This window comes from Oncorhynchus masou, chromosome 5 (assembly GCF_036934945.1).
Source record: "Oncorhynchus masou masou isolate Uvic2021 chromosome 5, UVic_Omas_1.1, whole genome shotgun sequence".
Classification (NCBI taxonomy): domain Eukaryota; kingdom Metazoa; phylum Chordata; class Actinopteri; order Salmoniformes; family Salmonidae; genus Oncorhynchus; species Oncorhynchus masou.
In genome coordinates, this window is record NC_088216.1 from 38,393,234 (window position 1) to 38,537,412 (window position 144,179).

At 42.2% G+C, this 144,179-nt stretch overlaps 2 protein-coding genes and 1 long non-coding RNA gene across 7 annotated transcripts; 2 read left to right on the forward strand and 1 right to left on the reverse strand.

Moving 5' to 3' along the window:
- Nucleotides 1–859: 859 nt before the first annotated feature.
- Nucleotides 860–30,983, reverse strand: LOC135539558 (E3 ubiquitin-protein ligase RNF182-like). Of its 2 annotated transcripts, none has more exons than XM_064965496.1 (2): nt 30,719–30,983; nt 860–4,246 (listed from the first exon to the last, which is right to left on the reverse strand). In XM_064965496.1, exon 2 carries the CDS (start codon nt 3,233–3,235, stop codon nt 2,429–2,431), a length of 807 nt encoding a protein of 268 aa, XP_064821568.1. In that variant the 5' UTR covers nt 3,236–4,246; nt 30,719–30,983; the 3' UTR covers nt 860–2,428. The 2 variants fall into 2 exon arrangements, with proteins under 2 accessions (XP_064821568.1, XP_064821567.1); XM_064965495.1 differs by having other exon boundaries at nt 860–4,251.
- A 562-nt stretch (nt 30,984–31,545) lies between these two features.
- Nucleotides 31,546–35,741, forward strand: LOC135539559 (uncharacterized). Its single transcript, XR_010455643.1, has 4 exons — nt 31,546–31,859; nt 32,992–33,167; nt 33,717–34,525; nt 35,288–35,741. It is a non-coding gene; the product is annotated as an uncharacterized LOC135539559 (long non-coding RNA).
- Nucleotides 35,742–39,719: 3,978 nt separating this feature from the next.
- LOC135539560 (NFX1-type zinc finger-containing protein 1-like) lies at nt 39,720–62,184 on the forward strand. 4 transcript variants are annotated; one of them, XM_064965499.1, is made up of 16 exons: nt 39,720–39,957; nt 43,397–43,548; nt 44,933–45,026; nt 45,118–46,370; nt 46,556–46,842; nt 47,216–47,454; nt 49,057–49,182; nt 49,406–49,554; nt 49,770–49,913; nt 54,143–54,260; nt 54,672–54,901; nt 55,119–55,258; nt 55,820–56,120; nt 58,703–58,813; nt 58,926–59,021; nt 59,239–62,184. In XM_064965499.1, exons 3-16 carry the CDS (start codon nt 44,957–44,959, stop codon nt 61,669–61,671), a joined length of 5,697 nt encoding a protein of 1,898 aa, XP_064821571.1. In that variant the 5' UTR covers nt 39,720–39,957; nt 43,397–43,548; nt 44,933–44,956; the 3' UTR covers nt 61,672–62,184. The 4 variants fall into 4 exon arrangements, with proteins under 4 accessions (XP_064821571.1, XP_064821573.1, XP_064821572.1 ...); XM_064965500.1 differs by lacking the exon at nt 39,720–39,957 and adding an exon at nt 43,909–44,066 and having other exon boundaries at nt 43,350–43,548; XM_064965501.1 differs by lacking the exon at nt 43,397–43,548.
- Nucleotides 62,185–144,179: the final 81,995 nt, after the last annotated feature.

Below are 144,179 nucleotides of genomic sequence, written 5' to 3' on the forward strand. Positions count from 1 at the left end.
GATACATAGCGTGGAATGAAACTCTTTGTCTGTTTGCCTCAACTTTTGACAGAGGTTCATTATGCTTCCCTAATCAAATCTAAAATTGTGTTTTTGGAAAGTGTTTCATTGAAACACTAAAAGGGGTAACGTAAAGGTAGAAAGATCAAGAAGGGAGAGTAGAAAGGATGGACACGGAGAACGAATCCCGGTCTCCAAGGTTGACATAATCTAAAAGCCTGGGAGTGTTACCACTAGCCCACGGGTTCAGTACAAATTGTGTGGTTCTAGCTAACATTTTTATGGTGGTTGATTAAAGCTATTTCTAAGTTCTAATGCTATGTGAGGTTTCTTATAATTTGATCGTGCCAGACAGGTATTGCTTCAAGTTGAGCTCCAGTGATAGCTAACTAAAAGCTTTGAAGAGCTGAGGTCCTTCGATGCCACAGGGGTGTTTCCATTTGGCAAGGTCACAAAAATTAGCTCATTGAGTTTTGCAAAATGTCAGGAATTTAGCAAAATGTGTCTGTGGGGCTGGAACTGAATCCAGTGTTTCACACATCCCCAAATGGTACACTTTTCACTGGGGGTAATTCTTCTGCATAAACAGCAACATATATTGTGGGATAATATTTGGATTTCTCCAGTCTCCTGATGGTAGTTTAATTAAAGCAATGTATGTCGTCTTCCATGTCTAAATAAATGAAGCAAGAACCAACATATATTGGATCATTGTTTTGGTGCTTTTTACATAATACTTATTCCATTTTAATTTTGAAGTACAAGGAATGTGATTGTAGCCTATTAAAACTGCAGATTGAATATTTGCCCATGAAGTGTGGGCTACGGGAGAAATGTAAAAAAGAATGGCAAAGATTACAAAAGTGTCTTGAGTCTTTATTGAAATATCTAGTAACAGTTTAGGCGTTAGGCGGTTTGTTCATTCCAAATGCAATAACACAGACAAGTTCAAATTACAACGATAAGTTACTGTAGGGTCACAGACAGACATGCCTTACAAAGGCAACTAGGAACTTCAACAGTATACATGGAGACTGTGCTGTATGTCTGAATACATCCTTAAAACTATGGGTTTTCATAGTCCGTTGCCCATAGGTCGAGCAGATAGTTATTCTACCACAATAAGGTTAACAGTGTCTGTGCAGTCATTGCCATAGTAGAACATGAGAAGGTCGTAATCTTTTTTTAACAATACAGTTTAGTGATCGTCACAATAACTAAAGCCCATTCTGGTGAGCCGTATGCACACAAACAACAGCAATCTGATGCAGGTTGAGCTGTGTAATTAGAAAACCATTCATCAGGCCGTGGGCGTTGCACAGGTTGGCTTGTCTCGAATGTTACAGTGGAAAGCCCTACAACCAAATCCAAGTGGTCACTCGGAAATGTTTGTTTTAGTGCTGGTATTATCTGAAGTGGGAAATAAGAAAGAAAGTGGTGGGTAGGGGTGCATTTTACAAAGGAGAGGGGATATACAGTGCAGTGAAAAAGTATTTGCCCCCTTACACTTTTGAATCATCTGTCCATAGAACATTATTCCAAGAGTCTTGATCATCCAAGTGCTTCCAGGTGCTTTTTGGCAAACTTGAGTCAACTATTTGGACGACATGGGTCCAATTATGCCTGGCAAAAACCAAACACTGCATTCCACCGTAAGAACCTCATACCAATGGCCAAGCATGCTAGTGTTAGTGTGATGGTTTGGGGATGCTTTGCTGCGTCAGGACCTGGCCTTAAAAGAAGGAACCATGAATTCTGTTCTGTATCAGATAATTCTACAGGAGAATGTCAGGCCATCTGTCTGTGAGCTGAAGCTGAAGAGCAGCTGGGCCATGGGGCAAGACAATGATCCAAAACACACAATCAAATCTACATGAAAATGGCTAAAAGCAATACATTTGAAGTTTTGGAGTGACCTAGTCAAAGCCCAGACCTAATCCCAATTGAGATGTGGCAGGACTTGAAAAGAGCAGTTCATGCTAGAAAACCCACATATGCCGCGGATTTACAGCAGTTCTGCATGGAAGAGTGGGCCAAAATTCCTCCACAGCGATGTGAGAAACTGATCAACAACTACAGGAAGCGTTGGGTTGGAGTCATTGCTGCTAAAGGTGGCACGACCAGTTATTGAGTGTAAAGGGGCAATTCCTTTGTTTATGAAATAAATATGTAATTGTTGTGTTATTTGTTCACTCATGTTCCCTTTATGTAATGTTAGGTTTTCGTTGTAGATCTGATAACATTCAGTATCAAAAATATGCAAAAGTAGGGTTAAATCAGAAAGGCTGAAAATACTTTTTCACGGCACTGTAGATATGCATCGGTGATTTGGTTTGGTCTATTACAGGTCTCGCTATGTCATGTCCACAGGTAGACATATATTGGTATTAGAGGGTTGAGTAGGGGAGGGGAGTAAAGTGGGACGTGACTATGTAGCTATGGACTGCATGATCTCATGGCAAAGGCATTGACAGAAGCCGTAGAACACACACAGAACTAGGGTGGAGGGCACCAGGCTGACCAGGATGACGCCCAGGGTGAGCTGCTGAATCATCAGCAGGTAGATGCCCAGCGGCAGCGACGAGAAGAAGACCAGACACAGGACACCGATTAGGAAGCTGGGAAAGTTGCGCGAGGTCCAAGCGCCACACTTCTGCAAGGGCATGTTGCAGGGCAGCGAGGCCAGGCTTGCGGGCCGGTACAGGCGAACCATATTGAGCATGCTCATGGAGTCCGATGACTGTGATTCGCCTGGCACCTCCATGATGGTGATGACCAGGCAGTCGGAGGAGCTATGCGACTGTTCGCCGGTTGTGACGCAGTCACCCCCAGAATCACCACCACAGCCGTCCCCTCCCCCTCCGCTCAGGCTGCTTGGGGTGAGCAGTACCTCCCCGCCAGGGGTAATGGAACCGCCACTCTTCCTGGCCCGGTCCTGATAGGTGAGGATGGCCAGGATGTTGCTGTCGTCCTGCAGCAGCCAGATCTCCTCGTAGGGCACGTGCGTCTCGTGCCGACAGAATGGGCAGCTGACGATGCTGGGGGACGAGTTCTCCACAATCTTCTTCAGGCATTTGGTACAGACGCGGTGGAGGCAGCCCAGCACCTTGGGCTTGCGGGAGCGCGTGTCGTAGTGGTTATAGCAAATCTTGCACTCCAGCTCCTCCACGGTGTAGACCAGAGGCTGGCAGCGCTGGTCCGTCTCCAAGTCCAACTTCTCCAACTTCTGGTTCATCCTGAGAGAGGCAAGGGAGGGCGGAATGCCCAGATCGCCAGGAATGCAGATGCTGATGCAGCAGCGCTAGCCAGGAATGGTGAGTCTAAATGTTCCAAGGCGTCACCCTGCACTGATTCAACCGCAGCTGCCCGGTATAGTTTTGTCCCAGATTCAAGACTTGTATGATTTTTTTCTCAAGTGTGAAGATAGTGAATCTTATTTTTAGACTGTTATTTGTTATTGTCCACATTATAGCTCACAAGAAGTGGGGTAAAAATAATGATTTAAGACACTGATATGATGGCACAGATATAGTTTTTTTTTTACACCTTTTCACAGTAAAAATACATTCACATACGGTATTACTTCACAAATATTGACACCTACGTTGCAAAGAGAACAATCAGGCCCTGATATATAATTTTGTCTGGTCCTGAATACCCTGAATAACTGAGTTCGTACAGTTGAGCATGTTGATTGGTTTTACTTTCACAACGATGTACAATATAGTGCTAAATTAGTGTTTGAGGGCATAGGATTGGGGAAGACAGGTTTGGACTGGTCCCTACCCTAACGTAGAGCAGGCAGACTTCGGATCAGAGGGCTTCTTTTGCAGTTATCTACTTATCTATCATACAGTTATCTATCATACAATGCATTGCTCTCATGGTTACCCTGCACATACAATGTCTGTCTGCAGATTTGGTACAAATTCAGATCTGCAGATGAGTTTCCAATGACAAAACCATTCCAACAATTTACTGAGAGAACCTACTGGTTTTGAAAGTGCCTGTGATGTGTAAAGTGCGTAAACACAAAACATACACAAGTGGACAGGGAGCGGGAACCATTTTCAAATTTGTCTGTGCCACTATTGTTTCGATCGGAATATCCAAAATATGGAGGGATGAATTGGATTATATCCGTCAGGAAATCTTGCGTGAGTGGTTGTCGAACGATCAAGCTGGAGAGGGGTAGTGGTATTGCCCGTATTGGTATTCTCAGGACACTGGTACAGCAGCACGGTCACTGCTCTGTGGAAAGAACACAAAGGAATATTTGTCAGTGAACATTTGGGAATCAAAAACAAGTATAAAACCACACAGTAGAGGCCTAGGACGATCGAGCTGTCTAAGCTGTTGCCTCCTGTGCACATACAGTACCAGTCAAATGTTTGGACATGGCTACTCATTCAAGGGTTTTTTCTTCCTTTTTTATCAAATTTTTACATTGTAGAATAATAGTGAAGACATCAAAACTATGAAATAACATATGGAATCATGTAGTGACCAAAAAAGTGTGAAACTTCTTCGGGATCGGTGTCCCTTCCACGGGACGGTTGAGCTAACGTAGGCTAATGCGATTAGCATGAGGTTGTAAGTAACAAGAACATTTCCCAGGACATAGACATATCTGATATTGGCAGAAAGCTTAAATTCTTGTTAATCTAACTGCACTGTCCAATTTACAGTAGCTATTACAGTGAAAGAATACCATGCTAAAAGTTATTAATAAACAAATAAATTAATAAACAAATAAGGCACATTTGGGCAGTCTTGATAAAAAACTTTGAACAGAAATACAATGGTTCATTGGATCAGTCTAAAACTTTGCACACAGACTGATGCCATCTAATGTCCAAAATCTAAATTGCACCTGGGCTGGAATAATACATTATGGCCTTTTTCTTGCATTTGAAAGATGATGGTACAAAAAAATACTAAGGCTAATCCTTAAGAGTTGTTAATCAAAATATATTTTACATTTGAGATTCTTCAAAGTAGCCACCCTTTGCACACCCTTGGCATTCTCTTAACCATCTTCATGAGGTAATCACCTGGAATGCATTTCAACTTCTTATCGCTGGGGGGCAGTATTGAGTAGCTTGGATGAATAAGGTGTCCAGAGGTGCCCAGAGTAAACTGCCTGCTACTCAGTCCAAGTTACTAATATATGCATATTATTAGTATATTTGGATAGAAAACACTCTGAAGTTTCTAAAACTGTTTGAATGATGTCTGGGAGTATAACAGAACTCATACGCAGGCAAAAACCTGAGACAAAATCCAACCAGGAAGTGGGAAATCTGAGGTTGGTCGTTTTTCAACTCATTCCCTATTGAAGATACAGTGGGATATTGGTCATGCTGCACTTTCTAAGGCTTCCACTGGATGTCAACAGTCTTTAGAACCTTGTTTGATGCTTCTACTGTGAAGTGGGGGCAAATGAGAGAGGAATGAGTAAGAGGTTTGCCAGAATGCCTTGAGCTCGTGCTCGTGACGCTCGTTCACATGAGAGCGAGCTCTGTTCCATTGCATTTCTACAGGCAAAGGAATTCTCTGGTTAGAACATTATTGAAGACTTCTGTTAAAAACATCCTAATGGTTGATTCTATACTTCGTTTGACATGTTTCTACGGACTGTAACGGAACTTTTTGATTTTCATCTGCTCCTAGTGAACGCGCTTCGTGAGTTTGGATTTGTGTACCAAACGTGCTAACAAAAGGAGCTATTTGGACATAAATGATGGACATTATCAAAAAAAACAAACGTTTATTGTGGAACTAGGATTCCTGTGAGTGCAATCTGATGAAGATCATCAAAGGTAAGTGAATATTTATAATGTTATTTCTGACTTCTGTTAACTGCACAATATGGCGGATATCTTTTTGGCTTGTTTGGGCTCTGAGCGCTGTACTCAGATTATTGCATGGTTTGCTTTTTCCGTAAAGCTTTTTTGAAATCTGACACAGCGGTTGCATAAAGGAGAACTGTATCTAAAGTTCCATGTATAACACGTATATTTTCATCAACGATTATGATGAGTATTTCTGTAAATTGATGTGGCTCTCTGCAAAATCACCGGATGTTTTTGGAACTAGTCAACATAACGTGCCAATGTATACTGAGATTGGTTAATATAAATATGAACTTTATCGAACAAACATACATGTATTGTGTAACATGAAGTCCTATGAGTGTCATCAAATGAAGATCATCAAAGGTTAGTGATTAATTCTATCTCTATTTCTGATGTTTGTGACTCCTCTCTTTGGCTGGAAAATTGGCTGTGTTTTTCTGTGACTGCTCTGACCTAACATAATCGTTAGTGGTGCTTTCGTCATAAAGCCTATTTGAAATCGGACACTTTGGTGAGATTAACAAGAAGTGTATCTTTAAAATGGTGTGAAATACTTGTATATTTGAGGAATTTTAATTATGGGATTTCTGTTGTTTTGAATTTGGCGCCCTGCACTTTCACTGGCTGTTGTCATATCGATCCAATTAACAGATGTGCCTTGTTAAAAGTAAATTTGGGGAATTTCGTTCCTTCTTAATGCATTTGAGCCAATCAGTTGTGTTATGACAAGGTAGGGGTGGCATACAGAAGATAGCCCTATATGGTAAAAGACCAAGTCCATATTATGGTAAGAACAGCTCAAATAAGCAAAGAGAAATGACAGTCCATAATTACTTTAAGACATGAAGGTCAGTTAATGAGGAAAATTTCAAGAACTTTGAAAGCTTCTTCAAGTGCAGTCGCAAAAAAACATCAAGCGCTATGATGAAACTAGCTCTCATGAGGACTGCCACAAGAAAGGAAGTACCAGAATTACTTATGTTGCAAAGGATAAATTCATTAGAGTTACCAGCCTCAGAAATTGCAGCCCAAATAAATACTTCACTGAGTTCAAGTAACAGACACATCTCAACATCAACTGTTCAGAGGAGACTGTGAATCAGGGCTCCATGGTCGAATTGATACAAAGAAACCACTACTAAAGGACACCAATGAGAAGAAAAGACTTGCTTGGGTCAAGAAACACAAGCAATGTGTATTAGACCGGTGGTCCTAATGGTCTGTCCTTTGGTCTGATGAGTCCAAACTGGGCGCGTTCCCAGTTATCAGAGCTATCTGCATTGCCTCTATTCAAATGACTCTCTCCTAACACACACGCCATATGTTGCTGTTACTATTATTATCATTTGATCCTGCATATAACTACCTCATTGTCACGCCTACTCCGCTCTTCTCCTCCGGCGTTCAACTTCACCGGTATACTAACCACCGGTCCTGGGTTCCATCAAGATACTCACCTGGACTCCATTACTTTCCTGATTACCTCCCCTATATCTGTCACTCCCTTGGGTTCCTTCCCCAGTAAGTATTGTTCCTGTGTTCATGTGTTAACGCCACTGTTATGTTGTCTCGTTTCATGTTTGTTGTTTTATTAAACGTTTCTGCACCTGCTTTTCGACTCATAGCGTCTCTGTTACAGAATGCTGACTCAAACAATGGAACCTGCAGGAAAACCGAATATCTCTCAGATGGTCGACGAGCAGGTTCACCTTCTACGTCAACACCATGACCAGCAGGCACAACTGGGGACGGATATGGAAGAGGTTCTTCGCAGTTTGCAATGTTTCGAACACTCTCGGGAGGTCTTACATTCAACTAACGGAGGATACTCTACAACCAGCCGACCCAGTGAGCCAGCACAACAGCCCATTCAGCAACCCGCTCAGATCAGCAATGCCCGTTTGTCCCTCCCAGATAAATATGACAGTACCTCATCCAAATGCCGTGGCTTCCTACTTCATGTGCTCCCTCTTCTTTACACATCAGATGGGAGCTCCCACCACCGAGAAGACCAAGGTTGTCACGGTTATTTCTCTGATGACTGGGCGGATGTTGGAATGGGCTACGGTTGTATGGGAGAGAGGAGGAGCTAGAATCCTATGAGGGGTTCATGGCTCTATTTAAATGTATCTTCGATCATCCCCCGGAGGGCAGAGAGGGGGGGTGAGCATCTACTTCAATTATGGCAGGGGCACCAGACCGAGAATGCGCTCACCTTCCGGACAGTGGTAGCATTCCAGTGGATGAAATGAGCTGGTGCTTCATATGCTATTCAGAAGAGGGCTGCATGAGGACATCCAGACCGAACTGCCCTGTCGAGACGACAACCTCACCTTGAAACAAATTCATTGTGATGGTCATCATCTGGATAACCCACTTCGTGAGTGTTAGTACTTTCATCACATCTCTCCCTCCCTCAGCGAACACTCGGGATCAGAGCCTGAACCCATGGAGGTAGGGGCCACACGCTTCCCCGCGGCGGAGCACCGCAGACAGATACAGCTGGGGCTCTGTCTCTACTGTGGGCAAGGAGGGTGTCCGGCACTTCCGATTCTGGGATCCACAAGACCAGAGGGAAGGTCACGTGATCTTCCACCCCCTGGGGCTGCACTGTGTATTCCATTTGAATCACTTTCTGCTAGGCTCTTTTCGGTGTCCTTCACACTAGTTGACTGTCCCTCATGTACTATGTCTACAGCATTAGTGGATTCCAGGGAGACGTGGCAAACTTAATTGACCAGACCCTTGTCTCCTCTCTTAATATCATCTCATACCCACTCTCCTCTCCTTTTCCGGTTCAAGCCCTCAATAGTTGACCATTAGGATCTGGAACAAATCACACACATCACCCAACCACTCACCCTCACCGTGGAGTCCATTCATCAGGAGAACATCCCCTTCTGCATTACCAGTGCACCAGTTCACAATCACCAGTTCACATCCTTAGCCTCCCTTGGCTTCAACGCAATAACCCATACCATCTTATGGTCGAGTATGAGAATCACAGACTGGTCACCCAAATGCCGGAGCACCTGCTTCCCTGTCCTATGTGGTTCCACGTCGGTTGAGAGTTCTGTGGTTTCCCTTCAGCCCAACATCCTGGAGGTATACCTAGACCTGCAGGAGGTATTCTCAAAGACCTTTGCCACCTGTCTTCCTCCTCATTGCCCCTGGGACTGTGCCATCGACCTGCTTGCAGGTTCAGCACCCCTGTGCAGACGCATCTACCCTCTGTCGGTGGCTGAGACCCACGCCATGGAGGATTACATCCTAAAGGGGCTCCAAAAAGGTTTTATCCGAACGACCACTTCTCCTGTGTCGGCTGGTTTCTTCTTCGTGGCCATGCATTGACGACAGTGAAATCAATTAGACTATCAAAATGTATCGGTACCCTCTCCGGTTGTTGCCAGCAGCCATCGGACAGTTCCGCGGGACCCGGTTTATTACCAAACTGGACCTGCGGAGTGCTTTCAATCTCATCCGTCTCCGGGAGGGCGATGAGTGGAAGACTGCATTTAGCACGATGTGTGGTCACTACGAGTACTTGGTGATGCCATTTGGCTTAGCCAATGCTCTGTCAGTGTTCCAGGCATTCATTAACCTGTCTGGCACCAGTGGGAGAGTAGCGTCCCACCTCGACAACACCGAGTGAAATTGCCAAATTTAAAACAACAGAAATCCCATAATTAAAATTCCTCAAACACCATTTTAAAGATAAACTTCTTGTAAATCCAACCACAGCGTCCTTTACGGCGAAAGCACACCATGCGATTATGTTAGGTCAGCACCTAGTCACAGAAAACCATACAGCCATTTTCCAGCCAAGGAGAGGGCTCACAAAAGTCAGAAATAGCGATTAAATTAATCACTTACCTTTGATGATCTTCATCTGGTGGCACTCCCAGGTCATGTTAGACAATAAATGTTTGTTTTGCTCGATTAATGTCCCTCTTTATGTCCAAAAACCTCAGTTTTGTTATTGCGTTTAGTTCAGTAATCCAAAGGCACAATGCACACTCTCAACATACTGTCACGGCTTTCGTCTGTAGAAGGAGAAGCGGACCAAAATATAGTGTGGTTGTTATTCATTGTACTTTAATAAAGAAAACTGTACACGAATAAACTAACAAAACAACAAACGTGCAAAAACCTAAAACAGTCTTATCTGGTGCAAAACACAGAGACAGGAACAATCACCCACAAACACACAGTGAAACCCAGGCTACCTAAATATGGTTCCCAATCAGAGACAATGACTAACACCTGCCTCTGATTGAGAACCATATCAGGCCAGACATAGAAATAGACAAACAAGACATCCAACATAGAATGCCCACTCAGATCATACCCTGACCAACCAAAACATAGAAACATACAAAGTAAACTATGGTCAGGGTGTGACACATACAGACGAAAAGTTTTTAAAAAGTACAATAAATGTTCGTAGAAACATGTCAAACAATGTTTAAAATCAATCCTCATGGTTGTTTTTGTCATAAATAATCAATAATATTTCAACTGGACAAAAGCTTCATCAATAAGGAGAAAGGAGAAACAAGAAAGGCGCACTCCCGATCACGCGCTTGGCTCATGTCTGGAAATTTCCACTGTCCACTCATTGAAAGTGCTGTATCTCCCTAATTTTTCTGAGTAAAAGCCTGAAACAATGCCTAAAGACTGGCCACATGTAGAGGAAGCCATAGAGATCGTGAACGGGGTCCTACGTCTTTGTATGGTGGATAGGCTTTCAATGGAAAAACAGCCTGGGTGGATTTTCGCCTGCCATATCAGTTCTGTTATACTCACAGACATTATTTTGATAGTTTTGGAAACTTTAGAGTGTTCCCTATCCAAATCTGTGAATTATATGCATATCTTATCTAGCTTCTGGGCCTGAGTAGCAGGCAGTTTATTTTGGGCACACTTTTCATCCAAAATTCCAAATGCTGCCCCCTACCCTAGTGAAGTTAACAAGGTGTTCAGGAACATGCTCGGACTCCAGGTGGTTATGTATATTGAGGACATCTTGATCTACTCGTCTACCCTGGTGGATCACATCACTCACGTTCGAGCTGTCCTGGAATGCCTCCTGGCTAACCACCTGTAGATCAAGGCTGAGAAGTGCCAATTTCATCAGACGGCTGTCTCCTTCTTAGGCTACCAAATCAGCCCTCCAGGGAATGAGGATGGACGACAAGAAGGTAGATGCGGTCAGGTCATGGCCAGTCCCAAATACCATAAAGGGATTACAATGGTTTTTGGGGTTTGCCAACTTCTACCGCCATTTCATCAGGAACTTCAGCTCTGTTGCCAGTCCTCTCTCCTTAAGGGAGGCCCCCGTAGGTTGTTGTGGAGCCCAGCAGCCGACGAGGACTTCTGTCTACTCAAGGGATGTTCCATCTCCGCCCCATTGCTCAAACATCCAGATCCAACGATATCCTTTGTGGTGGAGGTGGACGCTTCAGAGGTAGGTGTGTGGGTAGTTCTGTCTCGACGACAGGGTAATCCATAGAAGTTGTACCCATGTGCTTTTTACTCTAAGAAACTGTCCCCTGAAGAGAGGAATTATGACGTTGGTGATCGTGAGCTCCTGGCGGTGAAGATGGCATTAGAGGAGTGGAGACACTGGCTGGAGGGCACCAAGGAACCATTTGTCATTCACACTGACCATCAGAACCTGGAGTGCCTTCATGGAGAAGCTCTGTGTCACGGTCAGCCTCACGTCCGGGGACCGGCCTCAGTCTAATGGGCAGGTGGCGAGGATGAACCTGGAGCTGGGGAGGTTCCTGAGGAGTCACTGTCAGGACCGGCAGGGAGAGTGGGCACGATTCCTTCCATGGGCAGAGTACGCCCAGAACTCGCTATGTCACTCCTCCACTGGGTTGACCCCCTTGCAGTGTGTTCTGGGCCCTGGCACTGTGGACCCCGGACCAAACCAACGCTCCTGCGGTTGATGAGTGGTTCCGGCAAGCAGAAGAAGTGTGGAGCGATGGTCACGTGAGAATCCAGCAAGCCGTCCACCATCAAAAAGAACAGGCAGAACGCCACCGCAGTGCGACCCCTGTGTTCCAGCCTGGGGATCGTGTCTGGCTGTCTTACCAGGAACCTCCCACTCCGCCTGCCCTGCAAGAAACTGAGCCCCTGGTTTGTGGGGCCATTCAAGGTTCTCCAGAGGGTCAACGAGGGGACTACCGTATCTCACCTTCTTTTCATGTCTCCCTTCTCAGGTCAGTGGTTCCTGGTCCCCTAGCTGATGCTGTCCCCCATGACACCCCCCCCCGCACATCGTGGGGAGTCAGATCCTGACTGGACTCCCGACGTCGTGGGTGTCAGCTCCATTTCCCGGTGGACCGGGAGGGGTATGGCCCAGAGGAGTGGTGTTGTGTTCCGGTGGAGGATATTCTGGATCCCAACATTATCTATGATTTCCACCTTCGCCGCACAGACCGGGCTGCTCCTCATCCTCGGGGTTGTCCCTCTGGCTGGTGTCGTCCTGTGGCAGGAGCTGCGTGTCAGTGCGGGGGGGTACTGTCACGTCTACTCCTGCTCCTCCCCTCCGGCATTCGACATCGCCGGTATACTAACCATAGGTCCTGATATCCATCATTACGCACAAATGGCATCCATCATTACGCGCACCTGCAGATCATCATGATACTCAACTGGACTCCATTACCTTCCTAATTTTCTCCCCTATATCTGTCACTCCCTTGGGTTCCTTCCTTAGTCAGTATTTTTCCTGTGTTCATGCGCAAACGCCACTGTTATGTTGTCTTGTTTCATGTTTGTTGTGTTATTAAATGTTTCACCTGCTTCTCGACTCACAGCGTCTCCGTTACACTCATCTATCACTGATATTGTTATGAATATTGTTCTTGTACATATTATATATTATTTTTTAAATATTGACACTATCTTTTTTGATATTGTACCATTAACACCTTTTATAGAGACTCTTCCAGATGTGGCTGGGGGTTATAGCATTTCTTTCATATGACCCATTAATTTAGACAAGTGTATTTGGGTAAGCGTCATCTAATATTTATTAAATATTTTTATCTGGACACTTGCTGTTTACCTGGAATTTTTCCTGATTGTAGGCTACGACTTTAACCACTTTTAGTCTTAATCTTTACTACTCACTGTTTAGCACATGACCTCACATGTGAATCCTTAACCTTTTTGGGATAGGGGGCAGCATTTTCACTTTTGGATAAAAAGCGTGCCCAGAGCGAACTGCCTCCTAGAATTAAAGTTTTTAACTGATATAAGACACTTGTACGTTCCTAAATGTTTAATATCCATATTTTTTATGATTATTTATTTGAATTGCGCACCCTCCAGTTTCACCGGAAGTTGTCCAGCGGGACGCCTAACCCAGAGAGGTTTAACTATCTGATGTGTCTCAAGTATGATTCTGGATGTGCATGGTTTTATCGAGGCTTCCTGCCCAAGATGCAGTAATTTTGAGAATTATACATTTTTTGGGACTGACTAAAATGTAGCATAGTGAAAACTAAGTACATGTTTATTTTCTTTCTTCCAGGACTGATGGAATGTCCGCTAACAAGTAATTTTTTTACATGTTTACCAATGATTCTGTATCTCTCCCTTTGAAAGGCTTCCTGAGGCAGGTGCCTTAGGAGAGCAGTTATTGAGACTGTATACTATACACTATAAAGGTTCCCGGCTGTTAAGGGAGCGCCCAAATTAAGTAAGGCCTGGCCATTTTACCATACGTTTTACCTCACACGCCAGCACCCACACACAACCCACCTGTTATGAGTATTTGTTAGTGGCGTTAATACTGTGTTTGATTTATTGTGTGGGGTCTTTTATTTTGGTTTTAGTGAGTTTTTCACGGGTTAGAAAGGATGCACCTTCAAGGCTACACAAATTACATTTTCTGAAGTATCTATTGTACACGTGTTGGCTGCACATATGTAAATTCTCTTGATAAGAAATCTTCAAATAATGTCTGCGTTACAGGGAAAGAAAAGGGAAATATACTCACTTAATGGGGTTGAATGACCCCTAGCCTCTGTTCTGACTTTCTGGTGAAGCCTGATCATCCTCACTAGAAAGGCTAGAGACATTGGGTGAGATTTAAATGTAAACACTAATAATTAGAAGTTTATAATTTATCAATAGTCCTATCTGTGATTCGGACCACGAGAAGGACAGAGAGAGCTCTGCCCCTGAATGGGGGACATCTGTCTCTAGTCTATTTCCTTATGGATTTAAGGGTTTATTTGTTATTCTGATTTGTTTATTATTTATTTAATCAGAAAGGTTTTTTTTTTTTTGTAACGCATGAATCATGATATGAGTCATGTGTCCAAAAGAGGATAAGGAGTTCTATATGAAGAAGTATAATGCTGTTGTTGTTTTATTTTGTTATTGTCTTGCTTCAATACAAATCTCACCAGATTGGGTCTGCTGGATGGTCAGAATTTCTCCCTAAGGATTAGCCCTCTAACTTCCTGACCCTGTAACTCTGCGGTGAGACCGCCAAGATGATAGGGGAGTATTAGCCAATTAAAAAAATGGTTTCAACTGTGTCTTGTTATTCTCTTTGATGTTTGTCTTACAAATCTGTACTAAGAATATTGGTAGAGTAATAGTTTGTCATACAGTGAATCATTTGTCTGGATTTCCTGAATCAGAAATGCCATTAACTCAACTGTTCTGGTCTGTCTTCTCTCGAGGTTATGACGAAGGTGACCACAGATGGTATCTAGATGCATGGAAGGGTTAATTTGACCAAGCACAGTTTGAGCCTCACGCCCTCAAACCTGAGTCCGAGCCATTAACCTGTACACAGCATCCAGTCCAAGCTATCAACTGACTTTTCTCTCATGCCATTTCTCTCAGGAGTGCAACATGAGTCCACATGGAGTGAGCATGGAGAGAGATCTCGTACAAACTTCTCTCATGCTGCTAATGTACTGGTCGGAAAATGGACAAGACATGACGGACCGTAAAGGATGGTGGCGATTCAGGTGAGAGATTCATGTGCTTGGGAAAATCAGATTATTCCCCAGATATTGAAATCGGGACATTATCAAAGGCCATCCACTTTGAACATGTGCCTATTTAAACAGTTTTGACAGTTATTGTATATTCATGACGGTCTTCACCAATAATTGTCAGTTACATGGTTATTCAATTACCATCACAGCCCTAGCGCCTAGTCCTATCCGGCAGGACAGACAGGACAGATCGGCAGAGCAGCGATGGGACCAGAAAAGGTGGGATCCAGTCCTTGCGTTGGTCTGGCCAAACTACAGGGGGAGCTGATAGTTAGTGTCACTATAGAGGATAATGGGGGCCAGGAGGGTGACAGCTCCAGTGCACATAACGGGGTTAGGGGCTGCCCCGTGAGGCCAGTCCACAGAGACACAGCAGTCTTGGGCCGCCCCATTTTTTGTGGGAAAGAGTGGCGCAGCAGTCTAAGGCACTGCATCACAGTGCAAGTGGCGTCACTACAGACTCAGGTTTGATCCTGGGCTGTGATCAGGAGTCTCATAGGGCGGCGCACAATTAGCCCAGCATCATCCGGGTTAGGGGAGGGTTTAGCCGGGGTAGCCTGTCATTGCAAATAATAATTTGTTCTTAACTAACTTGCCTAGTTAAATAAAGGTTCAATAAAAAATTCATTAATTAAAAAACATGCCACGGGGGTGGCAGATTATTCTCAAACTCAGTGTAGGGCCAGTGGGGTGATGAGTACGATGCCGGAGGATGGCCAAGGCTAGAGGTGGTTGCTCGCATGCTGTGGCGGAGGATTGTGGCATGCCGGCCACAACTTTGGTTAGCAGCTCATTGGCTGCTGCTGAGGTTGGTGACTCATTCACCACTGCTGAAAGCGATGGTTCCCATGGTGGTGCAGATGGGGACCCCTGGGCGAGGCTCATCAGAGTTCTGGAGGCGGGGGCCGGCTGAGGCCTAGACACGAGGTCAGGTGGTTCCCCAGGTGCAAGAGCTGGAGTGCAAGAGGCGGGCGGCCCCCCAGAACTGAAGACAGTGGGTCCCCCAGGTCAGGGGGCTGAGGGCCTACCAGTGCAGGAAGCCAAGAGCCAGACTGGGCAGGGGACTTGGAACCTACTACTAAGGCTGAGGACTGCAAGCCAGGTATGGCGGGATGCTGCAAACCTAGCTGAGCAGAGAACTTGTAGCCCAGCGCTAGTATAGCCTCCTGTGATATCAACATTGTGAACACGGTGGCGGTTGGGTTTGTTATGGGCAGCCATGTACACTACGGACAACGAACGCAATTGCTTTTTAACAAAGGCCATTTGAATGCACAAAGATACCGTGACGAGATACTGAGGCCCATTGTCATGCCATTCATCCGCTGCCATCACCTCATGTTTCAACAGATGAATATCTGTGTCAAGGCTCAGGAGCAGACCCAGCAGCAGACAGTTTCTAAGTAACACAAGTTTATTACAAAAGCGGATGCAGGCAAACGGCAGGCAGATGTCAGTCATCCAGAGCAGAGTCCGAAAATGTACAGAATGGCAGGAAGGCTCAGGGTCAGGGCAGGCAGAGGTCAGTAATCCAGGGTGGTATGACATGGTACAGAACGGCAGGCAGGGTCAGGGCAGGCAGAATGGTCAAAACCGGGAAAACAGGAACTAGAGATAGACAGGTGCATGGGGAAAAAAACACTGGTAGGCTTGACAAAACAAAACAAAACGAACTGGCAACAGATAAACAGAAAACACAGGTATAAATACACTGAGGATAATGGGGGAGATGGGTGACACCTGGAGGGGGGTGGAGACATGCACAAAGACAGGTGAAACAGATCAGGGTGTGACAATCTGCATTCCCAGTCATTTGAAATTCATAGATTAGGACCTAATGAATTTATTTAAATTGACTGATTTCCTTATATGAACTGTAACTCAGTAAAATCTTTGAAATTGTTGCATTTATATTTTTTGTTCAGTATAGAACGGCTGAGGGCTGGGAGCCTAGTTCTGATAACTTAGGGCCTGACAGGAAAGCAACTCTGAACCTGACAGGGAAACTGACTGTGAACCTGAGAGGGAGAATGACTCTGGAACTGACAGGGAAACTGTCTCTGGGCCTGACAGGGAAACTGGCTCTGGGCCTGACAGGGAAACTGGCTCTGGGCCTGACAGGGAAACTGGCTGAGAGTTAGTAGAATGGTAGAGCTCTGGGCCTACAGGAGGAACTGGTAACTCTGAGCCTCGCCGGGCAGGACCCACCTGGACTAGGGACTGAGGGACGCTTCGTGCTGGAGACAGTAGACCTAGTATAGCTGGAGACTGAGGACCTAGTGCTAGGAACTAAGGGCCTAAGAGGGCTAAGAACCTAGCTGAGAACCTAGCACATGCATCTTTCCTAGTAGAGCAGGAGGCTGAACGCCTGGCAGGCTAGGGGCTGCAGGTTTACTATGTCTGGAGACAGTGAGTCTAGTACAGCAAACTCTGGGCCTAGTAGGGCAGGAGGCCCTAAATCTGTCGGGCTAGTAAACTGTCTACCAACTATTGCAGAGGGCTGAGATCTGAAGAGGGCAAAAGACTGCAGACCTGCAAAAATGGGGCAACTAATTTAGGGCCTAGCCTGGCGGGATAGGGAGCTGTATACCTGATAATCCAGGAGGCCGCGATCCGAGCAGGGCTGGGTGGGATACCTATGGCCTGACAGAGCAGCAAACTTAGAGGCGGTGCAGGGGACTGTGGCCCTGGCCCTAGTACTAAGACAGATTTTAATGTAAAATCTGTATAAAACAATATGTGCATTTTCTCACCAGAGATGTGTTTCCATAAAACTGATTTATTGCGGATAAAAGGCTGTGCGTAAACGAACATAGTGCACATAAAAATTACTTTTGCAGTTAAATTCCTATGTACCAAATGAAAAATAAAAGTTTTGATAGCATTTTCATATGCGCTCTAGCCAACAGCTTGCAGCTACGGTGTGGGTAGGCTACCTACGTGATGAGATTATCATGGATAAGAGTGAGATTATTTTTATTTGTCAAACGGAAGCCTGGATATTTATTGGAAAGGAGCATCAAGCGCGACACCATGCACTTTCACCACCCTGTGAAGTTCATCATAATTAATTTCATCTGTAGCCTAATAAACTGCATGCTTTCCACAAGAAATAGTGGGAGGACCACACAACATATCGTTGCATGACTCCAAGCGTACTTCGATATGATGGTTATTATATCAATACTTCCTTACCAACGCCATTTCTCGCGTAATTAATGTAACTGACACAAAAAGGTCTGACCATGTCGAACAAACAAATTGTCTATCTGCATTTGTACATTTGTAGCGGCATATCCTGTTACTTCTTTCATGCATCAGGTAATTCGTCCCCATTAAATGGTTGGATAGAAACCTGGTTATTTTTACGAAAATTTCATCAAGTCTTAGTCACATTTTTGTCATTTCAATAAACATTTAGTCTAGTTATTGTCTAAATGAAAACAGTGGGCCATTTTAGTCAACTAAATGTCTTTTTTATTTTAGTCACATCACATATCTATTGCCTCATTACTCTATAGTAAGCATAAATAGCTGACTTCCATGTGCACAAACATACAGAGCCGTGTCCTACCAACATATTTTTCTGCATAACATCCTGTTCTCTTTCCAACAGCAAAAATATAACAAACACTATATATACACAAAAGCATATGGACACCCCTTCAAATTAGTGGATTTGGCTATTTCTGACAGGTGTATATAATCAAGCACACAGCCATGCCATGTGTTTGGACCATGTTAGTTTGTTTGTGTAGTCCACAATCATCTCCTTTGTCTTGATCACGTTGAGGCTGTTATCCTGGCACCACACGGCCAAGTCTCTGACCTCCTCCCTATAGGCTGTCTCATCATTGTCGGTGATCAGTAACTTTCACTGTTGTGCCATTGGCAAAATGAATGATGGTGTTGGAGTCATGCCTGGCCATACAGTCATGAGGGAACAGGGAGTACAGGAGGGGACTGAGCATGCTTCGCTGAGGGGCCCCGGTGTTGAGGATCAGCGTGGCTGATGTGTTGTTACCTACCCTTACCACCTGGGAGCAGGCCCGTCAGGAAGTCCAAGATCCAGTTGCAGATGGAGATGTTTAGTCCCAGGGTCCTTAGCTTGCTGATGAGCTTTGAGGGCACTATGGTGTTGTACGCTGAGCTGTAGTCAATGAATAGCACTCTCACGTAGGTGTTCCTTTTGTCCAGGTGGGAAAGGGCAGTGTGGAGTGCAATAGAGATTGCATCAACTGTGGATCTGTTGGGGTGGTATGAAAATTGGAGTGGGTCTAGGGTTTCTGTGATAATGGTGTTAATGTGAGCCATGACCAGCCTTTCAAAGCACTTCATGGCTATAGACGTGAGTGCTACGGGTCGGTCGTCATTTAGTCAGGTTACCTTAGTGTTCTTGGGCACAGAGACAATGGTGGTCTGCTTGAAACATGTTGGTATTTCAGACTCAGGGACGGGTTGAAAATGTCAGTGAAGACACTTGCCAGTTGGTCAGCGCATGCTCGGAGTACACATCCTGGTAATGGGTCTGGCCCCACGGGCTTGGGAATGTTGACCTATTTAAAGGTCTTACTCACATCGGCTGTGGAGAGCGTGATCACACAATCGTCCGGAAAAGTTGATGCTCTCATGCACGCTTCAGTGTTGCTTGCCTCGAAGCGAGCATAGAAGTAATTTAGCTTCTCTGGTAGGCTCGTGTCACTGGGCAGCTCGCGGCTCTGCTTCCCTTTATAGTCTGTAATAGTTTGCAAGCATTGACACATCCGACGAGCGTCGGAGCCGGTGTAGTATGATTCAATCTTAGTCCTGTACTGATGCTTTGCCTGTTTGATGGTTCGTCTAAGTGCATAGCTGGATTTCTCATAAGCGTCCGGGTTAGTGTCCCGCTCCTTGAAAGCAGCAGATCTAACCTTTAGCTCAGTGCGGATGTTGCCTTAATCTATGGCTTCTGGTTGGGGTATGTACGTACGGTCACTGTGGGGACGACGTCATCAATGCACTTATTGATGAAGCCAGTGACTGATGTGGTGCACTCCTCAATGCCATTGGAAGAATCACGGAACATATTCCAGACTGTGCTAGCAAAACAGTCCTGTAGCTTAGCATCTGCATCACCTGACCACTTATTTTTTTAAACAGATTTAAGTTTTCCTGCATTAAAGTCCCCAGCCACTAGGAGCGCCTCTGGAAAAGGGTTTTCCTGTTTCCTTGTGGCCTCATTAAGTGCTTGGTCTTGTAAGTTAACCTTAGGGTCTACAGTATATGCCTAGAATGATGCTTTGTTAATTTTAGCACAGCCTTGTAACTTAAGCTTTATCGCTTGCATTTGAATCCATTAATTTAAAAAAAAGTTCTTAAATAATACTTGCTTTGATATTTGCTTCTCATGAACATTCCTTGATCTTAGTCAGCTAAACGCATAATACTTGATTGCAGATGGTTTTACTATAATTCTTACTAAGATTACCCCACTACACTTACATGCTGACCACACCGCTCACGTCGCGTGTGCGAGCGTTGTAAAATAGATTTACACATACATGTTATTCAAGCATTGCACCCACACGGCTCACGAGCATCTGCGTAGCCAAGCGCTAAAGCAGAACTTGGTTCTATTTGTGACGCTTGACGTGCTGCAAGTCACGCCTCTCCCATCTCCTCATTGGTTTTTAGGAGCATATACCTATGTGGGTGATTGAAAGATTAACTGAGGTCCACAGTCCAGTCGGTAGTGGTAATGCACCTTAAAGTTGGTTGCGAACCGCCATATAAAGTCAAAAAAGAAGAAGAAGCCTGAAGGAGGAGATATTACTAGAAACAAACATTACCCTTTTATCTGTGGATTAATTGTCGGAGAAGAGGACCTTGTGCATTTCAGGAAAAATTTGGTAGTAACAGCAAGCTAGCTAGCTAAATTGCCATGAATGTTTAATTATTTTTGACCTGACCCCAAATTAATATCTTTGGTTCAGAGTTTTTTTTAAATTTCAAACTGCGTGTTCTGATCACGTCTGGTGGGGGTGGACAAAATCAACATGCGCGTGATGGCGAACGCACGTGCGCGAGTGGTCTGGTCAGCATCTAAGAATGTGGACTAAGAGTATATGTATTAAGATTGTTTCACAAACACACTGGGAGTAGGCTATATGTATTTCTTTATATATTTTTTTAATCAAAACTGAAATCAAATCCTCTAGGCCACTGAAATTGAGTCTCGCTAGGCCATTATTGTATACCACCAGAGCTCTTTGTGAAACAGAGAAACTAAGCGACAAACAGCAACAGTTAACTCTACCCAATGCTGTGGGAACTGTGAATATCATGATACCACACATAGCCTACTGTTTGTGGAACCCAGAGAAAATAGACCACTGGTGTTGTGTGCATATCCCCAGAATTTCTATTGACTTCAACTAGAAAATGGAGCTCTTCTCGTGGCCTTTAACAATTTCCACTTGGTGTCAGTTTGATTAATTGCATAATCATTAACACACTTGCTGACATAGCATAGTGTGTTTCCCTATCTGATCAGCAGACATCTTTTTATTTTACCTTTATTTAAGTCAGTTTAGAACAAATTTGTATTTTCAATGACAGCCTAAGAACAGTGGGTAAACTGCCTGTTCAGGTGCAGAACAACAGCAGTACCTTGTCAGCTCGGGGGTTTGAACTTGCAACCTTCCGGCTACTAGTCCAACACTCTAACCACTAGGCTACCCTGCCGCCCCACACTAAATCCAAAGTGGGTTGTAAATTAACTGGTGAGGGAGGCATCACTGTTCACCAGAGATAGAATTGTAAGGGAGACAATAGCAAACGGTCTCATTTAATGGATCTCGATAACGAAAGTAAACAGGCTGTCCTATGGCAAAATTAATAAACCCATAAGCAGGACAAGCCTACCATATCCTGAATTGAATGTCAACTTGTCAAGCAGTATTGCTTTTAATGCTAGCCTTTTTTGCATTTTGTAGTAGACAAAGAAACAGCAAATAATCTGCTAGTACATTTCACACTCGTATGCATTGACTTTTTTAAAATGTTGTTGTTTTACAGCCTGTATCTAAAATGGGTTAAATGTAGTATTTTATTTCACTGGCCTACACACAATACCCCATAATTATTGTGGAATTATGTTTTTCATATTTTTTTTACACATTTATTAAAAATGAAAAGCTGAAATGTCTTGAGTCAATAAGTATTCCAGTCCATTGTTATGGCAAGCCTAAATAAGTTCAAGAGTACAAATTTGCTTAAGTCACAAAAGTTGCATGGACTCACTCTTGTGTGCAGTAATAGTGTTTACCATGCTTTTTGAATTACTACCTCTGTACCCCACACATACAATTATCTGTAAGGTCCCTCAGTCGAGCAATGAATTTGAAACACAGATTCAACCACAAAGACTAGGGAGGTTTTCCAATGTCATTCAAAGAAAAGCACCTATTGGTAGTAATGTAATATCCCTTTGAGCATGGTGAAGTTATTAACTACACTTTTGATGGTGTATGAATACAACCTGTCACTCCAAAGATATGAGTCTTTCCTAACTCAGCTGCCGGAGAGGAAGGAAACCACTCAGGCATTTCACCATTTGGCAAATGGTGACTTTAAAACAGTGGCTGTGACAGGAGAAAAATGAAGATGGATCAAAAACATTGTAGTTACTCCACAATACTAACCTAATTGACAGAGTGAAAATATTACAAAACATGTATCCTGTTAGTAACAAGGTACTAAAGTAATACTGCAAAAAATGTGGCAAAGCAATTAACTTTTTGTCCTCAATGCAAAGTGTCTATAAAGATTTTATACCGTTGGTCATTGTTTTCCCAGAGTCGCCTCTTCACTGTTGACATTGAGACTGGTGTTTTGCTGGTACTATTTTATGAAGCTGTTAGTTGAGGACTTGTGAGGCATCTGTTTCTCAAATTAGACACTCTAATGTACTTGTCCCCTTGCTCAGTTTTGCACCAGGGCCTCCCACTCTTTCTATTCTGGTTGGAGACAATTTGTGCTGTTCTGTGAAGGGAGTAGTACGCAGCGCTGTACCAGATCTTCAGTTTCTTGACAATTTCTCGCAAGGAATAGCCTTCATTTCTCAGAACAAGAATAGACTGACAAGTTTCAGAAGAAAGTTCTTTGTTTCTGGTAATTTTGAGCCTGTAATCGAACCCACAAATGCTGATGCTCCAGATCCTCAACTAGTCTAAAGAAAGCCAGTCAGTTTTATTGCTTCTTTAATCAGGACAACAGTTTTCAGCTGTGCTAACATAATTGCAAAAGGGTTTTCTAATGATCAATTAGCCTTTTAAAATGATAAACTTGGATTAGCTAACACAACGTGCCATTGGAACACAGGAGTGATGGTTGCTGATAATGGGCTTCTGTACGCGTATTTTTTTTCTCCTTTATTTTACCAGGCAAGTCAGTTAAGAACAAATTCTTATTTTCAAAGACGGCCTAGGAACAGTGGGTTAACTGCCTGTTCAGGGGCAGAACGAAAGATTTGTACCATGTCAGCTCGGGGATTCGAACTTGCAACCTTTCGGTTACTAGTCCAACACTCTAACCACTATGCTACCCTGCCGCCGGGTCTGTAGTGACATGTAAATATTCCAGCTACAATAGTCATTTATAACATTAACAATGTCTACACTGTATTTCTGATCAATTTGATGTTATTTTAATGGACATAAAATGTGCTTTTCTTTCAAAAATAAGGAAATTTCTAAGTGACCCCAAACATTTGAACAGTAGTGTATGTATCTTTTTTTACCCCCTTTTTCTCCCCAATTTTGATCTTGTCTCATCACCGCAACAGACTCGGGAGGCAAAGGTCGAGTCATGCGTCCTCCGAAACATGACCCAGCAAATCACGCTTCTTAACACCTGCGCACTTAACCCGGAAGCCAGCTGCACCAATGTGTCGCAGGAAACACTGTTTACCTGACGACCGGGGTCAGCCTGCAGGCGCCCGGCCCGACACAAGAGTCGCTAGAGCGCGATGAGCCAAGTAAAGCACCCCTGGCCAAACCTTCCCCTTATTCGGACGATGCTGGGCCAATTGTGCATCACCCTATGGGACCCCCGATGACAGCCAGTTGTGATACAGCCCTGGATCAATCCCGGGTCTGTAGTGACATCTCTAGTACTGCGATGCAATGCCTTAGACCGCTGCGCCACTCGGGAGGCCCTTAATATTATCAGCTGAGAAATAAATATCGTAGCAGTAGAAGGCTGGGATCCTCCTCTTTTCAATGGCAACCATCAAAACTCTGCTTTCACACAGGATTGCATATAGGAATGTTTGGGCTTATAAGAACACTTACTTCACTCCATGCATCGACCACTGTTTGAGGAGCATGCAGCATCATGGATAGAAAGTTTGGAGTGTAGCATAAGGTAACCAGTCCATCCAGTATGCATGACACAGTCCACACTCAAAGGCGATTGCTCTACCAAAATCTTAAATCTAAGTCATTATTTTTGTAATGTAACATGCGATAGGCTATTAAAATCAAAATTAAATCACATTTTATTGGTCGCATACACATATTTTGCAGATGTTATCGCAGGTGCAGCAAAATGCTGATGTTTCTAGCACCAACAGCAGTAATACCTAACAATAAAAACAATACACACACATTTAAAAAAAATAAAAGAAAGAAGGCTATATATAGTATAAATGGGACAATCATTTAATTCAGTTTATTTTGGGGCCTTGGGCTCATATATACTGTAGACCTATGTGTATGCATATGCTCTAATTCGTGTATGGGTGTTTTGAAATAACCATCACATTAGAAAGCGCTGTCCATTTCCTTGTGTTTGGCTTTGAAACAACATTCACAACAACCATGTTTTCCACTCAATTTCAACCTGTTGTTGAACTTCTTTCTTGAAATTGATCATCACAGTGAGGTGAGTTTTAAAAGCATTATACTGTTTTGATGATGTGTTTGATGTGATTTAGCCAGTTGGGTACTACCAACGCATGTTCAGAGTGCATAAGAGGAGATTACTGTGAATCAACGGTTATGTGGAATGTGACTGCGGTCATGACTTATAACTGGAATGACAATGATATTCTATACCAGGGTCCCAAACTGTCCCACAAGTTTTCTGAGAAAAAAAAGTAAAATAAAAAAACATATATTTTTATTGTTGGACATAAAACACCTCTAAAGTGACTTTACTATTGGAAATCTGTTCCAAAGTATTCCCACACATAATAGAGATTTTGTGATTGTATACAAATGTAAGTTGTATGATCATATAGGCAAAGGTTTATAAAAGCCATTTCTGGGACTACAGTATATTAAAAATATTGGTATTTCAGTACCGTATAATACGATGGAGCTAATTCACTATGAATGTAAAAATATAGCCCAATAACTTCCTTCCTACTTTGTAAACATTTCAGAAACATAAGCACACTTGGCACTGAATTGTGAAATACTATCTATACTGTATGAGACAGACACTGTTGTCTTTTCTTGTTTCTAATTTTAGACACAGCAAAACTCTTGATTTGATGGGATCGGACAGGTTGATATATTGCACCTGGGAATAGTGGTGGTCAAGTCAACCACTCTTTTCCACTCTTTGCATTAATGGTCGGACTGACAGTGAAACCTGTTCAATTAGGTTGCTTTTCTGTTCTTACAGCAAATTGACAGTCAATATAATGCTGAGCTGCTTTAAAGTATAAGACATGCAGTAAAACTGCATTGTTTTACAGATGTTGGATCTTAATTTTACCCCCATTGCCGCAGGAGGAAAATAATCTGGCAGCAGGAGGATTTGAAGAAATATTTAGAATCGCCACCAGGGGGCAGCTGGAAGCGGTGTTTGCAGTACCGTACCTACATTTTGTACCTTATGCAGACTATGTGCAGACAAAAGTGTGTGTCCTGTGAATTCTTATGTGAATTATAATGAATTGACATATTTGTAGGGGGTAGATGTATTTTTCGTTAGGGAAAATCTGTTTGTTTAGATTGTTATATGTTGAAGGCAAGCAATAGGCAGAATAAATTATTGGTTACCTCAGTGCCTGTGTGGTCCTTCGGTTACAGCTGCTTACCCCGGGAAACACATATGCCAGAGTTGGCATGGGTTTGAATACGGCCCACTGCCCTTTGACTCATAAGATTAATGTTTATTTTTGACGCATTAATTCCGCATGGTTAGAGGGTTAGTTCCGCGTGGTTACAGGGTTAAAACAGAAAAGATGTTTAAAATATAGAAGCAGTTAAATATAGTTCAACTTAAAAATGAGTATGATTTCTTTGATAGTGTAATCTATCGACTTTACTACTTTGGATTATCAGGCAGTTAGATCACATATTTTATCACAAATAACTACACACTCAGACTAGCCTGCTACACTTTCATACACTCTCCTACTAGAATACCACAGTATATGCAAACTTTAAAAATTGAGCACAGAAGACAATGAGGCATTGTTGAAGTTGAAAATACATCTAAAAACATTATTTTATCCCAAGTGTTTATCCCTTACTTCAACCAAACATTTATTTCTTAATAAAAAAATACAGCTATGAAAAATGATCTTATGACTGGATAGATAAATAAAGTAAGAATATAGGGATAAAAGTCCTAATGGATGGAGGGATTAAAGGAGGTTAAGTTGGACAGATTGGTATGATAATGGAATGAACGTATTGTTGAAGGGAGGTTGAAGGTGGATGGGTGGGTGTGTCTGTATTAGGGTTTAATATTTTCTCTGTATTTTACAAATGGTCTATCCTGAGAATAAATCACTTTTCTCTCAGTTAACCAAGGAATTTCCTCGCAAAAAATAGAAGTGTCATTCAAAAGCATTATAAAACATAGAAATATGAAAATTCAAATCTGATATTACCTGAGCCTGATTAACCATATATTAAATACTTTTTATGAGCCCTACATTAACTTCTTGACGCTACCCATCCCTTAAGCTGGATAATTGTCATCAGCAACCACTGAATAGCATTGCGCCACAGTCAAATAATATTACTAAAACATATTCATATTCATGAAATCACAAGTGCAATATTGCAAAACACAGTTTAGCCTTTTGTTAATCCACCTGTCGTCTCAGATTTTGATATTATGCTTTACAGCGAAAGCAATCCAAGCGTTTGTGTAAGTTTATCAATAGCATAACAAAACATTATGTACACTAAGCATTAAGTAGCTAGGTCACGAAAATCAGAAAAGCAAATCAAACAAATTGTTTACCTTTGATGATCTTTGGATGTTTTCACTCACGAGACTCCCAGTTACACAACAAATGTTCCTTTTGTTCCATAAAGATTATTTTTATATCCAAATACCTCCGTTTGTTTGTCACGTTATGTTCAGAAATCCACAGGAAAGAGCGGTCACGACAACGCAGACGAAAATTCCAAATAATATCCATAATGTTCACAGAAACATGTCAAAAGTTTTTTATAATCAATCCTCAGGTTGTTTTTAAAATATATAATCGATAATATATCAACAGCAAATGTCTTTCACAGTAGGAGAGGAAAAAACATTAGCTGTCCAAATTCTGTTGCGCGAGCAAAACTCATGTGACCACTTGACGTGATGTTATCGTTCTGACTCATTCTTCAAAATAAAAGCCTGAAACTATGTCTGAAGACTGTTGACACCTTGAGGAAGCGATAGGAAAAGGAATCTGGTTGATATCCCTTTAAATGGAGCAATGGGTGGCTATGGAACATGGAGTTTTCAAAATAGAAGCCACTTCCTGGTTAGATTTTTCTCAGGGTTTCGCCTGCAATATCAGTTCTGTTATACTGTATATCTGTATTGGATAATGTCACAATCATTTGGGCTCATTAAATGTTGTTAACCTCTTGAAGCTAGGGGGCACTATTTTTATGTTTGGAAAAATAACGTTCCCAAAGTAAACGGCCTATTTCTCAGGACCAGAAACTAGAATATGCATATAATTGTCAGATTAGGATAGAAAACACTAAAGTTTCCAAAACTGTCAAAGTATTGTCTGTGAGTATAACGGAACTGATATTGCAGGCGAAAACCTGAGGAAAATCAAACCAGGAACTGCTGTTTTTCCTGAAAGCTCTCTGTTCCATTGGATGCCTTGCCTCCATTTAAAGGGATATCAAACAGATTCCTTTTCCTATGGCTTCAATGTGTCAACAGTCTTTAGACATAGTTTCAGGCTTTTATTTTGAAAAATGAGTGAGAAAGATAACATTGCATCAGTGGATAGCTGGGTGTTCGCAGAGTTTTGCTTGCGCAACAGAGTGGGGCAGCCATTGTCTCTCCCTCTCCTATTGAAAAAGTGACAGTCCCGGTTGATATATTATCGATTATATATTTTAAAAGCAACCTGAGGATTGATTATAAAAAACGTTTGACATGTTTCTGTGGACATTAATGGATACTATTTGGAATTTTAGTCTGCAATGTCGTGACCGCTCGAGCCTGTGGATTTCTGAACATAACGCACCAAACGAATGGAGGTATTTTGGATATAAAAATAATCTTTATGGAACAAAAGGAACATTTATTGTCTAACTGGGAGTCTCGTGAGTGCAAACATCCGAAGATCATCAAAGGTAAGCGATTTAATCTATTGCTTTTCTGACTTTCGTGACCAATCTACTTGGCTGCTACTGTTTGTAATATTTTGTCTACTGAGAGAGATGTTCTTACATAAATGCTTGTTATGCTGTATTGAAATCTGACACACCAGGTGGATTAACAACAAGCTAAGCTGTGTTTTGCTATATTGCACTTGTGATTTCATGAAAATTAAATATTTTTAGTAATTTAATTTGAATTTGGCGCTCTGCAATTCAGCGGGTGTTGATGAAAATGATCCCGCTAAAGGGATGGGTGCGTCAAGAAGTGAAACCACCAATCTCCGCTAAATCCTCCCGCGCAGCTGATCTCCATTGCAACCATTATTTGTCACCTCATTACTGCTCCCTAAAAGATGTCGGTGTTACCTAGCCCTGCTTGCGTACTGGATATGAGTCAATCATGGTCACGTGATGAGGTAACCCCACTTGCGAACTTCAAAACCAGTGTCTGCCCTCAGCCCAAGAGTCTAAATGGTCTAAGATGTAGAGACCCGGGTTCATATCCTGTGTGTTACACTTGCAACCGAAGTCTGTCAAGATATGTTCCCCCTCTGGTTGGTGTTGTCATCAGAACAACTTAGTCCTTTTTGAACAGACTAAAAGCGATTGACAAGCATTCCGTACAATAGAAAAAATAATTTCCTCGTATACCACGGTAAATCTACTGTGGCAATTTACCAGACACTTTCATGAATGGAAACTCATTTTGGTGTACCCTATTGTTATTATTTGATTTGTTTCCTATTTATGATATCCATAAGTGTCTGGTAAGGTCATTTCTTATGAAGATCGGGGATAAAAAATATTCCTGGACTGTCCATGTTTGAAATGTTTAACTTAATCAAGTCAATCGTGGGCAATTTATTTGTCCCAGAAGGAATGGGCCTGAATCTAACCCACGCCAACCTGGTAGCCCCATACTGTATGTGCGCAGGGTGCCTTATCGCTAGATCACCCCAGGCCGCATTTGAACTTCCTCATTTGAATTTCCTGGTGCAGCAGGAAAATCCTCAACGAGAAAAGAGTGATCAAGTTAAGAGCCGCCATCTGTAGATGTGTGCTGATTCACAACATTGTGAGACATGTACTGTTGGACCTGTATACATTCATCAAATTCACTTTCAAAATATTTGTATATAAAGCTGCTATAAATAAAATAATCAATAATTCAGTGATTTACTGAGTCCACCCTCTCCTCCAACACATTGTTTCAAATAATGACACTTAAAACGGTTTTAGATGCTCTAGTTATTGGGGATACATTTTTCAAACCTGTCCAAGTATTTACATAAATTCCTGTTGACATTTCTCTAAGACATTGAACTTTTCATATTTAACCATTTTAAAACAATTTAGGCACTACTGAAACCACTACTTTGTGATTGAAAACATGTCCAATGAAGGCTTATGAAGATTTAAAACAATAGCCTATTCTAATTAGGTGGGCATGTCTGTCAAAATTGTACAATCCGACAACCAGTTTTGATCAGAAGCAAGCTTCTGGAACTCCTCTTTCACTATGGTCACTTCAGGAGATTTTAAAACGCCTTTTAAAATGGACCCCATATTTAGTTTTGGCAACTAAACTGCCCGGGCTGATTCTAACCTATTCATAGGCTACTTATTTATTTCAGCATAAACATGTTTTACAAAAGTTGTTGTTGCTGTGGTTGTTTTTATTAGCCTGTTGTGTTGCATAAATTAATGCATGATAATTCCCAACAAGAAAAACAAATGGCAGCCCTATTTATTTGGAGTAGGCTGTATTTGAAAAGCCTTGTTTGAATTCAAATCTTAATACCATTCACATAGTGGTCCTTTGTTACGAGCATGGTGCTAGTAACGTTAGGGTAGTGGGTTCGATTCTTGTGAACGCCCTTTGTAAAAATGTATGCACATATGACTTTATGTCACTGGATAAAAGCACCTGCTAAATGACAGATATTATGTAACCTATACTCATGTATAATAACCAATAAGCCTATAATAGAAAATGTAAATGTATTTGTTAGATAGAACATAGGCCTATACTACTACGTGTGACAATTTGTTATGCATATTGAAATTGAATATAGCCCAGTTGCAACAAGCCTCATTTACATTCAGTAGCCTACATTAGACTAATCCAACAATCACATATCGCCGCAGTCATGTGCACTCGCCTTTGATAGGAAAGTGTAGGACGAAAAACCTGGCTCACCGTATGACAGTCTTCCCAGTGTGTTCAGTCAAAGTCCAAGGTAACCGAGGCTTATCGCCATCACATTTCTTCTTCCCTTGTTATCTGGTGTCGCGCCCTGTCGGTGAGTCACTGTGGATCTTGAGGTCCCATCTGCCCGTGTTGGACTGCTATCTCCCCTTCAATGCGGTAGCGCGAGCACCGTAGCATCAAGACCTGCACAGATTTATCTTCAGTGGTTGCTGTGGCAACAACACCAAGTGCAAGCTGCATGCAGCTAAACTGCACAAGACTCAACGGTCAAGCGTGGCTGTGGTCTGTTATGGCTGGAGACAGCAGAACCCGTGGCAGAACCATTCAATTTCACTGTCAATCAGTGGTAGGCTGTATAAATCTCTGCATGCAAATATATGTTTTGTTTGCAATTGAAATGTTCATATCACAATTTGTTTTTGTACAGGATATGTACAGTGGGGAGAACAAGTATTTGATACGCTGCCAATTTTGAAAGTTTTCCTACTTACAAAACATGTAGAGGTCTGTAATTTTTTATCATAGGTACACTTCAACTGTGAGAGACGGAATCTAAAACAAAAATCCAGAAAATCACATTGTATGATTTTTAAGTAATTCATTTGCATTTTATTGCATGACATAAGTATTTGATCACCTACCAACCAGGGAAGGAGACAAGAAGGCGGTTGTGGGCGGTGAGTTGTCTGGACAACTATCACAATACAGTGCTGAGTTATTGTGAAGTAAAGTACAACATGTAGCCAAAAGTTCACTGCTCACCTTTTTCAACTTCGTCATTTTCCATCATCATTTTCTATTGAACAGAAATGTAAAACCATTTTGTTGAAAAAGGTGAACATTGAACTTTCTGATACATGTAGCAATCTTGACTAACTGTGGGTGTGTCACCAGTCTGTGCATGTGTGTCTCTTGTGTCTCCTGCCTGTGTGTGTTTTGTGTTTGCTTCCTGTGTCTATGTCTGTGCGTCTCAGCCCTGCTGACACAGGCGTTCCAGGCCCACGTGATGGTGTTCACCCAGACTAAGAAGCAGGCCCACCGGATGCACATCCTCCTGGGCCTGATGGGGCTAAAGGTGGGGGAGCTGCACGGGAACCTGTCCCAGACCCAAAAGACTGAAGAGCCCCAGGTACCTAGACACTTTCCAACTAACTGGGCTTGCACTGCTCCACAAAGAATTACGCTCTGTTTTCATTTTCAACAATTGAATGGACGGCTCTTGATAAATTGCTATGCAAAAGCTATGCCTCCAGTGTAGCAGCTTAAAACCTACTATTTTTGCGATGCCCCAGTGTAGCTCCCCTGTAACACTTACAGTTACACACTATTACCTACTTACACACTATTGCCTGATTTACACTATTGGACCAAGAAAAGTCGAGCTGTACTGAACTGACCCGGTTACGCATCCACCATAGTTGCGGCAACCGTGCTGAAAAGGACAATGTGAAATGAAACTACATTTTGTGGTGTTTTTTTTGTCAATCAGGCATTTGACTTTGCTAAAATAATAAGTATGCATAATACATACCCAGACATCTTTTCTCAGAAATTAATCGAGTAGCTGGTGCAAGATTTTTGTTCTGCTGTGCGGAGATAAATAAGTAGAGGTCACGGTGGGAAATACATTTTTTGGTCAGCCAGCAAAAACAATCTACCAGCCACTCAACATTGACCTGCCCAAATATATATTTTTACATACATTTTTTTAAATCAATGGATAAGCATGCTTTGTAATGTTTCTAAAGCAAAAATGCATTACTAGTATGTATTACATTCTCAATCAAGCACAAACATTTCAGCTGGCCCTTTAAAGGACGGGACGTTACTGTGGTAACTGGGCACACTCTTGTCTTCCTAGCAGCAAACTCAAACTAACATTGAAAAACAACCGAGTGTGTGAACAAAGCTATGCAACTGGCCAAGAAACAAGAGGACAAAGTCACACTTTAGTAGCTTTTCTTGTCAATTGTGACCAACTTCGACATGTGGGCTTTTGATTGAAAAAACGTTTCCCAAATGCTCTGTGACTACCCACCAACGTGGCTAATGAAATAGTCATTCTTACACACCAATGACAAAATCTTCCCGCGTTTGGCGGGTGTTAATTTTACCACCCTACTAGTGGCTATAGTTTACATAAAAGCTTCCCTTCACTGTAGAAATTAACCATTTCTCCTCAGATGATCAACCTGACCATGCTGATGAAGCCATTTTCAGATTGAGATCCACCCGCTAACATTGTCGTTCTCCTCCACAAGTGATCAACTTCACCATGCCCAACACAATGAAGCACTACATTCACAGGGGGGCCGCACAGCCAGAACCTGCAAGGTGGGTCGCTCTGTGTCCATGGTGGGCGAGACAGAGAGAAAGATGCTCAAGGACATTGCCAGGAAGGCCAAGACCCCTGTGAATTCCAGTGTCCTGGCACAAGGTAAAAGCTCAACACTAGGACCCTTTTAAAAAATACTGCAGAAATGCATCTTTCCTTCCTTGTGTACTTGAGGTAATATCTATAAGTGTTTGGATATAGGCAGGGATATCACCCTGTTAATAATATATAAATAATAATATATCCCATTTAGCAGACACTTTTGTCCAAAGCGACTTACAAGTCGGCTGGGGCCACTACTTTTACATATGGGTGGCCCCAGTGGGAATCGAACCCACGACGCTTGGCGTTGCAAGCGCCATGCTCTACCGACTGAGCCACACAATTCAAATAATTCAGATCACTGATTACTTAAAGGAAGGTAAGGATTCATTTCTAAAGTTTTCAAAATGTCAAAGTCGATTTCCATTGCAACAGGACTCATTTGACTCAATAAAATAAAAGGAACCTCGGTATACCTACTCCTTATTCAAGAGGGACTCTAGTCTTCCAAAGTTGTACAATTCAATGTTATTCTTAAAGGATTATTCAATTAGATTTTTTTTCTGGTTGTGCTTTTGTGATGACTGAGCTGTTCTCTCTCTCCTTCAGAGGTGATTTCAAAGTTCCGAGACCTGATTGAGAAGCTGGAGAAAGACGTGTACGCCGTCAGGCGCCTGGAGAGAGAGGAGAGGGCCATGGCCTACTCGGAGGCTCAGGCAAAAAGCAGCATATTGTGTGTATTCAAAAACATGGTAGTGTGTTCCTGTGTTCATATGTGTGTATATGTATTTTTTGTGTGTGTGTGCGCATGTGTCATTCAGATCAGAGTGGCACAGAAGCAGCTAGCATAAAACGCAGACGAGACAGACCTCCAGAGGACATGGTTCCAAATGCACAACGAGCGCAAGAAAGACCGCAGGGAGTACCGCAGACCAACACACTATAGGCCTGCCAACCTTCCTACCATGTTCCTCGCTGCTACTAGATAGCATCTTCATATCACAACATCCTGCCCTTTCGATGTTAAATGCACAGTACATGCAGAGCATTACCATGGGCAGCATAGCTCATCTCACTGCAACCAATGCCAACGACCTCAACTACAGCTCAACTAAAACAGGCCCTTGACTAAGACCCAGCTAGGGTCAGCACTTTGTTGGTCTCTCTTGTATGTACATTGAAATGAGCCTTTTGAGGCTTAACTGTCTGTGTGCAGATGTATCTGTTTTATTTGAGCTGTGTATGAGCACCTTGTAAAGCCCAAAGGCAGCAAAAATCTCTATCTGCATAATTCATGATTTAACTTTATTTCACCTTTGTTTCTGCCAGTGACCAAAGCTCTAGCGAACTTTGACATGGCCCTAAGGGGAAAGAAGAGAGAGAAGTTCATCATAGAGGGGAAAAGGAAAGAGTTATCGGTACGAGTGCTCATATTAGTTCTCTGTTTGACTGGTACCATATGTTTTTTTCCTAGATTTTTCTATCATTTTGTTCTGTATAATTCAAATTAATGTTAACAGAATTCCACATCAACAGTGTTTCCACTCAGAAATCTTTTACTTATTCATTTACACACTTTATAGCATTGAAACCATTACATTTGACTAATAATTTGCCATTTATGTCCTCTGTACACTAGATATGGTATTGAACTAATTATAAACTGGTAAGGGATGCAACAGTTGAAAGTCCAACTCGGGCTAGCCAGCTCAAATCTCCAAGCGATCAGTTCTGTCATATAACTAAATTACATTTATGTTTACTTAGCAATCTTAGAGTATCCTGTAGTTATCCGGGTATACATCAGTCCATATTGTAAGGAGCCTTGTCCGAGCCAGAATGGCCCATATGGTAGGAGCCTATCCTCTGTCTGTAGCGCAAGGCAGCTTGATGTACAAGTACACTTCCTGGATAGGACGCTACTCTATCTGAGCGTTATTACTTTCACTATGCAGTTGGAGCTATATAACCTTTTCTTCCCTAGTTGTCTCCACTGAAATTCAATTTGCTAGAGTGACATTTATTGTATTGTGCACGTCTCTCTATAATTTTCTACATAAACTACATAAACATTGTAAAGCAAAGCAGACGCGTGTGTATATACATCATCTTTGGGTCACATACTTTTTCAGTTAGCTGTGTATCTTGTCCAATCACCGGTTTCTCTTTGTGCCTCTCAGTCTGAGGACAGAGCCCAGTTTGAGATCCTCAAGTCCCAGATGTACGCCGAGCGAGCAGCCAAGAGGGACCGCACACTCAAACGAGCCAGGGCCATGCCAGAGGATGAGCCTGTCCAGAAAAGTGCGCTTTTATCACACACTTTTAAACAGCTAATTACTCATATTCTATAAAGAACTGGGCCGTGTTCGTAAAGCATCTCAGGAGTAGGCACGCTGATCTAGTATTAGTTTTGCCTTCAAGTTCAAAATTAATAATTACATGGAGTATAGTACTCCTACTCTGAAACACTAAGAATAGGAACCATGGTTTTTCATATTTTGTGTTCCAAGTGGGTGGCTTATTAAATTAATGTTTTACTGCTTAAATCACCATCATCACAATCTGGCCGTGAACAGCCGGTTACAGACTAATTTTCTGCCTGAAACTTTTTCCAATTCATAATAAACGAGGATTCTTTTGATTTAAATGTTTCAATTCAGTAGTCTGTCGAAGCGTCTCGCACTAGAATGAATGATATGCATCTTCATCCTATCCATATAATGGTGCGGAGGGGAGTGCTGCCGTTTTATCCGCTCTTAACCAACCATGCTATTTTTTTTTATTGCGTTGTTCTTAACTTGTTTTGTACATAATGTTGCTGCTACCGTCTCTTATGACCGAAAATAACTTCTGGACATCAGAACTGGGATTAGTCAAATTGGACGAAGAGTTCTTTAATGAGTCGGACGGGGGGGATACACAACTACAGACACTCGACCAGGCCCAGATTGCCGTGATTCGATGGAAAAGGAAATGGAGGTTTTGCGGAAAGAGATCAGGGTGCCTTGTGAGGATCAGACAACAAGTGGCTAATCTGCCCTTGCCTTCTATCCTGCTAGCTAATGTTAAATCGCTGGAAAATAAATGGGACGAACTGAAAGCACGTATATCCTACCAACAGGACATTAAAAACTGTAATATCCTATGTTTCACCGAGTCGTGGCTGAATGACGACATTAGGAACATACAGCTGGCGGGTTGTACACTCTATCGGCAGGATAGAGCCTCTGGTAAGACACGGGGCAGGGGCCTATGCATATATGTAAACAACAGCTGGACTTGTACATGGTTGTTTTAATCCTCAGACCCTCCTTTGAGGATAAGAAGAGGCAGAGAATTCCAAGAAACAAGAAAGGAGGCTGCTTCAAATCAAAGGTCAAGTAAGTGAAGGGGTCATCTGTAGTGGATTCATCTTGACCATAGTACAATATCCATTAAAGACGGATCATGCAATGGCTCATGTTATACACATGCTTTTCTGTAGTTTTTGCAGTGACTTAATTTATACCGGTATTGAAATATAATACCAATGGCATGCTAAGTAAAATCTTGACGTGACGCGTCATTATGAACAATGAATGTTCCCAGCTTTTGGGCTGTCGAAGTGGGGGCTTGGTAGGTGCTTTGAGTCACTGTTCAAATGACCCTAACAGCTGCTCTAGTGCTATATCAATGTGTACTGTGTACATGTGCACTGTAGTAATCTTTTGATATGTTTGTTCTGTTTCAGGTTTAGGAGAAAGTAAGGGTCACTGGGTGGGAAAATGACAAGACATGCAGTTTGGATGGATCGATTCACCTTCAGTGTATTTTTTATTGACGTTAAAAGTATCTTTCTTCATAAAGCAGTGCTTTCCCACTTGTCAGTGAGGGCATGATAAAAAGACACTCACACATGTCGTGTCTTTGGCTCTGCCGTATTTATTGATATGACATGCTATTCTATGAAATAATTTCTCCGTAATTAATATCACCTGATTGAGCTAATCATGTAAATGTAATTAACTAGAGAATCGGGCACCACAAAATAATATTTATAGAGCTGTTATCTTCCGAATAAACTCTTAAAGACCTAGTAATATTTTACATCAATAGCAGTCAACATCAATTGTCATCCTAAACCTCTTGAAGCTAGGGGGCACTATTTTTATGTTTGGAAAAATAATGTTCCCAAAGTAAACGGCCTATTTCTCAAGACCAGATGCTAGAATATGCATATAATTGACAGATTAGGATAGAAAACTAACTAAAGTTTCAAAAACTGTCAAAATATTGTCTGTGAGTATAACAGAACTGATATTGCAGGGGAAACCCTGAGAAAAATCAAACCTGGAATTGGCTTCTATTTTGAAAACTCCATGTTCCATAGCCTCCCATTGCTCCATTTAAAGGGATATCAACCAGATTCCTTTTCCTATTGCTTCCTCAACATGTCAACAGTCTTCAGACATAGTTTCAGGCTTTTATTTTGAAGAATGAGCGTGAACGACCACATTGCGTAAGTGGATAAGTGGGGCTCTCAGAGTGAGTTGTGCACAAAAGAGAAAGGCGGCCATTGTTACTCCCGGTCCTAGTGAAAAGCCAACTGTCCCGGTTGATATATTATTGAATAGATATTTGAAAAACACCCTGAGGATTGATTATAAAAAACGTTTGACATGTTTCTGTGGACATATGGATATAATTTTGAATTTTTGTCTGCGTTGTCGTGACTGCCTTGATTACATACAGTAGCAGTCAAAAGTTTGGACACATCTACTCATTCAAGGGTTTTTCTACTATTTTCTACATTGTAGAATAATAGTGAAGATATTAAAACTAGGAAATAACCCATATGGAATCATGTAGCAACCAAAAAATTGTTAAACAAATCAAAATATGTTTTAGATTTTACATTCTTCAAAGTAGCCACCCTTTGCCTTGATGACAACTTTGCACACTCTGGCATTCTCTCAACCAGCTTCATGAGGAATGCTTTTTCAACAGTCTTGAAGGAGTTCCCACATATGCTGAGTACTTGTTGGCTGCTTTTCCTTTATTCTGCAGTCTAACTCATCAATATTATGTATATTTTTTACCTGCACCCTAATCTGACTGACTGTTACCATCAATCAAATTATTTTTAACAACTGATCATGGTGTAGTGGGGGGACCAAATAGCGTATCGAGAACTGCTAAAAAGTTGTCATGATGTGCGGGCCTCTCTCACTCACGTGATTCATCAAATAGTGGACTAAGCTTCCTGCTGCAGCCCTCTGAACACACACACACACTCCCCACAGCCTGATAGTCAGCAGCAGCAGGTCACAGAGAAATATATATAAGCCTATATATTTTTCTAAATGTAACTAGGCAAGTCAGTTAAGAACAAATTCATATTTACAATGACGGCCTACCGGTGAACAGTGGGTTAACTGCCTTGTTCATGGTTGGAAGAACAGAATGACCTCGTCAGGTCAGGAATTCTATCCAGAAACCTTTCAGTTTACTGGCCCAACGTTCTAAGCACTAGGCTACCTGCCATGGCGGCAGCAATGCAACTTAGAAGTAGCCCAAAAACCTGCAACCCTCGACCAATACATTTTCATCCACGACATCGTTTTCAAAGTAGAGCAATTTCGGGAAAACCTCGAACATGGCAACCATGTGCGTACTTGACTTGTGGTATAGCAAATATTTATAACTAACCCATGACAGACCACAGCCTGCCGTTAACCATGGGAACAAATGAGTCATAGGGCAGAACAAGCAGGGAGGGGTGCAGAGCCAAGAACGAGCTAGCTAGCGGGACCCTGCTTGCTCCTTGTAGCATACATTTGCATATTTCTGTTAGGGAATGACTACGCAGTGAAGTGCGGCTGTGCTAAAACTCAATTCGTCCTTGTGCTCCTAAACAACATCAAAGGATACAGTCTACAAAACCTAATTCACTCTGTTCGTAGCAGATTCTAGTTTTGGGAATAGAAAACTGTATTGACATCAAATATTTCATCAATGTCCTCTAAAATCCATCTCATTCCATCTGCCGGTCTGGGATTCCCCTCACCATCATATTTACTATTATTATTATTTTTAATTGAACCTTTATTTAAAAAGGCAAGTCAGTTAAGAACAAATTCTTATTTAGAATGATGGGACTCCCAACCACAGACAGTTGTTATACAGACCGCTGCGCCACCCGGAAGCACTCAGCAGATGCTTCACATTTATACATCCAGTGAAATATCTGTCTCAATGTTATATTTGTGGTATAGGCTTTATTGGCATTTAAAGCGCACTACTGAGTTTTTATATCACTAGTAAATCCTATTGCGAGTTTCAAGTGTGATAAAACGGATACGACGAGTACGGCACACGCCTACTGTATATTGCCGCATTCAAAACAACTGGGAACTCCGAAAAGTACGAGGTCAATTCATGACTTCAGGGATTTTCAGGTCGGAAATTCAGACCTCTAGAAAGAGGCCTGAATCCCGAATTGGAATACCATGTTGTGTGATCGTTCAAATCCATTTTTCCCAGCCATGAGCATTTTTTTTCCAGAGTTCCCAGTTTTTTCGAATTCTCGGATGTCGAACATTTCCGACTTCCCACTGGAACGCAGCATATCATTTGGAAAACGAAACTAATAGGAAACGGCCAGGGCACATTTGAAGAGCGCCTCGTGGAATCAGTGTTGCCAACTATTTTTTATGTGAGAATCGTTATTGGCTTTTTGATTTGAAGCTAGATTACGTTTAGTTTCGACATCACACCACCAATTTGGCTTGCTGCGGCACGACCGCTGCACGAAAAAGGTATTCAAACGTATGCAATCACTACTGTAACTCGCTCTGGATAAAAGCGTCTGGTAAGTAGTACATTTTTGCCCGACGTTACGTTATCGCCCCTTCTGCCGCCTCACCTATGTGAAGCTGGCCACAATAAGGATTATTTTGCCACAATAATGGAATTTGCGTGTTGCCTTCAAAATAAAAGTTCCGAATTGAAAGTGATTCCAACGGATACAAATAGTGGAATCATGTTATATTTGAAACGACTTCTTCAAGGTCTCAGATCGAGTGACGTCGCCGACTGAAACACTACTAGCATGCACCGCAAACTAACTAGCCATTTCACACTGGTTAGCCTCACAACCCTTTGACCTCCTGCAATAAGAGCAAAGACACCACTATTTGTGTAAACTCTACAGAGTTGTGTTCTGTGAGTGTCAGAGTAGGCGTATCTCCCATTTAATGGGTGCAACATCCACAGGTTGCATAGTGCTATAATACAGTTCAAATGGCCCAAAACAAACTAACAAGAATTATTCTCAAGCTCAGCTCTAGGACGGCATTGGTCCTAATAATTTCAGGGAACTGAACAAACTGTTGATGGTCATGACCTTGCCCCCAGTTACCTGTCTGGTTATTTTAATTTAATTAGAGGCTCAAGCCTTGGGTAACAGGCAACATATGCACTGAGCTAAAGGATAGAGCTGTCGCTTTCAAGGAGTGGGACTCTAACCCGGAAGCTTATAAGAAATCCTGCTATGCCATCCGAGAAACCATCAAACAGGCAAAGCGTCAATACAGGACGAAGATTGAATATACTACACCGGCTCCAACGCTCATTGGCTGTGGCAGGGCTTGCAAACTATTACAGACTACAAAGGGAAGAACAGCCGCAAGCTGCCCAGTGAAACGAGCCAACCAGACAAGTTGAATTATTTCTATGCTTGATTCGAGGCAACTAGCACTGAAACATGCATGAGAGCATCAGCTGTTCCGGACGACTGTGTGATCACGCTCTCCATAGCTGATGTGAGTAAGACCTTTAAACAGGTCAACATTCACGGGCCGTAGGGCCAGACAGATTACCAGGACATGTACCCTGAGCATGCACTGACCAACAGGCAAGTTTCAACCTGAGTCTGAAATACCAACATGTTTCAAGCAGACCACCATAGTCTCTGTGCCCAAGAACACTAAGGTAACCTGCCAAAATGGCTGCCGACCCGTAGCACTCACGTCTGTAGCAATGAAGTGCTTTGAAAGGCTGGTCATGGCTCACATCAACACCATTATCCCAGAAACCCTAGACCCACTCTAATTTGCATACTGCCCCAACAGATCCACAGATGATGCAATCTCTATTGCACTCTACAATGCCCATTCCCAGCTGGACAAAAGGAACACCTACGTGAGAATGCTGTTCATTGACTATCGCTCAGCATTCAGCACCATAGTGTCCTCAAGCTCATCACTAAGCTAAGGACGCTGGGACTAAGCACCTCCCTCTGCAACTGGATCCTGGACTTGCTGACGGGCCGCCCCCAGTTGGTAAAGGTAGGTAACACATCTGCCACGCTGATCCTCAACACGGGGGCCCTTCAGGGGGGCGTACTCAGCCCCCTCCTGTACTCCATGTTCGCTCATGACTGCATGGCCAGGCACAACTCCAACACCATCATTAAGTTTGCCGATGACACAACAGTGGTAGGCCTGATCACCAACAACGATGAGACAGCCTATAGGGAGGAGGTCAGAGACCTGGCTGTGTAGTGCCAGGACAACAACCTCTCCCTCAACGTGATCAAGACAAAAGAGATGATCGTGGACTACAGGAAAAGGAGGGCCGAGCCCAGCCCCATTCTCATCGACCGGGCTGAAGTGGAGCAGGTTGAGAGCTTCGAGTTCCTTGGTGTCCACATCACCAACAAGCTGTCATGTTCCAAACACACAAGACAGTCGTGAAGAGGGCACGACAAAGCCTATTCCCCCTCAGGGGACAGAAAAGATTTGGCATGGGTCCTCAGATCCTCAAAAAGTTCTACAGCTTCACCATCAAGAGCATCCTGACTGTTTGCATCACTGCCTGGTATGGCAACTGCTCGGCCTCCGACCGCAAGGCACTACAGAGGGTAGTGCATACAGCCAAGTACATCACTGGGACCAAGCTTTCTGCCATCCAGGACCTCTGTACCATTCAGTTTTAGAGGAAGGCCCTAAAAATTGCCAAAGACTCCAGTCACCCAAGTCATAGACTGTTCTCTCTGCTACCGCATGGCAAGCGGTACCGGAGCGCCAAGTCTAGGTCCAAGAGGCTTCTAAACAGCTTCTACCCCCAAGCCATCTACCCCCATGTATATATTACCTCGACTAACCGGTGCCCCCGCACATTGACTCTGTACCGGTACCCCCTGTATATGGTTTGATTCTTTTATTTGACTTTTTTTTAAACTTATCTATTTTTTTACTTAACACTTATTTTTATTAAAACTGCATTGTTGGTTAAGGTCTTGTAAGCATTCCACTGTAACACCTGTTGTATTCGGCACGTGTGACAAATAACATTTCATTTGATAGCCATCACGCTAGAGCTAGTATCAGACCGCTGCGCTATAGGAGCATGGCAGTAAAGTGCTTTTTCCTTAACACTGGTGCAGATGGATGGGATGGTGTATCAAACCATATAAAATCCATCCCTACACTAGAGAGTTTGAAGATACAGTAAACCTTAAGTAATGGTTTATGGGCAGAATGCTCAATACTGCACAGGCTTAAAGAAAGTATAATTATTTCAATGAATGTTACTTGGTAATCTATTTTATTTCTTGTACGGTTTCCTCCCTATTGATGAGATGTATTTTGTTTTCATGTTATAATCTTGTTTAGGTTTTCTTTTCATGTATTTTCACGAGGACCATAATGGAATTACGTCTTAACTTTTTTGAGTCATCCTTGATGATAATAATGGCATTGTACTGTATCAACATGTCTGGTTGCATTGTGCCTAAAATTGTTTAAAAATACATATATAATAATAATAATAATAATAATAATAATAATAATAATAATAATATGAATGTCCAATACATACAATAGACTGACTGGAAAGGTGATTTCCCACAGTCAAAGTCCTGCTAAGATGCTAATATTTGTGTAAACTCTACACAGTTGTGTTGTGTGAGTGTCACTGAGTAGTCTGATTTTCATGGTTTCAACATCCATAGGTTAGGCTGTACAGACAGTGCTTTAAAGTATGGCCCCAATGCCATTCTAAAGTCTAATACATCGACAGTGTGATTTCAACTGCACATTTTTTTTGTGTCAAATTAACAAATTATTGTCTCTTGTTGGATTTATTTAACAACATTATGAACTTGTTAAGCATTATTTACTCCAAATATGGCATGATTCCACTATTTGAATTCGTTTGATTCACTGTCAATGAGGGACTTTTATTTTGAAGGCGACCTGCAAATTCCACTTTTGTGGTTTATCCTTATTGTGGCTAGCTTCACATAGGTGAATTCACCAACACTGACCCGCAGAGAAGAGACTAAACTGATCATTACTGTCAACCAGACAAGGACAACTGAAATCCACATATTAAAACGTTTGATGTAGTCTGAATATTGGGACAGGAATCACAAAAACAATCACAAGTTCATAACAAGGTATGTTTTATATTGCTTTGTTTTATTGAAAGCTCTAGAATAGAATAGCTCTAGAATAGAAAATGTATCAGGCGACCACACTTTCGGCTCTAGTAAATAACGAGTAAATATATTATTGAATAAAAATATAAACGCAACATTCAACAATGTTAAAGTTAGAGTTAAAGTTCATATAAGGAAATCAGTCAATTGAAATAAATGCATGAGGCCCTGATCTATGGATTTCACATGACTGGGGAGGGGCGCAGCCATGGGTGAGCCTGGTAGGGCATAGGCCCACCAACATGGGAGCCAGGCCCACCAATCAGAATGAGTTTTTCCCCACAAAAGTACTTTATTACAGACACAAATATTCCTCAGTTTCATCAGCTGTCCGGTAGTCTGGTCTCAGACGATCTCGCAGGTGAAGAAGCCGGATGTGGAGGTCCTGGACTGGAGAGGTTACACGTGGTCTGTGGTTGTGAAGCAAGTTGGACATACTGCCAAATTCTCTAAAACGACATTGGAGACGGTGTATGGTAGAGAAATTAACATTCAATTATTTGACGATAGCACCAGTGGAAATTCTGGCAGTCAGCATGCCTATTGCACGGGTCCTCAACTTGAGACATCTGTGGCATTGTGTTATGTGACAAAACTGCACATTTTAGAATGGCCTTTTATTGTCCGCCACAAGTTGCACCTGTGTAATGATCATGCTACCAAATCATCATCTAAATCATACTAAATCTAAATCATCTGAGGTCTGATAATGATATGCCACACCTGTCAGGTGGATGGGTTATCTTGGCAAAGGAGAAATGTTCACTAAAAAGGATGTAAACAAATTTGTGCACAACATTTTAGGGAAATAAGCTTTTTGTAGGTATGGAACATTTCTGGCATCATTTATTTCCGCTCATGAAACATGGGGACCAACACTTTACATGTTGCATTTATATTTTTCTTCAGTATACAACATTGTATGTAATATCACAGTCACTTGGTTTACACACTTGGCAAAAAATGGTTTTAATTTCAAAATTAGCAAAGGATTCACTATTTACATCATTGCATAACTGTCATAAAAAGACAGTCCATGCTGACATTTTGAGGGTGAAATAATTTGGTTTCGAAGGTATACAGATTTAGTTTGATAACATACTGTTACATTGTATCATGTATTCACTGACTGTATCCAAGTGATTTCTGTCGAAATTAAACCTATGCCATTTCAATGGAATCTCTTGCTGTATCCTTTAGATGGAACACGTCATCCACCACAATATAAAATAATCATGCATAAATATCAAGTTTGCCTCTGTTTTGGAATCTATTTTAAGAAATTGTACATTCCATTTGTTATAAACATTCAAATTGTGTTGGGTTTCATTACTTGTCTTAGAGGACCAATAGTACGTCATCCTGAATGGATCCCCCAAACAGAGGGGGGCAACGGAGAGGTAGAGGAGGAGCCAACCATGTCGATCACAGAAGAGGTAAGGAAATGTATTTTTATTTTGGACAGGCAAAACACAATTGGCATTTCCTTCTTTAGATTGATATAGATTTCCCTGTTGTTTGCCTCAGGTGCTGAGGCTGGTCAGAAAGAAGAGGAAGGGATAGCCAACCAAGGGAGAGGGGGAAGAGGTAGGGGAGCCAGGGAAGAGATGAGAGGGGCTAATGGGGGGAACCCGAGGGAGGATAGGAGAGAGCGAGATGACAGAGCAGGGAAGGGAAGAGGAAGAGCAGGGGAGGATGCCAGGGGTAAGGGTGGTAGAGCAGGAGGAGGAGGAAGGGAGATAGTGGGAGGCAGAGAAAATAGAGGGGGAGGAAGAGGCAGAGGAGAGAGAGGGGGTGGTAGAGGAAGGGGTGGTAGAGGAAGAGGGGGAGGGAGAGGAAGATATATAGGCGGTGGCACCCCTCAGGTTCATCCAATTGAGTACAAAACCTTGGAGGAGCTATCAGGGAAAGACCCTACAGAGGTAGCCATCACTCTGGCCTTGAGCGATGGACTGGAAGCTCTCCTCAACGAGAGAGAGATGCGACAGGACCTTGTTCAGCTTCTCTGCCAAGTATTATGCAAGGCCTTCTTGTCCAAAACCGCCCGCCAAACCGTACAGTGCTTGACTGACTTAATCAAGGATTCCGGATTCCTCCGAACCATCCTGCCCCATTACGTGATGGGAATGGGATCCGAGTTTGACCACACTCGCCGGGAACAATACCCCCAGCACTTGGACAACATCATGACCCTTCTCTCCAAGGTGCTCAGCATCTTCCCAGCTAGCTCTATAAAGGGCGTGTCCATGATAGTGGCCCTCTTCAGACCAGTCATCATCAGCCTGCGAGCCGTGGGGGTGGACGTCCTGAAGCAGACGGAAGAGAACCTGGATAGGATCCAGGGCCTGGTCGAGCACCTCCAGGAGAGAGCCAGGGAGGGCACCCTGAGGTCTGATAACTACTCCTTCATAACCGCCCAGGAAGACGCCCCACCTGGGGAGGCCGACTTCAGGACCCTGCCCATCTACCCCACCCCCAAAGAGTTCCACCAGGACCAGAGATCCTACCTCAGGCCCAACCTCATCTCCCAACGCTACGCCAGCGGACTGCTCTACCTGGACACGCATTTCCGGCTCATGCGAGAGGACTTTGTGAGGCCTCTTCGAGAGGGCATCCAGCAGCTGATTCAGAGCCAGCAAGACCTGGGCAATAAAGACATCCCTTTGAGAAAGTGCCGCTTTGATGATATCAGAGTGTACTTTGACACTCGACTGGTGGTACCATTGTGCACCCCGTCTGGTTTGGCCTATAAGGTCCAGTTTGACTCCCATCCTCTTAAGGTCAGTGAGTTTGATTAAGAGTAATTGAATAGAAAAATGATAACTTACCAACATTGTGTAGTTATATAACTTAAAATAGTGAGATTATACAATACTCTTTGAAATTACATTAATACATACAATGTTTTTCCATATACGAAGAGTGTATTCAAATATATGCTCATATATTCTTCTGTCCCGCACAGTTTGTCCGCTGGCAAAACTCCAAGCGGCTGATATACGGCTCCCTGCTCTGCATGTCCTGTGACAACTTTGACACCTTTCTGTTTGCTACTGTGTCGGACCGGGACCCCAAGGAGCTAGAGAAGGGCTTTGTCCAGCTCAGTTTCTTAGGGGAGAGCAGGCGAGCCCTGGCCGGAGTGGAGGCCCACCAATCCTTCCTCATGGTGGAGACCACAGCCTACTTTGAGGCCTACCGCTACGTCCTCGAAGGGCTGCAGGAGCTGGAGGTAGAGGATCTGCCCTTTCAAAGGTCGGTGTGCTGGCTGTCTGGCGTTCATAATTTCAAAAATTAGCTTGTGAATGCACCAGTGTTGTTGATGCTATATGAGATAAAGAGTCGGCTAATCAGCTTTGGGACAAGCTTAAGACAAAATATTGGGTTTTCATCACGCTTTTCTGACAATGAGACTTACTGATTGTATTGATACAGTTACATGCTTCTGATCTCAAAGTGCTTAACATGGTTTGTGAGTGACTTAATTCTTCCGCCAGCTACTAGATGAATTTGGCAGAAATTATGTTACATTACATTACATTTAAGTCATTTAGCAGACGCTCTTATGTTCACCACATGTCAATTCTTGTAATGAAGAATGACATTTATGACGACATGTAAATTACAGGTATATAGTGGAATGCAGCTCAGACGTCAAACCTCCTGCCTACCTGCCCAGGGCAGATACGTATGACCTGTCTGCTATTGCGGCTCCTGAGTTTAAGAGCAGTATCAAGAGCTTTCACGCCCTGGATCCTGAAGCCTGGCCCCCCATGGAGCAGCTGGGGTTGGACGAGTCTCAGATGAGAGCCCTTCAGATCGCACTCACCAAGGAGCTGGCTATCATCCAGGGACCCCCAGGCACAGGTGGGACACATTTTTAATAAGTCATACATATTGAATATATCATGTTTACGTAAATGTACAGTACCGGTCAAAAGTTTGGACACACCTACTCATTCAAGGGCTTTTCTTTATTTTTTTTAACAACTATTTTCGACACTGTAGAATAATAGGGAAGACATCAAAACTATGAAATAACACATATGGAATCATGTAGTAACCAAAAAAGTGTTAAATCAAAATATGTTTTATATTTTAGATTCTTCAAAGTAGCCACCCTTTTCCTGGACAGTGTTGCACACTCTTGGCATTCTCTCAACCAGTTTCATGTGGAATGCTTTTCCAGCAGTCTTCATGGAGTTCCCACATATGCTGAGCACTTGTTGGCTGCTTTTCCTTCACTCTGCGGTCTAACTCATCCCAAACCATCTCAATTAGGTTGAGTTTAGGTGATTGTGTAGACCAGGTCATCTGATGCAGCACTCCATCACCCTCCTTCTTGGTCAAATAGCCCTTACACAGCCTGGAGGTGTGTTGAGTCATAGTCCCATTGAAAAACAAGTCCGACCAAACGCAAACCAGATTGTGTAGACCAGGTCATCTGATGCAGCACTCCATCACCCTCCTTCTTGGTCAAATAGCCCTTACACAGCCTGGAGGTGTGTTGAGTCATAGTCCCATTGAAAAACAAGTCCGACCAAACGCAAACCAGATGGGATGGCGTATTGCTGCAGAATGCTGTGGTAGCCATGTTGGTTAAGTGTGCCTTGCATTCTAAATATATCACAGACTGTGTCACCAGAAAAGCACCCCCACACCATTATACCTCTTTCTGCAAGCACCACAGTGGAAACCACACATGTAGAGATCAACTGTCCACCTACTGTGTGTCTTACAAAGACATGGCGGTTGGATCCAGAAATCTCAAATTTGACTCATCAGACCAAAGCACAGATTTCCACCGGTCTAATGTCCATTGCTCATGTATCTTGGCCCAAGCAAGTTTATTTTTATTGTTGTCCTTTAGTAGTGGTTTCTTTGCAGCAATTCGACCATGAATGCCTGACTCACGCAGTCTCCTCTGAACAGTTGATGTTGAGATGTGTCTGTTATTTGAACTCTGAAGCATTTATTTGGGCTGCAGATTCTGAGGCTGGTAACTAATAAACTTCTCGTCTACAGCAGAGGTAACTCTGGGTCTTCCTTTCCTGTGGCGGGTCCTCATGAGAGCCAGTTTCATCATAGCACTTGATGGTTTTTACGACTGCACTTGAAGAAACTTTCAAAGTTCTATGAAATGTTCCGCATTGACTAACCTTCGTGTCTTAAAGTAATGATGGACTCTCGCATCTCTTTGCTTATTTGAGGAGTTTTTGTTATAATATGGGACTTGGTCTTTTGCTACTATTATTATTCTACAATGTAGAAAAGAGTCAAAATAAATAAAAACCCTTGAATGAGCACGTGTGGCCAAACTTTTGACTGGTACTGTATACACATAAAAATATTCCAGGCCAAAAGCTGAGAAATTGTGCCACGTTGCTTCTTGTAACGTCGTCTTTACTGCAACAGCTCTGCAGGAGTGTAACACTTCCAGACATTTTCTTTCCTTACTCATAATCCCAGGGAAGACCTATACAGGACTAAAGATCGCCCAGGCTCTGCTTACCAATCAGGAGATGGGGAGAGGTTTCACCTCCCCCATGCTGGTGGTTTGTTACACCAACCACGCTCTGGACCAGTTCCTAGAAGGTAGTTCTCCTTTTTTCTCAACATTGCACTATGGATGCAATGCACACATCTCACGCTACTTTTGCATCTCAAATTAAGATATTTTCCACCTCAAGCCATACTTGAAGAATCTCAGATGCTGCATACCATCATTTTGTGTTTGACCAAAGATAATTCTGAAGGGCACTTTTGTTGTTGTATGTATGAGCACCTTTTTTAATTTGTTAAACAATGTGTACCATAGGAATCCACAAGTTTTTACCAGACGGTATTGTGAGAGTGGGTGGGCAAAGCAACAGTGAGGTCCTGAAGCGTTTCACCCTGAGAGAGCTGAAAAGCTCCTATTACTTCCGCCGCAACCTACCACAACATCTTCGCCGTGCCAACAGTGAGGTGAGGCCCAACTTGAAACCTGAAAGTTACACTGACCAATATGTCAACATTTTAGAAATAGTCTTCAAATGTAAATTGTAAGTGTAGCTATTGAAGTGAATGTAGCTCAGATATCATTTTTGTCAGGAATGTAAGTCAGGTTGGCTATCTTTCGGGAAAAGTCAATCAGCGAAATAATATCACATAGTGATGTTCAGAATATTGTTTCCCCTCAGATCTATGATGCATTGCGGACAGAAGAGACAAAGATCCAGACTCAGTCTGTGCAGCTGGAGTGCAGTCTTCGGGGCGTCCTAAGGGAGCAGTACCTCCAAAAGTTCATCTCGGAGAAACACTGGGATAGCCTGACGCTACAGCCAGTGAGTCTTTGATAGCACTGTAAAATCCAAAGATTTTTAGCCTCTGTCCGACCTTTATAATTACAACTATCAGGCTGGTGACTACTTCTACGATTATAATTAATAGTTCCATCACCACAGCTACTACTAGAACTATGTACCCGCAATCGCGCGCATGTTGATTTTGTCCACCCACACCAGATGCGATCAGGACACGCAGGTTGAAATATCAGAACGAACTTTGAACCAGCTACAGTGGGGCAAAAAAGTATTTAGTCAGCCACTAATTGTGCAAGTTTTCCCACTTTAAAAGATGAGGGAGGCCTGTAATTTTCATCATAGGTAACCTTCAACTCTGACAGACAAAATGAGAAAAACAAATCCAGAAAATCACATTGTAGGATTTTTATTGAATTTATTTCGCAAATTATGGTGGAAAACAAGTATTTGGTCACCTAAAAACAAGCAAGATTTCTGGCTCTCACAGACCTGTAACTTCTTCTTTAAGAGGCTCCTCTGTCCTCCACTTGTTACCTGTATTAATGGCACCTGTTTGAACTTGTTATCAGTATAAAATACACCTGTCCACAACCTCAAACGGTCACACTCCAAACTCCACTATGGCCAAGACCAAAGAGCTGTCAAAGGACACCAGAAACAAAATTGTAGACCTGCACCAGGCTGGGAAGACTGAATCTGCAATAGGTAAGCAGCTTGGTTTGAAGAAATCAACTGTGGGAGCAATTATTAGGAAATGGAAGACCTACAAGACCACTGATAATCTCCCTTGATCTGGGGCTTCACGCAAGATCTCACCCCGTGGGGTCAAAATGATCACAAGTACGGTGAGCAAAAATCCCAGAACCACACGGGGGGACCTAGTGAATGACCTGCAGAGAGCTGGGACCAAAGTAACAAAGCCTACCATCAGTAACACACTATGCCGCCAGGGACTCTCCTGCAGTGCCAGACGTGTCCCCCCCCTTAAGCCAGTACATGTCCAGGCCCGTCTGAAGTTTTCTAGAGAGCATTTGGATGATCCAGAAGAAGATTGGGAGAATGTCATATGGTCGGATGAAACCAAAATATAACTTTTTGGAGGACAAACAATGCTGAGTTGCATCCAAAGAACACCATACCTATTGTGAAGCATGGGGTGGAAACATCATGCTTTGGGGCTGTTTTTCTGAAAAGGGACCAGGACGACTGATCTGTGTAAAGGAAAGAATGAATGGGGCCATGTATCGTGAGATTTTGAGTGAAAACCTCCTTCCATCAGCAAGGGCATTGAAGATGAAACGTGGCTGGGTCTTTCAGCATGACAATGATCCCAAACACACCGCCTGGGCAATGAAGGAGTGGCTTTGTAAGAAGCATTTCAAGGTCCAGAAAGTGGCCTAGCCAGTCTCCAGATCGCAACCCCATAGAAAATCTTTGGAGGGAGTTGAAAGTCTGTGTTGCCCAGCAACAGCCCCAAAACATCACTGCTCTAGAGGAGATCTGCATGGAGGAATGGGCCAAAATACCAGCAACAGTGTGTGAGAACCTTGTGAAGACTTTTGCAAATAAATTCATTATAAATCCTACAATGTGATTTTCTGGATTTTTCTCTCTCTCATAGTTGAGGTGTACCTATGATGAAAATTACAGGCCTCTCATCTTTTTAAGTGGGAGAACTTGCACAATTGGTGGCTGACTAAATACTTTTTTGCCCCACTGTATATTAATTTGAGGACAGGTCGAAAAGCCTTAAACATTTACGGCACTTTAGCTAGCTAGCTTGCTGTTGCTAGCTAATTCGTCCTGGGATATAAACATTGGATTGTTATTTTACCTGAAATGCACAAGGTCCTCTACTCCAACAATTAATCCACAGATAAAAGGGTAAAATGAGTTTGTTTCTAGTTATCACTCCTTCAGGCTTCTTCTTTGGACTTCATATGGCGTTTGGCAACCAACGTTAAGGTGCATTACTACCACCAACTGGACTGGAGTGTGGGCCTCAGTTCATCTTTCATTCCCCCATGTGGGTATATGCTCCTAAAAACCAATGAGGAGATGGGAGAAGTGGGACTTGCAGCGCATCAAGTGTCACAAATAGAACCAACTTCTATTTTAGCACCTGGCTACGCAGACATGTATGAACAGTATGGGTGCAACGATTGAAAAACATGTTTGTGTACTTTTATTTTACAATGCTCTCGCATGCGACACTGGCGGTGTGTTCAGCATGTAAATGACTACTGACCTGTAGCACTCACGTCTGTAGCCATGAAGTGCTTTGAAAGGCTGGTTAATGCTCACATTAACACCATAATCCCAGAAACCCTAGACCCACTCCAATTTGCATACCGCCCCACAGATGACACTCCCCTTTCTCACCTGGACAAAAAGAACACCTAAGGGAGAATACTGTTCATTGACTACAGCTCAGCATTCAACACCATAGTGCGCTCAAAGCTCATCATTAAGCTAAGGACCCTGGGACTAAACACCTCCCACTGAAACTGGATCCTGGTCTTCCTGATGGGCCGTCCTCAGATGGTAAGAGTTGGCAACAACACATCTGCCACGCTGATCCTCAACACAGGGGCCCCTCAGGGGTGAGTGTTTAGTCTCCTCCTGTACTTCCTGTTCACACATGACTGTGTGGTCAAGCACGACTCCAACACCATCATTAAGTTAACCGACGACACAACAGTGGCAGGCCTGATCACTGACAACAGTAAGACAGCCTATAGGGAGGAGGTCAGAGATCTGGAAGTGTGGTGCCAGGACCACAACCTCTCCCTCAATGTGATCAAGACAAAGGAGATGATCGTGGACGACAGGAAAAGGATGGCCGAGGACTTCCCCATTCTCATTGAACAGGGCTGTAGTGGAGCAGGTTGAGAGCTATCATGGTCTAAACACCTCAGTCGTGAAGAGGGCACGACAAAGCTTATTCCTCCTGAGGAGACTGAAAAGATTTGGCATGGGTCCTCAGATCCTCAAAAGTTCTACAGCTGCACCATCAAGAGCATCCTGACTGTTTGCATCACTGCCTGGTATGACAACTGCTTGGCCTCCGACCGCAAGGCGCTACAGAGGGTAGTGTGCACAGTCCTGTACATCACTGGGGCCAAGCTTCCTGCCATCCAGGACCTATACCAGGCAGTGTCAGAGGAAGGCCATAAAAATTGCCAAAGACTCCAGTCACCCTAGTCATAGACTGTTCTCTCTGCTACCGCACAACAAGCAGTACCGGAGCGCCAAGTCTAGGTCCAAGAGGCTTCTAAACAGCTTCTACCCCCAAGCCATAAGACTTCTGAACAGCTAATCAAAGGGCTACCTGGACTATTTGAATTGACTCCCCCCTTTTTTTTACGCTGCTGCTACTCGCTGTTTATTATCTATACATAGTCACTTTACCCCAACCTACATGTACATATTACTTCAATTACCTCGACTAACCTTTACCCCCGCACATTGACTAGGTACCGGTACCCCCTGTATATATTGTTATTGTTCTTTTATTTTTTCTTTTATTTTTTACTTTAGTTTATTTAGTAAATATTTGTTCTTAACTATTATTTTTCTTAACTGCATTGTTGTTTAAGGGCTTGTAAGTAAGCATTTCTGTAACGGCTTTCGTCTGGTGAAGGAGAAGCGGACCAAAATGCAGCGTGGTATCTTTGATATATGTTTAATGACGAAGAAAAAACTAATAATACAAAAACAACAAACAGGCTGTATAGGTTTTCACGTTCTATCTGGTGACAACAGAGACAGGAACAATCACCCACGAAATACTCCAAGAATATGGCTGCCTAAATATGGTTCCCAATCAGAGACAACGATAAACACCTGCCTCTGATTGAGAACCACTCCAGACAGCCATAGACTATACTCGATACCCACACTAAGCCACACACCCAAGACAAAACACACCACAATAAACCCATGTCACACCCTGGCCTGACCAAATAAATGAAGACAAACACAATAAACTTCGACCAGGGCGTGACAATTTCACGGTAAGGTCTACACTTGTTGTATTCTGAGCATGTGACAAATACAATTTGATTTGATGTTATCGTCGGATAGGACAACTACTATGAGTATGCTAACCCCAACTGCCTCTACAAGGCATGAGATTCAAAAAGTAGGTCTGGCATTCCCAGAAAAGCTTTATGAAACGATGTTGAACTGTGATAATCTGTCATTGACCATAGTGGAGACAATACTTACTATTAAAATGTAATCCTCAGGCATTGGATGGCTTTGAGAGCTATGGTGGGAAGAAGCCGTCTCTTGTTATGGAGTGGCTGGGATTAGGTTTCACTGTCTTCCAGCAGAGGACGCCACATCCCCAAAATTGCAATGCAGGTGAGAAGCCACTGCAGTACCACAGAGCGTAGACAAGACAACATGATCACACAGATAATAAACGGAACAGGTGCAAAGAAATGCTTCTCTTTGTGGGATTGTATTTGTCAACCTTGCTTGTGAATATATTATTCATGTAGCTATTAACACAAGCATTTCGCTGCTCCTGCGATAACATCTACAAATCTGTGTAGGCGACCAATAAACTTTGATTGATTTTATTTTATTTTATTTTATTTAGTCTCTTTGAACTCTTTTTGTTTCATTTAAAACTCCCTTTGATCCTAACTGAAACTATATTGGGGGGGGGGGGGGAGTTCAGTGCTCATTTTCATGTTGAGAGAACTACTAGGAAGTTAGAAACTCTGGTCCTCACTCCTCACCCATTTTCATCTCTCTATTTTATGATAGATGTGGAAATGGACGAAGCTGAAGGGGAAGAGGACGACCTGATCGAGATAGCGGAGGAGGCAGACCTGATCCAGGCGGAACGCTTTGTAGAAGCCTCAAACACCCATCATGGTCGGGATGAAGATCTTAGAAAGACGGAGGAGATAGTCAGAGACATGGCGGAACTGATGCTGGCCATGAACCTGGAGAACATCGAGGTACAGGCAGAGCAGAGTGAAGAAGGCTGGGAGGTGAGAACCAATAATTAACCTTGAGCCAACAACATAACCAAAAGACGTTGCATCATAAATCTTGTGAATCATAAACCAATTGAGTTGCTTATGGATTTCAAATTGACAACCTCCTGCTTTAAAGTATTGAGCTTAGGAGTATGGTAGAAAGACAGGTGCTGAGTTAAAGTGTTGTCAAAGTTATTTGAAAAGCCTGCGTGTCTCTGTATGTGTGCAGATGCAGCGGGAACAGAAGAGGAAGATGAAACATCGTATTAGGAGGGAGCTGGGCAGGAGCTCAGCCGTGAGTGAGGATGAGGAGGACACCATTCTGGATGTGTGGACTCTCAGTCTGCCAGACAGATGGAGACTGTACCGGTAATACCCCCCTCATCCCCTAGGCAACGGCATTCTGCTAGAGCGTTTATTCCCATTGAGCATAATTATGTCAACTAATTACAGAGAAAATGTATGCACTGATCCCCTCACCTCAAAGGCAAGATTTTGCTCTATAAAACGTTCTGTCACTGTGGCAATGTAACTGTGCTTAGCTTGTGAATGCAAAGTCATCATGGCCACACAGACCACACAGGTGTGCACTTGGCTTGATCTGACTGGGGAAAAGACTAGTGCAAGGCTCAGTTGTGTGCCGGCCAAAAAGCTATCTTGGATTAAACCCCAAAATGTAATGTTAAGCCACAGCTTCAGCCTGTTTGATTGACTCCGTCAATCACACAAGTAATAAAGGACTCTGCTCAATGCATTATTACGAAACTCAGATATTCTGATTTTGATTGTGCTGTATGATTATGTCTGGTAAACACAACTTGTTCTATGGGTTTTATAACATTCTTATGACATACTTATTTCGACTATATAAGTGGTCGTGCAGTGAAATGCTACTCAATGACGTAATCTACTGCTGCTCTGTGTCTGCAGGTTATGGGTGAGGCGTTACCGGACAGAGCTGCGTACGCGAGCCCAGCAGGCGGAGCAGGACTATCAGGACGCAGCCGAGCGTCTGGCTGAGATTCGTCTCCGTGAGGACTTATGTGTCCTGAAGGATGCCAAGGTCATCGGCATGACGACTACGGGGGCTGCTAGATGCCGCAAAGCTTTGCAGGAAGTGAGTCCCCGCGTGGTGATCGTGGAAGAGGCAGCGGAGGTACTGGAGGCCCACACCATCACCACTCTGAGCCAGGCTTGCCAGCATCTCATCCTCATTGGAGACCACCAACAGGTACAGGACACTCATTGGTCAGGCATGGTCAACTCCTTAAAGATTTCACTGTTATTCCATTAAATCTAGGAATTCAACTGGACATTGTGCTTGAACATTTTTCAAGTTCCTAATGTAAACTGGGCTTTTTTAAAATTGAAAGTCCATGGTCATTTTCATTTCTTAATTGGCTGGGATTTAAATGCAATCAACATCCAACTCTGCTTGGAGCTAAACTACGAGTTCATCCAGCACACCCAGCTATAAGTTCTTAAATAACTTGACTTAATTCCTTTTAGCTCTGAGTGAATACAGTGTCGTCAGTAAGTATTCACACTCATTGACTCCATATTTTGTTGTGTTACAGCCTGAATATAAAATGGATTAAATATACATCTTGTGTCACTGGCCTACACAATATACCCCATCATGTCAAAGTGAAATTACGCTCTTATCCAGAGCGACTTACAAATTGGTTACTACAGTGACCATAATTCATTGTGCATCTACTTATCCATTCTGCGTTTATTTTACGTCTGCTACGGAATAGACAAGAATGCGCAATCGTGACGGTATATAGAGAGCAGCTGTTGCTATGCGAGGTACACTACATGGCCAAAAGTATGTGGACACCTGCTTGTCGAACATCTCATTCCAAAGTCATGGACATTAATATGGAGTTGGTCCCCTCTTTGCTGCTACTGTATAACAGCCTCCATTCTTCTGGGAAGGCTTTCCACTAGATGTTGGATCATTGCTGCGGGGACTTGCTTCCATTCAGCCACAAGCGCATTAGTGAGGTCGGGCACTGCAGTTGGGCAATAAGGCCTGGCTCTCAGTCGGCGTTCCAATTAATCACAAAGGTTTTTGATAGGGTAGAGGTCAGGGCTCTGTGCAGGCCAGTCAAGTTCTTCCACACCACTCTCTACAAGTCATTTCTGTATTGACCACGCTTTGTGCACTGGGGCATTGTCAGGCTGAAACAGGAAGGGGCCTACCCCAAACTGTTGCCACAAAGTTGGAAGCACAGAATTGTTTAGAATATTATTGTATGCTGTAGCGTTAAGATTTACCTTCACTGGAACTAAGGGGCCTAGCCTGAACCATGAAAAACAGCCCCAGACCATTATTCCTCCTCCACCAAACTTTACAGTTGGCACTATGCATTCGAGCATGTAGCGTTCTCCTGGCATCCGCTAAACCCACATTCGTCCATCGGACTGCCAGATTCATTCCAGAGAATGCGTTTCCACTGCTCCAGAGTCCAATGGAGGCGAGGTTTACACCACTCCAGCTGATGCTGGAGTAATGTGAATAAATGATGGTTAATAAGTGATAAGCAGTAATGGGCAGTCACTACCATCAACACAAGGTGAAATCGACACTGGATTTGCTTACCACGAAGACCGTGAATGTTCCTGAGTGGCCAAATTACAGTTGACTGAAATCTGCTTGAAAATATATGGCAAATTATTATTTTTTGTCTAGCAATGATCAACAACTAATTGGACAGAGCTTGAAGAATTTTTAAAATAATAATTTGGCAAATGTTGCATTATCCAGGTGTGGAAAGCTCATAGAGATTTACCTAGAAAGACAGCTGTAATTGCTGTCAAAGGTCCTTCTACAAAGTATTGACTCAGGGGTGGGAGACCCATGAGGCGGGGTCATGTTTTGGAGGACGCATGGCTCTCGACCTACGTCTCTCCCGAGTCCATACTGGAGTTACTGCGATGGGACAAGACTGTAACTACCAATTAAATATCACGAAATTGGTGAGAAAAATGGTAAAACGTACCCCTAAAAATAAAAAAATGTACAAAAAAAATTCTCAGTTTATTTGCATATACACTGAGTGTACAAAACATGACATAGACTGACCTGGTGAATCCAGGTTGAAGCTATGATCCCTTATTGTCACTTGTTAAATCCACTTCAATCAGTGTAAATGAAGGGTAGGAGACAGGTTAAAGAAGGATTTTTAATCCTTGAGAGAAGTGAGACATGGTTTGTGTATGTGTGCCATTCAGAGTGTGATTGGGCAAGACAAAAGATTTTAAGTGCCTTTGAACGGGGTATGGTAGTAGGTGCTAGGCAGACCAGTTTATGTCAAGAACTGCAACGCTGCTGTTTTTTTATGCTCAACAGTTTCCTGTGTGTATCAAAAATGGTCCACCACCCAAAGGACATCCAGCCAAATTGACACAACTGTGGGAAGCATTGGAGCCAACACGGGCCTGCATCCTTGTGGAATGCTTTCAAACCTTTTAAGAGTCCATGCCCCGATGAATTGAGGCTTCTTCTGAGGGGAAAAAGGGGGTGGGGAACTCAATAATAGGAAGGTGTTCCTAAAGCTTGGTATACTCAGTGTATATTTTCATACTCTTTACTTTATTACATTTATTTGGCAGGGACAATGCATATTAAAATCAACATTTCTGCAAATGTTTCAGGTTTACTGAGCAGCATATTAAAAACAGTGATCTCCTCAACTCTATTGTCTATTTATATTGTCTAAAACTGTTGAAATGAGGTGGTCCATGCCATCCTCTCTTGAGGTTCAGAGGTACTTATGTAGTTTGCAACCTCCATTGTCCCGCTAGCTCCGGCCCAGTGCAACAGTGTTTGACCTGGCCAAGAACTTCAGTCTTGAAGTGTCCATGTTCGAGAGGCTGATCAAGATGGACTTTCCGTATGTCAGACTTAACTACCAGGTATGTGTGGGAATCTGTAGAGAAGTTTATATAGACAAACCAGATAAACCAATTGCCCTTGTTCTTCATTCACCATTGACCAATCCTCTCACTCTGGGTCTATCCTACACAGCATCGCATGAGGCCAGACATTGCCCGTCTCATAGTCCCTCACATCTACTCTGAGCTGGAGAACCACCCCTCAGTGATGGACTTTGAGAATGTTAAGGTAAATAAATGCATACATAAATGAATGCACACAGATTTTTGACCTGGTAGTTTCCCTCCTAGCAGGAGTACATTTGATGATGTTTATCAATGAATTTGCCCATGTGGTCAATTCAATGTACCATTAATAAAGCATGATAAACCGTCCATATGTGTAGGCTTTAGAAGTTAGTTGCCGTCCAATATACATTATATTCAACCCCCCCGTTGTCTTGCAGGGGCTTCACTCAAACATGTTCTTTGTGGAGCATAATTATCATGAAGAGGAGATCAAGGATGGAAAAAGTCACCAGAACCGCCACGAGGCCCTCTTCGTGGTAGCACTGTGTCGCTACCTCTTGTTACAGGACTACCAGCCGTTCCAGATCACCATCCTCACCACTTACACAGGCCAACTCCACTGTCTGCGCAACCTCATGCCAGCCAAAGAGTTCAATGGGGTCAAAGTTCATGTTGTTGACAAATATCAAGGGGAGGAGAATGATATTGTCCTGTTGTCCCTGGTTCGAAGTAACAAACAGGGGAAGGTGGGTTTCTTGAACATCCCCAACCGTGTCTGTGTAGCCCTGTCAAGGGCTAAGAAGGGCCTCTACTGCATTGGAAACATGGACATGTTGGGAAAGGTCAAGCTCTGGAGCAACATCCTGCACATGCTGCGAGAGAAGGACCAAGTGGGCCCTGCAATGACTTTGTGCTGCCAGAACCACCCTGAGCGACACATTAAAGTGTCCTGTGGAGACGACTTCAAACAAGCTCCCGAGGGAGGCTGCAACCTGCCCTGCGAGTTCCGCTTGAACTGTGGTCACGTGTGCTCCAGTGCCTGCCACCCGTACGACCAAGAGCACAAAAAGTACACATGCAACAAAAAGTGCCAGAAGGTCCTTTGTAAGCTGGGGCATCGATGCCAACGTCAGTGCTACCAGGAGTGCCCTACTGACTGCCTTAAGCAGGTAGAAAAGATTGTACCACAGTGCCAGCACAAGCAGATGGTGCCCTGTCACCAGGCTCCGGAGAAGTTTGTGTGCCAGGAGCCCTGTCAGCAGAAGCTCATGTGTGGGCATCCATGTGCCTTGGTGTGTGGGGAGTCCTGCACCACCACCTGCATGGTGATGGTCACATTGGAGCTCAAATGTGGACACAAGCAAGAAGATCCCTGTCATTATAAGAGCTCTACTATACAGCCAGAATGCAGGACACATTGCACACAGATGCTGAAGTGTGGCCACCCCTGTCCTGGTTCCTGCCAGAGGTGCCACCAGGGCCGCTTCCACATGGGCTGTTTCCACCAATGTGATCGCCTCCTAGTCTGCTCCCATAAGTGTCGGGAGCCCTGTACACGTGGATGCCCACCCTGTCAAATGCGCTGTGAGAATCGCTGCATCCATAGTGTCTGTATGAAGCCATGCGGCCAGCCCTGTGCACCCTGCATAGAGCCTTGTGCCTGGAAGTGCCCTCATCAGCGCTGTAGCAAGCTTTGCCATGAGCCTTGTGACCGTCCACCATGCACCCAACCCTGTACCAAAACCTTGCACTGTGGGCACCCATGCATCGGCCTGTGTGGAGACCCTTGCCCCAACAAGTGTCGTGTTTGCCACCACAAGGAGGTAACAGAGATCTTCTTTGGTACGGAGGACGATGTTGAGGCCTGTTTCATTCAGCTAGAGGACTGCGGACACTTGTTTGAGTCCACGTCCATGGACACATACATGGGAATGGATGAGAACCAGCAGGCTACCGGAATAAAGTTGAAGGAGTGCCCCAAGTGTCGCACACCCATCCGCAGGAATCTCCGGTACGGGGCTCATGTCAACCGGAGTCTGGTGGAAATTGAAAAAGTGAAGGAGAAGATTAATGGAACACAGTCAGATATTGAAGCACAGAAAGTGGTCCTTAAGCAGCAATGGGTTGACAAGGAGGACTTGCTAAGGTACCTACCTATGGAGTACATACAGATCAGAGATACACTGAGAGCCTCCGACCTCACAGCAAATGAACTATGGATCACTGAGAACAAGATGGCCTTACTTGAGAGACTGAACAAGCTGCTGAAGATTCGTAGGGGACACATGTCAAGCGTAGAAACCTTTTACTTTGACGAGAAGGTTCCAGAGTTCCTGAGGTGGCTGATGGATCATCACCAAAAGTTCTCAGAGCAGCAGGCATCTGATCTGCAGAGCGAGCTACAGAGGCTCTCCTTTTTGGCGGAGCTTAACGCCCGCTGCAAGATGGCTAATGGAACAGGCCGTAGGGTCCACATTCAGGCTGAGGTCAGAGCCATGAGGAAGGTTCTGGAGAGAATGCAGCCATTCACTCAGCAAGACAAGGACTTGGTAAAGCAAGCACTTAAAGAACTGGATAAAAAGCTACCAAGCACTGGCCTGGGGATCACTGATAAGGAAAGGATGATGATTGTTAAAGCTATCAACCTGAGTGTTGGACACTGGTACAAGTGTCCCAACAATCACATCTACGCCATCGGAGAATGTGGACGGGCCATGGAGCAAAGCAACTGCCCAGAATGCAACGCTACGATTGGTGGAGCAAGCCATGCTCTGGTGAGTGGCAACAGAGTGGCTTCAGAGATGGATGGGGCACAAGAGTCCGAAGTCAATAATGTACTGAACTTCGATCTGATGCACCTTGATGATTAAAACCAGATTGTTTTCAGTTTAATTGTGACTTGTCATAACTGATGTGACAGTTATCACAATTGGTACTCCAGAAAGCATAGCTGTATTAATTGATATATTTAATTCTGAAATTACAGTAAATTATTAATTGAATGTGATGAAATGAATCTGCTTTGCGAAGTATAATACATATTCATTTTTATTTCGCAGAGGTGAGGTTTAATAATGTCATCCCAGAGTACAATACTGCAATTATATGTGACTTTTTGCCACTGTATCTGTGTGATCTTGAAAGTTGAAAATTAACGATTGATTAAAAAAATAAATCATTACACACGGTACAATATAGAATTGCGCAAAAGATTAGACTGGATTTTTATGTGTGATGATGGGCCTACATTTTTAGACAACTGAGGGTTTTTTTTTCTAGTCACACCAGTGGATGGCAGCAGTGTATTGTTAATTTAACAAAGAGTTGACTTGATACTGCCATTTTGGCCTTTTACACAAATGTAATACAATTATCTGAGATGATCCAGTATGTTTGCAAAATGATTTTCTAACACACACATTCACACATTTATCATTCAGCTGACTCAGTTCATATAATGTGATAAAGGGGCTGAAAAACAACTCTGGCATGAAAAGAAAACACTGTAAAAGTAAGTAATATTCACACACTTGTGCACAAACCAAGTGTTCAGGATACAAAGTGCTGGATACCGTATGTACTTTGGGGGAACCCATATAATTTTTGTTCTACTGTCTGCAACTTGATATGAGAAATTGCTGTTATTTGAATAACACTGGGAAAAGAGCAGAGATGAGATGTGGGCAGGGTGAGCATACACAACATCCTTGCATGGAGTAGATTAGGGTTAGTGTCTCCCATTTTGATCTGGTTAATTATGGAGATAAACTGAAACTCCACTTTGTGTCTTGGACATTGGCCATTTATTTAAATTAGGATAGGCTTACTTTATGTATTAGTTGAATACATTTACTGAACATTTTGTTAACTGAGTTATAGCGTATTTGACCCTAACCTGTAAGTGATGGTCAGGTGACTAGGTGGCAGGGCAGAGGGGTTTGACTTGGCGTGGACCCATCCAGAGACAACCCTTACTCCCTAGGCACTTAAGGCACTGGCAGATCAGATCAGTGTAAGCAATATATAATGAACAACGGTCCAATGTTTCATGAGCTGAAATAAAAGATCCCAGAAATGTTCCATATACACAAAAAGCTGTGGGCACAAATTTGTTTACATCCCTGTTAATGAGCATTTCTCCTTTGCCAAGATAATCCATCCACCTGACAGTTGTAGAATATCAAAAAGCTGTCAGAAACCATCTCAGGGAAGCCCATCTGCGTTCTCGCCGTCCTCACCAGTGGTCGTGACCTGACTGCAGTTTGGCGTTGTAACTGACTTCAGTGGGCAAATGATCACCTTCAATGGCCAATTTCGCAAGAATCTGTACACAATTCCTGGAAGCTGAAAATGTCCCAGTTCTTCCACGGGCTGCATACTCACCAGACATGTCACCCTTTGAGCATGTGTGGGATGCTCTGGATCGATGTGTACAACAGCATGGGACAACATTTCAGCCTGATCAACTCTATGTGAAGGAGAGGAGGCAAATGTTGGTCACACCAGACACTGACTGGTTTTCTGATCCATGCTCCTACCTTTTTTGCATATCTGTATTCCCAGTCATGTCAAATCCATAGATTAGGACGTCATTTATTTATTTAAATTGACTGATTTCCTTTTATGAACTGTAATTATATTTAACTATTTATATTTTAGATCTGCATAGTAGTAGCTTTAACTTGCTCTCTGATAGGTTGGGAAGATTTTGTACCATATTTCTTATACCTATCCAATCGTCTCAGATCCATAGGTTTAGGTGCTAAGTGTTGATTCTGGACAGGGCCAGGGTTCTTTGTATGTAGCCTTGTTTTTTTTCATCAGCTGCAGATGTGGTGAGCAGTTCCCTTTCCAGCCTGATGGCTGAGCACCAGGACCGTGAGTCAGATATGAGACACATACACACACAACTACACCTGAAAGTCTGAAGTTGTAAATATGACCGAAACACCCTTTATGCATCATTTAGAAAGGTACTCAAGGCTGCGTGGCAGGATCAGCAGATTTCTCGCACTCTCAGTCAAAACATGACACACGGCTAGCTGGCCAATAATAAAACATTACCGGAACTTCAAACATAACATTCTTGGCAGAGAAGCAGCAAGACCTAAACTGACATTTGTTTTCTCCAATTCATAGGATTCAGGGCTGACATCCATTTTGGGTGTTTTGCAGCAGCTTGCATCACTTGCGTCATGTGATGGATGTAGCCCTGTCACAAATCCAGATCTAATGCAAACATTTCTAAAAACCTGTTTTTGCTTCGTCATTATGGGGTATTGTGTGTAGATTGATGAGGACAAATAATAATTCAATTCATTTTAGAATAAGGCTGTAATGTAACAAAAAGTGTAAAAAGTCAAGGGGTCTGAATACTTTCCGAATGCACTGTAGAACAGATTTACTGATTCTTCGACTTACTTTCAATGATAATGACAGATCTATAACTCACATTTCTATTTGAATTTGGTCAGGTCAGGGCCTACCCGGTGGTACAGTGGTCTAAGGCACTGCATCGTTGTGCTGGTTGTGCCACTAGAGATCCTGGTTTGAGTCCAGGCTCTTTCGCAGTCACAATTTGGCACAGCGTTGTCCGGTTTAGGGGACGGTTTGGCTGGCAGGGATGTTCTTGTTCCTTCGCGCACTAGCACTGGCAGGCCGGGCGCAGTGCACGCTGACAGGGTCGCCAGCTGTACTGTGTTTCCTCCGACACATTGGTGCAGTTGGCTTCCGGGTTAAGTGGGCATTGTGTCAAGAAGCAGTGAGGCTTGGCTGTGTTGTGTTTCAGAGGACGTACGGGCTCTCGACCTTCATCTCCCCCGAGTCCGTACGGGAGTTGCAGCAATGGGACAAGACTGTAACTATTGGATACCACGAAATTGGGGAGAAAAAATGGTTAAAAAAATAGCATATTTTTTGTTTAATTAGTTATGTGGCAGATTATTTTGTTTATTAACAGTCAACAGATATTTTGCAGTAAGAATATAATGGAAAAGGTTTTAACAAAAGGCTTTAAAATACAACACACATTTTTCCATGTGCATGTGCGTACCGATAGGATGCATGGGGTGTGAGGATCTCCATTTTGTACTGACAAAACTGTGGTTATATGTAGAAACCAGACAAATCAAGCCTCTAAACTTGATAAATCAACATTTTCCCAAGAAACTTGGAGAGTGTGAGCGATCAGCTTTGTACAACAGCTAACCAACCAGTTTGTAAATCAGAGCAGAGACCCAAATCCAACAGACAATGGCTTCCTTCAAAAGGAAAAGCCAAAGAGCAACTTGGAGACGCAAACAAGAGTAATTAATAGTTAAACGCTATCTAGGAAAACATAGCTAAAATACTCTCAATGCACACCAAAACAAACAAACTGCTCAAATTTGTTCGCTCGAAAAGACAGTAGAAGCTATCGTGTCAGACACGAACAAACAAGGCAGAACAAGATAACAAAATGTGCCTTTTGGAAAGAAAGTTTCAAACTTTAGAAGAGGAATAGGACCAGCAAGAAAACAGAATGAGCCGTGAGAATATTGTCCTTACCAGAAGACGCAGAAAAAGGAGACCTTTCCAGCTACATAGTCAAACTGACATCCGAGGAACTTGACGTAGGTATATCACCAGAGGATCTGGAATGATGCCGAAGAACTCCAAATACCCACACATGGTTATCTTCAAACTATGGAACTATGGAACTATCAGACAAAAGTCAACATTCTGGAGGTTAAAAGGGGGAAAGGAGATAAAATTCCAAGGCGAGACCAATTGATTTGTCCAGGAACTGTCTGCTAAGCTGAAAAAAAGACGCAAGTTACTGGAGGAAAAGGTGACCAAATCTCAACCCCGCTTCCCGGGAGTGCTGTGGGTATGGAAGGGAATGCAAAGGTTGGAATTCACAAGTGCCGATGAAGCCCTAATCAAGCTGCAAGAAGCCTTTCCAGTCAAAGGCCTACAAACATTGCTCTTAATGGAGACTGGCAGAGTGGGATCCCCTGCACTGAGAAGATGACAAAGTGGGGAAAAGGCAAAGGGTGCATTGTAAGCTTACATACAGTGACGCCTAACACCAGCTTATCGTAAACAGTGACAATATTATTTTCTCCTCCCCCAAGTAACTGTTCTTCTCTATGAAGTAACGATAGAAGTAGCCGATGCCAATGGGCTACATGGATACTGATAAGACATTTGAAAGAGGGAAATATGGAAATGTATGTCATTAACTGTTCGAAATGTAACAAGTACTTTTGGGTTTCAGGGAAAATGTATGGAGGAAAAATACATGATGGTCTTTAGGAATGTAGTGGAGTAAAAGTAAAAGTAATCAAAAATACAAACAGTAAAGTACAGTAGTACTTAAGTATTTTTACACCACGGTGTGTGTGCGTGTGGGTGTGTGTGTATATGAATGGGTGTGTGAGGGAAGTGTGGGAGAGAATGGGTGTGTGGACGCACAGGGTATAGACTGAGTCAATAAATCATTAAGAACACCTTCCTAATATTGAGTTGCAACCCCCCTTTTGCCTTCAGAACAGCCTCAAATCATTGGGGCATGGACTCTACAAGATGTCGAAAGCATTACACAGGGATGCTGGCCCCTGTTGACTCCAATGCCTCCCACAGTTGTGCCAAGTTGGCTGGATATCCTTTGGGTGGTGTACCATTCTTGATACACACGGAAAACTATTGAGTGTGAAAAACCCAGCAGCTTTGCAGTTCTTGACACAAACGGTTGCTCCTGGCACCTAAAGTACAATAGTACTTTTTTTTTCGAAATGTAACAATGTTACCCCATTTTCTCCCCAATTTCGTGGTATCCAATTGTTTAGTAGCTACTATCTTGTCTCATTGCTACAACTCCCGTATGGGCTCGGGATAGACGAAGGTTGAAAGTCATGCATCCTCCGATACACAACCCAACCAATCCGCACTGCTTCTTAACACAGCGCGCATCCAACCCGGAAGCCAGCCGCACCAATGTGTTGGAGGAAACACTGTGCACCTGGCAACCTTGGTTAGCGCGCACGGCGCCCGTCCGCCACAGGAGTCGCTGGTGCGCAATGAGACAAGGATATCCCTACCGGTCAACCCCTCCCTAACCCGGACAACGCTAGGCCAATTGTGCGTCGCCCCACGGACCTCCCGGTCGCGGCCGGTTACGACAGAGCCTAGGCTCAAACCTAGAGTCTCTGGTGGCCACAGCTGGCGCTGCAGTACAGCGCCCTTAACCACTGCGCCACCCGGGAGGCCTGTACAATAGTACTTTAAAGTATTTTTATACCATGGTGTGTGTGTGTATATATGAATGGGTGTGTGAGGGAAGTGTGGAGGAGGGTGAATATGTGTAGGGGTGCAGGAGAGAATGGGTGTGTGGACGCACAGGGATGCTGGCCCATGTTGACTCCAATGCCTCCCACAGTTGTGCCAAGTTGGCTGGATATCCTTCGGGTAGTTGACCGTTTCCAGCTACAACATTACAACATTAATAATGTCTACATTGTATTTTTCCATGATCATGGACATTCTTTTTTGCTTTTCTTTCTTTCAAAAAGACCCCAAACTTTTGAATTGTAGTGTATGTAATGTATACAATACTAAAAAAAAGACTAAGTTAACTTTAATTCCATACAAGTAAAGGCCCCAAAAAATTCAATTTATTACATGGAATATGCACAAGCTCCATGATGGCAAAAAAAAGCATAACGTTCTTGAACAATTAACGAGGTTGTCAGCAGATATGGTTTTCCTGCCAGAGCTACACTTCAAAAAAGGAGAAATGTAATATTTAAAGAGGAGCTGGGTTGGATGCTACCACGTCCTGTAGTAACAGCAGAGATGTAGGCATCCTGATAAATAAGAATACACCAGTTTACCTTATATCATAGCACATGTACCAAGAAGGCCGTTTTCTAATTTTGAATTAGAAAACAAGGTGAAAATACAGCCAGGTCCATAAGTATTTAGACAGTGACACAATTTCCATCATTTTGGCTCTGTATGCCACCACAATGGATTTGAACGGAAACCATCAAGATGTGCTTTAAGTGTAGACTTTCATCGTTAATTTAAGGGTTTTGTCAAAATTATTGTATGAACCGTGTAGGAATTACAACCCCAATTTTAAGAGCTCAAAAGTAATTCATCATAAATTAAATTGTGAGTTTTAATACTTGTTTGCAAATCCTTTGCAGTCAATGACTGCCTGACGTCTGGAACCCATAGACATCACCAGATGCTGGGTTTCTTCCCTGGTGATGCTCTGCCAGGCTTTTACTTGCCTTCAGCAAGTGAAATGCATGTTCAATTGGATTCAGGTCAGGTGATTAACTTGGCCATTGCAGAACATTACACTTCTTTGCCTTAAAACGTATTCACAGTATGCTTTTGTGTCCTTGTCCATCTGCACTGTGAAGCGTCGTCCAATGAGTTTTGAAACATTTGGCTGAATCTGAGCAGATAATATAGCCCAAAATACTTCAGAACTCACATCATCAATAAATACAAGGGAACCAGTTCCATTGGCAGCCATACATGGCCACGCCATACCACTACCTCCACCATGCTTCCCTTCTCCATACTCTTCTCTTCCCATCATTCTGGTACAAGTTGATCTTTGTCTCATCTGTCCATAGGATGTTGTTCCAGAACTGTACAGGCTTTTTTAAATGTTTTTTTGGCAAACTCTAATCTGGTCTTCCTGTTTTTGAGGCTTACCAATGATTTACATCTTGTGGTAAACCCTCTGTATTTACTCTGGTGAAGTCTTCTCTTGATTGTTGACTTTGACACAGATACACCTACCTCCTGGAGGGTGTTCTTGATCTGGCCAACTGTTGTGAAGGGGTTTTTCTTCACCAGGGAAAGAATTCTTCTGTCATCCACCACAGTTGTTTTCTGTGGTCTTCCGGGTCTTTTGGTGTTCCTGAGCTCACCTGTGCGTTCTTTCATTTAAAAAATGTACCAAATAGTTGATTTGGCCACACCTAATGTTTTTGCTATCTCTCTAATGGGTTTGTTTCGATTTTTCAGCCTAATGATGATTTGCTTCACTGGCAGTGACAGCTCTTTGGGCTTCATATTGAGAGTTAACAGCAACAGATTCCAAATGCAAATGCCACACTTGAAATCAACTCCAGACCTTTTATCTGCTTACTTGTAATTTAACTAATGAGGGAATAACACACACCTGGCAATGGAACAGCTGAGCAGCCAATAGTACAAATACTTTTGGTCACTTCAAAAAAAAAAAGAGGGGGGGACACATAAAAAGTTCTGTAATTCCTACACCATTCAACCGATTTGGATGTAAATACCCTCAAATTAAATATTCATTATTTACTTTCAACCCCAATATGCTGGTAGACAGCTAAAATAATAATAACTTGGTCAATGTCCAAATATTTATGGACCTGACTGTACACATTGACTTAATTGTATAACCCCCCGGGGCAAATCTGGTGTTTTTAGAGCTACATTAGATCAAACCCAGACAGGAACTATTATTTTAGCAGGCAGCCTAAATCACACATTCAGTAAGCTAGACATACATAGCAATCAAAAAGGCGAATTCAAAAGCTATTTGAGAATTGGGTTAAAAAAATCCATGACATAGTGGTATTGGATAATTCTCCTGTATCACGCTTCGTTACATACACATATTAAATACGTGAACTAAAAAATAAAATACTTTAACCATAACAAATGAGGACAGAGAAAAGCCAATCCCGACATAATTTGGGATGCTTTTAACGTGTGCATACGGGAAATGACAATCTCATACTCTGCAAAAGCTAAATCTGAGTTAGTGATTCCTTTTTTATTTATTTATTTCTATCTTAGAAAAAGCCCATAAAAATCTTTACAAGGTAAAAAATCTAATTAAATGTAGGAACTTAAGCAGGAATATGATGTTTTTATTTTGAAAGAGATCCAACAAGATCCAGGTTCAACTCAAATAAAGCATACTATTTAATGGCAAATAAACAAGGTAATCACCTCGCAGCCCTCACAAAACAAACATGCCAAAAAAAATAAGAATACGTGCTTTAATTAGAAACAACAACGCTATTAATAGCAATTTTAAAAAGTTTCTATATAAATCAGAATTAAACAACATTTGGACTGAACCTACAGCCTTCTTAGACCCAATATCCCTGAATGAAATACCAGCAGACAAAAAATCATTACTAAAAATAGAAATTAACCTAAAATAAATATTAGACACTGTTAAAACATTTCCGAGGAAAAAAGCACCAGCTATGGATGGCTTTACAATATAATTTTATTTGACATTCTGGGACAAAGTAGCCCCCCTATTTAATCAAATGACAACATGTCACTCAATTCATGTATCAGTTGTTTCAGTTATATTAAAACCAGGAAAATCTAGTCCCCTGAAGATTACAGACCCATACGTTTAATAAACTGTGAAAATAAAATAAAACTCACAAGCAACAGAATGGCAAAGGTCTTACCATATTAATCAAGGGCTTGTAAAAAAAATAGACACTTACAAACAAATACAATAATGTTTCAGCACAATAAACTCAGCAAAAAAAGAAACGCCCCTTTTTCAGGACCCTGTCTTTCAAAGATAAGTCGTAAAAATACAAATAACTTCATAGATCTTCATTATAAAGGCTTTAAACACTGATTCCCATGCTTGTTCAATGGACCATAAACAACTAATGACCAAGCGCCTGTGGAACGGTCGTTAAGACACTAACAGCTTACAGACAGTAGGCAATTAAGTTCACACTTATGAAAACTTAGGACACTAAAGAGGCCTTTCTACGGAACACCAAAGAAAGATGCCCAGGGTCCCTGCTCATCTGTGTGAACGTGCCTTAGCCATGCTGCAAGGAGGCATGAGGACTGCAGATGTGGATATGGCAATAAATTGCAATGTCCATACTGTGAGTCGCCTAAGACAGCGCTACAGGGAGACAAGACGGACAGCTGATCGTCCTCGCAGTGGCAGACCACTTGCAACAAAACCTGCACAGGATCGGTACATCTGACAATCACACCTGCGGAACAGGTACAGGATGGCTACAACAACTGCCCGAGTTACACCAGGAATGCACAATCCCTCCATCAGTGCTCAGACTGTCCGAAACAGGCTGAGAGAGGCTGGACTGAGGGCTTGTAGGCCTGTTGTAAGGCAGGTCGTCACCAGACATCAGCGGCAACAACGTCCCCTATGGGCACAAACTCACCGTCGCTGGACCTGACAGGACTGGCAAAAAGTTCTCTTTACTTAACTAGGCAAGTCAGTTAAGAACAAATTCTTATTTTCAATGACGGCCTAGGAACAGTAGGTTAACTGCCTGTTCAGGGGAAGAACGACAGATTTTTACCTTGTCAGCTTGAGGATTTGAACTTGCAACCTTCCGGTAACTAGTCCAATGCTCTAACCACTAGGCTAGTCGACAGGTCACGGTTTTGTCTCACCAGGGGTAATGGTCGGATTCGCATTTGTTGTCGAAGGAATGAGCGTTACACCGAGGCCTGTACTCTGGAGCGTGATCGATTTGGAGGTGGAGGGTCCGTCATGATCTGGGGCAGTGTGTCACAGCATCATCAGACTGAGGTTGTTGTCATTGCAGGCAATCTCAACGCTGTGCGTTACAGGGAAGACATCCTCCTCCCTCATGTGGTACCCTTCCTGCAGGCTAATCCTGACATGACTCTCCAGCATGACAATGCCACCAGCCATACTGCTTGTTGTGTGCGTGATTTCCTGCAAGACAGAAATGTCAGTGTTCTGCCACGGCCAGCGAAGAGCCCGGATCTCAATCCCATTGAGCACGTCTGGGACCTTTTGGATCGGAGGGTGAGGGCTAGGGCAATTCCTCCCAGAAATATCTGGGAACTTGCAGGTGCCTTGGTGGAAGAGTGGGGTAACATCTCACAGCAAGAACTGGCAACTCTGGTGCAGTCCATGAGGAGGAGATGCACTGCAGTACTTAATGAGGCTGGTGGCCACACCAGATACTGACTTACTTTTGATTTTGAACCCCCCTTTGTTCAGGGACACATTATTCCATTTCTGTTTGTTACATGTCTGTGTGGAACTTGTTCAGTTTATGTCTCAGTTGTTGAATCTTATGTTCATACAAATATTTACACATGTTAAGTTGTTAAGTTGAAAATAAATGCACTTGACAGTGAGAGGATGTGAGAGGACAGTGAGTTTACAATACACTAAAAAAGAATATGTAGATGTGTCAGTTATGGCTGTTGATGCTGAAAAGGCTTTCAAACATCTTGAATGGCCTTTTCTATTCCAAACTTAAGCCTTCAACCTTAAATATTATATACACTAAACAAAAATATAAACACAACATGTGAAGTGTTGGTCCCATGTTTCATGAGCTGAAATAAAAGATCCCAAAAATGTTGTTTACATCCCTGTTAGTGAGCATTTCTCCTTTGCCAAGACAATCCATCCACCTGACAAGTGTGGCATATCAAGATGCTGATTAAACAGCATGATCATTACACAGGTGCATGCTCATCGTCCTCACCAGGATCTTGACCTGACTGCAGTTCAGCATCGTAACCAACTTAGGTAGGAAAATATGTGTAGTCTTGTGTAGTCTTCACAGATGAATCCCGGTTTCAACTGTACAGGGCAGATGGCAGATATTGTGTATTGCGTTGTGTGGGCAAGCGGTTTGCTTATGTCAATCTTGTGAGAGAGTGCCCCATGTTTGCAGTGGGGTTCTGGTATGGACAGGCATAACTACGGACAACGAACACAATTGCATTTTATCAATGGCAATTTGAATGCACAGAGATACCGTCACGAGATCTTGAGGCCCATTGTCGTGCCATTCATTCGCCGCTATCACCTCATGTTTCAACATGATAATGAACGGCCACATGTTGCAAGGATCTTTACACAATTCCTGTTAGCAGAAAATGTACTAGTTTTCCCATAGCTTGCATACTCACCAAACATGTCATCCACTGAACACGTTTGGGATGCTCTGGATCGACGTGTACGACAGCGCGTTCCAGTTCCCGCCAATGTCCAGTAACTTCGCACAGCCATTGAAGAGGAGTGGGACAACATTTCACAGGCCACAATCACCAGCCTGATCAACTCTATGTGAAGGAGATGTGTCGTACCGCATGAGGCAAATGGTGGTCACACTAGATACTGACTGGTTTTCTGATCCACACCCCTACTATATTTGTATTCTCAGTCATGTGACATCCATAGATTAGGGCCAAATGTATCAGTGTTGGTAAACATTTATATAAACTGAACTTTTTTTGCCAAAGATCTTCTGATATACCAGACTAATATCAAAAACTCAATGTTCTGTAGTTTCAGAATACTCTAAAATGTCAGGATATGAAATGTAAGTGGAAAACACTGAAATAATGGCAAAAGGAAAAAGAATAACTCATGAACTACAGCGATCCTTTAAGTTAAATAATTAGTAAGTGAAAAAAAACATATATAAAGACTTTATATCATTCCTCAACAACATTACAGCAGATGAATTAATTAAATGGAACAATATTCACATAAATATTACAGGAAGAATAAACCTCATTAGAATGGCATTGCTCCCAAAGGCTTTATATATATTTTCGGTAATACCAATTACCTCACTGAAGACATTCTTTAAAAAATATTACTTGGCCACTACAGACTTTATATGGGAAAATAAAACTCACAGATTTTACATCTCCCTAAGTCTGAGGGTGGATTTAACCATCCAGACATGGAATTGTATCAACTCACCACCCAAGGCTTTTATTTGGGACATTGTTAAAGCCACTAAAGAGGAACAATGGGTACATATTGAAGATGTGCATGCTCATCCCCAGTATCTTTTCATGTGTCTGTTTTTCAAAGGACTGAGCTAAGAACATCATAGTTAAGAACACTATAACAATATTGAAGAAAATTAAACAGATTCTACAAGAAACAATATCACTTCCAAAAAACAAACCCCTATGGAACAATCCATGCAGATTTCAGAATTTTTTATTTTACTAGGCAAGTCAGTTAAGAACAAATTCTTATTTTCAATGATGGCCTAGGAACAGTGGGTTAACTGCCTTTTCAGGGGCAGAACAACAAATTTGTACCTTGTCAGCTTGGGGATTCGAACTTGCAACCTTTTGTTTACTAGTCCAACACTCTAACCACTAGGCTACCCTGCCGCCCCATGTATTCACAGATACATTGGTCCACATCAAAAACTAAAGGCATAGAAACCGTAAATGACTTGGTAATAGGAAATAAAATGATTTCGATAACAGAATTAAAAAGCCATTTTGGACTGACCAATATAGAAATCATGACATTTCGATCTGAAATCTTTTGGACATCAGAGCAATGCTGAGGCAATTCTATTTGAATCAGAAAAGGATATAGGTAAGGTATGGCTGTTGTGTGACCATACTGCAACACCGGCAGTCATGAGTCATGACCGCAGTCAAATTCCCTGTGACCGTTGGTCATGGTAATCTCATTCTAAGACTGCGCAAATGTATGATGCTGATGGGTAGCCTACCAAACTTGCTAATGACCCTTGCTAATGATCTGGTGCTCAGTGCTCTATTGTCCCTCTAACCACTCTCTAAAGACATCATGATTGAATTTGAATAATCTGAATGATGAGGACAAAACTTGTATGGTGGGAGTTAGATTTCCCATTCCGAAATGGACAACAGAAAGCCCCGGACCCAACATGCATACGTGTTCTGAAAGGACCTAAAAGGACAACTGGTCCGATCTGAGTCAAGGAAGCAGCAGAAAAGCCAATTGTTTTGATACTTTATTAAACCGGAGCTATGGAGAAAGGGAGAGAGAGGCAAAGAGTGAGCAGCTGTAAGCTATTTAAGGATGCGGAAGCTGTTCGGTGTGTGAATGTGAGTAAAAGGCAATTTATGCTTGATCCGTATATAGAAAAGGTGGTTGCAGGTGCCATATGGATGGTGTGATGCAATTGAGGAGCCTCCGGGTGCATGTAAAGGCCTAATTGAGCTCCATACTACATCACCATGCCCTTCTAAAATGTTATAACAATGCAGAGGGCTCAGTATTGCTCTGCATTGACATGATTGGTTGAATGTAGGTGAGGACGGGAGGTCCTGTACAAACACAAACTCACTTCCTTGTCAACTTCCTCCACAACATCTCTGCGCTGCTCCGCGAAGCGCAAGAAGTATAAATGCCCTGACTTCTGCAGAAGCCATTATCAATGTAAATGCTGCATGGCCAATGCAGAGGTTGGATTGACCATGCAGCGCCTTTTAGACATGGGAGGCTCAGAGGAAGAGACTGCAACCGCTGTTATCTCGCGCTCGACTAACTTCTTGCTAGTTATTTATCATCCCATCCGATTGCATTGTACCTGTCTTGACTGCATCAAACCAAGAGAAGCTAGCTAACTAGGCTAATTGAAGCTAGCCATAATGTTATTGCGTTTCTCATCGTCCTACAGTTAAAGCCAATTTATGCTTGATTCGCAAATGTGGCTAGATGATTCCTAAGAAGTGTGTGACACAATTGTAGAGCCTCCAGCTGCATGCAAAGGCCAAATCAAGCTCAGTACCACATCGGCATGTGCCTCTCAAACTTTGTAACAATGCGGATGGCTCTGTATAGCTCGGCATTGACATAATTGGTTGATGGTAGGTCGGGGCGGGTGGTCCTGTATAAACACAAACTCACTTCCTTGACAACAGCTCTGCAAAGCGCAAAAAGTATGTTTGCTCTGTCTTCTGAGGAGGCTGCATGCAGTAAATACTGTATGGCCACTGCAGACCTCAAATTGACCATGCAAAGTATTTTAGCCTACACATAATTCCACTCAGATTATAGCTGAAGTAGCAGCCTTCCTGTTGGATTTTGGTTGTTGTGTTGTCGCCTTTCATACTCATTTCACTTTTAAATCTGTAATTTTAATTCCATTTTACATTGATTAGAAACCCCGTAACCTTCTTGTCACGACTTCCGCCGAAGTTGGCTCCCCTGCCTGTTCAAGAGGTGCTGAGCCGCCATCGATCTCTTTTTCGTTTCGTAGGCTACCCGCCCTTGTTTTGTGTGGGATTACTCATATGTTACGTGTGTATGTTGTTTGGTGTTCGTGCTCTGGACCTGGTACCCTGTGTGTTGGGTTGGTCCACATTTTCCGCGCCCTGTGTTGTTGGGCATTATTCTAAGTGGCTATGCCACAGGAAGACAGCCACAGTAGATCCAGGTGAGCTTTTGGCTTTCTGCCCATCAACATCTCAGCTGGTGCCCGTCCTGTTGTTTTTTGTGGTGTGATGCGGTTCTGGAAGAAGAACCGAGAGAGCTTAGTTGTGATGGTTCCCCCAGTCATGCTTTTTAGCCCCTCTTTCAGTGTCTGAACGGCCCATTCCGCTAAGCGTTTTGAGGCCGAGTGAAACAGAACACTGCAGGCATGGTGAATCCCGTTTCTCTGCATGAGTTCTTGGAACAAGTCACAGGTAAAGATTGTTGTGTTGTCTGACACAAGAGAGTCAGGCAGACAATGGGTTGCAAAACCTGCAGAAGCTTGTTGATGGTTGTGGTCGCTTGATGTTGCTCATGATGTGAGCCTCCAGCCATTTGGAGTGCGCGTCCACCATGACAAGGAACATGTGGCCCACAAAAGGGCCTGCAAAGTCTATGTGCAGCCTGGACCATGGGCGGTCAAGCCACTCCCACAGATGTAGTGGCGTGGGTGGCACACCATCTTCTGGTTGATCTGGCACTCGTTTTCTACGTCCTGATCCATGTTAGGCCACCAGATGTAAGATCTGGCTAAACGTTTCACCCGGGAGGCACCCGGGTGAGTCTCATGGACCTCATACATGACTTGCGAACGGCCAGGGGGCGGAACAACCACTCTGGACCCCAAGAGTATGCCAGCCATCCAGCCATCCTGCGCTTTTACGCTTTGCATAAGGTTTAATTCCATCATCCTCTACTACAGGAGGCCAACCTTGCATAAGGAATATTTTCACTTGCACCAGGATAGGATCCCGGTCTGTCCACTGTTTGATGTGTTTGGCATTCACAGGTGAGTTTGACAATCTCTCTATTAGGAAAATTGTCTCGGGAGGCACCACAGTGGTGGCGGGCATCTCTGGTAGTGGGAGATGGCTGAGCGTGTATGCGTTTGCATTGTCCTTCCCTGCTCTGTACACGATGGTGTACTGGTAAGCTGACAGTGTGCGTGCCCAGCGCTGTATCCTTGCTGAAGCCTTGAGAGGAATGCATCTTGATTCACTGAAAAAAGATCATCAGTGGTTTGTGGTCAGTGCATATGGTGAAATGACGCACATAGAGGTACAGATGAAAGTGTTTCACAGCAAAGACCATGGCCAGACCTTCCTTGTCTAACTGTAAATAACCCTTCTCAACACTCGTCAGCGTGCGTGATGCGAATCCAATGGGTTTCTCTGACCCATCCTCCATCCGATGAGAGAGTACTGCCCCGACACCATAGGGTGAAGCGTCACATGAGAGAATGATCTCTTTGTTTTGGTCAATATTAACCAGTAGTTGTGCTGATTGTAGTAGTTCTGTCACTTCCTTGAAAGCTTTCTCTTGTGCTGGCCACCACTTCCATTTACCATTTACCATGTCCATTCCTCTCTTTGTTGCTCCTGCTGTTGCCTGTTACCAAGCCGCTTGGTCCCGTTGTGGTGGTTGATTCTGTAACGGTTCTCGTCTGTCAAAGGAGAAGCGGACCAAAATGCAGCGTGGTGGTTATTCATGTTCTTTAATGAAAGGGAACTCAACATGAAATAACTAAAAATACAAAACAACAAACGGAACGTGGAAACCTATACAGCCTATCTGGTGAACAACAAACACAGAGACAGGAACAATCACCCACAAAATACTCAAAGAATATGGCTGCCTCAATATGGTTCCCAATCAGAGACAACGATAAAAACCTGCCTCTGATTGAGAACCACTCCAGACAGCCATAGACCTTGCTAGATAACCCCACTAAGCCACACACCCAACACCCCACAAAACCCCAAGACAAAACACACCACAATAAACCCATGTCACACCCTGGCCTGACCAAATAAATGAAGACAAACACAATATATTACAACCAGGGCGTGACAGACATCCTCAGTCATGACATCCTCAGTCATTCGTGTGTGTTTTATCTCACCACAGTTCAGTTTTATTTTGGTGAGCCATTCACACCCTAGTAAACTAGGCCCATTCCCTTTCACCACCAGAAGCCATGCTCTCGCTTCCTGGCTGTTGTATGCAATGTCCACCTCTGGAGCCCCCAGCAATGGTATGGTCTCCCCGGTGTACGTACACAGCCTGATCCCTGCTGGTGTGAGGGCTTAAGCCTGTTTTGAGCCCCACATTTGTTTGTAGGTCTCCTCAGTGATAACCAAGGCAGAGGCCCCCGTGTTAGCTTCCATCCTCATCTGCTTTCCATCTACCTCAACTGTAGCATAGAACGGCTCTGCACATGGCTCACTCACATTAAACATGTTGTAGGAACAATTCTCTTCCTCCTTTTCTATGCTATCTAGGTGGTGCACTGCAGGCTGCGGCTTCTTTGCTGTGAACTTGCCCTGCCCAGTCTGCCCACTCTCTGGCTTGCTCCTAGGACCCCTGCATTTTTTAGCTAAATTTCCCTTTTTGTTGCAATTGTGATAAACCGTATCTTTGAACTGAGTAGTTTGCGTAATGTGTTCCCTCACATCTGAAACATTCCATTGCTTTTCCCCTTTTTGCTGCCGCCTCTGTCTCCTGATGCACTGCATAACTTCCACTGTTGGCCTTTTGAATATTTTTAGCATGACTGATGGTCATCTCCATCCCTTGAGGTAGTTCCAATGCTCTCTTGAAAATCAGTGTGGCTTCCCCTCATTAATGCCACAGACTAATCTATCACGGAGCATGTCCGCTAACATAGCCCCAAACTCACAATGTTCAGAGAGTTCACGTAATTCAGCAACAAATTTAGCAACAGACTGACCTGTTTTCCCGAAAATGGCAGTTAAACTTGAACCTCTGGACAATAACTGAAGGCTTTAGATTGTGGTGAGTCTGAACGAGAGCAACTACATCCACAAAAGGAATTTCAGCCAGTCTCCATGGTGAGGACAAATTCCTTATTAGCTTGTAGGTTTTAGCCCCCCACACACTCAATAGAATTGAGCGCTTTTTAGTCTCATCTGTAATTTCATTTGCGAAGACATAGTCTGTATAGTCCTTGTTCTCTTCCGCAAACTCAGTGATAGTCCCCAAACATTGCCATTATAACACCAACTTGTCCTTGATCCTCGTTAGCGATTATCACTTGCTGCTGATTTTCACAATCGGCATTTCCCTCCAGTGGCGGCTGTTCACTGTCGCTCATTAATAAGGATCGGTGTCCCGCTAGTGGGACAACTTCTGGTGAAACTGGAGGGCGCGTAACTAAAATAAATTCTAATAAATATTATGGATTTTAAACATTTAGGTTCATATAAGTGTCTTATATCGGCTGAAAGCTTAAATTCTTGTAAATCTAACTGCACTGTCCAATATTACAAGGAACACATGCCATGCGATTGTTTGAGGACAGCACCCCACATAAAAATATTTTTCAATCGGCACAGGTTTCATACATTCACATATAAAGATTAAATATTCACTTTTTGAAAATCTTCCTCTGATTTGTCATCCAAATGGTCCCAGCTATAACATGTAGAACTGTCCGATTTGCAGTAGCTATTACAGCGACAACATGCCATACGATTGTTTGAGGACGGCACCCCACAAAAAAATATTTTTCCATCGGCACAGGTTTCATACATTCACATATAAAGATGAAATATTCACTTACTTTTTGAAAATCTTCCTCTGATTTGTCATCCAAAAGGGTCCCAGCTATAACATGTAGTGTCGTTTTGTTCGATAAAATCCTTCTTTATATCCCAAAAGTCTGTTTAGTTGGCGCCATCGATTATAGTAATCCACTCATTCAACTTGCAGAGAAAGGAATCCAAAAATCTGCCCATAAACTTTGTTTCAACAAGTCAAAATATGCTTCTATTTGCTCCTCACATACCCTAAAATGTAATCAAATGAAAATATTTATTTCTGAAAGATGTTCAATAGGAAACCGACAAAATAAATTCTGGTTGGTTTTTCTTTGGATTTTCTCCTACCATATCTACTGTGTTATATTCTCCTACATTATTTGAGCATTTCTACAACCTAGCATTTCTACAAAGTGTTTTCTTTCCAATGGTACCAATTATATGCATATCTTGGCTTCAGGGCCTGAGCTACAGACAGTTTACTTTGGGCACATCATTTTGGCAGGAAGTGGAGAAAAAAAGGGGCCTAGCCCTAAGAAGTTATTAAACAAGGCTTTATACTAAACCTACTATTGATAATGACATTACTTATTATAATTATTATAGTAATAATAAAAATAAGAACGATATCAAGAAAAGGGAGCGTTATTATTATTATAAATATAATTTCTCAGACAATTTGGAACAGTGTAAACACTAAATCAATTATAAATAATACCAGAGAGGCTGTTCTAATGAAAACTCCTTTATTTCAGAAAAAGAAATATTAAACACAGCTGAATTTGTGATTTTTTTTAACTTGACATGTCATTGCATGAGGCTTGGCTTGGAGTTTTTAAGGTATGCTATGGCTATGGGTGCACCCTAAAAAACTCACCAGGAATACACCAATCATAGCACATACAAATGTACAAGGCTAGACACACAAAACAATTAGCCTGCACTTTTTAAAAAGAGAATGAGATAATAATTTTAACATTTGAGCTAACAATGTATATCTTTATAGTCAAGCATCAAGCATATCAAAAACACTTCACACACATTCACTGAACTTGAACATAAGCTACAAGAATGTAAGTAAGTATAATACAAAAGTCGAAAAAGCACTCCTCTACATATTTTTTTTAGATTACAATGTTCACTCACTGGTGTCCATAAAGCAAATAGCACAAAAATAAACATCTATACACTGAGTCAATGAAATTGAACGTTGGCTACATAACTGTAAGTATAATATGAAAGTCCAAAAAACATGCCTCTGTACAAAAGGTTTAACTCACAGCAAACAAAAAAAATCACCATTGTCAGCCTGTTAAGGAAGAGTCATTGCATAGCTACTTCAGAGTAACCAGTAAGTAATTACCACGAGTAAACCAGTAGGCGGCGCAGTAACTCACTGCTCTCTGCCATCTTGTCAATGATGTCATCTTTGTCCCATAAGAATCTCCTTCTCTGTTGCCATCAAAAGGAACGCTTCAAGGTTCTCAAGTGAAGGAGGTTCTTAGACGGTTCTTCACAAATTTCAGGGTGGAGAAGGTTCTCTCACAAGCCACCTGAGTGATGGATAGGGTGAGGAGGAACTTCTAGCCCAAACCAATGATGTGATGCGCATTCGTGAGCAGATTGTACTGAGACAGGAGAAGATAACTGCCCAATGTGCTGCTTTCACGTGGAACAACTTCTGCGCCCCAACTTCACACTTTCAAGAGGATCCTCAAAGCCTTTCCCTAATTCATCACTGGCGGAAGCAGCCCTTGTGTTGTACTCCTCCAATGCAGACGGTTTCAGTTTTTCACACTGTTGTGCAAGGCTGATCAGTTCAGCCTAAAATGCCTCAATAGTGGCATGTTCAAATTCCAGTAAGCATTTGCTGAGCTCCTTCATGGCTGTCTTTGGAAGGCTCTTTTCATTGATCTCAGGAAAATGCTTCGGATTCATGTTGGAGACATCTGTACACAGCACTGCATTTGCTGCATAACGGCTGTGAATACTTTCAACAACAGTGTCCAGTACCACATTGTGGATCTTGATTTTGTAATCAATGTATGCATTAGCAATGGGCTCGTTTTCTGCCAACTCACCTGGTTCTCTTCTTTTTTTTGTTCTCTTCTCTGGGAGAGCAGTCTGAGCTTCGGCATCACAGTCCTGCTGCTCCTCCAGAATGCCATTGGCCCGACTCAACAAAGTCGTCTGCTGCCCTCTTCACACCCTCAAAGTCTCTGGCACACTTTCTCAGGTTATCCTCCGTTCCTGTCACCAAGTCCTGTGCTGTTATAATATCCATGCAACTTGTTTGCAAGTCTTTAGAGAGAGGGGACGTCTGCTCAAGAATCCTGAGAGAAACCTCAGCTGTAAGTCTGGTTTCATACTTTAGGAAAGCATCCTTGTACCCTTGGGCCTTGCTTCGGATGGCAGGTTTTATGGTCACATCCTTTTCATTTCTTTCCATAGTGATGACCACGGTCAGGTTTTGCATAAGCTTCCAAATACTTTCCTCAAGGCCTCATCTTTGGCCCAACAGCATGTTTCACCAATTACGTCAAGCCATCCGTGTCTCCTGTCCTCACTGGTTTTCCTCCCATAGCTTCATGCGCTTGTAGAAATCTCGAATGAACACTGCAAAGTCATTCAGTAGTGAGAAAAGGGATTCACTTGCCACAACAAACCCAGTGGTGTCAGTAAGCACAAGTTTGAGTACATGTGAGTAACATAATATGTGTACTTGGTTAGGAGACTCTCTTGTGAGCAATGCAGAGAAGCCCCTGTATTGTCCCTGCATATTAGCTGCTTGTCTGTTGCATTAGCAACACACTGTTGATATCTTTGTCCATCTTCTCAATGGTCTGTTTCACAAGGTTCACAAAGTACTGTCCAGTCGATGACTCACAGTCAATGACTGCAATGAGTCTCTCATAGACGACATCTGCAACTACTGCACACTGGTCTTTCGATGTCAATTCCTGTGTTGTGTCCATTTATATTGAGAACATCCCTGCCTTTCTCACTTCAACAGCAATTGTCTGCTGAATCAACATTCTGATGACTTCAATTACTTTATTTGCTGTTGTTTTGGACATCATAGTTACCAAGGACCCTCTTCCTTTATTTCCCATCTGCTTCTTGCTCTTCTCAATGCAATCACTAACATGCTCTTGTAGGCAGACATCATATCTGCTTAGCTACATTATATGCTCAAGGAACTTGCTCTGATCAACTTCCAAGTTATATGCAGCTTCGTGTCTGTGTCCTCTGTAGCTTAGCCCACATTTACCAATAACTTTAACTACATCAATCATAAGTTCCATGACCTGCCTCCTCTTTCTGACCTGGTCTTGTTGAACTGACATTTGCTTATCACTCAGAAAGGTACAGATGTCTGCTTTGCTGGCTCTGAGGAAAAAGGCCTCTGCACTTTCTCGATGGGTCTTGCTTCTCTCATGTTCCTGTACTCTCTGATGGGCATGTTTCCAGGCCTGCATGCCTCCTTTGACAAATGCACTATCACTGGCTGAAGGTTTTACGAATGCAAGACATACTGAGCAGAACAAGGATTTAATTGTATGTCAGCCATTTTCTGTTTGTGCAAACTTTGGAGTGGAATACATTGGGAATTACTCTTTGAGGGGTTTGTTTTGGGTGGTACTGAAATAAAATTAGGTCAAAATCCTTGGACTGAGGACGGGCAAAATAATCAAATGGATTTTCAGTGCTTTCGCTGTCCCTTTCGTTTTTCCCTGTACTGGGCTCTGAACGTCTCTCTCTCTCTCTGCACATCTGGTTGCTTTTAAACTTAAACTTGTATTACTTGTGCAGTCATCGATTGTATGCCCCCCGATTAAAGTCCTACTGATGATCTCATAAATAAAGCACATACTAATCTAAAATCATAGCCCACGTGTTTAGGTTCGTGCTCTTAAATTGTACCTGAAGGTTCCTGCTCGGAGTCTGACTCTGAACTGACCACCATCGCCAGTTTTACGGGAGCACCTGAAGCTCTAGTGCTGCTACTGCTGCTTCCTTTCTCCACATTTTCAAAGAAAATACTCTATTATCATACTCACTATCAGTAGGCTACATTAATACAGCTCTGGAAAAAATAATGGTCTCTTAATTTGGAGTGGTCTCAATTTTTTCCCAGCGCTGTATATTATTGTAGTAACTTGTAATGCTGGTACAAATTGTCTTTGTCATTGCCTGTGCTGTGTCACACAGGCTACTGTGTTACGTTCATTGATGTATTGTGGTTAGGTTACTGTAGCCTGTTTCGCTGTACAGTGTATGTGCACTTTCCCTAGTTTATGTGGCATGAGTCGTGACTGAATGCTGGCAAGTCCATAGTCTAGGTTTACTATTTTTTACTAGTTGAACCATATTGCCTTCAATGTTATATTATGATTGCTATGTTGCACTCATTGCTATGATATAATTCCTCCACGAAGATGTAAGACGTGCAAACTGTTTAGCCTACCGGCCGCTGTGTCACTATTATTAGCTAGGCTACTTAGCTAGTCATGCTGGGTGTCGTGTGTATGTGTCAATGTGTGTGTTTTAGCTAGTGTTTTTGACTGACACGGTCCCTTACTGGCGAACATGTTGCTTATTTTGCAGCATTTAGCTGCGTCTGTGGCAAGGGTCTTTCTCTTTTTTTATTCTCTCCCTCTCTGCTCCACCTTTCCTTTTCTAACCGTCCATTTCACTGTGTGACTTGTCTAAAATGTTATTGATAGAGAAGCAGGTCGCTATGTGTCGCGCGCGGGGACACTGCAGCTAGAGAGTGAGTGTCGCGCCTGATCCTTGGATTCTCTGTCAACTCATTCCTGCTTTCTATATTATCGCTGGTCAAGTTGACTATTCATGGCAGGCCAAAACAATCCTCAGGCCACCGGGAAATGTCACGGTGCTTCCTCCACTGCTCACAAGCCCAATCATTACGTAACTCGTCAATAACAAGACCCAACTATCCCATGACCAGACTCTGCGGACCCGGTGACAGGTCCAGTTGAAGACCTTAGAGTATACAGACATATTGAAGGGGTCAGATCATAGGATCCTAGGATTGCCATATTACGAGAAAGCTACGGGTGTCTAGTAGGAAGATAGCAAAAACCACATTTTACACTACAATAAACTCACCCCCACATATAAGCATTATGTCATGCTTTTTAAATTTTACCTTTAATTAAACAGGCAAGTCAGTTAAGAACAAATTCTTATTTTCAATGACGGCCTGGGAACAGTGGGTTAACTGCAGGGAAAGGGGCAGAACGACAGATTTGTACCTTGCCAGCTCGGGGGTTTGAACTCGCAACCTTCCGGTTACTAGTCCAACGCTCTAACCACTAGGCTACCCTGCCGCTTATTATAGCCGATAAAGTTCCCATGTCGACACATTAATATTCTACATAATGACCATTTTAGGCCAAAGTTGGAGAGGTAGTTGAAACAGTTGCAGTTTCAAACATTTAAATCACAGATGTCTAGGTGCCTGAAAGAATGTGAAAATGTTTGTGAGATTCCCCCAGATGTACCTGCAACAGCATTCCTTAGCCCCAGGTTGTGAAAGGGTCTTTTGCCATTTGTGTTTTTCCAGTTGAGCTGTCTTGCCAGAGCATGACTTATCAGTGCTGCAATTATCCTTCTTGTTGTGGCTTGGACATTACAACCCCCAAATGGTCCACAGATATGTAATCTAAAATTTAAGGGAAATAAATAAAAACTAAAATATGTAATGGAAAAAGACACTATTAGTAAGATAGTTATTACTGTATTGAGTGAGTTTACCAAGTCTTTTCGACTTTGGTGGTCCTCAATTTTTTGTTCCATGCGATCAAGTTCATTGTAGTTTTGTAAGGGTAGGCTGATGTCGTCAGATAAAGTGATCTCTGCTGTACTTGATCGAGAGAGACCTGACACCACCTTCTCAAGTTTTGTCAGTCCGTTCTTCATATCTTCAAGGGCATTGACCAAGTACCTATCAATACTTGACAAGAAAGCATCTAATCACAAACTTTGGCCACATGTATTCAGTGAGGCTGAAAGCCCAATTGTGTTCTTTTTATAATGTCAGCTTAGCGAAGAATTTTGCAAGACATACCTGCAGACAAAGGGTGGCTCAGAGGCAGCGGGTCTCTCGGCGCTAGAGGATGGCTTGGAGTCAGAGAGCATCTCACAGATTGGGGGTGACTCAAAGGAAGTGAGTGGCTCACAGGGTTCATAGGGTTGCTGGTAAACGGAGAGTTACTGGGAGGTGAAGGTGTTGGCAAACTTATTGGTGGTGGTGGGACTGGAAGCACAGACAACTAGACACAGGTCACTTGCACTTGGAAAGGTCTGTTGCCTTTTCAGAGGTGCTGGCTCCAAATCAACGTATTTCTTGTATCACTTGTTTGGTCTGGTGAAAATAGAGAACTATTTTAGATACATACCCCAAGACCACAAAAATATGAACGTAAAGACTCTTCACATAACTTTGCTGTAATTATAACCGGCTATTTATTTTATAGCACTCGCAAGCCAACATTTCTCACAACTTGTGTAAATGTCATATCACATGCAGGACACACATGGTTGAAGTGTATATCATCACACAATTTTCATGAGGTGTATATAAATATTCCAGACATACTGTATTGTCCTAATAAATCAGAGGTTAAAGGACTCAATAAATAGATCTTACTGTCTCGACCATTGACTGCGTTGAAGTTCATCTGGATCACTTTGTAAAACCATTTTGGTCTCCGCTTCTCTAGCTTTGAATCTTGCTTTTTCATAATCAACTGTAAGAAAGACAAACTAATTTAATTTGGCAGCTGTTCGCACTTTGTGGGACATACTGTACAAAAAATATATTCACCCCTTAATAATATGACACTATCATGTTCAAGACGTTATTTCAGCACACCATATGTGTCACGGGATACTAGGAGTGGTGGGTTGGAATCAGGCGCAGAGAGCAGGGTTCAGTATATCGTGATTTATTCTCCTCCAAAAAACGGTCCGCCAATATACAGGGCGCATAGACCAGCCCAAACACAGGACCAAACAGTCCGGAGAATACACACATGGAAACCACAATCCAACAGAGTAACAAAAACAATAACTGATGCCAGACATAACTGCCTTTGGACAGCCACTACTACTGCAAGTCAATTATGCTTCAGAAAACTGACTACATTCAGAGGATGACTGGCTTTAACTCTGAGGCTTTTGTTCAGTGTAGGTTTCAGAAAATCAGTGGAAAAAAAGAAGATGTGAACCAGTGTGGAATAAGTGAAGAATGCTGGTTAAGTATACGGGATATGGTAGAGCTAAATTATGGACACATCATTTGATAGATTGTTACTTGCCTTGCAAAATGTTAGACAGTTACACATTATTTTACTGTATCCAAATTTATTTATTTATTTTATTTTTTATTTCACCTTTATTTAACCAGGTAGGCTAGTTGAGAACAAGTTCTCATTTGCAACTGCGACCTGGCCAAGATAAAGCATAGCAGTGTGAACAGACAACACAGAGTTACACATGGAGTAAACAATTAACAAGTCAATAACACAGTAGAAAAAAAGGGGAGTCTATATACAATGTGTGCAAAAGGCATGAGGAGGTAGGCGAATAATTACAATTTTGCAGATTGGCACTGGAGTGATAAATGATCAGATGATCATGTACAGGTAGAGATATTGGTGTGCAAAAGAGCAGAAAAGTAAATAAATAAAAACTGTGGGGATGAGGTAGGTGAAAATGGGTGGGCTATGTACAGCTGCAGCGATCGGTTAGCTGCTCAGATAGCTGATGTTTGAAGTTGGTGAGGGAGATAAAAGTCTCCAACTTCAGCGATTTTTGCAATTCGTTCCAGTCACAGGCAGCAGAGTACTGGAACGAAAGGCGGCCGAATGAGGTGTTGGCTTTAGGGATGATCAGTGAGATACACCTGCTGGAGCGCGTGCTACGGATGGGTGTTGCCATCGTGACCAGTGAACTGAGATAAGGCGGAGCTTTACCTAGCATGGCCTTGTAGATGACCTGGAGCCAGTGGGTCTTGCGACGAATATGTAGCGAGGGCCAGCCGACTTGAGCATACAAGTCGCAGTGGTGGGTGGTATAAGGTGCTTTAGTGACAAAACGGATGGCACTGTGATAAACTGCATCCAGTTTGCTGAGAAGAGTGTTGGAAGAAATTTTGTAGATGACATCGCCGAAGTCGAGGATCGGTTGGATAGTCAGTTTTACTAGGGTAAGCTTGGCAGTGTGAGTGAAGGAGGCTTTGTTACGGAATAGAAAGCCGACTCTTGATTTGATTTTCGATTTGAGATGTTTGATATGGGTCTGGAAGGAGAGTTTGCAGTCTAGCCAGACACCTAGGTACTTATAGGTGTCCACATATTCAAGGTCGGAACCATCCAGGGTGGTGATGCTCGTCGGGCATGCAGGTGCAGGCAGCGATCGGTTGAAAAGCATGCATTTGGTTTTACTAGCGTTTAAGAGCAGTTGGAGGCCACGGAAGGAGTGTTGTATGGCATTGAAGCTCGTTTGGAGGTTAGATAGCACAGTGTCCAAGGGCGGGCCGAAAGTATATAGAATGGTGTCGTCTGCGTAGATGTGGATCAGGGAATCGCCCGCAGCAAGAGCAACATCATTGATATATACAGAGAAAAGAGTCGGCCCGAGAATTGAACCCTGTGGCACCCCCATAGAGACTGCCAGAGGACCGCATGCCGTCCGATTTGACACACTGAACTCTGTCTGCAAAGTAATTGGTGAACCAGGCAAGGCAGTCATCCGAAAAACCGAGGCTACTGAGTCTGCCGATAAGAATATGGTGATTGACAGAGTCGAAAGCCTTGGCAAGGTTGATGAAGACGGCTGCACAGTACTGTCTTTTATTGATGGCAGTTATGATGTCGTTTAGTACCTTGAGTGTGGCTGAGGTGCACCCGTGACCGGCTCGGTAACCAGATTGCACAGCGGAGAAGGTACGGTGGGATTCGATAGCGGATAGTTTCAGAAATAGAGGGTCCAGATTGTCAAGCCCAGCTGATTTGTACGGGTCCTGGTTTTGCAGCTCTTTCAGAACATCTGCTATCTGGATTTGGGTAAAGGAGAACCTGGAGAGGCTTGGGCGAGGAGCTGCGGGGGGGCCGGAGCTGTTGGCCGAGGTAGGAGTAGCCAGGCGGAAGGCATGGCCAGCCGTTGAGAAATGCTTGTTGAGGTTTTCGATAATCATGGATTTGTCAGTGGTGACCGTGTTCCCTAGCCTCAGTGCAGTGGGCAGCTGGGAGGAGGTGCTCTTGTTCTCCATGGACTTCACAGTGTCCCCGAACATTGGAGTTGGAGCTACAGGATGCAAACTTCTGCCTGAAGAAGCTGGCCTTAGCTTTCCTGACTGACTGCCTGTATTGGTTCCTGACTTCCCTGAACAGTTGCATATCGCGGGGACTGTTCGATGCTATTGCAGTCCGCCACAGGATGTTTTTGTGCTGGTCGAGGGCAGTCAGGTCTGGAGTGAACCAAGGGCTGTATCTGTTCTTAGTTCTGCATTTTTTGAACGGAGCATGCTTATCTAAAATGGTGAGGAAGTTACTCTTTAAGAATGACCAGGCATCCTCAACTGACGGGATGAGGTCAATGTCCTTCCAGGATACCCGGGCCAGGTCGATTAGAAAGGCCTGCTCACAGAAGTGTTTTAGGGAGCGTTTGACAGTGATGAGGGGTGGTCGTTTGACTGCGGCACCGTAGCGGATACAGGCAATGAGGCAGTGGTCGCTGAGATCCTGATTGAAGACAGCGGAGGTGTATTTGGAGGGCCAGTTGGTCAGGATGACGTCTATGAGGGTGCCCTTGCTTACAGAGTTAGGGTTGTACCTGGTGAGTTCCTTGATGATTTGTGTGAGATTGAGGGCATCTAGCTTAGATTGTAGGACTGCCGGGGTGTTAAGCATATCCCAGTTTAGGTCACCTAACAGAACAAACTCTGAAGCTAGATGGGTGGCAATCAATTCACAAATGGTGTCCAGGGCACAGCTGGGAGCTGAGGGGGGTCGGTAGCAGGCGGCAACAGTGAGAGACTTATTTCTGGAGAGAGTGGGTATGGACCTGGAAAGTATGACATTACTTTGCAGGCTATGTCTGCAGTAGACTGCAACTCCTCCCCCTTTGGCAGTTCCATCTTGACGGAAGATGTTATAGTTGGGTATGGAAATCTCTGAATTTTTGGTGGCCTTCCTGAGCCAGGATTCAGACACGGCAAGGACATCAGGGTTAGCAGAGTGTGCTAAAGCAGTGAGTAAAACAAACTTAGGGAGGAGGCTTCTGATGTTGACATGCATGAAACCAAGGCTTTTTCAATCACAGAAGTCAACAAATGAGGGTGCCTGGGGACATGCAGGGCCTGGGTTTACCTCCACATCACCAGCGGAACAGAGAAGGAGTAGTATGAGGGTGCGGCTAAAGGCTATCAAAACTGGTCGCCTAGAGCGTTGGGGACAGAGAATAAGAGGAGCAGGTTTCTGGGCATGGTAGAATATATTCAGGGCATAATTCGCAGACAGGGGTATGGTGGGGTGCAGGTACGGCGGAGGTAAGCCCAGGCACTGGGTGATGATGAGAGAGGTTTTATCTCTGGACATGCTGGTTGTAATGGGTGAGGTCACCGCATATGTGGGAGGTGGGACAAAGGAGGTATCAGGGGTATGAGGAGTGGGACTAGGGGCTCCATTGTGAACTAAAACAATGATAACTAACCTGAGCAACAGTATACAAGGCATATTTACATTTGAGAGAGACATACAGCGAGGCATATAGTAATCACAGGTGTTGAACTGGGAAAGCTAGCTAAAACAGTGGGTGAGACAACAGCTAATCAGCTAGCATAACAACAGCAGGTAAAATGGCATTGACTAGGCAACGGGGCCGACAGATAAAACAAACAAGCAGAATGGAGTACCGTGATTAATGGACAGTCCAGCGTGCATCAGCTATGTAGCCAAGTGATCAGAGTCCAGGGGGCAGCGGTGGATGGGGCAGGGGGGCTGGACTGGCGAGTGTTATCCAGGTTAAAAAACTAACAATGACTAAATAGCTTGTAGCTAGTTAGCTGGTTAGCTTCTGGAGGTAGCCTTTGGAGGACGTCGCGATGGGGTGAGTCTGTGTATTCCTCTTCATGCAGTGACATCGATAGACCGGTCGTGGGTCCGGGTATTGTAGCCCAGGAGTATGCTAGGAGCACAGGAGCTCTGGCCGGGCTAGCTTTAAGCTACGTGGGTGGAAACGCTGGCCAGGAGTAATCAACCAGGGTTGCGGTTTAGCTCGATAGCTTGTTATGAAGATCCAGCTGAAAAATGTTCCGTTTGCGGTGGGAATCCGGGGATAAAAAAATAAATAGGTCCGTTATGCTCTGGTTAGCGTCGCGTTGTTCGAACTGTCGAGAGCTTTCCGAGCTAAGGGTTAGCTGATGACCGGTTAGCTGAAGACCGCTAGCATAGCTGGTGGTTAGCTGGCTAGCTTCAGTTGAGGGGTTCCGGTTCCGAAGTAAATATAAATACTTTAGGAAAAGTAGCTACATTGGGTGAGGCGGGTGGCAGGAGAGTATTTGGAAGCTTCGGTTTAGCAAAATGTTTTTAAAGATATGCGAAGAAAAATATCTAAAACGAAAAAGAGACGATATTTACAGAGAGACGATACGACAGGACGACTTACTGCTACACCATCTTGGGAACAACAAATGACTTGACTAACCCCATTGCGTACAAATTTGCATAACCGCAGCATTCAAACGAGGCTGCAATGAAAACTAACGGGACTTTAGTGACAGTATTGGCATCAAAATCTGGGGTGTGAACTACGTTTCTATTCAAGCGTCGACTGACATGGTAATGGCCCGATAGTATTGGATAAAAGTTGAAAAAAAACAGACCCCCCTGACGCTGTACTATAAATTGTGACGTGTCATGACATAACGTACACCACGCATAATGCAATTCATTCTGTGTTGTACAGCCTCTCTCCACCAGGTGTAGCGCTTCTCTCACAGATTAAAAACAAGACAGGGACAGGGTAAGGGGAAGATACCTAGTACTTCTGAAGATAACTTTAGCGCCGCCCTAAAAACTCGATTCAAATTCGACACAAACCTTCAAACAGGTATGTAATGACACATTATATAAACGCTTTAAAGTGTTTTATTTACATTTTAGAGATGATAAGTTGAACAGATTGGGTGAAGAAAACAGTTTCCCCACACAGTTTATCTCCCACTTTCTCTATCATGCAGTAGGTTTCGCTTCCCCACCCGTCATTTTTAAAAAGACCCGACAGAGCTAATTGCCTTCTTCGATCATGCAGAGATGGGCAGCACGATTGTCTCGTCATTGATTTTGCTGGAAAGGGGAGAAATTGTGCTTTACAATGGTATTCATATTACAGTTGACCTGGAAGAATTACATTTTTTGGAGCGCTAAAATAAGGTAAATTGTACATTACAGAGTGATGTACAAGTATAGAATTTCACCACAGAAAAGAATGATGGCAACTAACTTGCTTAGCCAGTCAAGTTAGAAGTGCACACATCTAGATGCTAGCCTGTGGTAACATTAGCCCAAAACCAATAACCTTAAGATAGCAACCTCGTATAAGCTTACTCCCTTGCACTAGATGTGTACATTTTCATCTCAAGTTAGTTATGTCCCCTTTCATAGATGTTACTGAGCTAATGACTTACATGAGTCTTATTAGCCAAGTGATCTTAGTCAATTTAGGTTTGTAATATTTTTATGCTAACATCGTAATTCTGGGCCACCACACCACTATAACCAGAAGCTAACTTTGGGTAAGTGACAGATTTCTGACCTATGGTGGCAGTTTAGCTTTAAAATACATGTCTTTGCGTTGAAACAGGTTGGGTTGAAACAGTGAATTTGCTGATAATTTACTTACTTTTGTAAAACAGGCCACACAGTCAACATTAAAACCTCTTAAGGATAGGCGGACACAAATGTCTCAACTGGCCAATTGTCAGGGGAAATGCCAGATTCAATTAAAATGCTATAAAATTCAAACTTTCATTAAATCACACATGTAAGATACTCAATTAAAGATACACTTGTTGTGAATCCAGCCAACATGTCAGATTTTTAAAATGCTTTTCGGCGATAGCATAAGAAGCTATTATCTGATAGCCTGCACCGTCTACACCAGCAGTGAACAAAGAAGCTAGCATATTACAACCCTGCAGGCGCTACACAAAACCCTGAAATAAAATATAAAAATGCATTACCTTTGACGAGCTTCTTTTGTTGGCACTCCAATATGTCCCATAAACATCACAATTGGTCCTTTTGTTCGACTAATTCCGTCCATATATATCCAAAATGTCCATTTATAAAGCGCGTTTGATCCAGAAAAAAACAACTTACAAAAACGCAACGTCACTACACCATATTTCACGTTTTTGTCTTTATTAACCTCTAGCGTCGACCAATCCCGTATCCGGGAGCGTAATCATAGCCTCAAGCTCATTAGCATAACGCAACGTTAACTATTCATGAAAATCGCAAATGAAATGAAATAAATATATTGGCTCACAAGCTTAGCCTTTTGAACCTGATGGGGCTCGGGGAAATACTGCCCCCTTTGGATGAATTGTGTGCCCAAAGTAAACTTTAAAAAAAACTGTCAAAAATTGCTAATATATGCATATAATAATTATTATTGAATAGAAAACACTCTAAAGCTTCTAAAACCGTTCGAATTATGTCTGTATGTAAAGCAGAACTCACAGGGCAGCCATTCTCCCAAACTCTCTCTCTCTCCTAAGAAAGTTGCTCCAACTTTGACGTCATCACCCCCACCCTTCCCAACCAGCTATGGATCTGGGAACAGTTTCTATTTCTTCAGCGCGCTCTCGTCTTTCAATGAGACGTGTAACGGAGAAAATAGCACGAGCTTTGACTGCTTGGCAGGCAAAATACTGAGGTGTCACGAGTTTTCAGGTGCGCGCTGTGTGAAAAGGATCTTTTTTTTCCGGCTTGGCTGAAGAGAGTTCGTTATGCTTGATTTAATTGCCAATTGTTTTGTACGTTAAAAACATCCTAAAGCTTGATTCTGCACTTAGTTTGACCAGTTTAGTCGACATATAATATGTAAATTTGAAGTTTTGATGCGCAATTTTCGTGATCAGAAGTCCTTTTTGGGGTAATTCACCTGAAGATGTTAGCTTTTGCTAATACAAAGACACACCAACAGCAACCAAACGTTATATTAGGTATGTATAACTCCTTCCACGACATTCTTGTCGAAGACCATCAAAGATAAGGGAATATTTATGTTATAAAATTGTATTTTTGTCGAATCCAACATAGTAGAGAAATAATGCTAATGGCTGAGCGCCGTCTCAGATTATTGAATAGTGAACGAATTCTGTAACGTTAAAAATAAATGTAACACAGCGTTTGCATTAAGAAGAAGTGTATCTTTCTAAATATATGTAGAACATGTATATTTAGTCAAAGTTTATGATGTTTATTGCTGTTATCTGGCGTTAGCTGCCGGAGATATTTATAATTCCTCCGGTCATTTCTGCTGCATTTTTTGAACATGGCTCAATGTAAATGGAGATTTATGGATATAAATTGCATATTATTGAAAAAAACATAAATGTACTGTGTAACATGTGCTATTACTGTCATCTGATGAAGATTTTCAAAAGGTTAGTGAATTATTTTTCTTTTAATCCTGCGTTTGTGATTGTGCTATTTTGCATAGCCATGTGGCTACATATTGTATGTTTTCCTAGTGGTGGTTTAACATAAATATGTGCTATGTTTTCGCTGTAAAACATTTTAATATTCTGACATGCTGGGTAGATGAACAAGGTGTTTATCTTTCATTTAAGCTATTGGACTTGCTAATGTGTGGAGGTTAAATATTTTTAAGAATATTTTTGCTTTCCCTGCGCCACCGTTTGGGCTGAAGGGGGGGGGGGGGATGTTCCTAGTTGGGAACCTGTAGCCCCATCACAACACTGTCATCTCAGATTTTCAAAATATGCTTTTCAACCATAGCTACACAAGCATTTGCGTAAGAGTATTGATAGCTATCATAGCATTAAGCCTAGCATTCAGCAGGCAACATTTTCACAAAAACAAGAAAAGCATTCAAATAAAATCATTTACCTTTGAAGAACTTCAGATGTTTTCAATGAGGAGACTCTCAGTTAGATTACAATAGTTTTTCCAAAAATATTATTTGTGTAGGAGAAATCGCTCCGTTTTGTTCATCACGCTAAGAAAAAAAACAGAAAATTCAGTCATTACAACGCCAAACTTCTTTCAAAATTAACTCCATAATATCGACAGAAACATGGCAAACGTTGTTCAGAATCAATCCTCAAGATGTTTTTCACATATCTATTCGATGATAAATCATTCGTGGCAGTTGCCTTTCTCCTCTGAACCTAATGGAAAAGTGGACGCAGCTGGAGATTGCGCAATAATTTCGACGGAGGACCCCAAGCGGACACCTGGTAAATGTAGTCTCTTATGGTCAATCGTCCAATGATATGCCTACAAATACGTCACAATGCTGCAGACACCTTGGGGAAACGACAGAAAGTGTAGGCTCATTCCTGGCGCATTCACAGCCATATAAGGAGACATTGGAACACTGCGCATTCAAAATCTAGGGCATTTCCTGTATGAAATTTCATCTTGGTTTCGCCTGTAGCATTAGTTCTGGGGCACTCACAGACAATATCTTTGCAGTTTTGGAAAAGTGTTTTCTTTCCAAAATTGTCAATTATATGCATAGTCGAGCATCTTTTCATGACAAAATATCTTGTTTAAAACGGGAACGTTTTTTATCCAAAAATTAAAAGAGCGCCCCCTATATCGAAGAAGTTAAAGATGTTTATAAATAACCACGCTGCATTTTGGTCCTCCTCTCTTTCCCAGGAAGAAAACCGTTAAAATCAGTCTAAGTAGTGCTACTGAAATTGTATATGATTATATAACATAAGAAAAATGGTGCAACACTTATAAAAATAAGGAGATGAGAAAACAGCCCTAGCCTTAGGGTGAGGATAGAGAAAATCCGAACTTAATTAGGTCTATAATCAATAGCCTAACTTTTAAACGTGCCTGGCTTTATAAATCATCAATATATCTACAGAAATAAGACAGATCATCCTTCTATTACCTGTTTGAGTTTTTGTGTAATAACCAACTGACTCCGTGAGCACCAAGCGTCATGAAATGACATGTCAAGTAAACAATTTCACAAATTTGGCTGTGTTTAATATTTGTTTTGCTGTAATAAAGGCTTTTTTGTTAGAACAGCCTCTCTGGTATTATATATGATTTATTTAGTGTTTACACTGTTCCAAATTGTCCGAAAAATTATACTTATAATCACAATAGCGCTCCTTTTTCTTGATCTTTCTTATTACTATAATAATAATAATAAGTAATGTCATTATCATTAGTAGGTTTAGTATAGCAGCCTTGTTTAAAACTTCTTAGGGCTAGGCCCCTTGTCATACTGAGAATTAGCTCCCCGGATGCAATTCCTATGGCTTCCACTGAATGTCAGTCGGCTTTGTTCAAGGTTTCAGGCTTGCAACTTCAAAAATGAATAAGAAATATCAGTTTTAGCAGAAGGACTCAGTCTTGGAAATTTGTGTTTGCGTGAGCCATGAAGACATTACACACCTGCTGAAATCGGTTTCCTATTGAACATACTTCTTACTTCCGTAAGAAATATTATAGTTTGATTACATTTTAGGGTATTTGAGGAATAAATAGAACTGTATTTTGTTGAAACAAAGTTTACGGCTAGAGTTTTGGATTCCTTTATCTGCAAGTTGAATGAGTGGATTACTCAAATTGATGCAGCCAACTAAACAGACTTTTGGGGATATAAAGAAGAATTTTATCTAACAAAACTGGTTGGGACCCTGGTTGCATAGTGGTCGCTGTCCATGGTGCTGAAACATATCAGTGCGGTGTTGAATTGGCGCCTTTTCCTAGACCATGATGCTATGTGCATGCCGGAGGCGGTAGCAGAATAAGGAGATGAGAAAACAGCCCTAGCCTTATTGTCTAAGGAAAGTCCCACCTGGACAAAAGGAACACCTATATGAGAATGCTGTTCATTGACTTCAGCTCAGCGTTCAACACCATAGTGCCCACGAAGCTCATCACCAAGCTAAGGACCCTGGGACTAAACAACTCCCTCTGCAACTGGATCCTGGACTTCCTGACGGGCCGCCCCCCATGTGGTAAGGGTAGACAACAACACATCTGACATACTGATCCTCAACACCGGTTCCCCTCAAGGGTTTGTGCTTAGTCCCCTCCAGTACTGCCTGTTCACCCACGACTGCGTGGCCAAGAATGACTTCAACACCATCATTAAGTTTGCTGATGACACAACAGTGGTAGGTCTGATCACCAACAACAATGAGACAGCCTATAGGGAGGAGGTCAAAGACCTGGCCGTGTGGTGCCAGGCTAACAAGACAAAGGAGATGATCATGGACTACAGGAAAATGATGGCCGAACAGACCCCCTTTCACATCGTCGGGGCTGAAGTGAAGGGTGTTGAGAGTTTCGAGTTCCTTGGTGTCCACATACCCAACAAACTATCATGTTCCAAGACAATACACCAAGACAGTCATGAAGAGGGCACGACAACACCTTTTCCCCCTCAGGAGACTGAAATGATTTGGCATGGGTCCCCAGATTCTCAAAAAGTTCTACAGCTGCACCATCAAGAGCATCCGGACCAGTTGCATCACCGCCTGGTATGGCAACTGCTTGGTATCTAATGCTACAGAGGATAGTGCGTACGGCCCAAAACATCACTGGGGCCAAGCTTCCTGCCATCCAGAACCTATATACCAGGCGGTGTTAGAGGAGTGCCCAAACAATTGTGACTCCAGTCACCCAAGTCATAGACTGTTCTCTCTGCAAGCAGTACCGGAGTGCCAAGTCTAGGTCCAAAAGGCTCCTTAACAGCTTCTATCCCCAAGCTATAAGACTGCTGAGCAATTAATCAGATGGCCACCTGGACTATTTGCATTCACAGGCTGTGAAGTGTTTATTCCTCAACAAAAAAAGCTTGATGTGAGGGGGGCTTCAAACCACAGTGAAAGTGCACTATCGATTTCGAGTCAACCCCTTTAGGGTCGTGTGCCACCTAGGAATACATTTATGATAAACGTACATGTTGTAAGGACCTCTTATATTTTTTCCATAACAGCACATGGATGTGTGGGAAACAAACAAAAACGTGGGACTTTGTCATATGTGCAAAAAGTGAAAATGTTGTCTAACTTTAGTAGTAGCTATAACTAGTCAAGGATGCATCAATGCAATATTGGCACACAACATTTTGTTATAGACAAACAGAAACAAAAGTAATTCTGTTGGTTTAAAATATCCCTCTAGTGGCCAGAGGATATAATGTTTTAGATATTTGAATAAACATTTTTATTGTCACATAGCAGGTGGCACTGATTGTAATGTTTGCATTGGGCTAATGTGTGCCATGTTATCGGATAGGACCAGCTACAATTTAATGTTTTATCACATGCATGTACATTTTATGTGGCTGATACACATTTTGTCCTCTAGAACTTGTTTAAATTTAAATGGTTGTTTGTGTTTGTAAGTACGGACCCACTATGTTTTGAGGCTATATTTGTTTACATTTACTTTGTTTACAAACAAAGAAGTTAAACAAGCTTATATTTTAGGTTCTGATGGGGTATGACAGTTGAACTAAGCTCATGAAGCATTTATAAGTTAGGAATCAATGGGTACATATCATTAATTCCTAATTACAAAAATGGATGTAGCAGATTGTACCTTTTTTTCCCCAGAAATGAGAAAATACACTATATATACAAAAGTATGCAGACACCCCTTCAAATTAGTGGATTTGGCTATTTCAGCAAAAACCCGTTGCAGCCAGGTTTATAAAACACAGCCATGCAAAAATATTGGCAGTAGAATGGCCTTACTGAAGAGCTCAGTGACTTTCAATGTGGCACTGTAATTGGATGCCACCTTTCCAACAAGTCTGTTTGTCAAATATCTGCCCTGCTACAGCTGCCCCGGTCAACTGTAAGTACTGTTATTGTGAAATGAAACTTTAGGAGCAACAACGGCTCAGCTGCGAAGTGGTAGGCCACACAAGCTCACAGAAGGGGAGCGCTGATGTGCATAGTGCATAAAAATTGTCTGTCCTCAGCTGCAATGCTCACTACCGAGTTCCAAACTGCCTCTGGAATTAACGTCAGCACAAGAACTGTTTGTCGGGAGCTTTATGAAATAGGTTTAGCATGGTTGTGGTTAAGCCCCTTAGTTCCAGTGAATGGAAAACTTAACCCTACAACATACTATGACATTCTAGACGATTCTGTGCTTCTAACTTTGTGGCAACAGTTTGGGGAAGGCCCTTTCCTGTTTCAGCATGACAATGCCTCCAGGCACAAAGCGAGGTCCATAAAGAAATGGTTTGTCGAGATTGGTGTGGAAAAACTTGACTGGCCGGCCTCAACTTGACGAGCCCTGACCTCAACCCCATCGAACACCTTTGGGATGAATTGGAACACTGACTGCGAGCCAGGCCTAATCGCCCAATAACAGTGCCCGACCTCACTAATGCCCTTGTGGCTGAATGGAAGTCCACGCAGCAATGTTAAACATCCAGTTGAAAGCCTTCCCAGAGCTTTCCGAGCTAAAGATTAGCTGATGACCACTAGCAGTGGTCAGCTGACTACTAGCTAGTAGTTAATGAGCTGGCTAGCTCCTGTTGGGGGATTCTGGTTCCGAGGTAAATAAAAATACTTTCGAAAAAACAGATCCACACCACATTGGGTGAGGGGGGTTGCAGGAGAGTATTTTGAAGTTGAGGTTTATAAAAATATATATAAAAAATATATGCGAAGAAAAATATAGAAAAATATATATACATGGGAAACAACAAGACGAAGGACAAAGATGTGTGACTGCTATGGCATCTTGGAAATCTGTTTTTAGAGGATATGTTGCTTTGTTAACATGACAACAAATGTTTTATTTGATTGAGCACCATTTAGGTTAGGCTATTTGATCGGAGAAATCTGCATGATGTAAATAGTGTCCATCTCATTACATTGTCATACATTTTATCTCCAGCCTGTAAGCTTCAGAAAAAGCCACATACTCTTTGTACCATATACTTTATGTGCTACATGATTTATGTTAGATCATTTGTTTTGACTGAACTTTGGTGGAGCGCTGCGTAGACAGCACCCTGGAGAGGTGCGCTGGCAATGGACAGGCAAAATATTTTGCGCTCCTGCCTTTGACAGTGGGCACTGCTTTTCAAAGGGCGGCTTCAGCGCTCACATAAAAAAGCCCATATCCAGCTGGTTGAGAGAAATTGTCATTGTTTTGGGGCAGAATTATGTGAGGTTTTACGTGTTGTTGTTGGAAGTGTGCCTTGGTCATTGTAGCTCAGAAAATTCTGCCCTCGTCAATCTGTCACCATAGACCGTGCCTATAGCATATCATAATCACATCAATAAATTGGTTTTGACAAACTCTGAACAACACTAAATGAAGTAAAGAGAGTCTGCTGTAATGTTTCTTAAGCCTTTATTACAGAAAAGACTAAAAAAAAGACTAAAAAGAGTCGCAATTTCCGAAATGAAACTGTTTATTTATTGTTTAAGCTAATTATTCAAGGCTCGCTTTATTTAATTTTAAAACTAAAATGCTTGATTGCATTTCAAATCATGAATGACTCATCTGCGGTGTCACGACATGAACAAATTAATGATTGATTGATACAGTAGGATATAGAAGTAATGAACGTTAGGCCTAAGTAAGACTAAAAAGGATGTGCTCTTAGGCTTACATCTCGATGGTGGTTAATTAGGATAGGAGTCTCGCTAGCGCGCCCTCCGGTGAAGTTGGAGGGCACGCAATTCTAATAAATAATCATAAAATTATGTATTTTAAACATTTAGGTACATACTGTATAAGTATCTTATATCGGCTGAAAGCTGAAATTCTTGTTCATCTAAATCTCTGTCCGAATTACAGTAGCTATTACAGCGAAAACATGCCATGCGATTGTTTGAGGATGGCGCCCCACATCAAAATGTTTTTCCACCGACACAGGTTTCATAAAATCACATATAACGATTAAATATTCACTGACATTTTGAAAATCTTCCTCTTATTTGTCATCCAAAGGGTCCCAGCTATAACATATAGTTTTGTTAGATAAAATTCTTCTTTATATCCCCAAAAGTCTGTTTAGTTGGCTGCATCAATTTGAGTAATCCACTCATTCAACTTGCAGATAAAGGAATCCAAAACTCTAGCCGTAAACTTTGTTTCAACAAAATACATTTCTATTTACTCCTCAAATACCCTAAAATGTAATCAAACTATAATATTTCTTACGGAAGTAAGAAGTATGTTCAATAGGAAACCGATTTCAGCAGGTGTGTAATGTCTTCGTGGCTCACGCAAACACAAATTTCCAAGACTGCGTCCTTCTGCTAAAACTGATATTTCTTATTCATTTTTGAAGTTGCAAGCCTGAAACCTTGAACAAAGCCTACTGACTGTAACGACGTTCTTCATTTGTCAAAAGAGAGTCGGACCGAAATGCAGCGTGTTGGTTACTCATGTTTTTAATGAAACAAATGACGATACAAATACAAAACAACAAAACGGAACGTGAAACCTAATTACAGCCTATCTGGTGAAACTACACAGAGACAGGAACAATCACCCACGAAATACACAGTGAAACCCAGGCTACCTAAATACGGTTCCCTATCAGAGACAACAAGAATCACCTGACTCTGATTGAGAACCGCCTCAGGCAGCCAAACCTAAACTAAACACACCCCTAATCAACCACAATCCCAATGCCTACAAAAACCCCAATACGACAACACAATAACATAAACCCATGTCACACCCTGGCCTGACCAACTAATTAACTAAAACACAAAATACTAAGACCAAGGCGTGACACTGACATTCAGTGGAAGCCATAGGAATTGCATCCGGTGAGCTAATTCTCAGTATGACAAGGGGCCTAGCCCTAAGAAGTTTTAAACAAGGCTGCTATACTAAACCTACTAATGATAATGACATTACTTATTATTATTATAATAGTAATAAGAAAAATAAGAAAGATCAAGAAAAAGGAGCTAAATCATATATAATACCAGAGAGACTGTTCTCACAAAAAAGCCTTTATTACAGCAAAACAAATATTAAACACAGCCAAATTTGTGAAATTGTTTACTTGACATGTCATTTCATGAGGCTTGGTGCTCACAGAATCAGTTGGCTATTAAACAAAAACTCAAACAGGCAATAGAAGGATGATCTGTCTTATTTCTGTATATATATTGATGATTTATAAAGCCAGGCACATTTAAAAGTTATGCTATTGATTATAGACCTAATTAAGTTAGGTTTTTCTCTATCCTCACCCTAAGGCTAGAACTGTTTTCTCATCTCCTTATTCTGCTACTGCCTCCAGCATTATTCTCAACACCAATATGCTGGTTAACTTCGCTATTATGCACATAGCATCATGGTCTAGGAAAAGGCGCCAATTCAACACCGCACTGATATGTTTCAGAACCATGGACAGCGACCACTATCCAATCAGGGTCCCCAATTTGTTATAAAGCAATATTTTTACAAGTGTTGCACCATTTTTCTTATGTTATATAATCATATACGATTTCAGTAGCACTACTTAGACTGATTGTAACGGTGTTCTTCCTGGGAAGGAGAGGAGGACCAAAATGCAGCGTGGTTATTTCTAAACATCTTTAATAAAGATGAAAATGTGAACACTATACAAAATAAGAAAACGTGGAAAAACTGAAACAGTCCTAACTGGTGCAAAACACAGAGACAGGAACATTCAACCACAAAATACCTAAAGAATATGGCTGCCTAAATATGGTTCCCAATCAGAGACAACGATAAACACCTGCCTCTGATTGAGAACCACTCCAGGCAACTGTAGACTTACCTAGAACACTCAACCGAACACAACCCCATAGACTACAAAACCCCTAGACAAAACAAGACACATAAATCACCCATGTCACACCCTGGCCTAACCAACATAATAAAGAAAACACAGAATACTAAGGCCAGGGCGTGCCACTGATGGACTGTTCCATCCCCAAGGCCTCCACAATGGATCAATCCACAGACATATGTCTTGTACACTATGATATTTTTTATTTTAATTTGTTTTGCTCCTGCTCGACTAAAGAAATCTTGGTCGACAGACTAAATGGGGTCAACCCTACAATAAATCAATCAATAAAATAAAGCACTTTTTACATAAGCAGAGAGATGCAGATATAGAAGAATGGTGGCTAGGAAAAACTCCCTAGAAAGGCAGGAACGTCTGAAGAAACCTAGAGCGAAACCAGGCTCTGAAGGGTGGCCAGTCCTCTTCTGGCTGTGCCGGTGGAGATTATAAGAGTACATAGCCATTAAGGCTAGATCGTTCTTCAAGAATGGCAAACGTTCATAGATGACCCGCACGTCCAAATAATTATCACAGTGGTTATAGTGGGTTCAACAGGTCAGCACCTCAGGAGTAAATGTCAGCCGAGCATTCAGAAGTCGAAACAGCAGGCCCGGGATAAGGTGGCAGGTCCTGGGAACAGGTCAACAGTCAAGATGTGCCACTGTTTGTTTCTGAAGCACAAATTTGTTTGTTTTTTAAACAAGAATTTGGTGAAATGCAGTAGGCCTATGTTAGCGACCATATCATTAAGCCAAGGTGGTAGGCTAAATGAAGCATATTAAAAAATCCTATTCCGTTTCACACTTGCTACTCCCCAAACCTCCTCACGGCCCTAGCCCACCCAACTTCTGTTGATTGATGGTTTGTTGGTCCAATCAGAAGGCGGAGGGTGGGTTTCACTAGCCAATCTGCTTTCTTGCAAGTGCAACACTGCTCTGGCTGCGTGGAAAGTAGCCTACAAAGTGTGTATTCCAGTCACTTCTTGTCTTTCAACGTATGAAAACCAATATCTAAATATGTATTGTTGAACAATCCCTTTAAGTGAAAACACAGGACTGTACATTAGACAGGGTTTAAACTGTTATGGGTTAAGTTATTATATTTATCCATATAAATATCTTCACTCCTGTTGCTCATATGTACATGGCCAAACATTATGTAGTATAATATGTCCACATGCTAACATTCCTGTGCTCATATCTTCAGGAATTCAATTACTTTTTGACAGCACCCTTTTTGATTTGAACGAAACCTTCCATACATACAGTAATTGCCCATTGTAGAAGTGCTCAGAAAGTGACTTTTTGGACCTCAATGCCAAAACATTCAAGAGATAAAGGAGCTCAAATTTGACCCATTTTGCATACCCAATCATACCATGATATATCCATGTCTTTATCACTAGAAATAATAAACAGTTGAGATTTATATAATTTAAAAGCTTACGAATAGGGTTGTCAAACTCCACTACATGACCAAATGTATGTGGACACCTGCTGGTCAAACATCTTATTCCAAAATCATTAGCATTAATATGCTATAACTTAGGGCTAGGTGTTACGGCTTTCTAGGTGGGAAGGAGAGTCGGACCAAAATGCGGCGTGTAGATTGCGATCCATGTTTAATAAACAAACGTAAAACACGAATCAATTACAAACACTACAAAACAAAGAACGTAACGAAAACCAAAACAGCCTATACTGGTGTAAATAAACACAGAACAAGGACATCAGGACACTAAGGACAATCACCCATGAAACACTCAAAGAATATGGCTGCCTAAATATGGTTCCCAATCAGAGACAACGATAAACACCTGCCTCTGATTGAGAACCACTTCAGACAGCCATAGACTAAACTAGAACACCCCACTAAGCTACAATCCCAATACAAACACACCACATACAAAAACCCATGCCACACCCTGGCCTGACCAAATAAATGAAGATAAACACAAAATACTTCGACCAGGGCGACACATGGGTCCTTTTTTCAGAATTTCTGCCTGACTGACGTTCCCAAAGTAAACTTCATGTTACTCAGGCCCAGAAGCCAGGATATATATAATTGGTATCATTGGAAATTAAATACTTTGATTTTTTTTTTGAGATCCCATGCTCTTTCAATGGAAATCCACAGGTCCTATGTAATTCCAGCTCCCAGATTGCAATTCCTATAGCTCCCAGTAGATGTCAACAGTCTTTGTTCAAGGTTTCAGGCTTGTTTCTTCCAAAACGAGGAAGAAATTTAAGTTTTGGTACTTGGAGTCACAGTTGGAAATTGGTCTGTGGGTGCGTAATGAAAAGGATACACACTTGCTAACGAGTGGATTACTGAAATCAATGGTGCCAACTAAACAGACTTTTTGGGATATAAAGAAGGATTTTATCTAACAAAATGACCATGCATGTTGTAGCTGGTGCTCTTGGGATTGCAAACAGAGTAAGATTTTCAAAAGGTAAGTGATTATGTAATCGCCATTTGTGATTTTATGAAGCCTGTGCAGGTAAAAAATATTTTGATGTGGGGTGCCGTCCTCAAACAATCACATGGTATGCTTTTGCTGTAAAGCCTATTTTAAATCTGACAATGCAGTTAGATTAACAATAATTTATGCTTTTAACCAATATAAAATACCTGTATGTTCATACATTTTTAATATGACGATTATTTCACTGTACAGTCGTGGCCAAAAGTTTTGAGAATGACACAAATATACATTTTCACAAAGTCTGCTGCCTCAGTTTGTAGGATGGCAATTTGCATATACTCCAGAATGTTATGAAGAGTGATCAGATGAATTGCAATTAATTGCAAAGTCCCTCTTTGCCATGCAAATGAACTGAATCCCCCAAAAACATTTCCACTGCATTTCAGCCCCGCCCCAAAAGGACCATGTGACATCATGTCAGTGATTCTTTCGTTAAAACAGGTGTGAGTGTTGATGAGGACAAGGCTGGAGATCACTCTTTCATGCTGATTGAGTTCGAATAACAGACTGGAAGCTTCAAAAGGAGGGTGGTGCTTGGAATCATTGTTCTTCCTCTGTCAATCATGGTTACCTGCAAGGAAACACGTGCCTTCACCATTGCTTTGCGCAAAAAGGAATTAACAGGCAAGGATATTGCTGCCAGTAACACTGCACCTAATTCAACCATTTATCGGATCATCAAGAACTTAAATTCACTAGGTTAGGGGGCACTAATTTCACTTCCGGATGAAAAGCGTGCCCAAAGTAAACTGCCTGCTACTCAGGCCCAGAAGCTAAGATATGCATATAATTGGTAGATTTGGATAGAAAATACTCTGATAGAGTATCCGCTCCACCCCATCCCACCCCCACATAAAATAGCCTATTTGAGGCTGTTGAGGGGAGGGCAGGCCCACAACAATGGCCAAAGTGGAATGGAGACAGTAGATACAGATGGTCTGTTGTAATATAATAAAGACAGTAGATCTAGCTGAAATGTCATAATATAAATAAGACAGGAGATCTAGCAGGTCTATAATAATATATTCAACCTTATGTTCCCTGTACTCTATATATATATATATATGTTTATTATACCTGTTGATACAGGGCTCATATGTGAAACTATTCTAACTGAGCATTATCTTTCACAGTGACACTGACTCCGAATGGGAGCCCCCAGTTGTACCCAAGGTGTCCATCCCCCACTGAAGCTTCATCCAGCCGGACACCTGTTGTCTCAGCGCTACTGGGGCATGGACCGCAACAAATGTCCCCATTCCAACTGCAATAAAGGACTACAACAAGAGCATGGGAGGTGTGGACCTGTCAGACGCGCTGATAGGCTATTACAATGTTCTCCATAAGACGATGAAATGGTACAAGACCTTCTATCATTTCATCGACATTGCTGTGTTGAATGCATTCATCCTACACAAGGAAATGACTAAGAGCTGTGGAAAGCCCCCCATCTCACAGCTAGCCTTCAGAGAGCTGCTCATCAAGGAGCTTGCTGGCTACAGCACCACGTTCTGGCCCCTCTACCTTTGTCCCTTCTGCTCCTGCCACAAGTGGTGTTCATCTGCCCAAATTTATGTCTGCAGGCATGGATGTGCCTCAGGGCCAAAAGGGCACAGCATGTAGTCGTTGCTGTGTTCTTTGCAAAATGAAGTCCCCCATCACCTGCACCACATGCTTGGTGAACCTCTGCTTTACAGCAGAAAGAGACTGCTATGGCACCTGGCATCATCAGCACAATATTATCACAGATATCTTGTTTTGAGGGAGCATGCAATTGGCATGCTGACTGCAGGAATGTCCATTAGAGCTGTTGCCAGAGAATGTAATGTAACCTCTTAGTGTTAGGGGGCAGTATTTTCATTTTTGGAAAAAAAACATTCCCGTTTTAAACGGGATATTTTCTCTGGAAAAGATGCTAAAATATGCATATAATTGACAACTTTGGATAGAAAACACTAACGTTTCCAAAACTGTAAAGATATTGTCTGTGAGTATAACAGAACTGATGTTGCAGGCAAAAGCCTGAGAAAAATCCAATCCGGAAGTGCTCCAGGTTTTGAAAGCGCTGCGTTCCAATGACTCCCTATTCAGCCCGGAATGTACCATCAATGAGCTTATGCTTTCTACGTATTCCCCAAGGTGTCTACAGCATTGTGACGTAGTTTACGCATTTCTGTGGAAGAATAGCCATAGGCAGCCACATTGCATAAGTGGTCACATGGTGGCTCCGAGAGAGATTCTCGCTTAAAATACAGAGGTAGCCATTATTCCAATCGGTCCTAGAGAAAAACGAATTGTCCCAACGGATATATTATCGAATAGATATTAGAAAAACACATTGAGGATGGATTCGAAACAACGTTTGCCATGTTTCTGTCGATATTATGGAGCTAATTTGGAATATTTTTCGGAGTTGTGGTGACCGCAATTTCGGGCGATTTCTCAGCCAAACGTGAAGAACTGTAACGGCTTTCGTCTGGTGAAGGAGAAGCGGACCAAAATGCAGCGTGGTGGTTATTCATGTTCTTTAATAAAAAGGAACTAGACATGAAATAACTAACAAAATAATGAATGAACGAAAACCTAAACAGTCCTATCTGGTGTAGACACAGAGACAGGAACAATCACCCCCAAACACACAGTGAAACCCAGGCTACCTAAATATGGTTCCCAATCAGAGACAATGACTAACACCTGCCTCTGATTGAGAACCATATCAGGCCAGACATAGAAATAGACAAACAAGACATCCAACATAGAATGCCCACTCAGATCACACCCTGACCAACCAAAACATAGAAACATACAAAGCAAACTGTGGTCAGGGTGTGACAAGAACAAACAGAGCCATTTTGCCTACAAAAATAATATTTTGGGAAAAAATGAACTTTGGCTGTCTACCTGGGAGTCTCGTGAGTGAAAACATCTGAAGTTCATCAAAGGTAAACAATTTAATTTGATTGCTTTTCTGATTTCCGTGACAAGGTTGCCTACTGCTAGCAAGGCATAATGCTATGCTAGGCTATGATAAACTTACACAAATGCTTGTCTAGCGTTGTCTGTAAATCATATTTTGAAAATCTGAGATGACAGGGTGATTAACAAAAGGCTAAGCTGTGTTCCAATATATTTCATTTGTGATTTTCATAAATAGGAAGATTTTCTAGGAAGATTTATGTCCGTTGCGTTATGCTAATTAGTGTCAGACGATGACAATGATCCCGTTCACGGGATGGGGTGTCACTACAGGTTAATTTCTATACCCTAAGCCACCTCCAACATTTTTTTTGAGAATTCATCCAACTGGCCTCACAACCGCAGACCACGTGTAACCACGCCAGCTTAGGACCTCCACACCTGGCTTCTTCTCCTGCAGGATCGTCTGAGTCCAACCACCCGGACAGCTGATGAAACTGTGGGTTTGCAAAACCAAAAGAATTTCTGCACAAGCTCATCTGCCAGTGCGTCATTCTCACCAGGGTCTTAACCTGACTGCAGTTCAACGTCGTAACTGAATTCAGTGGGCAAATAATCACCTCTGATGGCCACTAGCATGCTGGAGAAGTGTGCTCTTCACGGATGAATCCCGGTTTCAACTGTATCGGGCAGATGACAGACACCGTGTATGGGTTTGTGTGGGCGAGGTTTGCTGATGTCAATGTTGTGAAAAGAATGCCCCATGGTGGCGGTGAGGTCATGGTATGGGCAGGCATACGCTACTGACAACAAACACAATTGCATTTTATCGATGGCAATTTGAATGTACAGAGATACCGTGACAAGATCCTGAGGCCCATTGTCATGCTATTAATCTGCCTCCATTACCTCTTGTTTCAGCATGATAATGCACAGCCCCATGTCGCAAGGATCTATCTGTACACAATTCTTGGAAGCTGACAATGGCCTGCTTACTCACCAGACATGTCACCCATTGAGCATGTTTGGGACGCTCTGGATCAACGTGTATGACAGTGCGTTCCAGTTCCCGCCAATATCCAGCAACTTTGCATAGCCATTGAAGAGGAGTAGGACAACATTCCACAGGCCACAGCCTGATCAATTCTATGCAAAGGAGATGTGTCTCACTGCATGAGGCAAATCATGGTCACACTAGACACTGACTGGTTTTCTGATCCGCACCCCTACCTTTTTTAAAGGTATCTGTGACCAACAGATACCTATCTGTATTCCCAGTTATGTGAAATCCATAGATTAGGGCCTAATTTATTTAAATTGAAACTGTAAATCAGTAAAATCTGCATGTTGCGTTTACATTTTTGTTCAGTGTATAAAGAGAAGTAGCGACAAATGTCAGTGTTTTCACAGCATTACGTAAGGTGGAAAGCTGTTTTTGTAAGTAAGCTTGGCCCCTTGGGTTGTATGATCCCCTGACAGAGTTGTTAAGAATCAGGGGCCCCTGTTGGCTCCTGCCAACTCTCTCTGGCCCCAATTCTCACCATCACCTATTCACCATGCAGCTCAGGTCCCAGTGGAAATAAAGAGAGCCAGAGTCTGGGAGTGAATGGGGAGGGAGTGAGCCCACTGTCACTGTTTTAATCAACTATCATCCTTCCATCACCATTTGATAACTGCTGAAAGAGGCATCACCGCCCTCCTCTTTAATTGCTCTGATTGAATTTTTCCCCCTCATTTGAGTGTCTATCTATATGGTCCTCTTTGTAATTTACCATTCTATTCCTCTCCAGACTCCAATACCCAATCTTCTCTCGCTTTAGCTCTTACTGATTCAACTCAGTATCATTTGTTATTAAAGGCCAAAAGCAGTCTTTTTTTTAAATGATTTTACTTTTTTAAATCTCAATATCAAATAATTTCCGGGTAACATTAAAGTACTGTACTGTGATTGAAAACAATCAAAATGTACAAAAACAAACAAATAGGTTCTTAGCAAGTGCAATCTCTCAAGCAAGAATTTTGCTAGGACTGTCTGGGAGCGGTCTGAGTGTGGAAGGGAAAACTAGCTGTTATTGGTCGAGAGGGTTGAAACTCTTTCTTATTGGTATACTAATCTACTGCCTGGTGATGTCACCAGGCAGGCCAAAACTCCATCCAATCAAAACAGGCTGACATTTCAGGTGTTTTTTTTCCCCAAACAGCTCTTACACTCAAAGGACATTATCATAATGTTTACAATTTCACAGTATTATTCCAACCTCAGTGTGGAAATATATATAAAATACAGGAAATCACATTTTTGACTGCACTGGGCCTTTAATAAGCCACAGTATTAAAAAGACATGCATTGCCATTGTCTGGGGGAGAAGAGGATGACAGTAAATTCATGAAGCTACTAGTGCAAGAGCTGGGTTTCCAGATGCAGTGTGTTATGTTCTTCTTACTGTAAAAGCTCTTGGTATGGCCCTGAGGGAAACATTGAGGGGGAAGATTATCATTATTTGTCGTTTCCAAAAAGGGAATACTGATGACGGATCACCACCTCAAGCTGAACCTCGGCAAGACGGAGCTGCTCTTCCTCCCGGGGAAGGACCGCCCGTTCCATGATCTCGCCATCACGGTTGACAACTCCATTGTGTCCTCCTCCCAGAGCGCTAAGAACCTTGGCGTGATCCTGGACAACACCCTGTCGTTCTCAACCAACATCATGGCGGTGGCCCGTTCCTGTAGGTTCATGCTCTACAACATCCGCAGAGTACGACCCTGCCTCACACAGGAAGCAGCGCAGGTCCTAATCCAGGCACTTGTCATCTCCCGTCTGGATTACTGCAACTCGCTGTTGGCTGGGCTCCCTGCCTGTGCCATTAAACCCCTACAACTCATCCAGAACGCCGCAGCCCGTCTGGTGTTCAACCTTCCCAAGTTCTCTCACGTCACCCCGCTCCTCCGCTCTCTCCACTGGCTTCCAGTTGAAGCTCGCATCCGCTACAAGACCATGGTGCTTGCCTACGGAGCTGTGAGGGGAACGGCACCGCAGTACCTCCAGGCTCTGATCAGGCCCTACACCCAAGCAAGGGCACTGCGTTCATCCACCTCTGGCCTGCTCGCCTCCCTACCATTGAGGAAGTACAGTTCCCGCTCAGCCCAGTCAAAACTGTTCGCTGCTCTGGCCCCCCAATGGTGGAACAAACTCCCTCACGACGCCAGGACAGCGGAGTCAATCACCACCTTCCGGAGACACCTGAAACCCCACCTCTTCAAGGAATACCTAGGATAGGATAAGTAACCCTTCTCACCACCCCCCTTAATGATTTAGATGCACTATTGTAAAGTGGCTGTTCCACTGGATGTCAGAAGGTGAATTCACCAATTTGTAAGTCGCTCTGGATAAGAGCGTCTGCTAAATGACTTAAATGTAAATGTAAATGTAATACTAGACTGTAATTTGAATGTAAATCTTGAGTTTAAATTGTGCAATTCTAACGCCAACCTTGGTACAGTCTCTTCTCAGAATGAAGGTACACTTCTATAATCTCAGAGTTTAAGAATTATGATATCAAATTAATACACAGTCTCTCAAATCTTCTGAATGATGGTTCTGAATGAATGGAAGTCATAATATTGCTTATTTTAGCTGTTTGTCCTTCCCTGTCAACACGTAGCCTAGCTATCCTAGCTATCCTACATCCTCGCTGTTGCTCTGTAACTAAAAAATGTCACATACAGGTTCAGAGCCTGTTTGAATTGACATTGAAGCAAGTGGGAGCAAGTGATCGGTTAATGGACTGGAGCATTGCAGGAACATGAAGTCAATGTTTGCAGGCTAATTAAAAGGTGTGTAGTATATTAACAATGGATTACCTTCCCCTTCTCTGGAGATGCATGTCGACACCTCGTGGAACGTATGTCATTGCATTTCAAAACTTTGATTAAGGCTGAGGGAAACACTGGCCTCAAGAATGTTTATTCCCTGATTCAGATTCCAGGCTATAAGGTACATACATTTTTTATTTCAACAAGCGCTCTACGGGAGCATCTCAGTGTTGAAACAAACAAAACCTGGATGAACTCTGCCCAGGTAAGTAGATTTACCTTGGTGTGATTTTAAAGTAATTTGAATAAATCTGTGAAACACAAATTTGTGTAATTTGACCTTTAATTTCAGAACACCTGCAACTGGATTAGTGACTGACGTTAAGTTATTTTGCTGCACTGGGCCTCCAAGTGCTTCATAACTTTGGATTTAATTCAAAATGTTTAATACAATACCATATCTTCTTTACAGAATATCCAAAGAGGTTGGCTGATGCTTAAAACCTACTGAAATATGGCTAAGAAACATAAATATAGTATGGCACTAATCCATTCTACTCTCCTCCTTGCTACCGTGACTAAGGTTGTTTATTACCAATATGATTGCTGTTTGATTATCAATATATATTAGGGCTTACCCTATAGAGTATAAACTAACAGGTCCAACAGGCTGTGACAGCTATTTAAATAAACTTCATCCCAGGCTTTACCCAGAGAAAACAGTCAGGACCTTTACCCCAGCTGAAATCTGCCAGTTACAGTAAGTTGAATGGCTGTTTGTGTTAGTGGGAAGCCTGGCCCCTTGGCCATCCAATTTTTGTATGCTTGTGTGGCTGAGTGATTTGTGCACTGCCAAACCCATCGCTCAACTACAAATTAGAACAATTACTGCTGCCTGGCTTCTTTTTTCGCTGCCTTTCATTAAAAATGGCTCTATCGATAGCGCTGTTTATGCCAAGATTAATGTGATCTGCCGCTGACAGGATGTCATTAGGTGATTATTTCATTCAGAGCTGGATAACAAAAGGAAGAAAAGGGGTTGGGGGTAAAGGTAGAGAGGAAAAGTAGGCAAGGTAGGGAAGGAGGGAGGGAGTGAGGTAAAGTAAACCCAATTTCTGTTACCTGTTGCAAGGGTGCGTTAGTTGCTCTTACACCTGTATATTAATAACATTTTATTAACAATGTTACATTATCACTTTAGTAATTGCATAGTGACCAGTGTATATTTTGTCAGAGCGACTACTCCTTATTCCATTTGTGTAAATAAATAAAAAATGCTCTGCACAGGGAATCATGTAAACCAGAGAGAGAAGATTGGTACTGTCTGCTCCAGATCATGAGTTTTGTGTCAGTTCCCTCCGGTGTGGGAAAATGGTGAGAGTGGTGTGGGTCTTGGACACCGATCTTGGACCATGTGGTAAACAAGCCTATAACTGTAAGACAATTAGGCTATAATGGTAAAAGACCAAGTGGACGCCATCATACTTCTAGTCTCCAGTTTATTTGTTGGTTGTGAGCTTTTAGAAGTACAGTGGAGAAGAATGCAAGACAGGCCCTCTGACTGGGAAAGATGTGATATCATCATTGTACTTCTATATAAGTACAATGATGATAAGGCAATACGCCGGTAGACTTCAACAAGACTCGAGCGATTAGAAATGTCCATGTTCTGGAGTGGAACACTGATGTGGCAGCACAACAAAAGAGAAACATGTACCTCTATGATTGTGTGATGTCACATCGCTCATGGACCTCTACGGGAGACTATATTTTCCTGCTGAAATAAATACATTTTCTGCACCCTAGGCACTCAGCAGCCGTAGAGAATGAATTGTGACAGCTGCACAGGCACAGATAGTCGCATTGTGCCACTACAACAAAAGAGCCCCTGGGAGTGTAGGATCCAAGGATCCAGGAGGAGGGCAGAGAAAGCCCTGTGTCAGACCTTTTACCGCGACAATGTCCCCGCACTTCCGTGGGCAGACGGACCCGTCACGGCCTTGTCAGGTGGATTGCAACGGCAATAACACGCGGCTAGCATCACTGCTCTCTGCTTCCAACCGGATCACAATTAGCAGCCGCAGACACGCTGGTCAGATAGTTCATCTCTCACCTGCTTATAGGGTATAGAGAGAGAGCGAGAGAGAACATGGCAAATGGGCTAAGAGAGGTTTAAATGCGTTTGCATTGAAGTTTCAGATCAAGTAGCATTGGATGATGAGTATCAATGGATATACAGGAGTAAGGCATTGAGGGAGTTCCTTATACTGTATGTACTGTTGAGCAAAAGTAATGAAACTTTTAAAGCTTGTGTAACTGTCCATAAATGTATGCCTATAGCCCTTTCTTTTTCAATGCAGGGAATGCGGAAGGTGTTTACTGTTTGCTTGATCGTAAAATGATTGTTTACATCAGCATATATATATATATAGTAGGTGCAAGGACTGAAAAATATCCCCAGAATAAAGTGCCCTTGACCGAAATAATATAAATGAGTTACCTTGACAACCAAACCCAACTGAGAGAACTCTGACAGGTGTGCTGGTCAGTTTGACCTTTGACTCTGCCCATGGGCGTTCTTTAAGCTTGGTCTGAAACGGAGTAATATTCCATTTCATAGAGTTTGTATATAATATATAATGCTGTTATGTAGTGCAGGTTTCTAGGGAGAGCCATTTGGAGGACACAGCATTGAAATGGATTATTAAACCATTTAGAGAATGAATAGGATATGAAAGTAAATAAATAAAAAACCTGGTGAAAAATAGTAAAAACTGCAGAAAGAATCCAGGTGTCAGTGTGCCGTAAACAGCTTCAAGGATACAGGCGATAACCAACAGAACACCCCAGTCATTTGCATCATTGCCCTCTCTTTGAAAATGCTTACTCTGAAAAAAAACACAACACTAGTAATACAGTTTGTTCCTTGCATTAGGTTATACTTAAAATATGTATGCATGAATTCACCACTCGGTGTTCGGTAATATTGAGCCAAACAAGGGGCAATAGCATTTCAGCATTAAGAGTTCAGCGTCATCATCATCCCGGAGTTACAGAAACAGCTTTTTGACTGTTGAATGTGTTCGGCTTATGCCTGACCATCAGCTGCCCGGGGTTAATTACAATGTGCTTAGGCAAAGGGACAGATATGCGTGGTGTCAGGGATGGAAATGAAAGTGAAGTGCTTTGTGTACGGCCTCGCCCACTGCAATTCTCTTTTTACGTAACCATCCACTCAAAGAGACAGGCCTCTTGTAATCTTTGCTTGAGCAAAGAACAGCATTTTAATTGCCTCCCATTTTATTCATCTGTGTTTATTTATTCATTCATAATTGTATTGAGTTATGTATGGTCATGTTGATGCATTTAAATATTTATTAAACTCAAGGCAAATTTATTTGATATGGAGCAATATTAGTAGATTGTATACAGTGGTTCATCAATTAAAAGTTTTGAGATTATGCCACGGGTTTTAGAGTTAATTTGTGGTTTAGTACGGTACCCTGCGTCACTGCTTCATTGCTCCAGTCCAGCACAAGGGGGAGTTAGAGTACTGATTATACTTTTGGGTCCCAAGGCCTAATGTGTCTCCACCTGACAATGAATGGCCGATATTAACCAAATATAAACTGATATTTGTGCCCGACTTCAAAATTGAATTTCAATGAACTGAATGATGAGGAGGGAAAAGGTGATTGAATTTAGAACAATAGTGTAAGAATTGCTAGTCCTCTGTCCTGCACGCACACCCGAAAAAAGACAGAAGAAGCTGTAACTGGACGGTAGCATATTACTTACTGAACCTGGTACACAACAGTTATTATTCCGAGAGAAACAAAATATTCAATTATATTCCATGATATTCTTAAGATGTGTGTTGACTGAATATAAGCAAGATAAGATGTCTGCTAAATGATCAAGTCGATGGCACAGTCATATAGCCTTGGCACCTACATAAAGCTGAGTGACTTACTCATTCATGGCTTTGGATCAAAATAAATAAGTAGCAACATTATTTCTGATAGTCTTTAATAAAGAAATGTTTTGGTTATTCTGACCTGGATGCCATGTATTATAGTCTCTAAAAGGAAAAACATTACTACCGCCTCTTGCGCGTGCCACTTAGATGCAATTATTGGTGGAGAGCCATATAGATTGCAAAATAGTTGGGAAGAGATTCGATGGCACATGGTTTATGAATTGACATGCAATTTTCCATTCCTCCTGAAAGCGCCAATAGTCAAATGCATTCTCTCCGTCGCCCATACGCACTTTAAACATGGTTGAACATTGGGCCAGTAACCGAAAGGTTGCTAGATCGAATCCCTGAGCTGACAAGGTAAAATTCTGTCGTTCTGCCCTGAACAAAGCAGTTAACCCACTGTTCTTAGGCCGTCATTGTAAATAAGAATTTGTTCTTAACTTGCATAGGTAAATAAAGGTACTTAAAAAAAATAAAGCATTTAAAAGGCTGACATTGGTTGATTTTATGCGTTCATGAATTAAATTGCGCTAGCTGACATGTTGCGGTTCATCTGATGACGGTGCACATGGGCCTATTTATATAATGAATATGAATTCAGAGGGCAGAAATTATTCAATATTAAAGCATTAGACCTCTCACTAAAGGCGTCAGTCATACAACGAACTGGTTGGAGAAAAGAGTACATGGCCATAAAGGCTAGATCATTTTTCAAGCTGTTCAAACATTCATAGATGAACAGTAGGGTCAAATAATATAAACAGTGGTTATAGAGGGTGCAACCGGTCAGCACCTTAGGAGTAAATGCCAGTTGGCTTTTCATAGCGGAGCATTCAGAGGTCAAGACAGCAAGTGTGAGAGCGAGCGCGAACACGTGGAATATAGCATTAAGAATGTCAGTTTAATATGCAGTGCAGATCACCTCTTATTACCTTTCTCACATTTGAAAAAAATGTGGCATTTAAATTGTGGCATTTAAAGCATATTGAAGTTAGAAGCAATAGGATTTGAAGCAATAGCCTACCCCTGTATGGTCAACTATTTAAGCACCATTTCGCGTTGCTCTGAGACAAGCATGGGGACTTTTCTTGATAAATCAATTATATTTTCACCAAATTTTTCACTGAATCCCTGTTTGGGTATTAATTAGACTACAATTAGGGTTTGGAAATGTTAGGATTATTTTGCTCTTAGTACTGTAGCCTACTCCCGACCAGTCACGTTGAACAGCGTGAAACCCAGAGGGTTTTGTTTTAAATTTTTCTTGGAATAGAAACACCAAAATATTAATCCATTAAGCTACATTTCTTAAAATCAATCCCATATACCTTGTTCATTCAAAAAAGGTTTTTCATTCTCTAGTACAGCCAATATTAAAGACTGTCAAATGCTTCTCAACTTTTACTGGAAGAACCACTAAGTGAGAACAGCTCAATTTCAGCATCAGTGACCAGCCACTAAAATGACATACTGTATGAACAGAAATGTCATCAACTGCTCTTATTAGAATTTGACCCCAGTGGTGTTATAACATACATGACATGTTGTCAACTTGATTCTTCAACTGACATCAACAATGTCACCTTTGTGACACACGTGCGATGTGATAGTGTCACGCCCTGACCTTAGTTATCTTTGGTTTCTTTATTATTTTGGTTAGGTCAGGGTGTGACTAGGGTGGGGATGTTAGTTTTTGTATTGTCTAGGGGATTTTGTATATCAAGAGTTTTTTGTAAGTCTAGGTATTTGTATGTCTATGGTGGCCTGAATTGGTTCCCAATCAGAGGCAGCTGTTTATCGTTGTCTCTGATTGGGGACCGTATTTAGGTAGTCATATTCCCTTGGGTATTTTGTGGGTTCTTGTCTATGTGGAGTTGCCTGTTAGCACTCATGTGTATAGCTTCACGTTTTGTTTGGTTGTTTGTTAGTTTGTTTCAGTGTTCATTTGTTTAATAAATCAAGAATGTACATTTACCACGCTGCGCCTTGGTCTCCTCCTTACGACGGACGTGACAGACAGTGTACATGTGTGTATGTGCCTGAGGTCCAAAAGTATTTGGACAGTAGTTGTTATTTTGGCTCAAAAGTGTAGTATTTGGTCCCATATTCCAAGCATGCAAATGACCACATCAAACTTGTGACTCTGCAAACTTGTTGGATGCATTTGCAGGTTGTTTTAGTTGTGTTTCAGATTATTTAGTGCCCAATAGAAATTAATGGTAGTGTATTGTGCCATTTTGGAGTCACTTTTATTGTAAATAAGAATATAATATTCTTCTTAACACTTCTACATTAATGTGGCTACTACCATGATTATGGATAATCACGAATGAATTGTGAATAACAATAAATGAATGAGAAAGTTAGAGATATAAATATCATGCACATTTTTTCCCATACTTGCACACGTGTCGGTTTTGTTGCTAAACAACCAACCCGTCTATTCTCAGTATGTGAAAATAACATTTTATGTTATATACATTCTTGAAAATCAAATATGCTTTAAATGCCAGGATGTTTTGATAATTTTGGCTTTTCATCTTGTAGAATTCAGTTTTCGGGAATTTCACAGTCACAATGCATTGGAAGAGGGGGGCTGCGAGTTTCGATAACTAGATCTCTTCAAGTAAACAACAAAACAACTTGGAGAATGGCGAATAGCGAAACTTCTGTGATGTTAAAATGAAAGTCGTTTTTATTCTCCTTAAAATGATCATGACCATTTCCTTAAAATATTTGCAGTCTGCCATGCGTTTAGCTAGCTACATGATTTAATTTGACTAGAAGTTAAACTGCTCTAACAGTAATTGAGTTGAGTGAAAATGTATTTAATGTTAGCTAGCTTGATAGTTTCATTGCACATAACCTACTATGGTGAACGTAATGGTAAGCTGCATTTCTTACTGTTTCACTTTGACACTAAAATGTTATAAAAAGATGTGGCAGTCTAGCTACAGAAAGCTGACACAACCCTACTTAGCTCATGTTTTGGTGAAAATTGTACTTCATTCTATGTCTTTTCAGGATCAATTATCAGTCAACGAAATGTATTTATAAATTCCTTTTTACATCAGCAGAAACCCAGCCTAAAACCACAAACAGCAAGCAATGCAGACGTAGAAGCACGGTGGCTAGGAAAAACTCCCTAGAAAAGGCAGGAACCTTGGTAGAAACCTTGAGAGGAACCAGGGGTAGCCAGTCCTCTTCTGGTTGTGCCAGGTGGAGATTATAAGAGTTCATGGGCGTTTAAGGCCAGATTAGGTATGAGCTGGAGGGGCAGCTGTCACCAGCATGGGTGAAAAATCTAATGTATTGCTGTCCTGTACTTGTCCAATAAAGATCCCCTTCTCTCTGAGAGCAACAACACTTTCCTGCCTATTTTTCCATATTTTTCAGGAGTTGAAAGCTCCCCCCACCGGAGTTAGCACAGAGCAAAGGGAGGCCACAGCCGCATCCTGGAAGTGGAATGTGGTGATGGATGAGGTGCTGCAGGGCCTGCCACTCCATCACCCCACTGGTCATTATCTCCCTTATCCTCACAAGTTGAGGCTGTGGGCTCCTCTCCCTCCCAGAAGGGTCCAAATGTGGAGGCGGGAGAAGGAGGTGACTGCCACGTAGGCACGCCTTGTGGCTATTTTAGAATGTATTTTATTCATAGCTACTAATGATTTCTGTTTTTTGTTACTGTTGTTTTCTCACTGAAAAGTGTTTCTTGTTTGTAATAAACATTTTGATACTGGTACACCTACTGTGTTTTACTTTCAACATAAAAAAATTCCCTCGCACATCTGAGCTCTCTTGTTGAAGGTGCATGGTAACAATTAGATAAGTTGAAATAAAAAAGAATCTGCACACTGCTTTGCTAGTATCACTTTTTTATTGAAGCTTAAGTGTCAGTCTCTTAGCCGTCGATAGAGCTTTTTGCTCTACTAAACTAAATACACCATCTTTGGTATAAAAGTAATTGATTACATTTATATAGCGCCTTTTAGAACAATATCAAAGCACATCAAAAGCAAAAACAAACAAGCAATACATCATCCCGAGTAGCCTAGCTAAAGTTGGCTAGGTCAACCAATAGAGGCCAAGTCTATATACTGTTTGTGTAATGTACAGTCGTGGCCAAAAGTTTTGAGAATGACACAAATATTTATTTCCACAAAGTTTGCTGCTTCAGTGTATTTAGATATTTTTGTCAGATGTTACTATGGAACACAGAAGTATAATTACAAGAATTTCAATAGTGTCAAAGGCTTTTATTGACAATTACATGAAGTTCATGCAAAGAGTCAATATTTGCAATGTTGACTCTTCTTTTTCAAAACCTCTGCATTCCGCCAGTGAAGTGAAGGAGGCTTTGTTGCGGAATAGAAAGCCGACTCTAGATTTGATTTTAGATTGGAGATGTTTGATATGAGTCTGGAAGGAGAGTTTACAGTCGAGCCAGACACCTAGGTACTTATAGATGTCCACATATTCTAGGTCGGAACCATCCAGGGTGGTGATGCTAGTCGAGCGTGCGGGTGCAGGCAGCGATCGGTTGAAATGCATGCATTTGGTTTTACTAGTGTTTAAGAGCAGTTGGGGGCCACGGTGTTGTATGGCATTGAAGCTCGTTTGGAGGTTAGATAGTACAGTGTCCAAGGATGGGCCGGAAGTATACAGAATGGTGTCGTCTGTGTAGAGGTGGATCAGGGAATCGCCCGCAGCAAGAGCAACATCATTGATATATACAGAGAAAAAAAGTCGGCCCGAAAATTGAACCCTGTGGCACCCCCATAGAGACTGCCAGAGGACCGGACAGCATGCCCTCTGATTTAACACACTAAACTCTGTCTGCAAAGTAGTTGGTGAACAAGACAAGGCAATCATCAGAAAAACCGAGGCTACTGAGTCTGCCGATAAGAATATGGTGATTGACAGAGTCGAAAGCCTTGGCAAGATCGATGAAGATGGCTGCACAGTACTGTCTTTTATCGATAGCGCTTATGATATCGTTTAGTACCTTGAGCATGGCTGAGGAGCACCCGTGACCGGCTCGGAAACCAGATTGCACAGTGGAGAAGGTAGGTACGGAGGGATTCGAGATGGTCAGTGACCTGTTTGTTGACTTGGCTTTCAAAGACCTTAGATAGGCAGGGCAGGATAGATATAGGTCTGTAACAGTTTGGGTCCAGAATGTCTCCCCCTTTGAAGAGGGGGATGACTGCGGCATCTTTCCAATCCTTGGGGATCTCAGACGATACGAAAGAGATGTTGAACAGGCAGGTAATAGGGGTTGCGACAATGGAGGCGGATAGTTTCAGAAATCGAGGGTCCAGATTGTCAAGCCAGCTGATTTGTACGGGTCCAGGTTTTGCAGCTCTGCTATGTGGATTTGGGTAAAGGAGAACCTGGAGAGGCTTGGGCGAGTAGCTGCGGGGGGGGGGGGGGGAGCTGTTGGCCGAGGTTGGAGTAGCCAGGAGGAAGGCATGGCCAGCCGTTGAGAAATGCTTGTTGAAGTTTTCGATAATCATGGATTTATCGGTGGTGACCGTGTTACCTAGCCTAAGTGCAGTGGGCAGCTGGGAGGTGCTGCTCTTGTTATCCATGGACTTCATTGTCCCAGAAATATTTGGAATTAGAGCTACAGGATGAACATTTCTGCCTGAAGAAGCTGGCCTTTGCTTTCCTGACTGACTGCGTGTATTGGTTCCTGACTTCCCTGAACAGTTGCATATCGCGGAGACTATTCGACGCTATTGCAGTCCGCCACAGGATGTTTTTGTGCTGGTCGAGGGCAGTCAGGTCTGGAGTGAACCAAAGGCTATATCTGTTCTTAGTTCTGCATTTTTTGAACGGAGCATCTAAAATGGTGAGGAAGTTACTTTTAAAGAATGACCAGGCATCCTCAACTGACGGGATGAGGTCAATGTCCTTCCAGGATACCCGGGCCAGGTTGATTAGAAAGGCCTGCTGACAGAAGTGTTTTAGGGAGCGTTTGACAGTGATGAGGGGTGGTCGTTTGACTGCGGATCCGTAGCGGATACAGGCAATGAGGCAGTGATCGCTGAGATCCTGGTTGAAGACAGCGGATGTTTATTTTGAGGGCCAGTTGGTTAGGATGACGTCTATGAGGGTGCCCTTGTTTACAGATGTAGGGTTGTACCTGGTGGGTTCCTTGATGATTTGTGTGAGATTGAGGGCATCTAGCTTAGATTGTAGGACTGCCGGGGTGTTAAGCATATCCCAGTTTAGGTCACCTAAGTAAAACACTGGGAGGAAGCTTCTGATGTTGACATGCATGAAACCAAGGCTTTTTCGATCACATAAGTCAGGGCAGGGCCTGGGTTTACCTCCACATCACCTGCGGAATAGAGGAGGAGTAGTATGAGGGTGCCTCTAAAGGCTATCAAAACTGGTCGCCTAGAGCGTTGGGGACAAAGAATAAAAGGAGCAGATTTCTGGGCATGGTAGAATATATTCAGGGCATAATGCGCAGACAGGGGTATGGTGGGGTGCGGGTACAGCGGAGGTAAGCCCAGGCACTGGGTGATGATAAGAGAGGCTGTATCTCTGGACATGCTGGTTGTAATGGGTGAGGTCACCGCATTTGCGGGAGGTGGGACAAAGGAGGTATCAGGGGTATGAAGAGTGGAACTAGGGGCTCCATTGTAAACTAAAACAATGATAACTAACCTGAACAACAGTATACAAGGCATATTGACATTTGAGAGAGACATACAGCGAGGCATACAGTAATCACAGGTGTTGATTGGGAGAGCTAGCTAAACCAGTAGGTGAGACAACAGCTAATCAGCTAGCACAACAACAGCAGGTAAAATGGCATTGACTAGGCAGAGAGGGTCGGATTAACTACACACAGAGCCTGAGTGCGGCTGGGGCCGACAGATAAAACATAAACAAACAGAATGGAGTACCGTGATTAATGGACAGTCCAGCAGGCATCAGCTATGTAGCCAAGTGATCACATCCTGACCGATGGCAGCCCATTCTTGCATAATCTATGCTTGGAGTCAGAATTTGTGGGGTTTTGTTTGTCCACCCGCCTCTTGAGGATTGACGACAAGTTCTCAATGGGATTTATGTCTGGGGAGTTTCCTGGCCATGGACCCAAAATATTGATGTTTTGTTCCGAGCCACTTAGTTATCACTTTTGCCTAATGGCAAGGTGCTCCATCATGCTGGAAAAGACATTGTTTGTCACCAAACTGTTCCTGGATGGTTGGGAGAAGTTCCTCTTGGAGGATGTGTTGGTACCATTCTTTATTCATGATTGTGTTCTTAGGCAAAATTGTGAGTGAGCCCACTCCCTTGGCTGAGAAGCAACCCCACACATGAATCGTCTCAGGATGTTTTACTGTTGGCATGACACAGGACTGATGGTAGCGCTCACCTGGTCTTCTCCGGACAAGCTTTTTTCCAGATGCCCCAAACAATCGAAAAGTGGACTCATCAGAGAAAATGACTTTACCCCAGTCCTCAGCAGTCCAATCCCTGTACCTTTTGCAGAATATCAGTCTGTCCTTGATGTTTTTCCTGGAGAGAAGTGGCTTCTTTGCTGCCCTTCTTGACACCAGGCCATCCTCCAAAAGTATTCACCTCACTGTGCTTGCAGATGCACTCACACCTGCCTGCTGCCATTCCTGAGCAAGCTCTGTACTGTTGGTGCCCCGATCCCACAGCTGAATCAACTTTAAGAGACGGTCCTGGTTCTTGCTGGAGTTTCTTGGGTGCCGTAAAGCCTTCTTCACAACAATTGAACCGCTCTCCTTGAAGTTCTTGATAAATTCTTGATCCGATAAATGGTTGATTTAGGTGCAATCTTAGTGGCAGCAATATCCTTGCCTGTGAAGCCCTTTTTGTGCAAAGCAATGATGACGGCATGTGTTTCCTTGCAGGTTAACCATAATTGGCAGAGGAATAATGATTCCAAGCACCACCCTCCTTTTGAAGCTTCCAGTCTGTTAATCGAACTCAGATTGACAGAGTGATCTCCAGCCTTGTCCTCGTCAACACTCACACCTGTGTTAAAACCTCTTAGAGATCGTGCTACTTTTTTCAAAATTCTGTTAAAAATCGCGCAACATTTCAACGTCCTGCTACTCATGCCAGGAATATAGTATATGCATATGATTAGTATGTGTGCATAGAAAACACTCTGAAGGTTCTAGAACTGGTTCAATGGTGTCTGTGACTATAACAGAACGAGTTCCGTTGTCAAAATCGTAAGAACACCTCATCACAAAATCTACAAAGAAAAATCCATCCGCCAGTGTTTGTATTGTCTAAGGCTTGTCATAAGTGATGGAACTGTGCTTGTAATTCCTACAGATTCCACGCGATGTCGCCAGTGTTGTGATTACCAGGGCCCTTTTTCCTTGGTCAGATTAGTCAATTGCACATCCGGTCTTCAGCTGCGTAACTGAAAAAAATGTCCGTGAGGAACTGGACTTCGTTTTGTAAACGTCTAGTTATTGAATACAGATCGCTCCGTGATCAATTTGATCGTTTATTAACGTTTACTAATACCTACCCTTGGATTACAGAAGTAGGTTGAAGTGTTTTGTCAAAGTTTATAGGCAACTTTATGAATTTTAAAAAATTACGTTGCATTGGGAAAGGTGCCTTTTTCCATGGATTTCACGGTGTTCATAAATGGACATTTTGGGTATATATGGACCGATTTAATCGGAAAAAAGACCCAAATGTGATGTTTATGGGACATATAGGAGTGCCAACAAAGAATCTCGTCAAAGGAAATGAATGTTTTATATTTTATTTCTGCGTTTTGGGTAGCGCCGGCTACGCTAATTTCTTTGTTTACATCCCCTTTGTGTGTTTCTGGGGGCTGCATGCTATCAGATAATAGCTTCTCATGCTTATGCCGAAAAGCATTTTTCAAATCTAACATGTTGGCTATATTCACAACGAGTGTGGCTTGAATTGAGTACCCTGCATGTGAATTTTAATGAAAGTTTAAGTTTTAACGAGTACAATTAGTTGACGCTCTGGAATTTCCGCTGATTTGGTTCCTGTACAGGAACATACTCCTGAAGTTGTTTTAACGAGAGAATCACTGACATGATGTCAGCTGGTCCATTTGTGGCAGGGCTGAAATGCAGTGGAAATGTTTTTGGGATTCAGTTCATTTGCATGGCAAAGAGGGACTTTGCAATTAATTGCAATTCATCTGATCACTCTTCATAACATTCTGGAGTATATGCAAATTGCCATCATACAAACTGAGGCAGCAGACTTTGTGAAAATAAATATTTGTGTCATTCTCAAAACTTTTGGCCACAACTGCATCTGCCAGTTTTGACTGCATTATTTGTGCTGGCAATCAAATACAGCCACCATTGCCATTTCTTATAGAGGACTCCTAGATGGATATAACCCGTTTTAGCATGGAGATTGCCATTCAGGGCTTTGCCAAGATAATCCATCCACCTGACAGGTGTGGCATATCAAGAAGCTGATTAAACAGCATTGTCATTACACAGGTGCACCTTGTGACAGAGACAAAGGCCACTCTAAAAATGTGCAGTTTTTTCACACAACACAATGCCACAGATTTTTTGGAAGCATGCATATGGCATGCTGACTGCAGAAATGTCCAACAGAGCTGTTGCCAGATAATTGAATGTTCATTTCTCTACCATAAACTGCCTGCAATGTCGTTTTAGTGAATTTGGCTATACATCCAACTGGCCTCACAACCATAGACCATATGTAACAGCGCCAGCCCATGACCTCCACATCTGACTTCTTCACATGTGGCATTGTCTCGGAGGGGTAAAATCTTTGAAATTGTTGCATTCATATTTTTGTTCAGATCTCTTGACTTTTTCCACATTTTGTTACGTTACAGCAATATTCTAAAATGGGGAAAAAAATATTTAATCCATCATCAATCTACACACAATTGGGGGCGCGGCACTCCTGCCAGACCCTGAGCTCACCTGCATTAATTGTTTGTTTGTTTCTAGTTATATTGTTCAATTTTGTCTAAATCCAAGTGCGTCGCAAGTTTGAAAGTGGATTGTACGTAGCATGTGTGACGACTTTAATCCTAATCGCTGTAATATGCGGAAAACTTTACAATCACTACCGGAGGTTGTGTGGACTCAGTGAGTAAATCAACCACCATCACCCACTCCTGTGAGTTTCTGCTCTCTTTGAGATAAAACTCACACTCTCCAAAACAGCATTGCCTTGCCTTATGGTTGTTCTACAAAGACAAAAAAGGAAACTAAATAACAAACTGAATGAGTTAACGGCAAGTGCTAAATTTGAAGGGGACTTTATGATAAGTAATTTAAATCTGCTTTACAGATATGTGGCTCAAGCAGGCCAATATTGATGGCTACACTGTTATTAGAGCAGATCGAGACAAGACAACATCACTTAAATCAATGGGCGGGGAGCTATGTTTTTTAGTAGATAATACTTGGGTCACGCAGTGTAATGTGATTGAACAAGTGTGCACCAGAGACAATGAAATTCTCGTTGTATCATTCAGGCCATTCTATCTACTATGCAAGTTTGGACAAATTACCATTATTCTGGTCTATGTGCCTGGACCTAACAATAAGGAAAGCTGCTGACAGGAAAACAGACTTTCAAAGCTGTGCTTTCACAATCAACTGACCAGCCAGTATTTGTGCTTGGGGATTTTAATATGCTCTCCTCCCCACTCTGCAACTGTACGTCACCTGTCCAACTCACTCAACTCACTTCCTGGATCAGTATTATGGTAACGTAGAGGACGCATACAAGGCAGTGTGCATAGCATCCATCAGGAAATCTGACCATAACGTTATCTCTCCACTACCAATATATAGGCAGTTGAAACTGATAAATCCATTCAGGTATGGACAGAGGAGAGTAAGGAGGGGCTCAAGGATTGCACAGACTGGGAGGTGTTCTTTGACTCGTGCAGGGAGTTGACAGACAGCATTACATCATACATCCAGTTCTGTGAGGATTCTGTCATTAACACAAAAACTGTCAGAGTATTTCCCAACGACAAGCCCTGGGTGTCTAAGGACTTGAAAATGTGCCTCAATGAAAGGAAGTTTGCATTCCCGTAAAGGAGATAGTGATGCTGTAAAGGAGAAAGAAAATTAATTCAGGTCAAAAATGTGGAAAGCAAAAAAGGCCTTCAAGGTTATAGTGGAGCAGAGGTTCTGTACAGGAAATCCAAGACAAGTACGGGAAGGGCTTAATGCATTGATGGGAAGAGAAAGAAAAAGAAAACAATAAAATTGCTGTTCATCCTTTGTAAACGACCTAAACTGTTTTTATGGAAGATTTGACACTGTCGATTTTAAAGACGAATGTAAACAAATGTGAGAGCATCCCCAACTCCTCTCCTGTCCAGATAAGAGAACGAGGTGGCCTCATGCTTGTCAAATATTAAGCCACACAAAGCACCTGGACCAGACGGAGTACGGGGCAAAGTACTGAAGGTCTGTGCCGACCAGCTCAAGGGAGCCTTCACACAAATGTTTCAACTCCTGTACAGTGCCAAACTCCTGGAAGGTGTCAACCATTGTACCGATGCCTAAGAAGTTGGGCCAAATCACCAAATGACTTTCGACCTGTGGCCCTCACGACCCTTTTGGCCAAATGCATGAAAAGGGTTGTAAGTAAACACCTTACCCTTTCCATAGCACGTTTGCCTATAAGGCACATGGTGCTACCCTGACCTTGGTGAACATGGTGGCTAGTCACCTTCAACATGGAAAATCATATGTACACATTTTATTTATTCATTTTAGTTCAGCTTTCTATACAATGCAAATACACACACTGCTTAAACGACTACTGGTCATGAATGTCAACAGATGGCAAAAGGAAGGCCCGGTCCGATTGTAGCTATGCTAACCCACTACAAAATGAAAATTGCCTTGTTACAACAGTGTATGGAGTTGAAGAACACCCCATTCTCTGTGAAGAGACGACTGTACCCCACTTTCAAAAGGCTCCGAGCAGAGAAGCAGAATGTTCCTCTAGTGGTCGATAAATTATATGTAAACAATCAAATGTGCAAGGACTCGAAGATTACAACGTGGCTGTGAGTGATAGCTACCTCCTGTTGAAGTAGTCCCCGATACATATTTGCACCGCATTACACAGTACAAATATGGATTAATTTGTTTTTTTTACATTAACTTTTTTTTATTCATACAGTATGGAACCGTGGAGTATGTGGACTTAAAATAAGGTTGGACTCGTGGTAATACAGAATGGGTATGATGAACTGATCCTTTTTCAATTTTGGCAATATGGAACTTTGGACTATATGGATTTAATATCAGGTTTTGATTTAGAGGAAGGGGAAGATGGGTAAGGCTGACCTTTTTTCTTAGATGTTTTCTTTATTTAATTTGAGGATTGTACAGTAGAAATACCAAGTTTTTTTGTTTGTTGATATAATATGGCCAAATTGTAGAGGTCAGGGATATTATGACTTAAAAGCTGTTACATAGTGCGCCCCTTAGCTTTTAAGATAATACAACTAAATAAATATGAATAGATTTATAGGACTAGGATAAAGGACTATATAATTAAAAACCTGCCTAGGATCTCTATTGGAATAGGCCTATACAATCCTAAAATAATTGGTGTTATTACCCTTACATTTAAAAAAATAAATCTCAAAGTAAAAAATGTCAAGGATGATTATTGTTTCGGTACACACCGGCAAATGGATTAGGTATTGTCAACAGGATTGTTGTCTCTACTAGTGTGTGGCAGGCTGGTTAACACTGAGAGAAATGTATTAAAGTTAACGGTAGAACTATCAATAACTGGCTTATGGAAGCACTTCTAAGTGAGAGAGAGGTATATTATGCTGTATATTTCTATATATGCTATTTATGCTACCTTTTATATTCTTGATTCTAATGATATACACCTAGGTGTAAAACAGCTGAGGCGATATAGCAACAACCCTGGAATAAAAAACAAAATGTGTACGGGTGGAGAGAGGGTTGTTTTTACATGTTGACTTGCTCTTGGTTGTCAGTAATGCATGTATTCTTGGCTATCATGCCATGGCTGTGACAGAGTCGATTGTAAGTTAAACTTGGGTATTCCTTTATGGACAGTGGGATGCCTAAGACATTCTTACTTGCAGTCATTGGTGGACGTTAGAGTCGCTGTTTCTTTTTTTTGTCGGAATACAACAGGATATAATGAGGACTACATGAAATATGTCTTACATGTAATGGCCATAAAAAAAGACTGGTCTTGCGATATATTTAGGTTGTTCCCTCTTCTTTTTTTCAAACATTTCAATCCAATGAACTGGCTTTTTTTATTGGCTTAGCAGATCATAAAAAAAGTAAAATAAATGTTTAACTCAAAAGGAGTGATTATACTAATTAATACAAGTGTTGATCTGCTTGTGCAAATAGATCCACAAGTAACATGGGTTATTTTAAAATATGCTATTGGACCAAAAACAGAACTGGCAAATTAATCTATATGGGCCCAATAATGATGATCCACTCTTCTATGAAAATATATATATATAATAATTTATTGAGCTCACAAGCAACGAATTAATCTATTATTATGGTGGGAGATTATAATACGGTTTTAAGTACCTCAATGGGTCGTAAATTAACTCACTCTACAAATTATCACCCTCAAGCACTTAAGGAGATCATGGATACATGAGAACTAATGGATATATGGAGGTTGAAAAACCCAGACCTAGTGAGATATACACTGAGGAGGCTAAATCAAGCTAGCTGTCTTGATTACTTCCTAGTCTCATTTATGCTGGCATCAAACGTTTTAAAAAACTATTAATGCCTCCCGTGTTTCCTTGTTTCATTAAAACATGAATCTCAATAGCCACGCCGCATTTTGGTCCGACTCTTTTTCACCTAAAGAAAGCCATTACAGATGTTAACTGTAAGGATTTCTTTCCGAATAATAATAATAATAAATGTAAAATTCACACATTTACAGAAAGACCTGTGTGAAGGCCAACATACAGAAGAGGAACTTTGAGGCAATAAAATCTTTTCAGTCTGGAAAAACACCAGGGCTTGACGGTTTACCAGTAGAAGTATGTCAGACCTTTTTTTGATGTACTTAAAGATCCATTATTAGCATGTTTGAATTACTCCTATACAAATGGTAGACTTTCAGGTACTCAACAAGAAGGTCTGATATCATTACTACTAAAACAGCACCTAGGTGGTAAGTATAAAGTTCCAGTCCATTTAAAAACTGGAGACCTCTAGTTGTGATAATGTTGTGATGTGAAAATCCTGGCAAATGCATAGAATAAAACATTTTTTTTTTACATGGACGATATATTGGAGATAATATACGACAATTACTTGAAACACAATTGAACATTATGAAGCATCGAAGATACCAGGCCTGGTCGTCACAGCACATTTTGAAAAGGTGTTTGATAAAGTACGACGAGAGTGTATACAGAAATACCTGGACAACTTTAATTTTGGTGAATCTCTTCACAATCTCAGATGTAAAATAGTAAATCGTTACTTCTCAGAAAGTATCGATCTTTTAAGAAGAGAAAATCAAGGCTGTCTTTTGTCTTTATATATCTATTTATTGTTTCCATTGAAATGCCAGCTATTAAAATGAAATCTAACAAGAACATCAAGGGGTTAGAAATCCAGGGGATAAAAACGAATGTGTCAATGTATGCCGATACCTAGTTTTTTGTTAAGTCCGCAATCTGGATCCCTGCACAGTCTCATTGAAGATCTTCATCACTTTCCTTTGTCTCTCTGGATTAAAAACTAATTATGACAAGTGTACCATATTACGTATTGGATCATTAAACAATAGTGTTTACACTACCTTGTAGTTTACCAATAAAATGGGCAGATGGTACTTGGTATTCACATCTCAAAAAATATAAATTAACTTATGCAAGTAAAACTAAATGCATGGTCTTCAACCGATCGCTGCCCGCACCTGCCCGCATCACTACTCTGGACGGTTCTGACTTATAATATGTGGACAACTACAAATACCTAGGTGTCTGGTTAGACTGTAAACTCTCATTCCAGACCCACATTAAGCATCTCCAATCCAAAAATAAATCTAAAAAAGGCTTCCTATTTCGCAAACAAAGCATCCTTCATTCATGCTGCCAAACATACTCTCGTAAAACGTACTATCCAGCCCATCCTCGACTTCGGCGATGTCATTTACAAAATAGCCTCCAACACTCTACTCAACAAACTGGATGCAGTCTATCACAGTGCCATCCGTTTTGTCAAAGCCGATATACTACCCACCAATGCGACCTATACGCTCTCGTTGGCTGGCCCACTTCATACTCGTCGCCAAACCTCCTGGCTCCAGGTCATCTCAGTCTTTGCTTGGTAAAGCCCCGCCTTATCTCAGTTCACTGGTCACCATAACAGCACCCACCTGCAGCACACACTCCAGCAGGTATATTTCACTGGTCACCCCCAAAGCCAATTCCTCCCTTAGCCGCCTCTCCTTCCAGTTCTCTGCTGCCAATGACAGGAACAAACTGAAAAAAAAGAATTAGCTGAATCTGAAGACTCATATCTTCCTCACTAGCTTTAAGCACCAGCTGTCAGAGCAGCTCATAGATCACTGCACATAGCCCATCTGTAAATTGCCCATCCAACTACCTCGTCCCTATACTGTATTTATTTAGTTCCTTTGCACCCCAGTATCTCTACTTGCACATTCATCTTCTGCACATCTATCACTCCAGTGTTTAATTGCTATATCGTAATTACTTTGCCACTATGGCCTATTTTATTGCCTTACCTCCCTTACCTCATTTGCACACACTGTATATATACACTTTTTTTCTATTGTATTATTGGCTGTATGTTTTTTTTTATTCCATGTGTAACTTGTATGTGTCGAACTTCTTTGCTTTATCTTGGCCAGGTCGCAGTTGTAAATGAGAACTTGTTCTCAACTAGCCTACCTGGTCAAATAAAGGTGAAAAAATAAAAAAAGCAAGACAGAATAAACATGCCTATTTATATAATGAATATGAGTTTGGGGGGCTGAAATTTTTAATTAATAAAGCTTTAAACCTCTCACTAAAAGTATCTCATACGTAAGTTATACTTAAATCCAAAAAGGTTCTCCAGTAGATTATTAAGGAAGGCTCATACCTTGTTCAAAAATTGCCTTTATACAGATTACATCTTCTCTTTTCCCACAAATTGAAAATAACATTGTTTAAAGTAAACAAGCAATACAAAACTGGTTACAATTTTAATTTTATCCTCCAAAAAATATAGAACAAATGTTATGGTTAAACTCAAATATACTGATTAATAAAAAAACTTTATATTTATTAATATTATTATGAATAGAAACGGAGGAGCTACATATATGGGAACAACCGATTGCAGTACAAGTGGAGGCGGCAAGTGAAAAGGGAGAAGGTAGGGAACTTGTTTGCCTGCCATATATTAAAAGATACAAATTGGCTGAAAGGAACTGGCATGAATAGAAAAATATACCAGTTTCATTTTAGGACAAAAATATTGACAGCTGCGCCATACAGGTTGCAAAATAAATGGGAAGAGATGTTCGATGTACCAATTCCATTCCATGGCATATGGTTTATGAACTGATACAAAAAACTACACTTGATTCAACAGAGATTTTCAATTTAAATTATTATATAAAATTCTTGCCACTAACAGAATGCTATATATATGGGACATACAACAATCTCAGCTCTGTAGATTTTGCTGTGAACAGACAATCAATTTATTCTGGTATTGGCCCTATGTAGCTTGTTTCTGGTCACAGGTTCACGAATGGTTTAAACAAAAATCACAACATGCACTTAAAATTAACCTTAGCAGTGATAGGCGATTTGGAAAGCCATAGTCAGTCAATAAAAAATATATACTTGTAGGAAAGGTTATCTTTAGCTCACAATCTGTGGATACTAAATGATTAGAAAGGTTCAAAATGTATGTAAAACATCACAGCACAATAATAATAAAATAAAAATATATAAAAATATGGCACATGGAAACCAAACGAGGGTGGTCTATGGTGATAGGTGGGATGGTCTGAGGGTTGGGATTAAAAAGCTTATGTTTGGTAATGTATTATTATGTTACTGCTTTATATAAAAGTACCATGTATATGTAGCAGAAAAGCTTATCAATGTCCCAATGACTCTCTCTGAATGACCAACCAGTGCAGGTGGTTGAGTGTTTCAAATACCTAGGATAACAAATTGATAACAAGCTGAGTTTCACAGAGAATGCAGACTATTTTTTTTAAAGCAAGCCAGCGCCTGTTTTTAAATCAGCCAGGCTGTTCTGGAGAGCATCTTCACGTTCAATCTGAGTGTGAGGAGCAAAAGCAAAGTAATTGGTTGACCACATGCACATTTGAACAGTCTGCTCCACAATGCAACCAAAAAGAAGGCGCTGGCTGTCGTTGGTGACCCCTCCCACCCTCTATACCCTCAGATCGAGAAGCTTCCCTCTGGCCTGTGCTTCAGAATGCCCAAACAAACATTCATTTGTTTCCTGTGCTGCTGGCTTACTAAATGCAAAATCAATTGTATCTATATCCAGTGCAGTTGGGACAGCGGTCAGTTGTGAGTGAATGCATGAATATCCTCTGTTTTTAGTGTATGCAACATGGACTCACTGGTTTAAATATGTATGTGAGAATGTATGTGTTCCTTTTAATGGGAAAATAAATCCATCCTGGATGGACAATAACGTTTTATTCTGTACCCCATAATGAAAAAGCAAAAAACATTTTTGCAATACATAAATAATAATTTCACATCTGCATAAGTATTCAGACCCTTTATTTAGTACCTCGAGTCTTCTTGGGTATGACTCTACAAGCTTGGCACACCTGTATTTGGGTTAGCCACCACCATGCTTCGCCATAGGGAGGGTGCCAGGTTTCCTCCAAATGTGATGCTTGATATTCAGGCCAGAGTTTAAGCTTGGTTTCATCAGACCAGAGAATCTTGTTTCTCATGGTCTGAGAGTCTTAAGGTGCTCCAAGTGGGCTGTCATGTGCCTTTTAGTGAGGAGCGGCTTCCGTCTGGCCACGCTACCATAAAGGCCTGATTGGTGGAGTGTTGCAGCGATGGTTGTCCTTCTGGAAGGTTCTCCCATCTCCACAGAGGAACTCTGCAGCGCCTTCAGTGTGATCATTGGGTTCTTGGTTACCTTCTTGGTTACCTCTTGGTTGCTCAGTTTGGCTGGGCGGCCAGCTCTAGGAAGAGACTTGGTGGTTCCAAACTTCTTCCATTTAAGGGTGATGGAGGCCACTGTGTTCTTGGGGACCTTCAATGCTGCAGAAACCTTTGTTACCCCTCCCCAGATCTGTGCCTCAACACAATCCTGTCTCATGGCTTGGTTTTTGCTCTGACATGCACTGTCAACTGTGGGACCTTATATAGACAGGTGTGTGCCTTTCCACATAATGTCCAATCAATTAAATTTACTACAGGTGGACTCCTATCAAGTTGTGGACACATCTAAAGGATGATCAATGGAAACGGGTTGCACCTGAGCTCAATTTCGAGTCTCAGAGCAAAGGGTCTGAATGGCAAAATCTGTATTCACTTAGTCGTGGGATACTGTGTGTAGACTGATGAGGATGAAAATGTATTCAATCTGTTTTACAATAAGATTGTAATGTGACCAAAATGTGGAAAAAGTTGAAGCGTCAGAATACTTTCCAAATGAACTGTAAATATATAAAGTACCAGTCAAACGTTTGGACACCTCATTCAATGGTTTTTCTTTATTTTTACTATTTTCTACATAATAGTTAAGACATCAAAACTATGAAATAACACATATGGAAGCATGTAGTAACCAGCAAAAGTGATATGTTAAATTCTTCAAAGTAGCCACCCTTGCCCCTTCTTCTACACTGCTGCTACTCTCTGTTATTATCTATGCATAGTAACTTTAATAACCTCAATTACCTCGACACCGGTGCCCCCGCACATTGACTCTGTACCGGTACCTCTTGTTTATAGTCGCGCTATTGTTATTAACTGCTGCTCTTTAATTATTTGTTTTTCTTATCTCTTACTTTTTTTTTTAGGTATTTTCTTAAAACGGCATTGTTGGTTCCATGTATATGTAGCAGAAAATGCTTACTTGTTAGTAAGCATTTCACCGTAAGGTTGTTGTATATTCATCGCATAACATTTGATTTTAAAATAATCTGAAACACAACCAAAACAAACAGCAAAATAAATTCGTAATGTCACAAGCTTGATGTAATCCTTGTGTGCTAGGAATATGGGACCAAATACTAAATTGACTAATTTAATAGACATAAGCGAATTTGTCCAAATACTTTTGGTCCCCTAAAATGGGGGCAATGTGTACAAAAAGTGCTTTAATTTCTAAACAGTTCACCTGATATGGATGAATATGCCCCCAAATTAAAGGTGACAGTCTGCACTTTAGTTATTGTATAGTTAATTCCAAAGTACTGGAGTACAGCGCCAAAATAACAACAACACAATTGTCAATGTCCCAATACTTTTTGAGCTCACTATGAGAAATCAGCATAAGGTCCGTCTTGTATGTACAGAGTTCAGGGCCAGCTTTGTCTTTACCCCTTGGTCGTCCAGGTATATTGTTCAGTTCATGGTGATAAAATAAATATGTACAAAAATCAAACTACAAAAAGTAATTCCCAACTAAAGGAGTTAATTAACACAAAGAAACAAAGTCCATCTGAGAGGCCTCTGGTCTCTCTCTCTCTCTCTCTCTCTCTCTCTCTCTCTCTCTCTCTCTCTGCTGGACTGCCAAGCATCCTAATTGCCCACACCTTAGTAAGAGCACATCAACTAAACTAGTTTGATGCCCCCTGGGGATGAGGTGTGGAAGTGTAGTATGTTATGCATCTGTGCCTCACACTAAACTACCCCCATATCATAACATTAGCTAACCATTATTTCAATCTTATGCATATAATAAGTTCCCCACTTTTTTATGGAACCATGAAACACATTTGTGTCCTGCGTGAAAGATAATGCTAATTTAATAGCAGAGCCCATCATTGGCTCTGCATTTGTACTTTAAATGATTTACATGAAACACACACACACACACAAATGCAGGCAATAGACAATGAGACGGCTCTTAAATTGGCTTGCACCCGTCAGTTAGTTTTGCTTTTACAAACATGTGTAAGCTGCTTTTCCGCACGCATATTATTTCTGATTGGACATGCCTCCTGCAGTTCAGCCATGTGTGAGGAGAGGACAAAACAGGGCTTACAGATTTCTTAGTGCTTTGACTACAGCTGAAAATAAGTACTAGCACTAAGGCCTGGCAGGTGTTTCTCTGTAAGTCTTGGATGCCCATCATATGATGGTGTGAAAATGTACAAAGAAAATGTAGGGACATTTGACCTGCCAGATCCTCTTGTTAAATCAACTCAACATTTATTGGTAGCGTACACAGATTTGCAGATGTTAGCGCAGGTGCAGAGAAATACCTAGCAATACAAAACAATACACACAATACAAAAGTAAAATGAAATAAATAAATAAAGGAATATCAGAATGAGCAATGTCAGAGTCCGGATGCTGTCGATGTCCTTCCTGTGACAACGGGTGCTGTAGATATCCTGGAGGACAGGCAGTGTGCCCCCGACAATGTATTGGACTGACTGCACCACACTTTGGAGAACCCTTTCGGTTATGGACGATGCAATTTTAGTACCAGCCCAAGATACAGCCCAACAGTATACTCTCAGTGGTGCATCTGTAGAGGTTTGTTAGGGTCTTAGGGTTCACACCACATTTCTTATGCCTCCTGAGGTTGAAGAGGCACTGTTGCAGCCCACTGTCTGTGTGGAGGGACCATTTCAGGTCATTTCAGGACAGCAGAGGAACGTGAAGCACTTGACCGTCTCTACTGCAGTCCTGTAAATAGGGATGGGTGCTGTCTCTGCTGTTTCCTGTAGTCCAAGATCAGTGTTGTGTCGTCAGCAAACTTGATGATGGAGATGCCATGGGTGAACAGGAAGTACAGGAGGGGGCTGAGCACGCACCCATGTGGGCCCCCCATTTTGAGGATCAGGGTGGGGTGGGTGATGTTGCCTACCTTCACTTGCGGTAGGCCCGTCAGGAAGTCCAAGACCTAATTGCACAGGGAGGGGTTTCAGACCCAGTGCCGAGCTTAAAGGATGAGCTAGGAGGGCAGTATGGTGTTGAAGGCTGAGCTGTAGTCGATGAACTACATTCTTACATTGATATTTCTCTTGTCCAGGTGGAATAGGGCAGTGTGCAGTATGTGAATTGTAGTGGGTCTAGGGTTTCAGGAAAGGTGGAGGTGATATGGTCCTTAACTAGCCTCTCAAAGCACTTCATGATGACAAGTAAGTGCTACGGGGCGATTTTGTTCAGTTACCTTCATTTTCTTGGGTACAGGAATAATGGTGGACATCTTGAAGCAAGTGGGGACAACAGACTGAGATATGAAGAGATGGAACATGTCCGTATACACTCCAGCCCGCTGGTCTGCACCTTCTCTGAGGATGTGGCTTGGGATGCCGTCTGGGCTGGCAGCCTTGCGAGGGTTAATATGCTTAAATGTCTTACTCACGTCGACCACGGAGAACGAGAGCAGCGGGGGCCTGCGTCTGAAGCTCAATGTTGTTTTCCTCGAAGCGGCCAAAGAAGGTGTTTTAGCTTATCCGGGAGCGAGGCGTCGGTGTCCTTGACGTGGCTGGCTTGTCCTTTATAATCCGTGATTGTCTGGAGTCCCTGCTTACATACGTCTCGTGTCTGAGCTATTGAATTGCGACTCCACTTTGTCCATGTACTGTCATTTTGCCTCTTTGATTGCCTTACGGAGGTCCTAGCTGGTCTGTTTGTACACGTTAATGTTCCCAGTCACCTTGCCATGGTTAAACGCATGCGACAGATTAAAACCTGCTGCCGGAGAAGTTTTCCATTTTATTTTCCATTTTCATTATCTGTAGGCTGGTGAAAGTATAAATGGAGGATTAGAGAAATGACATGGGCTCTCGCCTTGCCTGCCCCACTGCTTATCCTCCTTTGTGTAGGCTACCGCTCTCCTCTCCTCTCTTGGCTCTGGCTGCTTCCCCATTCGGCTCACGGCGGCAGTGGGCCTGCATCGGCATCCTCGGCACACTCGGCCAACCCTCGAGTGGCAGCAGTGTCTTAAGAATTCCTCCTAATCCCTGTGATCTATTACAGATAGCAGGCCTGACACAGGCAACAGAGATTAGAAGGGGTAGATACTGACTGTATTGATTGGCCCGCTAATCCCAGGTCCAGCCCAACTGCTTGGCCGTGTAATGGAGTGCAGCAATGAATTTCAGCAGCCAGTCAGAGTGGCTGCCGCTTAAGTGAGTAAGAACTGAACTATACTGCAGAGGAGGATAGCGGGTTTGGCTGGGATAGCAAGTACAGTATGGTGTGGGGATGCACCACTTTAAATTGGGTGAGCCCCCTTCTAAATGTGTATTGGTCGGGCCAGTTATGGCCCAATTTCGATAAGTAAGAAAACACAACAGAGGAGGACCTGGGTATTATTTTTCAATGTAATGTGATGAACTTGTGAGGTGTTAGATCTCAACCTCCCATGTTAAGCCATGGCTTTTCTGCCTACAGGTATGGAACTTGGACCTTCACAAGCTGCTAAGAATATAATAATTGGACACTGGCATATAATAAAATAAGGAATTGCTTGAGAACATCTTGACAAATGTCACTAAGTTGAATTTTTCTCTACCATTCAGTTATGACTCTGACTTGATTGCCAAAAAGTCACTCAATTATGCACTGAATTCTCGGGGGTGGAAGGCCAAGCCATTTGGAATCAAGTCACAGTCATAACGTAATGGCAGAGACAAATTCGACTTAGTGATATTTGTCAAGATGTGCAAAAGCAATTCCTTCTTTTATATATGCCAGTGTCCAATTATTAAATTCTTAGCAGCTTATGAAGGTACAAGTTCCCTAACTGTAGGTAGAAAAGCCATGGCTGAACATGGGAGGTTGAGAACTGAAATGACCCACAATACAGGGAATTAACTTTTAAATCTGTCCTTGTTGTGCCAAATTTACTTCAGTCTGATTCCCTCACCCCTGGCTCATTTGTCAGATATCATTGGCAACAAGTTAATTGATTTCTAGAGGAAAAATATCAACTTTGTCCCTTCCTGTGGCCAATACCACTACACCAATACTTCATATACCAATGGCATCTATTAAGGCTTTACTAATGCTAATTCACCATTGAGTATAGCACTGTTTCAGAGGTAGCCTAGTTGCAAGTTCACATGCAATGCCAAGGTCATACGGTATATAGTACATCAACCTATGCTGTATTGCAGAAAACCATTAAAGTCTTAATACACAGTGTGTCACTGACACACACACACACACACACACACACACACACACACACACACACACACACACACACACACACACACACACACACACACACACACACACACACACACACACACACACACACACACACACACTGTACCCTGGGCTTGGCACTGCTGCAATGGATTGTTAACAACACACAATAGCTACAAGGCTTTGCTAATCACAGTATTGATCATCTAATTCTAACCATTTGAAACCCTTTAGCTCTGTGGGCGGTCCAGCCTCAGACGTGCCCCATGTCTCGGGGGACGTAATTAAGACCTGCTGTATGCTGCCTCAGATCAGAGAAAAATGCCTTCTCAGTATTCAGGACCCGGACTTCATACGAGTCTCCCACGACGTTGAAAAAACAGTGAATCGACCCCAATCTTTGTCTACCTCACTAACCCAATGGTTATAAGAGAGACCTGTTTAGCCGTTGGTATGGTATCAGTTTTTGCTGCCTTGTAATTTTTTCCTAGAAAACTTTGAAAGTCAAATTCTCAGCACTTTTGTTCAATGAAGCCCTTCTAAAAGATGCCAGTAGGCATGCAATTTTACATATATTTATTTTTAAAACTTTATTTAAAAAGAAAAGGTGCATTCTGCCACTTTTTTAAGGTCCAGTCTCAATATCAAATAATTTCTGGGTTCCAAACTCTGATGCCCTCTGGTGGCATTTTCTAAACAGCTTATAGTGTTGTATACTACCCTAAGATCTGTGGGATTCTGATAAAGGGGTCAGAAACAATGTGACTATTACAGAGCCTGTAGTAAGATGTGAGTTTGATTTCCAAAAAGACAAGAGCTGTAGCTTTGAAATTATATGTCACTTTCTATTCACTTTCCATTTGGGCGGGGTGCAGGACTCACCAGACCTTGTATTGGTTCCCAAACAACCACTCAGAGTGTAACAGTTTACCATACTGTGATTGTTTTAAATTAAAAGAAAGAAAAAAGAAAATCTTAGCAAAGAGCAATTTATCAAGCAAGAATTTTGCTGGGACTATCTGGAAGTGGTCTGAGTGGGGAGTGAAAAACTGAAAACTAGCTTTTATTGGCAGAGAGGTTTGGAACCTATTTCTTATTGGTCTGTTAACTAATTTACCACCTGGTGTTGTCACCAGGCTGGCCAAAACTCCATCCCACCAAAACAGGCTGAAATGTCAGGTGGCCTTTTAAAACAGCTCTTACACTAAAATCTGCATTATCATAATTTTCAGAACTTTCACTATAAAATCGTAACTTTTGGGACAAATCACTCGCTCAATGCTAAACTTCGTTTAGAGCTATTATTGAATAATGTGGCTATTGAGCAATCTGAGGTGACTAAACTGCTGTGTGTAACCCTAGATAGCAAGCTTGGTCAAAACATATAGACTCAATGGTTGATAAAATGGGAAGAGGTCTGTCCATGATAGTGCATTGCTCTGCCTTTTTGACATCTCAGTCGACGAGACAAGTCCTACAGGCCCTAGTTTTGTTGCACCGGTGTGGTCATGTATGGCAAAGAATGACAGTTGGTCCAGAACAAAGCAGCATGTATGGCACTTAGATGTACAGTACATGGAGGGAAAGTGTCAGTAACATGCATGTCAATCATTCCTGGCTCAAAATTGAGGAGCGATTGACTGCATCACTATTGATCTTTGTGCGAGGTGTTGATGTGTTGAAGGTACTGTACCAAACTGTCTGTTCAAGCACTGTCTGACACTCATTGGTATAACACAAGACATGCAACCAGAGTTCTCTTCACAGTTCCCAGGTCCAGAACACAGGCTGGGAAACGCACAGTATTAAATAGAACCATGACTATATGGAACTCTCTGCCAAGCCAGGTAACTCAAGCTAGCAATAAAACTAACTGATAAAAGAACCCCACACAAATGGGACTGTGAAGAGATACAGCCATTTTACATATTGTATTGTAATTTGCACTGTACTATGTATTTGAACTAGATATTGTGTGTACAGTATGTACTGATGTGCAGGCTATGTATGTACTTCACCCCTTGACTAATAATGTCCTGTACTGTGTATTATGTCATGTTTCATGTGGACCCCAGGAAGAGTAGCTGGTGCTTTTGCAGCGGCTAATGTGGATCCTAATAAATACAAACAATTCGCAGTATTATTCCAATATCAGTGTGGAAATATATAGTGAGTGTACAAGTGTGCTCTTTCCATGACATAGAGTGACCAGGTGAATCCAGTTGAAAGCTATGATCCCTTATCGATTTCACCTGTTGAATCCACTTCAGTGTAGATGAATGGAGACATGGTAAAGGAGGATTTTTAAGCCTTTAAACGGCGCAAAATGTAGAAATCACGCAAAAATTCTAATATGTTTATGTGACAAAACACGCAATGTAAAGTATATAGAATCACTGTACCATCTAAACTGCTGTGAAATATATTTTCAATAACCCAAAATATCATATTTTCAGTTTTCTTCAAACAGCTGGTGTACAAAACCTAAAGGAAAAAGACGTAAAAACAAAACTTAAGGACTAAGAAGCATAAAAATCGCACCCATAGAATGGATCTACCGCTTATCTTGTTGTCAACGAAAGTGACAGATCTTTAACTAACATTTATATGTGAATTTGGTTGGTCGCTCACAAAGCTACATATTGCGCCTTTAAGGGTATTTATTGACAGCCAGCCAGCCAGGCAATATTTGCTTCCAACATTTACTGGGTTGGTTGGACAAAGTATATATTTTTTCTCATCAGGACCAGTATATGGGGCGTGGGGATCTAGTTTCAGGCATTTTTTTTCAGTTTTCTTTGGTGTATCATTGTCGATAAAGGTACAATTTGGAGTACAGTGGCATATCCCATCCCTAGATTGAGGTACGTTTTTCGCGCCGGCTCTACAGCGTCTTAATGTAACCCTAATTGCCCTCCGACCACAGTGCAGCTCAATGTAAACACGCTTAACGGTAGGGTCAGTGTCTTCTGGTAAAGACTGGAGCAGAGATGGCCTAATTTGAGTCGTGTGTGTGCCCATTCAGCTGTGAGTATTGTTTGCTGCTATGCTAACTTATTTAAGATATTGTGTATTTCAAGAATGTCTCATGGATTTCTAACACAATTGTGTCATTAAATTTCTCATTCTACAGTACCAAACCATCCCCTGGAGGCTGGTATAACACTCATATGTGTATTACATTTCCTAGACAATATTATGTTTAAGGTGACTGGAGCAAAGTCAGCACTGTAACCCCTAAAAATCTGGTTGAAATTGATGGCATTAAAGCTTGTGCGCAGCCTGCAATAAGGCAGATGGTGCTAGATAATTTTGCTCGGTGCTGTGCATCTGTTATTTGACCATTTTAGAGCTGTAGAGTGGGAAACACTGAGGCACCACATGCACACCACCTGAATGGCATGTTTTTGTCTACCTTTTATTTACAAAGCAGCATAAAACGGCAGTTGAGCAACAGCATGTGGGCTGGTCAGTCACTTAAATTGAACTTTAGAGGGTACCCTTCAAGAGTCAATTCAAAAAGGAAAAGAAATAGCAGAATTGTTGTATTTTGCAATGGAATTACAGTGAAATGGTTGTATCTGAAAGCCTTTGGAAAGTAAGTCACGTTGTATGTGTCGGCAAGCTTAGGAAATAAGTCATGTAGAGGAAAGTATAAAGGAATTATCTGTGGAGAGTTCTAAGGAGTGAGCTGAGCTGAGGTGTATATGAAGTGGTGATTGTGGGATGATACATTGTTCAGCAGAGATATAAATATAGTAGCAGTTCACACTGAACTGTCAGAGCTCTGATCAAAAGTAGTGCACTAGGGTGTCATTTCGGACAATATGATGTGCCAGCATGCTAATAACAAGAAAACAATATCTCCACCAGACGGTAGACACATTTTTTCGAAGTAATGGCGGTTGAGCTGTTTTGTAAACCTTTTAGCCTTTGCTTTATCACTCATGGATACAATGAACTGAGAGGGATTGCTATTGTTTATCATCTAATACTCTTGTCAATGCACATTTTCACACTCATTATGTCTCAAACAGATAGTACCTCTTGACGTGCCTGCATTTTGTTCTATTCATTTCTTTTCATTGCAGCTCCCCATAATATGAAAGGCCTACGCCATGGTCGGCCATGGTCCATTAAATTGTTTCAAAGCAATAGCTCTTTGTCTGGGAAGGCAAACAGTTGATGCTTGATAAAGGGTAATCCTAGCCCCATGTTGGGCCATTTGGTTAGCTGTGTTGGCAGGGGCCATTCAGAAAGCTATGTGCTGTCAATTACTCACTCTTGTCTGCTTTTGTCTCTGGATTAATGGGTCCGGTTAAAGACACTTTTCAGCTGAGGGCCAACATTCTGTGGGTCAGTGAATGCTCATCACAGGAGGAAGGGGAGGATCATCCTCAGTGAATTTCATAAAAATACATTTCAAAACATTAACAAAGTTATATTTTTTTGATAAAACTATACTAAATATGTTCACGTCACCAAATAATTGATTAAAGCACACTGTTTTGCAATGAAGGTCTACAGTAGCCTCAATAGTACTCTGTAGGGTAGCACCATGGTGTAGCCAGAGGACAGCTAGCTTCCATCCTCTGGGTACATTGACTTCAATAAAAAAAAACTCGGAGACTCATGTTTCTCACCTCCTTCCATAGACTTACGCACTAATTATGACAACTTCCGGAGGACATCCTCCAACCTATCATAGCTCTTGCAGCATGAACTGACTTGTTGTCCACCCAACCAAAGAATCAGATAATGAATCTACTACTGAAAGCATAAACTACAGCTAGCTAGCACTGCATTGCATAAAACGTGGAGAGTAGTTGACTCTAAGACAACAGTTTTGAACAAATTA

Excerpts from the sequence above, each read along its gene's own strand:
- LOC135539558 (XM_064965496.1), bottom strand. The coding sequence starts at position 3,235 with ATGAACCAGAAGTTGGAGAAGTTGGACTTGGAGACGGACCAGCGCTGC.
- LOC135539560 (XM_064965499.1), top strand. The coding sequence starts at position 44,957 with ATGGATCCCCCAAACAGAGGGGGGCAACGGAGAGGTAGAGGAGGAGCC. Across the intron at positions 55,259-55,819 it reads GACAGATGGAGACTGTACCG|GTTATGGGTGAGGCGTTACC; the intron begins GTAATACCCCCC and ends CTGTGTCTGCAG. Across the intron at positions 56,121-58,702 it reads TCATTGGAGACCACCAACAG|CTCCGGCCCAGTGCAACAGT; the intron begins GTACAGGACACT and ends TTGTCCCGCTAG.